The sequence below is a fragment of the Symphalangus syndactylus genome, chromosome 16 (assembly GCF_028878055.3).
Source record: "Symphalangus syndactylus isolate Jambi chromosome 16, NHGRI_mSymSyn1-v2.1_pri, whole genome shotgun sequence".
Taxonomy (NCBI): domain Eukaryota; kingdom Metazoa; phylum Chordata; class Mammalia; order Primates; family Hylobatidae; genus Symphalangus; species Symphalangus syndactylus.
The window spans coordinates 55,853,102-55,987,442 of NC_072438.2; the positions used below are offsets into that span (position 1 = coordinate 55,853,102).

General features: G+C 41.7%; 1 protein-coding gene, 1 long non-coding RNA gene, 1 other non-coding gene and 1 pseudogene across 7 annotated transcripts; 3 read left to right on the plus strand and 1 right to left on the minus strand.

Annotated features, from left to right (window-relative positions):
• The first annotated feature begins 7,029 nt into the window (after positions 1–7,029).
• LOC129464623 (POTE ankyrin domain family member G-like) lies at positions 7,030–45,933 on the plus strand. Its single transcript, XM_055246008.2, is given in 13 exon segments — positions 7,030–7,377; positions 7,578–7,765; positions 18,588–18,702; positions 18,863–19,036; positions 21,793–21,899; positions 23,211–23,348; positions 25,822–25,892; positions 31,579–31,647; positions 33,336–33,382; positions 33,730–33,914; positions 43,699–43,822; positions 45,325–45,707; positions 45,709–45,933. Coding segments are annotated over 13 exon segments (2,034 nt in total). The 3' UTR covers positions 45,794–45,933.
• On the plus strand, positions 24,595–24,701 carry LOC129465129 (U6 spliceosomal RNA). Its single transcript, XR_008651897.1, has one exon. It is a non-coding gene; the product is annotated as a U6 spliceosomal RNA (small nuclear RNA).
• A 60,029-nt stretch (positions 45,934–105,962) lies between the features above and the next one.
• On the plus strand, positions 105,963–125,052 carry LOC129464462 (uncharacterized). 5 transcript variants are annotated; one of them, XR_010116229.1, is made up of 6 exons: positions 105,963–106,075; positions 108,189–108,297; positions 109,578–109,688; positions 109,780–109,920; positions 111,645–111,781; positions 117,646–120,925. It is a non-coding gene; the product is annotated as an uncharacterized lncRNA (long non-coding RNA). The 5 variants fall into 5 exon arrangements; XR_008651601.2 differs by lacking the exon at positions 117,646–120,925 and adding an exon at positions 124,669–125,052 and having other exon boundaries at positions 108,189–109,688; positions 109,809–109,920; XR_008651600.2 differs by having other exon boundaries at positions 108,189–109,688; positions 109,809–109,920.
• Positions 125,053–126,560: 1,508 nt separating this feature from the next.
• LOC129464624 (ribosome biogenesis protein BMS1 homolog) lies at positions 126,561–132,083 on the minus strand (annotated as a pseudogene).
• Between the last annotated feature and the right edge of the window lie 2,258 nt (positions 132,084–134,341).

Below are 134,341 nucleotides of genomic sequence, written 5' to 3' on the forward strand. Positions count from 1 at the left end.
ATGGGTTCAGTGTTTATAATTGTGGGTTGATTATTTGGCTCCTTCATTGTGTCCATTTGGTTATCTTTCAGTGTTCATGCTGCTAATGGATGGATTGGGCCACTGTAGGCTTTTTTTGTTTTGTGTGTTGTATTTTCTTCCTTTTTTTCTATTTCTGTTTCCAAAACTGGGTTTTCTAAAATGATAGCTACTTTTATTGTGATCGAGGGATGTACGCCTGCAGGTTCATTTCACTACATGGCTATACAGCAGACTTTTGGTGCTTGAGGTCCTAATGTACCCGTCACCCAGGTGGTGAACACAGCACCTGTTGGATCATTCTTCCTCCAAGGCTTCCTGTCTCCCTCCTTTTTTTGTCTGGTAGTACCCAGCATCTGTTGATTTCATCTTTATGTTCGTGTGTATTCAGTGTTGAGTTTCTGCCTATAAGTGAAAACCTGCAGTGTTTGGTCTTTTGTTCTTGCCTGAGTTCCCTTAGCAGAGTGGCCTGCAGTTCCATCTATGTTTCTGCTGAGGGCATGATTTTGTTTCTGTGTTTGATTTTCCTTGGTGGCTTCTTAGTATTCTGTGGTGCATAGGTATCACATCTGATTTTCTGTTGGCATCTAGGTCAGGTCCACGTCTTTATTCCTGTGAGTAGCACTCCTGTGAACATGCAAATGTCTGTGTCTTTTTGATAGACACATGTATTTTTCCCTTGGGTAGATACAACCAAAGATTTTATTGGATTGCTGGGTCAAAGCAATCCAAAGAGGGTTGGATTGCTGGGTCGAAGGGTAGCTCTGCTTCCTTTCCCTCTTTGTTGTTGTTGAGAAATCTTGAAACTGCTCTCCGCAGTTTGAGACCTAGTTTGCATTACCCCAAGAGTGTAGCCGTGTTCGCTTTTATCTACTGCTACACAAATATGTTTTGTGTTTGGACAAATGGCCATTCTGACTGGTGTGAGATGGCACTGGTACCTCATCTCTGATAATTAGTGATGTTGAGCATTTTCTCATGTCTGTTGGTCTTTTTTAGGTCTTGTTTTGACTAGTGTGTTTGTGTCATTTGCCCATTTTTTACTTGGGTTATTTTCTGCTTCTTGATTTAGGTAAGGTCCTCCAGATTCTGGCTGTTAGAACTTGGTCAGATGCTTGGTTTGGGAACATTTTCTCCCGTCATGTAGGCTGTGTGTTTACTGTGTTGGCAGTTGCTTTGCTGTGCAGCAGGTCTGTAGTTTCTTAGGCCAGACTTGTACTTTTGGCTTTTTGTTGCATTTCTTTTGGGTACTAATTGTCTAAGTGGTTTGCAAAAGCCTATGTTGAGAAAGGTGTTTGATAGGTTGTCTCTTAGGACTTTTATATTTGAAGTCTTCTATTTCAATTTTTGGTTGATCTTGAGTTAGTTTTCCATATGATGAGAAGCAGGGCTGCAGTGTTAATTCTCCTGCACATGGCTAGTCATGTATCCCAGTGCCATTCGTCGCATAGTGAGCCTTTTCTTTATTTCTTATTTCTGTGGTTTTGTCAAAGGTCAGATGGTTGTAGTTCTGCCAGGCTACTTCTGCATTTTCTAACTTGTCTAGGTGAAAGCTAGGTCATTTTTTTCTGTTACGATCTATTCTGATTTCTTGGGTTCAAAAACTGATAAATAAATTTTAGAAACTGAAGAACCCACTTAACATTCTCAAGGTTAGAAACCATCACCATCACCCTATTCTGTGATGTTATGGACTTTATTGAGTTACATCTTTGCCCTTTTCCCTCAAGTCTCTCCTCTGGATTTATTTTGTGAAATTAGATTTTGAATCACATTTTGTTGCATAAACTGTGCTTGAGCAAAAAAAAGTTTGTTTGTTTTTTCTAAAAACATCCTTAGTATGCATGGGGTGAAGAACAACAAACATGTCTCCTCTTTCTACTAGTCACACCATTACACTCCTTTCCAGCCTCTTTGATGCTACATATGGCCATTCAAATGAGTCCTGGCTAAGTACATGTGGATAGAAGTTAATGTTTGCTGCTTGCAAGCCTGGCCCATGATTCTATGTTCTGATTTAGAACATAAAAAAGAAGTGAGACTTGCTGAATGAGACAGAAAACACTCTTGAACACTTCCTCTGACAAGCTCCAGGGCACACTAGTTACCTTGCACTGCTTTGGACAGCTACTCGTTTGGTGGACAATAATTTCCCAACATGGGGACAACCCAGAGCATTTTCCACATTGATATTCTGCTTCAGTTGCTCATGGTTTTGATCAAAGCTAGACAGAGACTAATCCAGGAGACTCAGACCCCAGGCCATTGTGGAGTCCTGTGGTTGAAGACAGGCTAGACCATCAGAGGAAGAAAACAAGTAGCCCTTTTTTCTGGATTTTCACCTGCTCTGTTTTCAGGAAACCTGAAGCCAGTTAATGTTATTCAGGCATGACTGAAAAGAGATTATTTTGAGTTGTTTTGGTGGCACCAAGAAATGTGCCAATGTGACAGCCAAAAAAGCAGAAAGACCAAGGCATTGAGGGTGGGAGAGCCACTGATGATGCTGGGTCTGGTAGGCTTTTGGAGATCTGCCAGCCCCAAAACAGCCAAGCAACTCTGTCCTGGGTTGTGAGTGGGCTCAGCCCCCGTGTACACCCATGCTTGGATTCTGGCACACATGGCACCCACAGGAGGCAGCGCCCCCTCCAGGAGAGCGGTTGGCAGGACCCTGTCTCCACACGCGAAGACAGCAGGCAGAACCCATACATTCTCTACTTCTCCCAGTGCCAGTTGCCCGTGGGGGTTCACGATGAGACCGACGGGTCCAACCTGCAGGCAGAGTTGCCACCCCAGCCTGCGGCAAAGTGGACCTTTTTCTGCCAGAGGGGTCTGCTTTCCCATTGGCCAAAAAGGCCTCAAATGACAGGGACAGAACAAGGCACAAGTGCCCATTAGAGTGAGCCCACCTGGTGTCTGCTCCCACACATCTCCTGGGAGGTCCCAGCAGGTTCCCAGGCCTGGGCCACAGCTCACCCCACATTCAGAGATGGGTAGCACAGCTGCCCTGTGCAGGCCTCAGGAAGGAAAAGGAGAAAGATGACAAAAGCAAGACACAAGAAATGCAGCAAAAGCACACTAACACACACACTTGACACTCATCTGGGGCAGGCCATCCTCTCATGACCAGCAGTGCAGGCAGCCAAGAGCCGGGCAGGAGGCGGTGCCACCATCCCCTGAGTTAGGGTCTGGATCCAGGGAAGAACATAAGAGTCCATAGAGTCAACGGCCACTGACCTCAGGACCTGCAGTTTGCAGGGAGGGGATGCTGTAAGAAGAACTGTTCCAGGTCACAGCTAAATATGTCTGGCTTCAAGAAAATACTTGAAACCAAAGTACGTTTATGGAAGACTCTCAATGATATAAAAAAGCAGTTTAGAAAATGTGAAAGCAATCACCGAACATACTCACATATTTTCATCTAAATTTAGTTACAGAGTTTTTCTAAAACTGGGATCAGGCCAGGTATGGTGGCTCAGGCTTGTAATCCTAGCACTTTGGGAGCCTGAGGCAGGAGGATAGCTTGAGGCCAGGAGTGGGAGACCAGCCTGGGCAACATGGTAAGACCCCTCATCTCTACCGAAAATACAGAACTTGGCCAGTCATGGTAGCACACTCCTGTAGTCCCAACTACTCAGAAGGCTGAGGTGGGAGGACTGTTTGAGCCTGGGAGGTTGAGGCTGCAGTTATACAAGATTGCACCACTGCGTTCCAGCCCAAGTGACAGCCCATCTCAAAAAATAATAACAGTAATTCCCGATTTTAATAACTATTCTGGAGTTGTGCAGGTTCTCACTCACGTGGGAGCTAAAAAAACTTGATCCCATGGACACAGAGAATACAGTGGCAGTACCAGAGGCCAGGAAGACTGGGTATGTGGAAGGGAGAATGAAGAGAGGTTGGCTATTGGGTACAAACCTACAGTTAGAAGAAATAAGCTGTAATGTCTGACAGCAGGCTGTGGTGACTAAGTAACATTATTATGAGTAAATATTCAAAGTAACCAGAATACACGTTTTATGCATGTAACAAGTATTTGTATCTATCCTACAAAGAGGTAAAATATTGTGTCAATAAGATGGAGAGGTTATGCCCAAGCCTCCAGAGAGTGGCTCCTTGGATCCGCACAGCACATCCTGCCCACCTGCATCCACTGCTACACTATGCTCCTCGTATCTGGGCCTTCATGCTCTGGTCCCCAAAGCAGGTGGTGCTGACCCAGGTGGCCACACTGTGGACCTGGGCGTTGGTGGCCCAGAGGGTGGGTGCTAGAGGCTTCCTGCCCTTCTTGTTCCACTGGGACCAGATGGAGCCAGGCAGTGACAGGGTACCACCTTGACCAGATCTGGAACACAGGAGTGTCACCTGGCCCATTGTCATCCCAACTTAGCACCCAAAGTACCCTCAGGCCTGGGCCATGGCTGGGCTGGAACTCAGGATGGTTAGGATGCAGCTCAAGCCTTGTGGCATCTCTGGGTTCTCTGTCCACTGAGGGTGCCCTGGGATGCAGAGCTGGTGGGAAGAGATTGGCATTTCCCCAGCCTATCCTCATTCATGCCAAGCACCCCAGACTGTCCTTCCTGGTGCATTGCCCTGGTCACATTCCCCAGGGCAGATCAGGGCTTTGTTCAGGGATTTCCCATAGTCAGGTGCCTAATAAGTGCTGAGACATGCAAGGCCACTTGGGCAACTGGGTAGGTGCCCTTTGGTGAGCACCCTCAGAAGGGCAGTCCCCCACCCAGGTGTCTGCGTGCTCCTGCTTGTGTTTGACTGTTAATGGTGCTTCATGATAGGGCCACCAGCTCCCATCCCTCCTGTCAGGAACGACACAGACAGCAAGTGCTTGGGGGTAAGGCATTTGCCAGGTAACACAGGTGGCGAGTGCCGGAGCTGGGATTTGAACCCGGATCATGGCACTCTGTATGGGGCAATGGAAGGTTTGAGGATGCCCATGTAGGAAGGAAGGGCAGCCTGGCCCCACTGAGCCCAGCTGCTCCCTGTGACCCTGGAGGAAACTCCTCAGCCCCCAGCTGGGGGGAGAGTCCAGGAGGCCAGGCTTCCTTTTGCTTCCTGGCTCGGGATCACAGAGGAACAAGGAAATTTAGTATGTATGTTTTCTTTTCGTTTCATTCAAAATTTAATTTAGTATCAAGCAAGAGGAGCTTTAGCTTAACCCTGCATATCCAGGCAATACTTCAGTTACAAAATAGTACTTTTTTTTTTTTTTTTTTTTTTTTTTTTTGCACTTGTGATTGGCTTCCCCTCTACTCCTTTTGGTAAGAGCAGGTTGGTGTCCAGGCTCAGAATCCATTTTTCCTTCCACACCAAAGCACCTGTGGTTTGGGTGAAGCAGCATGGCTGCGTAAAGCTTCGCAGCAGAAGGGTCCCGGTAGGATGGTCGAGGTGGTCCAGCTGAGAGGCCAGCACCAGGGAGGCTCAGTGTCCTGTTCCCAGGATCTGCACATGGGGTTGCCTTTCTGCATCTTCCCATCAGTGGTAGGTGCTACTCCAAGCCCCCTCTTGCCGGCCTGGACACAACGGCCTGACCTTGACCCTATTGCATGCCAGTGGAGCAGAGCACCCCAGGCCAGAAGCCCCACAGGTGTTGGCCCTGGCTTGGACAGGCAGGGCGCACCGGGACAGGAGCTGAATGTGATCCTGTGGCCCCAAATGCCTCCTCGCTGATGGCCTCGTGTTCTGGGTGCGGAGCAAAGAGGAGCAGGTGTCGAAGGCACCTCAGGCAGGCGCTGGGCTCTGGCGTCTTGTGTTCCATGATTTCTTTTTTATTATACTTTAATTTTTAGGGTACATGTGCACAACGTGCAGGTTTGTTACATATGTATCCATGTGCCATGTTGGTGTGCCGCACCCATTAACTCGTCATTTTGCATTAGATATATCTCCTAATGCTATCCCTCCCCCCTCCCCCCACCCCACAACAGGCCCCGGTGTGTGATGTTCCCCTTCCTGTGTCCGTGTGTGCTCATTGTTCAGTTCCCACCTATGAGTGAGAACATGCTCCGTGATTTTGAGGCCATTTGTAGCCAGCTCCGCCGGCCCGTGCTCCGAGCTGCAGCAGCTGCCACGCACAGCAGCACCGCCAGGAGTGTCCTGGGGGCCTTCTTCAGAGGAGGCTGTCAGCATCCTCAAGTTCCAGCCGCTTAGCCACAGTCCTGCTTCAAGAGGTTTTTTCACCAGAGGCTTCTCAATGGCTTGAAAGCTCGGCTGACTCCCGGGAAGTTTGCCGGGAACACCAAGCTGTCAGTGACATTCGTGGTGCCAAGACTTAATGCGGGTTGCACGCATCGGCCACTGTCTGTGCCACATGCACTGACGCCACCTGAGATGTGCACGCCACACGCGCGTGCCGCACGCGCATGCCGCACGCTGCACGCGCATGCGCACGTGCACGCCACAAGCGCAGCAGCGGCTTGGCTGACTTGTAATGGCTTGCACGCGCACGCCGCGCGGGCATAACGGTTTGGCTGGCGTGTAACTGCACGCGCGTGCCACACGTGTAACGGCTTGGCTGGCCTGTAACGGCTTTCATGCGCATGCTGCACATGCGTAACGGTTTGGCTGGCGTGTAACTGCACGCGCATGCCGCACGCACATAGCGGCTTGGCTGGCCTGTAGTGGCTTGGCTTTGTGTTGGTCGCTTGGATTGACCTTTCCTCCTTGGATTGACAGTTTCTCCTTGGATTGACGTTTCCTCTCTCACGTTCTTTTACTGGGCTTGATCTTTTCTCTGCTGGGTTTGGCATTCCCTTGGGTGGGCCGGGTGTTTTCTTGCGGGGGGGTGGCCCTTCCTGGGGTGGGCGTGGGGTCACCCTGGGTGGGTGTGGGTTTTCCCTGGGTGGGGTGGGCTGGCCTCCCCTGCTGGGGTTGGCAGGTTTTGGCTGGGATTGACTTTTCAAACAGATTGGAAACCCGGAGTTACCTGCTAATTGGTGAAACTGGTTGGTAGATGCGATCTGCTCGCTACTACTGGCCCCTTCTGGCTGTTAAAAGCAGATGGTGGCTGAGGTTGGTTCAATGCCGGCTGCCTCCTCTGTGAAGAAGCCATTTGGTCTCAGAAGCAAGATGGGCAAGTGGTGCTGCCACTGCTTCCCCTGCTGCAGGGGGAGAGGCAAGAGCAACGTGAGCACTTCTGGAGACCACGACGACTCTGCTATGAAGACGCTCAGAAGCAAGATGGGCAAATGGTGCTGCCATTGCTTCCCCTGCTGCAGGGGGAGAGGCAAGAGCAACGTGAGCACTTCTGGAGACCACGACGACTCTGCTATGAAGACGCTCAGAAGCAAGATGGGCAAGTGGTGCTGCCATTGCTTCCCCTGCTGCAGGGGGAGAGGCAAGAGCAACGTGGGTGCTTCTGGAGACCACGACGACTCCGCTGTGAAGACGCTCAGAAGCAACGTGGGCGCTTCTGGAGACCACGATGACTCCGCTGTGAAGACGCTCAGAGCAACGTGGGCGCTTCTGGAGTCCACGATGACTCCGCTGTGAAGATGCTCAGAAGCAACGTGGGCACTTCTGGAGACCACAATGACTCTGCTGTGAAGACACTCAGAAGCAGCGTGGGTGCTTGGGGAGACTACGATGACAGCGCCTTCATGGTGCCCAGGTACCACGTCCGTCGGGAAGATCTGGACAAGCTCCACAGAGCTGCCTGGTGGGGTAAAGTCCCCAGAAAGGATCTCATCGTCATGCTCAGGGACACTGACGTGAACAAGAAGGACAAGCAAAAGAGGTAACCAGGCCCGGGCTGGGAGGAGGTGGGACGTGGGGGGATGATGGGGACGTACCCTCCTGGCAGGGGAGGAGGGGGACCTGGCTTTCTCGCCTCCGCAGGCCTCACACCACCCTGGATGTGGAAACCTCAGAGAGGTCAGGGCCCAGGCCCCTTTATGAGCTGCAACGCAAAAACAAAACTTTAGCTGATTTCCAATCAAATTATGATTTTCCTCGTAGAACACTAATAGACTGTTTTAAAGTGATTTAACTCGCAAAATTGTCGATGCAGCAGATTATTTTTAATCTACAGATTTTAAAACTGTTCTATACGTTATAGAAATGTGTATATTGAGAACTAAGAACGAAGCCCCATAACACATCAACTTCAGGGCTAAATATTCTTCAAATAAAATCCAGTATGGGTTTTATATAAATGTACACTATGTAAGTATGTTTTTTACTGAGGAACCTTAGAAGGAAACTGAAATGGGAAGATGGTTCCTGTGCTCGAATAGGAAGATCGAATTTTCTTAAGATGTGAGCTTTTTGGCTGGGCGGGGTGGCTCATGCCTGTCATCCCAGCACTTTGCGAGGCCTAGGTGGGCGGATCACGAAGTCAGGAGATCGAGACAATCCTGGCTAAAGTGGTGAAACCGCCTCTCTACTAAAAAATATAAAAAAAATTAGCTAGGCGCAGTGGCAGGTGCCTGCAGTCCCAGCTACTCAGGAGGCTGAGGCAGGAGAATGGCGTGAACCCAGGAGGCGGAGCTTGCAGTGAGCCAAGATAGCGCCACTGCACTCCAGCCTGGGAGACAGAGCGAGACTCTTGTCTCAAAAAAAAAAAAAAAAAAAAAGATGTGAGCTTTTTCTATTTATCACTTTAACTTAAGCCAAATAAAAATAGCAGTTTTAGCGTTTTTAAATTCCACATGCTGTCTTTTATTATTGTGATAAATTTTTTTGTAACAGTGGTAAAAGGCTTGCTTTTCTAGATATCAAAATGTGCATGTTATTTATTTCCACAAATTGTTTACTAACAGCTGAAAAGACATCAATGAATAAAACAGAATAGGAAATTTAGAAATACCCAAATATATGTAAGAATTTAGCACTTGATAATGGTGATGTTTTTTATTATTTAAAAAAGATGGATTGTTCATAATTCATTTTTGGAGAAAACTAGCTAGATGTTTATATCACAAAAATAAGAGTATAGATTAAAAATTTTAAATATATGAAAAGAGAAACATACCAGAAGAAAACACATATGCCTATTTATATATTTTTTTGATGGAGTCTCTCTCTGTTGCCCAGGCTGGAGTGCAGTGGTGCGATCTTGGCTCACTGCCACCTCTGCCTCCTAGGTTCAAGCAATTCTCTGCTTCAGCCTACTGAGTAGCTGGGATTACAGGCACCTGCCACCACGCCTGGCTAATTGTTTTGTATTTTTAGTACAGATGGGGTTTCACCATCTTGGCCAGGCTGGTCTTGAACTCCTGTCCTCGTGATCCATCCATCTTGGCCTCCCGAAGTGCTGGGGTTACAGGCGTGAGCCACCGTGCCTGGCCTATATATGCAGATATAATAAAATAAGCACATTTTAAAATTGGGCAAAGTACTTTTTTGCATATCTACCAGTGACCTATGCGCATAGGAAAAGATAGCGTTCCTGGTAGAAGAAGGAATTTAAGTTAGAAGAAGAATGAAATACTGTTTTCTATTTAAGTTAGAGGAGGAATGAAAGGCCGGGTGCAGTGGCTTACGCCTGTTATCCCAGCACTTTAGGAGGCTGAGGCAGGTGGATCATGAAGTCAGGAGTTTGAGACCAGCCTGGCCAGTGTGGTGAGCTCCCATCTTTACTAAAAATATAAAAAAATTAGCTGGGCATGATGGCACACACCTGTAATCTCAGCTACCCAGGAGGCTGAAGCAAGAGAGTTGCTTGAACCAGGGAGGTGGAGGTTGCAGTGAGCCGAAATCGTGCCACTACATTCCAGCATGGGTGACAGTGAGACTCCATCTCAAAAAAAAAAAAAAAAAAAAAAAAAGAAATACTGTTTTCTATCCACAAAGTTTGTGAGGATGAAGAACAGTGGTACTTATATAGTTGTTTAAAGTTCAAATTGCTGCGGGTTTTCAAACAGACACTTTAGTGGTAAGAACCACATTTTAAAAATGTTATGCTTTTTACTCATCAATTCCATTATACTGAAATATCTTTACCAAATAGATGTCTGTTTTTCTTAGTATTGCTTAAAATAGCAGTGTATTTAGAAGAACCCATATAAAGATTTCATGAACAAATTTCAGTGCATCCATAGGATGGTATAATATGTAACTATTGAGGATGTCAGTAGATACAGAGATATGTCGACATGCAAAGATGTACTTTGCTATATCAAGTGAGAAAAAACCAGTTTGTTACACATATACATGAACAGAATCTGCTCTTGTGTTAGCTGAAAATATGTAGAAAATATAATCAAACTTGTTTCTGGGGATTTGTAAGTGAAGTTTTTCCCTTTCTCTTATCTGTGATTTCTGCAATGAACATCTGAAGTTTTAGTTAAGGTTCATTAGTAATGAAATAATCCTTGGGAAGAGAAGGAATATGCTTCTTGCGTAGATGCAAATAATTTCTCACATTCTATTATTTATTTTTATTTCTGTGGTTAGCTATCTTCTGTGAGCTTTTACCCTCTTCAGAAGTAGAGGGATTGTGTTTACCTGTTCCTGTAGATTTTATTGTATATACATTTTATTACATAATTACCTTTTCATTATATATAGATTAACATGTAAAAAGTATGAATTAATCATTTTAGTTGAGTTATATATTTATGAAAATTAAAATAGCAAATATAAAAGATTATTACTATTGCACATGTATTGCCCAACTCTACAGGAGTTTTTTTAAAAATATTGAACTCCCAAGCTGTGTTCTTCCATTTTTTCAATCCATTAGTCATCAGACATAAGCCAGACACCTATTATGGGGCAGGCATATTCTACTATCTCTCAGGATCCTTCCATCTTTGAAAACTTCATGTTTACCTGCTGGGCTTGAGTGAGCTGAGAGATTTAAAATTGGGGCATTAGAACTTAATCTCAATGGAAGCTTTTCCTCCCTCCTTTCAAACAGAAGCATTTCTGAAGGTAGAAAATAGTAAAAGGCAACCCTTAACTGCCCTTTTGAAAATTTATAAGTCTTGGGTAAAGACTGTTTTAGTTGTTTTAAGTACTAAAATGTGGTACATAAAGAGCATGGAATACTATGCAGCCATGAAAGAAGGAACGAGAGCATGTCCTTTGCAGGGACATGGATGGTGTTGAAAGCCATTATCCTTAGCAAACTAACATAGGAAGAGAAAACCAAATACTGCATGTTCTCACTTATAGGTGGGAGCTAAATGATGAGAACACACAGATACCTAGAGGGAAGCAACGCACACTGGGGCCTATCAGAGGGTGGAGGGTGGGAGGAGGGAAAGAAGCAGGAAATAGAACGAACGGGTGCTGGGCTTAACACCTGGGTAATGAAATAGTCTGTACAACCAACCCCCTTGGTGCACGTTTACGTATGTAACAAACCTGCACATCCTGCACATGTACCCCTGAATGTAAAAGTTGAAAAAAGCTCCACAAATAATTTCATAGGTGGAGCCAAGATGGCCGAATAGGAACAGCTCTGGTCTCCAGCTCCCAGCCCGAGCAACACAGAAGACTGGTGATTTCTGCATTTCTGCTTGAGGTACCTGTTTCATCTCACTAGGGAGTGCCAAACAGTGGGTGCAGGACAGTCGGTGAAGCGCACTGTGCGCGAGCCGAAGCAGGGCGAGGCACTGCCTCACTCGGGAAGCGCAGGGGGTCAGGGAGTTGCCTTTCCTAGTCAAAGAAAGGGGTAACAGACAGCACCTGGAAAATTGGGTCAGTCCCACCCTCATACTGTGCTTTCCCAATGGGCCTGGAAAACAGCACACTAGGAGATTGTCCCCCGCACCTGGCTCGGAGGGTCCTATGCCCACGGAGTCTCGCTGATTGCTAGCACAGCAGTCTGAGATCAAGTTGCAAGGCAGCAGCGAGGCTGGGGGAGGGGTGCCCGCCATTGCCCAGGCTTGCTTAGGTAAACAAAGCAGCCAGGAAGCTCGAACTGGGTGGAGCCCACCACAGCTCAAGGAGGCCTGCCTGCCTCTGTAGGCTCCACCTCTGGGGGCAGGGCACAGACAAACAAAAAGTCAGCAGGAATCTCCAGAGACTTAAAGGTCCCTGTCTGACTGACAGCTTTGAAGAGAGTAGTGGTTCTCCCAGCACACAGCTGGAGATCTGAGAACGGACAGACTGCCTCCTAAAGTGGGTCCCTCACCCCTGAGCAGCCTAACTGGGAGGCACGCCCCCAGTAGGGAAAGACTGACACCTCACTGGGCCGGGTACTCCTCTGAGACAAAACTTCCAGAGGAACTATCAGACAGCTGAATTTGTGGTCTCACGAAAATCCGCTGTTCTGCAGCCACCACTGCTGACACCCAGCCAAACAGGGTCTGGAGTGGACCTCTAGTAAACTCCAACAGACCTGCAGCTGAGGGTCCTGTCTGGTAGAAGGAAAACTAACAAACAGAAAGGACAACCACACCAAAAAGCCATCTGTACATCACCATCATCAAAGCCCAAAAGTAGATAAAACCACAAAGATGGGGGAAAAAACAGAGCAGAAAAACTGGAAACTCTAAAAAGCAGAGCACCTCTCCTCCTCCAAAGGAATGCAGTTCCTCACCAGCAACGGAACAAAGCTGGATGGAGGATGACTTTGACGAGTTGAGAGAAGAAGGCTTCAGACGATCAAACTACTCTGAGCTACGAGAGGAAATTCAAAACAATAGCAAAGAAGTTAAAAACTTCGAAAAAAAATTAGAAGAATGGATAACTAGAATAACCAATGGAGAGAAGGGCTTAAAGGAGATGATGGAGCTGAAAGCCAAGTTTCGAGAACTACGTGAAGATTGCAGAAGCCTCAGTAGCAGATGCGATCAACTGGAAGAAAGGGTATCGCTGATGGAAAATGAAATGAATGAAATGAAGCGAGAAGGGAAGTCTAGAGAAAAAAGAATAAAAAGAAATGAACAAAGCCTCCAAGAAATTTGGGACTACGTGAAATGACCAAACCTACGTCTGATTGGTGTACCTGAAAATGACGGGGAGAATGGAACCAAGTTGGAAAACACTCTGCAAGATATTATCCAGGAGAGCTTCCCCAATCTAGCAAGGCAGGCCAACATTCAGATTCAGGAAATACAGAGAATGCCACAAAGATACTCCTCGAGAAGAGCAACTCCAAGACACATAATTGTCAGATTCACCAAAGTTGAAATGAAGGAAAAAATGTTAAGGGCAGCCAGAGAGTAAGGTCGGGTTACCCACAAAGGGAAGCCCATCAGACTAACAGCTGATCTCTCGGCAGAAACTCTACAAGCCAGAAGAGAGTGGGGGCCGATATTCAACATTCTTAAAGAAAAGAATTTTCAACCCAGAATTTCCTATCCAGCCAAACTAAGCTTCATAAGTGAAGGAGAAATAAAATACTTTACAGACAAGCAAATGCTGAGTGATTTTGTCACCCCCAGGCCTGCCCTAAAAGAGCTCCTGAAGGAAGCACTAAACATGGAAAGGAACAACCGGTACCAGCCACTGCAAAAACATGCCAAATTGTAAAGACCATCGAGGCTAGGAAGAAACTGCATCAACTAATGAGCAAATAACCAACTAACATCATAATGACAGGATCAGATTCACACATAACAATATTAACGTTAAATATAAATGGCCTAAATGCTCCAATTAAAAGACACAGACTGGCAAACTGGATAAGGATTCAGGACCCATCAGTGTGCTGTATTCAGGAAACCCATCTCACGTGTAGAGACACACATAGACTCAAAATGGATGGAGGAAGATCTATCAAGCAAATGGAAAACAAAAAAAGGCAGGGGTTGCAATCCTAGTCTCTGATAAAATAGACTTTAAACCAACAAAGATCAAAAGAGACAAAGAAGGCCATTACATAATGGTAAAGGGATCAATTCAACAAGAAGAGCTAACTATCCTAAATATATATGCACCCAACACAGGAGCACCCAGATTCATAAAGCAAGTCCTCAGTGACCTACAAAGGGACTTAAACTCCCACACAATAATAAAGGGAGATTTTAACACCCCACTGTCAACATTAGACAGATCATCAAGGGAGAAAGTTAACAAGGATATCCAGGAATTGAACTCAGCTCTAAACAAAGTGGACCTAATAGACATCTACAGAACTCTCCACCCCAAATCAACAGAATATACATTTTTTTCAGCACCACACCACACCTATTCCCAAATTGACCACATAGTTGGAAGTAAAGCTCTCCTCAGCAAATGTAAAAGAACAGAAATTATAACAAACTGTCTCTCAGACCACAGTGCAATCAAACTAGAACTCAGGATTAAAAAACTCACTCAAAACCACTCAACTACATGGAAACTGAACAACCTGCTCCTGAATGACTATTGGGTACATAATGAAATTAAGGCAGAAATAAAGATGTTCTTTGAAACCAACGAGAACAAAGACACAGCATACCAGAATCTCTGGGACACATTCAAAGCAGTGTGTAGAGGGAAATTTATAGCACTAAATGCCGACAAGAGAAAGCAGGAAAGATCCAAAATTGACACCCTAACATCACGATTAAAAGAACTAGAAAAGCAAGAGCAAACACATTCAAAAGCTAGCAGAAGGCTAGAAATAACTAAAATCAGAGCAGAACTGAAGGAAATAGAGACACAAAAAACCCTTCAAAAAATTAATGAATCCAGGAGCTGGTTTTTTGAGAAGATCAACAAAATTGATAGACCGCTAGCAAGACTAATAAAGAAGAAAAGAGAGAAGAATCAAATAGATGCAATAAAAAATGAAAAAGGGGATATCACCACCGATCCCACAGAAATACAATCTACCATCAGAGAATACTACAAACACCTCTATGCAAATAAACTAGAAAATCTAGAAGAAATGGATAAATTCCTCGACAAATACACCCTCCCAAGACTAAATCAGGAAGAAGTCGAATCTCTGAATAGACCAATAACAGGTTCTGAAATTGTGGCAATAATCAATAGCTTACCAACCAAAAAGAGTCCAGGACCTGATGGATTCACAGCTGAATTCTACCAGAGGTACAAGGAGGAACTGGTACCATTCCTCCTGAAACTATTCCAATAGATAGAAAAGGAGGGAATCCTCCCTAACACATTTTATGAAGTCAGCATCGTCCTGATACCAAAGCCTGGCAGAGACATAACCAAAAAGGAGAATTTTAGACCAATATCCTTGATGAACATTGATGCAAAAATCCTCAATAAAATACTGGCAAACTGTATCCAGCAGCACATCAAAAAGCTTATCCACCATGATCAAGTGTGCTTCATCCCTGGGATGCAAGGCTGGTTCAACATACGCAAATCAATAAATGTAATCCAGCATATAAACAGAACCAAAGACAAAAACCACATGATTATCTCAATAGATGCAGAAAAGGCCTTTGACAAAATTCAACAACCCTTCATGCTAAAAACTCTCAATAAATTAGGTATTGATGGGACATATCTCAAAATAATAAGAGCTATATACGACAAACCCACAGCCAATATCATACTGAATGGGCAAAAGCTGGAAGCATTCCCTCTGAAAACTGGCACAAGACAGGGATGCCCTCTCTCACCGCTCCTATTCAACATAGTGCTGGAAGTTCTGGCCAGAGCAATCAGGCAGGAGAAGGAAATAAAGGGTATTCAATTAGGAAAAGAGGAAGTCAAACTGTCCCTGTTTGCAGATGACATGATTGTATATCTAGAAAATCCCATTGTCTCAGCCCAAAATCTCCTTAAGCTGATTTGCAACTTCAGCAAAGTCTCAGGATACAAAATCAATGTACAAAAATCACAAGCATTCTTGTACACCAATCACAGACAAACAGGGAGCCAAATCATGAGTGAACTCCCATTCACAATTGCTTCAAAGAGAATCAAATACCTAGGAATCCAACTTACAAGGGATGTGAAGGACCTCTTCAAGGAGAACTACAAACCACTGCTCAATGAAATAAAAGAGGATACAAACAAATGGAAGAACATTCCATGCTCATGGGTTGGAAGAATCAATATCATGAAAATGGCCATACTGCCCAAAGTAATTTATAGATTCAGTGCCATCCCCATCAAGCTACCAATGACTTTCTTCACAGAATTGGAAAAAACTACTTTAAAGTTCATATGGAACCAAAAAAGAGCCCGCATTGCCAAGTCAATCCTAAGCCAAAAGAACAAAGCTGGAGGCATCACGCTACCTGACTTCAAACTATACTACAAGGCTACAGTAACTAAAACAGGATGGTACTGGTACCACAACAGAGATATAGATCAATGGAACAGAACAGAGCCCTCAGAAATGATGCCGCATATCTACAACTATCTGATCTTTGACAAACCTGACAAAAACAAGAAATGGGGAAAGGATTCCCTATTTAATAAATGGTGCTGGGAAAACTGGCTAGCCATATGTAGAAAGCTGAAACTGGATCCCTTCCTTACACCTTATACAAAAATTAATTCAAGATGGATGAAAGACTTAAATGTTAGACCTAAAACCATTAAAATCCTACAAGAAAACCTAGGCAATACCATTTAGGCCATAGGCGTGGGCAAGGACTTCATTTCTAAAACACCAGAAGCAATGGCAACAAAAGCCAAAATTGACAAATGAGATCTAATTAAAGAGCTTCTGCACAGCAAAAGAAACTACCATCAGAGTGAACAGGCAACCTACAGAATGGGAGAAAATTTTTGCAACCTACTCATCTGACAAAGGGCTAATATCCAGAATCTACAATGAACTGAAACAAATTTACAAGAAAAAAACAAACAACCCCATCAAAAAGTGGGCAGAGGACATGAACAGACACTTCTCAAAAGAAGACATTTATGCAGCCAAAAAATACATGAAATGCTCATCATCACTGGCCATCAGAGAAATGCAAATCAAAACCACAGTGAGATACCATCTCACACCAGTTAGAATGGCCATCATTAAAAAAGCAGGAAACAACAGGTGCTGGAGAGGATGTGGAGAAATAGGAACACTTTTACACTGTTGGTGGGACTGTAAACTAGTTCAACCATTGTGGAAGTCAGTGTGGCGTTTCCTCAGGGATCTAGAACTAGAAATACCATTTGACCCAGCCATCCCATTACTGGGTGTATACCCAAAGGTCTATAAATCATGCTGCTATAAAGACACGTGCACACGTATGTTTATTGCGGCACTATTCACAATAGCAAAGAGTTGGAACCAACCCAAATGTCCAACAACGATAGACTGGATTAAGAAAATGTGTTACATATACACCATGGAATACTATGCAGCCATAAAAAATGATGAGTTCGTGTCCTTTGTAGGGACATGGATGAAACTGGAAAACATTCTCAGTAAACTATCGCAAGGACAAAAAACCAAACACCGCATGTTCTCACTCATAGGTGGGAATTGAACAATGAGAACTCATGGACACCGGAAGGGGAACATCACATTCCGGGGACTGTTGTGGTGTGGGGGGAGGGGGGAGGGACAGCATTAGGAGATATACCTAATGCTAAATGACGAGTAAATGGGTGCAGGAAATCAACATGGCACATGGATACATATGTAACAAACCTGCACATTGTGCACATGTACCCTAATACCTAAAGTATAATAAATAAATAAATAAAAAAAGAAAAGAAAAAGAAGAAGAAAAAAAAAGAAAAAAAATAGTTTCGTAAATCCTTTTTAAAAAGAGAAAATTTATAACAGTCTTAAATCCTAATATGAATCATTGGAAATATCTGATGTACATACATTGTATAAATCTAAGTATTGAAAAAAATAAGCCCATGCTATGCATTTCAATTCCAAGTTTTCTTTGGCTTAAAGTTTATTGAAAACCAAAGTAAAAATTGGTTTATTTTAGAAATTTGTTGTTGTTTTCACCTCAGCTCTCTTATTCCACAGTACTTTTAAGAACTAAAATTTATCTAAATGCTGGTCATCTGACTGGAACCGCCCCAGACCTGTTATAACATATTCTAGTTAATGTAAGGCACCAGGGATTGTATGATGCCCCATTATTTTATATCTCAATAAGAGAATTATTTAAATGCCGCCAATTATAGTAAATCATGAATTGTAAGTGGTATTTCAGTGGAGACCACATGGAGACAATGATCATCTTAGAATCACTAAAATACAATGTTACCTGCAATATTTAAAATATACCTGAAAGTGTAGGTATAATTGTATCATCTCACTTAATTCAAATGTTGTTTTTAGTGGTATTAGTAAAAATTATAATATCTGACAATTATTGAGCTGTTAGGAACTATTCTATATCTTTTGTGCAGAGTCTCATTTAAGCATTACAGTGGTTTCCTGTGAGAAAGCTACTATTTTCATTCTTATTTTATTGACGAGGAAACAGACCCCAAAAGGCTAAGCAACAGCCAGGAAGTGATAGAGCTTCAAGTAGGATTCCAGCCCAAGTTGAATGTCATCCAAGGGCTATGCTCTTTGTATTCATATAGGCTGCTCTTTCATTAATACAGCGAGTAATGAGAGATAATAAATAGTGTGGTTTTTTCATGGGAAAGTTAAATGTTTGTTTTGAAGGCAGAGTAATAGCAGGGTATTCAGTGTTTGCAATTACGTAAATCATTGATACGGCTGTAGCTAGTGCACTACAATTTCCTAAAAAGTCTTCTCACTCTCATAGGACTGCTCTACATCTGGCCTCTGCCAATGGGAATTCAGAAGTAGTAAAACTCCTGCTGGACAGACGATGTGAACTTAATGTCTTTGACGACAAAAAGAGGACAGCTCTGACAAAGGTATGCAGTAGCCAACTATATCAGTGTGAGGTGGGTTTGATTTCAATACATAGCATAAAAATGAGTTTTCTCCTTTAAATATAACTAGTTGGTGAAAACTGTGGAATGTTTATTTTGAATTCCTAGGATTTGTAATTTGTTTTTGGTCTAATACTGACAGGCCGTACAATGCCAACAAGATGAATGTGCGTTAATGTTGCTGGAACATGGCAGTGATCCAAATATTCCAGATGAGTGTGGAAATACCAGTCTGCACTATGCTATCTACAATGACGATAAATTAATGGCCAAAGCACTGCTCTTATATGGTGCTGATATTGAATCAGAAAACAAGGTATAGATCTACCAATTTTATCTTCAAAATACTGAAATGCATTCATTTTAACATTGACCTGTGTAAGGGCTAGTTTTCCGTATTTGGAAGCTCAAGCATAACCTGAATGAAAATATTTTGAAATGAACTAATTATCTAAGATTTTATTTTAAATATTGTAACTTTCAAAGAAGCATTAGAGGGTACAGTTTTTTTTAATGCACTTGTGGTAAATATTTTTTTTTGAAAACACTGAATTTATAAAAGGTAATACTTACTATTTTTCAATTTTTCCCTCCTAGGATTTTTTCCCCCTAATGAATGTAAAATTTGCCCTGAAATAGGTTTTACGTGAAAACTCCAAGAAAACTTAAACATGTTTCAGTGAATAGAGATCCTGCTCCTTTGGCAAGTACCTAAAAAGCAGTAATAGATACGAGGTGATGCACCTCTCAGTGGCAAGGCTTCAGATATTTCTGATTGCTTATGAGGCAGAAGTGGAAAGGGAAAAAGAGCAATCCGAAATATCGGGGCCAATTTGGAAATTAGGTAATAGAGGGAAAAGACCATGAAGAGGTTGTGTGTGTGTGTGGTGTTGTTGTTGATTTATTTGTTTCCTTTTTATGGTGAGACAAGGTTCTCTTCAATTTTAGAGAATGACAGTTTTCAGTTTGGGAGAGGGAGTTAGTGGGTTGTAAACTGCCTAGAGATCAATTTTAGGAGGCCTCTGAGGAACCAGATTGGCAGTGAATATAGGTGTAATGTAAGGGGAAACCCTTGAGCAGAGGGAATATCAAGTAATTAACTGATTTAGTATCCTATTCTGGTAGAAATGGCCAATTAGAGTCTCAGCTCTGCTTTCAAATCTAGAGTGTCTGGATGAGAAGGTGGAAGATAAATAAGTAACAAGATCAAGTTGGATTTTGAGTTGACTAGACCCTATTCTTCTCTTACCGGGAACAATCATGTGTTGTTTTCAGCAAATGGGTCTCCTCCTCCTTACTCTTTTTGGCCAAATCTTCAAATGAGAAAGGGAATTGGTCATGTGGGTGAGAAATGAGACTGAAGTAATTGTCTATTACACTAGCTTTCAGCTAGAATTGTGCATCCCAGTAACTTGAGGAAAATGTTTAAATAATCAACAAGCCTAGGCTTTTTCCTGAAGATTTTGACACAGTAAGTCTAATAAAGCCTGGATATGTATATTTGAAAATGTTTCCTTGAAGCCAGGCATGGTGGTGCATGGCTGTAGTCCCAGTTGCTAGGGAGGCTGAGGTGGGAGGATTGCTTCAGCTCAGGAGTTCGAGTCTAGCCTGGTCAACATAATGAGACCAACAACAACGACAACAACAACAGTAACAACAACAATTTTCTCAAAATCTGGATACACTCCTGCTTAAGAACCACTGAATACAGAAATGTAATATGTAAATTCTTATATCTCAGAAACTTAAGGTAGCTCTAGAAGAGTTGGAGTTGGATATGTGCTGATTTCTTTAAATCTTTCCTTTCCAGTAACGTTAATCTGACTTTTTTTTTTTTTGAGATGGGGTCTCACTCTGTTTCCCAGGCTGGAGCACGGTGGTGCAATCACAGCTCACTGCAGCCTCGACCTCTCCAAGCTCAGATGGTCCTCCAACTTCAGTTTTTTTTTTTTTTAGTAGAGATGAGGTTTTTGCCATGTTTCTCAGGCTGGTCTTGAACTCCTGGGCTCAAGCGGTTCACCCACCTCAGCTTCCCAAAATGCTAGGATTACAGGTGTGAGCCACCATTCCTGGCCTAGTCTGTCTTTTATCTCTGTGGTTGAGACATTAAAATGAATATTATTGGTAGTATCTATCAGGTGACAGAATAATACATTTTCCTTTCTACCATCAGTTATTCACTGCCATTCAGAAGGTCTTTAGAAATTTGCTGTGAGTAGTCTTTCAGTAAGTAGAGGATGGCCCTCTCAGCATTTTGTGTCTCTTTGTTCAATCATTCAAGTGCTTAGGTCAGTAAGTCGTTAAGAGCAGAGTTTTCTCAATTAGAATTATAGCAAATTCTAAACCATTTTTTGCCAATTGAAGTTGTATTATGGACTATCCAGTGTGTCTCAAGTATGTAGAGCTTTGCCATAATCAGCATGGCAGTTTTAAACACTTAAAACCATGGAGTTACTAAGAATACAGATAGGAATTCTGTTAATTTAGTTTCAGTAGTCCTATGAACTGATGATTTAGTTAACAATCTGGGAAAATTAAATACAGATAGATTTTAAATAAATGAATGTTGGAAAATTTTTTCAAATGGGCAGTATGAGTTTTAATAGCAATTTTTGTTGCATGTTGGAGGTTGAACTTTCGGTAAAACATGAAACTAAAGAAACATTTTATATGCAAATTCTTGCTTTATACACAATTTGTCTTAGGGTTGAGGATATACAGACAAAAGATACAGCTCCTGCCCTCAGGAAGCTCTTTGTTTAGATGGGAAAAATATTATCATCCAATAATACCATGCCAAATGCTGAATTAGAAGTAAAGGGTCTTGGAAGCAGTAAATGTTTAAAGTGAGTTTTTGAGTTGATTAGAGTTAACGTGGTGAGGCAGAGAAGGGGTGTTTCCAAGGGAAGGAGCAGCGTGTGGGAAAGCACAGAAGAGTGAGAAGGAAGCGACTACATTTGATTTACTTTCTATGCATGTAAGTCCATAAGATCTTATATAAAGTTTCTACTTCGGTTGAGGAATATGTACTTTTTTGAATTACATAAGTTTTTGCTTTATAGTGTTTTACAGCTTGCCCTCACACCACTGTTACTTGGTGTACATGAACAAAAACAGCAAGTGGTGAAATTTTTAATCAAGGAAAAAGCTAATTTAAATGCACTGGATATATATGGAAGGTATAGTTCTTTCTTTTAATCTGTGTGTTCTAGATAGCAGTCACTCAAGTCATAAATATTAAATTAATAAGATGAATGTATACTTACTGGGATATAGTGATCAGCATGAACACAAATCAGTTAGGTAGAAAAACAGTTATTTGGACTGGGCAACATAAAGAACAGTTTTAGTAGGATTCATCTTTTATTATATCGACTGATGTTATTTGTTATGTGACATTTTTGGTTACATGATCTTATGTTAGCTAAAGGGATTTCATATTAATATTATGAAGTTTGAACTTTAACTTTCAGTTAAAGTTATGACTCAGTATTGAACTTCTTAACCCTTTCTAATAGTTTTTAACCTCTGTGTCTTACATGCTTTTCCACTAAATACGCTGTATTAAACATAAATAGGGGTAGAAAATCCTTTTGTCTTTTCAATGACTTTGCCTTAAGTTGCTTTCTTTGAAGAATATTGTTAGCTTATCCCTACATGACAATTAATTGCTGTTCCCACATACTGTGAGTTCAACAGCTTTTTTCCTTTTTTATTTCCAGTGTATTTTGATGTTTTTATTTTTAATTGGTATGGAGAGAGGGAGTGAAGATAGTTTTAAGTGGATACACTTTTCCTTTAATGAAGGGAAGCCATAGGTGCGTGATAAAGAGAAAAGAGCTAGACTTTGGATTCACACAATACTGGGTTTAATTCCTAACTGTCTTACTTGCTAGGCGTGTGACCTTGGGAACGTTATTTACCACCAAATATGTTGTCATATATGAAAAGTAGGAGAATATATCCTTCAAAGTTGGCTGTGCATAAGAAAGAAAGATAGATGTGGCATTTAATTCAGTGCCTAGCACATGCTTATTGGCATCATTAACTGCAACTCCTGTGACTACTATTCTTACCATTATTATTAATCTTACTGCTTTCAGCATGCAGAGAGCTCTTATTTATTTTACCCCCTAGCTGATTTTCTATTACAGCTTATCAGTCTAGGGAAGCTGTGATGAAATCTTCACTTAAATCTTTGTTCACTTCAGATAAGTGGCCCTAACATTGTTTCCTGCCCATCAAAGGACTTTAAATTGGTAGCTTCTGCTATGCAATACCCCACTGAGATAAGAGGGTTTGTTTTGTCCCTTCTTGTTAACCTTGGTGGTATTTTACAAAGATGAACACTTGAGCACTGAAGATGCGTATGTCTTTTAGTGCATGTAAATGTTTGATTCTGCACAGACAGGCAAGAAGTTAAATTGGTAACGTATATCAAGTTAGCTTTTAAAATAACTTTATTACAGTTCCTATCTCTGTCATTTTAGAACTGCTCTCATACTTGCTGTATGTTGTGGATCAGCAAGTATAGTCAGCCTTCTACTTGAGCAAAGTATTGATGTATCTTCTCAAGATCTATCTGGACAGACGGCTAGAGAGTATGCTGTTTCTAGTCATCATAATATGTAAGTGTTTACATTAAAAGGCTAGTTAATGCTAAATTGAGGTTTAAAATAATTATAACAGTTGCATCTTACATATCAAGTGAGATGTCATAATTTGGTTCAGGTAGTTTTAGAGTGGCAGTGAGTTAGTCCCCTGCATCAGCCAGAAATCAGACAAAAAGCAAGACAAGTTAGAAGTACCAATGGGTGCAGGATTCTTTATCTCAAGACTTTTAAGACCTTTATCCTTAGAGATCCCAACATTGTTCATTTCATCCAAGTGTAACACCTATGCATGGGATAAAAAATAGTGTCACATCTTTGATTTTTCTGATTAGTTATTTGGGCCTGGAAATGTCCAGTTTATCAGAAAGTCTTGTACTGTCTTCTGGGGACTATGTCCTATATACTCCTTGAATTTTTCAGGAACCGAAGGGGTTCACTAAATCCAAGGAAGACAGTCCCTTTTATCAAGTCAGGAGGAGGAGGAAAAAAAAGGACATTGCAATCATTCTGTTGTTTCCATTGATTCTGTTGCTGCATTGTTGTCACTCAAACTGGTCCTGCTGCCTTAAGATGAATCGGTAGATTCAGGTCCCTCAAGTCTTCATGGCGATTCATACAGTGACTTTGAAGTACAACGTTTTTAGTTCCCATACCTATGCTTATATGCTCAGCCATTGTTCCGAAAGCACCAGCCCCCTGCTCTGGCCGCTGGGCATCCTGACTTTATAAACCACACACAAAGTGAGCAAATTGACCCTTCCCCCCATATTCAGAACCTAATGTGGAACCCACATCTTAGCCAAGAATTAGCTGAGACCTTCATGGTAAGAGATCCTTTGAGGCCGTTGTTGGTCTTTTCTCTAGCAGGTATTGGGTGGGCTTGTTCTAAAGGGTCAGAGGGGTTCAAATAATGTGGCAGAAAGAGATCAGTGTTTGTTTCTTCTTCTTTTCTACCAGATCTGTACTGTGAGGCACCTTTATATCCTGTATAGAACCTTGGGCAGTAGAAAATCCCATATGAACCTTCCCCTGAGCAGTGGCTCCCAGCTGTGGTTGGCCCCTTGAGTGGTCTGATTTACATGATGATGAAAATCGTCCAAGCTACTTCCATCTCTAGCTCAAGATTTTAAAATATTTTCAAATTCTAGCTCACAGGAAGCCATTGAAGAGAATTCTCAGAATCTCAAGTAGGTTAGTTGGACTTAACAGAGCCAAGCCTTGTCCATGACTCATCACTAATCATGTGTAAGAGTAGGGCTTTGTGCTTGCTTCGGTGGCACATATCCTAAAATTGGAGCAATACAGAGAAAGTTAGCATGGCTTCTGCATAAGGAGGCAGCACAAATCTTTGAAGCATTCCATATTTTGTGCAGTCACTGGAAGGTCATTTGACTATTTGCTGACTAGCTCTAAGGAAACAGTGTGAATCAAAGCAAAATGGGTGCCACCAAAATATTGAAATTGTGATTTGCACTGCAAAAATAGTCATGTAAGATGGTCTATGAGATGACTTTGAGCTGAATAACATGTTCGGTGCAAAATACATTGTTAGTATGTATGTCGAAAATTACAGAATGTCTACTTGCAACTTCTTCATGGAAACTAAAAAAAATAAAAGTAGACTTTTGGTCTCCCATGTCAGCTGGAATTGAACATCAGTATAAAGCATTATCCTCACAAACATCTGCTGACTGAGAGTTTGAGTCTGTAGAGAAGGATCGTTGGTCCAAACCAGGTCTTAACATCCATTGGTTTTTCTGCCCTTGGTGTGATTGTTCAACTCCGTAATAGTGGACAATCACATTACCTACTTTAATGAGATATTTATGAATAAATTTAGTTACAAACTATGACATAGTTGAGATGCCCTGAATTATAAGCCATAAGGAGTAGGACAACTAAGAGGCAAAATTAGGACTCAATAACATTTTCTGAAAACTACAACATTTGCATATTAGAACCTATGAACAAAATACGCATTGGGTTTTATTTGGGATTCCAAGATAATTTTAGTCATAAAGTTTAGGAAGAGATTATTCCATTGCTTTACTATTTCTCTCAGCATTTAAAAAATGTTATCTCCTTAAATCTTTATAACAACCTAGGGAAATAAGGCAGCAAAGTCTTCACCTTGTTGAAGAAGACATTGAGCCTAAGAGAAGCAAGTTGTCCAAGAACAAATAACTGTTCATTATGGAGCTAAGACTTATGCAGAGTTGGGACACTTTTTATTATGTCATGCTAATGCAACCTAATTTACTGGGTCACATGCCCTCGATTTATGAGTATTTCACCCTACATTTTTTTCTTCTTTAATTAGAAGCTTAAAGAGAAGTTTGCAGAATGTACTCATAAGTGGATGGGATAATACTGTTAAGTTCTGATATTCTGATATTGTTTGAAATACTCTTAAGAATTTTACATTTGGTAAGTATTTTTTATATCAGTATTAAAATAGTAATTTGGTTTATTATATTTTTATACATAGAATTTGCCAGTTACTTTCTGACTACAAAGAAAAACAGATGCTAAAAATTTCTTCTGAAAACAGCAATCCAGGTAAGACTTGTGACAGTGAATTACTTTAGGTCAGTTGTCCCCAACCTTTTTGGCACCAGGGACTGGTTTTGTGGAAGACAATCTTTCCATGGGCTGGGGAAAGGTGGGGATGGTTTCAGCATTATTCAATCATGTTACGTTTATTGTGCTACTTTATATTATTATTACATTGTAATATATAATGAAATAATTATACAACTTACCATAATGTAGAATCCGTGGAAGCTCTGAGCTTATTTTTCTGCAATTAGATGGTCTCATCTGGGGGCAAAGTGAGACAGTGACAGATCATCAGGCATTAGATTCTCATACGAAGCACACAACCTACATCCCTTGGATGGGTAGTTCACAACAGGGTTCATGCTCCAATGAGTATCTAATGTTATCACTGATCTGACTGGAGGCAGATTTCGGGTGGTAATAGGAGCCATGGGGTGTGGCTGTAAGTACAGGTGAAGCTGCCCTGGCTTGCCTACTGCTCACCTCCTCCTGTGTGGTGTGGTTCACAATAGTCCATGGACTGTTACGAGTCTGTGGCCTGGTAGTTGAGGACCCCTGCTCTGGGTGGTTCTACCATAGATAAAAAAGTAAAAGTAAGGAATTTTTGATCACAAAAGAACACTGAAGCACAAGTCATGTTACATATGCTTGTCCCAATAAGGTCTCACTATTACTGACTTCATTCCTCCTCATTTGAAATTGGAAAGAGATATATTTACTTTGTTGGTACAAGATGTGTTCTACCTGCTGGTTAATTGTCATGATAACAGTAATTTTGTTAGAACAAGATGCTGTGCTACCATTTGCCAAAAGATTGTCATAATAAATATACAAATTGCCCAACTCTAGGCTCAGCAGATTATAATAAAAGTAGAAAAATGTTTCACACTAACAAAAATGCTAGTATGCTACCTGGTTGTGGACACCTAATACATTGTATAGTCTAAACTGTATGAGGACACCTTTAATTTAGCCATCTATTTATCAAAGAGCTTCTGTAAGTTAGGTTTTATAAGTTGCAGGAGACAAAGATGGAATAGGTGTAGTTTTGATCTTTAAGGTGCTCGTAGTGGAGCTGTCTCCATTTCTGTGCTTTTTCAACAGAATTTACAAAGAAAACATTTCTATTTATGTTTTCACTTGTCCGCTTAACAAATAACTATCAAATGCCTTTAGATACTAACCATTTTTCTGATGCTAAATAACACAAACAAAAATACAGACAGGAGCTTGTTATTATCATTGTCATTTTCATTATTTTACTACTTTATTCAGTGGTTACTGTGTGCTAGATGCCCACTGGAAGCTTGTAATTATGATTTATTATATATTGATTATGTGCCAGACATATGTAATGAGGAATGAAAATTTTGGAAAAAAGTAGGTATGATTTAAGGTAAGCATGCAGAGAAAGAAGAATTTTTCTAGGTAAAGAAGCAGAAGAAGAATGTTTGGCAGAAGGAACATGCAACGAGGTCGTGTGTTTGCCAGAAGGAACATCTAATGAGATTGCCTGTTTGGCAGGAAGAGCAGCAAGTGCAAAAGACAAGATGCTTGAGTGAACTTTGCAGGGTTTCTGAGCAATTCACTTTTGCTAGTACCAAAAGTGTGAGATACGAGAGGTTGGGAATGAGGTGGATATTTAGCTAAGGCAAGTTTATGATAGACTTTTTAATACTATAGAAATGAGTAGGTCTTATCCTGTGGGCCATGGGAAGTTTACCAGGTAGAATGCTTTGGACTGCAAATACTAGATGAGCAGTGGCTAAAACAGTAGGAACCAGAGTTGTTTTGTTTGTTCATTGATATCCTAGGGATCCCACTTGTCCCTCTTTCAGCTGTGCTGTTGGCAGTGTTTTATTCACGTCTCCTTTCATGGTTGGCTAATCCGCAGCAGCTCCAAACATCTTGTTCTCCCAACACAACATCGCGAGCGCTGCTTTTCTTCACATGTGTCTTTTAAACAGGGAGAAAACTTAGAAGCATGCAAGGGGCTTCCTGTAGCATTTCATTGGCTGGGTCACACCGCATGCTCATTCCGAAACCAGGCACTGGGAAGGCAAATACCTGATTAGCTTAGAATAAACATTTCTCTTTCTGAGGCTGAGGAGGGGGATTGGGATAATAAATATCGCAATAGACTTGTGTTTCTTCTGCAAGAAAGAATAAGGCATGGCTATTGATAGGGAGCCAACAGTGTGTGCTGCAGGGGCTCATTGGAGAAATTTGAGCAGGGGAGTCACAAGATTAAATTTGAGTATTAAGGCATTCTGGTTACGGTGTAAAACAGGTTAGCAAGCTTTATCTGTAAAGGACCAGGTGGGAAATATTTCAGACTGTGTGATCTCTGTCATATCTACTTAACCCTGCTGTTGTCTGCTTTGTAGCATGAAATCGTGATTATACGTAAGCAAACAGGCATGACTGAGCTCCTATAAAACTTTATTTACAAAGGCATAAGGCAGATTGGATTTGGTCTGTAGCCTATAGTTTGCTGGGATTGATGGAAGGTTCTTTACCATGTAAAGAAACCAGGAGACAAAGGAAGCTTTTGCAGTAGTCAGCTGTAGTTTTCATGTCACACATCCTTGGACTAGTATCAATGTATTATAAGGCTTTCACCCATCCATGGTGAAATAAATAACGTTAGGAATCTCAGTTACTCATTTTAATGTGTTGGCCCTTGTTATGCCTTTTTCATTTGTTTGGCTTAATTTTTTTTCATGTAAGAAATAACATTAATAGTTGCAGTTTTCTTTTAAATAAAAGCCATTTTGTAAATGTTTATGTTCCCAGTGGCAGTGGGAATGCAAAACGGAGGCAGAAGAGAGGTATAGTCAATATGATTTAGTGATAATTGAATGAGAAAGGCTTGGGGGACAGAGAGAAATCTCAGATGATATACAGTTTTCCAGGTTGTACACCAGTATTTAACCTGGACGTGAGGAAGGAGTAGGAAATTTTCTGGTGAATACAGAAGAGCAAAGAGCAGCAGGTCAGCAGGAATGACTAATGTTTTTCTATGCATGTTTAATGGAATATTCGTGTAGGATATTTTGAGTAGGTAATTGGATAATCAGCATTTATAATTTGCATCCTACTAGTTTGACTCTCAGCAATAAGACTTGTCAAAGATCCGAGAATCTGAAAGTTGATGATAAATGTCCATGTGTATCACCATCCGTGACCGAAAGTCAGCATCCACAGAACACAGAATTGGGACAGATGAACTTAATAGATAAAGATGCATATCATGGCTGTTCCTCTTAGGGAATGATACTCTCCATGACCTGTGTGAGTCACAGCTGCCAGAAAAGAAAGAGCAAGGAGCGTATGAAGGAAGCACAGCAAATTCAGTCCTAGAGTGCCCTGCTTGACTTCACGTCATAGTTCTGACTTCTAAAAAATCATTTTCTGCAAAACCTGCTTTGTGTTTTTCCCTCTTGCAGCCTGCAGCCAAACAGAATCCCTTTAGCAGGGCATTTTTGTGTTTTCCTTTTAAACAAGGCAATATATAAATAATTAAAAGAAGTAAGAGAAAGAGGGTTTTTTTTTGTATGGGATAGTATTTAACATAAACTTGAGAGTGAGTACCAGGATTATACTTAGAACTTATGGACTGGATGGGAAGACTGGATAGAAATCTAAAGATTGCTGACTCAAACACAATGTGGTTTCTTTGCTGTATTGTCACAGCTCTGAATTCACAACTCTTAATGTATTCATATGCACTATAACTTTACAAAACATCTTCCCAAACCAAATATTTACTGATTTATTATAATTTGTATGACTTTATTATAGAACTGACTTTCATGAGAATTATTGAGAATTTGCTACATAGTGTCATCTCAGCTGTGTCCACATGAGCTATCTGTCACCTTGTCTTAATGAATAATTGTTCACTAGGAATATTGGTTTTGTCATTTAAAGTGATCTATATCTAATGCAGATAGGTCCAGGGACCACTCTTGAACATTAATGTCCGGGCATCTTAAAATTACACATAAGGCTTTCATAATCTGATTTCTGCCCCACTCTCCATCTTTAGCCCTTTTCCCTGTGTGCCCTTTCTCTGGCATTACTGAGCTGCTGGTAATGTCCTACTCACTCATCCTTCTATTGTAGGCAAATACTTTCACTCTTTCAGGGCTCGCTCCTGCTCTTGCTGCTGCCTGGCATGCTGTCACCCTTTCCTGCTGTCTACCCCTTTTAATCTGGCTAGCCTCAATATTTAAGTCTCTTCTTAGGCATGTGTTCTAGAAAAACCATCCCTGACATGCTTTATTTTCATTCTTTTTAGACCGGAACGCCTAGCATGTATTTAGCAGGACTCAATAAAAAATTTCTGAATAAAACAAAAGACTGTTTTTACAAAGATGATGTGTAAGACTCTCCCCTGCAGTCTTGGAGCAGAAGGGACAGACATGTGGAGGAATAATGCACAGTTTAGGGGGTAAAGATGCAGTAGAAAAATCAGTAAAGTACTAAGGCAGCCTCAAGGAAGGAGGTACCTGTTTATTTGGGGAAAGACATGCAGAATCAAGGAAGATTTCACATAGGATTATTTCAAAAGATCAAAATAAGGCCAGGTGTGGTGGCTCACACCTGTAATCCCAGCACTTTGGAGGCCGAGGCAGGCGGATCATGAGGTCAGGAGATCGAGACCATCCTGTCCAGTGGTGAAACCCCATCTCTACTAAAAATACAAAAATTAGCTGGGTGTGGTGGTGCTTGCCTGTAATCACAGCTACTCAGGAGACTGAGGCAGGAGAATCGCTTGAACCAGGGAGTGGGAGGTTGCAGTGAGCTGATCGCACCACTACATTCCAGCCTGGCGACAGAGCAAGACCCTGGCTCATAAAAAAAAATAAATAAATAAATAAATTTGTCAGAATAGTGGAGGGAAACATTTTAGATATTAGGAAGATGTTGTACAGTAATAAAGGTGTCAGCAGTGATTTTGGAAATCATTTATAAGGTACTATTAGGAAGTGGAGAACAATATACTGTGTCACCTTATATGTTTCTTTTTAAATTTTTATTTATTTATTTTTATTATTTATTTATTTATTTATTTATTTATTTATTTATTTATTTTTGAGACGGAGTCTCACTCTGTCGCCCAGGCTGGAGTGCAGTGGCGCAATCTCGGCTCACTGCAAGCTCCGCCTCCTGGGTTCACGCCATTCTCCTGCCTCAGCCTCCTGAGTAGCTGGGACTACAGGCACCCGCCACCACGCCCGGGTAATTTTTTTTTTTGTATTTTTAGTAGAGACGGGGTTTCACCGTGGTCTCGATCTCCTGACCTCGTGATCTGCCCGCCTCGGCCTCCCAAAGTGCTGGGATTACAAGCGTGAGCCACCGTGCCCGGCCTCACCTTATATGTTTCTACTGTATTTTAAAGCTGTGTTTATGGTGGTTTTGTTCATTGATGTTGAGTGGATGAATTTATGAGGGAATTTTTGACATGTTTGTGTGTCTTCAAACTGCTGACATCTGGTGTCTCCCCAAGTGATTTTTTGAAGTTTTTGAGAATTATTTTATAAATGACAATTTCATGAAAGATTAAACGCTCAATTTATGAAATAAAATGAAATGTTGTCTTAAATCTGTTTTTAAAAGGCAATAGTTTTTAACTGTTCTAAGTGGTTGATTTTAACTTATTATATGGATTTTTCAACAGAACGAGACTTAAAGCTGCCATCTGGGGAAGAGTCACAAAGGCTTAAACGAAGTCAAAATGGCCAGCCAGACGCATGGAAACTTTTAAATTTAAACTTTTGGTTTAACCTTTTTTTTTTTTTTTTTTTTTTGCCTTAATAATATTAGATAGTCCAAATGAAATTACCTTTCAGACTAGGCTTTGAGAATCAATAGATTCTTTTTTTAAGAATCTTTTGGCCAGGTGCGGTGGCTCACACCTGTAATCCCAGCACTTTGAGAGGCCGAGGTGGGCGGATCACGAGGTCAGGAGATCGAGACCATCCTGGCTAACACGGTGAAACCCTGTCTCTACTAAAAATACAAAAACTTAGCCGGGCGTGGTGGCCGTTGCCTGCAGTCCGAGCTACTCGGGAGGCTGAGGCAGGAGAATGGCATGAACCCGGGAGGTGGAGCTTGCGGTGAGCTGAGATCCGCCACTACACTCCAGCCTGGGCGACAGAGCAAGACTCCGTCTCAAAAAAAATAAAAAAACAATATTTTAATAGATTCTTAAAATTTATCGTAATAAAATCAGCAACCTTATTAACAGAAGAATCAATAGATTCTAATTTAATATTTGATATTTAACTTCAACATAACCCACTATAAAATTTAAAATACTCTTATTTTCAAATATTCTTATCTGCCTTCTTGATTAGCTTACAACTAATCTTTCCTTTTGGAATAGAGGCAAAAACAAATTTCAGAACTTTGTTCTTTTATTTTTACAACACCGTAACATGATAAAGTAACATCGATTATTGAATCATATTATTAAGCAATAGGAATTATGAACAATGTAACACTGATGGTCCCTGAGCTGGATTCATGGTTAAAGAGTAATCATGGCCAGTGATTGAAAATCTGCAGTTTTATATTGTCTGTCACTGATACCAAGGTTAAAGATATATTCTGCCTTGTGGTCTCTTGTTGACCTCAGTGTTTCTGTTCAGGGAGGGAACCAGGTCATAAAAGCAACCGAACTGCCTTTTGCAAGAATCTTATCTTGCTGAATGGGACCTTTGGTGTTAGTGCACAAACACAATAACATTCTAATTTCTTTCAGTTGCAGAAAATCAGTACAGATTAAAATTTTTTATCTACTGTCATTAGTACACATTAGAATATATTAGAACTGGACTTAAGCAGATAATCTGGATACATAACACTATCATATTACAGTATATAATTTCAATTAAAATTTGAGAATTTGCATTTCTTTCTGTTTGGTGTTGATTTCGGCTCCTAATAGTTTAAAGGGTGCCTACAATCTAGTTAGGAATCTTTTAGAAAAGCACTTCAGTGCACTGTAGAGGCTCACTAGTTATGGTTTTGTGAGGTAAACTCTTTTCAAGTGAGGAAGATTTTGCAACACTACAAACCTTCTGCTGATTCATTTTTGGTAGATTTAAGTCATAACAAATTAAGTTTAGTCCAAACAAATAGTGACCAAGTTAAGTTTGCTGGTTCATGTTTTTCTTCTCCCTTTGTCTAAGGTGAATTATTTTTCACATGTTAGAAGCCAGTGATGTGGCAGTAGCTAAACATAGATTAAAAAGTTAATTCTTAATTTTAATTATTATTTATTTATTTTAACAGTTTAATTTTAATTATTTTCTGATTTTTATTGTCCATACTTGATTACTTAAGAATAAAATTATTTTAAAAACATGTGCTCCAAAAGAGGAGACGTCACAGAAATACAACATGCAAATTAACCTACTGTTTTGCATCTGCATAAAATGACTCAAGAACCAGAAATAAATAAGGATGGTGATAGACAGGTATACCTTCATATTCAAATGTTTCTGTTGAACTAGATTTTTATGTTATGTTGTTTAACAAAGTATAGTAAATGTAGGCATACATGATGCTATCATGTAAGTAGCATAAATCATCAGTGAAAAATTTAATACTTAACTCAGAATTCTGTACATTGAATTTTAAAGAGATACAAACCCTAGAGATATTCTTTCATTTTTATGGAATAATCCCGAATGGTGCCATAAAATGCTAGGTAATGCCACTTTAGGAGCTTTGGACCAATCATTTTATCTTTCTCGATTTTAGTCTGATTATCAATAGATAATGTGGCTAAAGTAGGTAATTTCTTATTCTGTGTATTTTCCAGCTAGAAAATTTTATGGCTATCGAAGAAAGAATGAAGAAGCACGGAAGTACTCATGTGGGATTCCCAGAAAACCTGACTCATGGTGTGGCTGCTGGCAATGGTGATGATGGATTAATTCCTCCAAGGAAGAGCAGAACACCTGAAAGCCAGCAATTTCCTGACACTGAGAATGAAGAGTATCACAGGTGAGCCTATGGCAGCATTGAACAGGAGGTAACTATGTGCTGTCAAACTAATCCTAATTTGGGTAATACTCATGATGAACAAATTTTATACTTTTACTAGGATATTCAGCCCTTGCCTGTTAATCAGAAAAATGAAAATCAGCAAACAATGGGTTACTGTTTTTTTCCAGTCATTAATTTATTTGAAAAATAACCAGTATTGGCAAATGTGAGGGAAAAGGCATTTTCTTTTCAGTGAACTTTTATTTTAGCTTCGGGGTACATGTGCAGGTTTATTATATAGGTAAACTGTATCATGGAGGTTTGGGGTACAGATTATTTCATCAGCCACATAATAAACAAAATACTCGAAAGGTAGTTTTTTGGTCGTCTCCCTCCTGCCACACTCCACCCTCAAGTAGGCCTTAGTGTCTGTTATTCTCCTCTTTGTGTCCATGATTTCTCATGTTTAGTTCACACTAATGAGTAAGAATATGTGGCATTTGATTTTGTGTTCCTGCATTAGTTTGCTTAGGATAATGGCCTCCAGCTCCATCCGTGTTGCTGCAAAGGAAATGGTTTCATTGAAAAAGACATTTCATACACTGTTGGTAAATACATTTTGAACATTAATTTAGTAGCATATTCACACACACACATATATAACAGAGTAAGGATATATAATACATGTAAAGGATATTTGTATAGATATGTTACGTGTATACATATAAGGACATGTATTAGAGCATTATTATATAAAAAATTTGGAGCTAGTCTAATTCCTTATCAATAGGAAATAGCTCAATTTCCATATGCCCAAATTAATGTATTATGCAACCATTTTTAAAAAATGAGGTTAGATCTAGAGTATACTGATTATTTCACAATTAAAATGTATTTAAAGCATTTAGTTTGATGACACATCTTAAGAGTTCTTGTTAGAATTCTTGTAATATCTGTTCATGTCCTTCGCCCACTTTTTGATGGAGTTGTTTGTTTTTTTCTTGTAAATTTGTTTGAGTTCATTGTAGATTCTGGATATTAGCCCTTTGTCAGATGAGTAGGTTGTGAAAATTTTCTCCCATTTTGTAGGTTGCCTGGTCACTCTGATGGTAGTTTCTTTTGCTGTGCAGAAGCTCTTTAGTTTAATTAGATCCCATTTGTCAATTTTGGCTTTTGTTGCCATTGCTTTTGGTGTTTTAGACATGAAGTCCTTGCCCATGCCTATGTCCTGAATGGTAATGCCTAGGTTTTCTTCTAGGGTTTTTATGGTTTTAGGTCTAACATCATGTAAGTCTTTAATCCATCTCAAAAGAAGACATTTATGCAGCCAAAAAACACATGAAAAAATGCTCATCATTACTGGCCGTCAGAGAAATGCAAATCAAAACCACAATGAGATACCATCTCACAGCAGTTAGAATGGCGATCATTAAAAAGTCAGGAAACAACAGGTGCTGGAGAGGATGTGGAGAAATAGGAACAATTTTACACTGTTGGTCGGACTGTAAACTAGTTCAACCATTGTGGAAGTCAGTGTGGCGATTCCTCAGGGATCTAGAACTAGAAATACCATTTGACCCAGCAATCCTGTTACTGGGTATATACCCAAAGGATTATAAATCATGCTGCTATAAAGACACATGCACACGTACGTTTATTGCGGCACTATTCACAATAGCAAAGACTTGGAACAAACCCGAATGTCTAACGATAGACTGGATTAAGAAAATGTGGCACATATGCACCATGGAATACTATGCAGCCATAAAAAATGATGAGTTCATGTCCTTTGTAGGGACATGGATGAAACTGGAAATCATCATTCTCAGTAAACTATCGCAAGGACAAAAAACCAAACACTGCATGTTCTCACTCATAGGTGGGAACTGAACAGTGAGAACACATGGACACAGGAAGGGGAACATCACACTCCGGGGACTGTTGTGGGGTGGGGGGAGGGGGAGAGGGATAGCATTAGGCGATAAACCTAATGCTAAATGACGAGTTAATGGGTGCAGCACACCAACATGGCACATGTATACATATGTAACAAACCTGCACATTGTGCACATGTACCCTATAACTTAAAGCATAATAATAATAATAAAAGAATTCTTGTAATATCCCTTGTGTTGCAAATGGAAGCTACATGCTGCATTGACACTGTACCTTGTTAGCAACAAGATTGCTAGTTACTAAATTTTTGTTGTCTGTGCCTGAGTGCTGAAATATTGGACCCTCAATCTGAATATTGCCAAGGGATTGCACATGGGGATCTGTATTTAATATAAACATTTGAGTATATTGGGTAAAGCTTTTATTAAAATACATCAAAGGATGTTTGATGCACTAAACCAGGGGTTGACCAGCTTTTTCTGCAATGAGCTAGTTAGTAAATATTTTAGGCTTTGTGGACTACATACATTTATTTTCTTGAGACAGGGTCTTGCTCTGTTGCCCAGGCTGGAGTGCAGTTGTGTGAGGATGGCTCACTGCAGCCTCGACTTTCTGGGCTCTAGTAATCCTCCCACCTCAGCCTCTCTACTAGCTGGGACCACAGGTGTGCAACATCACACCCAGCTAATTGACACTGTGGACTGTAAAGTGAATAAGCATGGCTGTGTTCCAAAATACTTACAAAAACAGTCAGTGGGCTGGATTTGGCCCACAGGTGCTTATTTGCTGACACTTGTGCTAAAAGGAAGGTGCTGCTAATGCATTGACTCTTATTTGTAAAAGTGCCCTGCATGTGTGACATTATCCTTCCATTGAGAAAAGGATATATTTCAGTATTCACCTAACCATATTTTTCCACAGTGACTTCATATCATTTTAAAAACTTCATTTATAAAATGAGATTATTTTCTGCATTTCTCCCACTTTACTCCTGTTAATAGAACTCAGTATTTTACTGTGATCAATTACTTTGTATATTTTATGAGTGTCGACTGTCCTAGAATTGGCTGATTTTTATCAAGCAAGAAATATTCTCCTTGAGACTTTTAGTATTTCTTGGTCTTTATGTATAAGCATGAACAAAATGATAATCAGCTTATATAATCTAGAAATGTTCAAGGGGCTTTTAAAACCTTGGTCTGGCATTTTAAAATGCCATATGTGTATAATTTTTATAACCTTTAAAATATATAATTATTGCATAAAATTTGAAAATTCCACCTGTTATGTAAAATTTGGAAACTACTATTTCTTGTCTATCACTTTTCCATGACTGTGGACGAAAATTACATCATTCTCAGTCATGAGTGTTAAGTATGTTGTCCTTAAAGAACTGTCTACACTCACGAACTCAAATTTTCTTTCCATTCACTCTTGATCTCAGTGCCAGTAAGTCTTCAATTTCAGCACTCCTCCAGAGTTGTTTTTCTCAAGATTATCCCTAATTTTTTTCTGGAATAAATCTAGGCATTTTTTCTTACACTTCATTTTGTTTAATCTGTCGGCAATATTTGAGCCAATGGAGGGCATCTCCTCCCTAACAGCGTCTTCACTTTGCTTTCAGGACCTCACTCCCTCAGGCTTTTCCTCCTGCCTTTCTAGTCCATTCATCATGGTCTGTTTTGCTTGCTCCTCCTCGTCTTTCTCCTTTTCGACGTTGTTGTTTCTCAGGGCTGAGTCCTCAATCTTCTTTCTCATAACTTTTTTTTTTTTTTAAGACGGAGTCTCGCTTTGTACCCCAGGCTGGAGTTCAGTGGCATGATTTTGGCTCATTGCAACCTCTGCCTCCTGGGTTCTAGCACTTCTCCTGCCTCAGCCTCCTGAGTAGCTGGGATTACAGGTGCGTGACACCATGCCTGGCTAATTTTTGTATTTTTAGTAAAGACAGGGTTTCCCCATGTTGGCCATGCTGGTCTCAAACTCCTGACGTCAGGTGATCTGCCCGCCTTGGCTTCACGAAGTGTTGGGTTTACAGGCGTGAGCCACCGTGCCTGGCCCCTTGTGACTTTCTCTACTGTGTATCTACTAATGGTTTCCAAATGTATGTCTCCAACTCAGATCTCTCTCCTTAATTCCAGATCTGTATATCAGCCCACCTACTTGACGTCTCTATTTGATTAACTTGGGTATCACACACTTGTCTGATCCAAAATTGGGCTACTGATGTCTTTCCTGAAATCTACACCTCATGTAGTCTTTCCTACTTTGGTTAATGGCAACTCTTCCAGTTGCTCTGCCAAAAACCTCAGTGTCATTCTTGACTCATTTTTCTCTCTCTCGACACTTCACATCTAATCTCTCAGTAAATCTCATCAGGTCTACCTGAAGAATATATCCAGAAGCCAGTCATATCTTGTACATCTGAGCCACCATCATCTGCAGTCTAGATGAGTGTGATAGACTGGGAATTGATCGTCCTGGCTTTTAAAAACTTCCCCTTTCGTCAATTCTTAACTCAGTGGATGTATTTAAAACATAAGTCAAATTGTGTCATTCCTCTGCCCCAGCCCTTCTGATTGCCTTCCATTTCACTCTGAGTATGTGCCAGAGTTCCTCCTAATAACTAAAAGGCAGTAAACCATCTGGTGTGTTACCCCTCCTGCTTAAACTTCTGTTTCTTATCTCTTTTGGTCTGTTTCAGCCACACTGAACTTCTTGCTATTCCTTACCTGTCCCTAGTGCTTAAAGACTCCAGGCAACCTCTGCACTTAGCAGTTCCCTGTGTCTGGAATGCTTTTTCCCCAGATATTCTTCTAGCTTAGTCTTTCCATTCCTTCAGTTCTTTACTTAAAATCCCCTTTGTAAGAAGAAGAAGAAAAAGGGTAAAAAGAAACACATTAAGGAATAACCCCTTTCTGAGGAAGAACCATGTACCAGCACAATTCCTAGTCAAGAGAAAATGAGGAAAAAGCAAAAAAAAGAGAATGAGGACTAACAGAAAGGAATTACGATTGTATCACCAGGACGCATCAGGCTTGAGGTTCAATTGGGAGCATACCAGGGATGCTCTCTAACGTAACTGAGGGAAGGTTCAATGAAACAAAGTGATTTATCATCTCTAACTTCAAACCTATTTGTGTCTTGACATCAACTCTGTTAACATCATCGTTTTTTAGAGTCTTTGATATACAAATACAATTTTCTTTGTATTAAAGAAAAATCCTCTTTCTCAGCAGGGACTTTTCTGGCCATCCCGACTTTCCCACCACCCTTCCCATCAAACACATAAACACTTCATTTTCCTGCTTTAGTTTTTCTCCTCTAACGTACTGTGTATTTTGCTTTATCTGTCTCTTGTTATTGTGTGTTTATCTCACTCTCATGAACAGGGTTTTTATTGTTCATTACCATATCCTCACTTCCTAGAAAAAGGCCTAGCATATCAGACGTAGCTACCTAATAAATGAATGAATGAAGTTTATCCTAGGTATATTGTTTGATTGATTCTCACTTTAAAAATGTTTGACAAGGTTCATTTTAACAATTTTGCATGGTAATTATATGCATTTTTAAAATTCTTTTGGCTCTTCATAATAAGCTACATTCTTTATATTAATATTTTTTCACTTAGGGAGAAAAGCCCAATATTGTGGTTATTCACTATTCTTTTACTGGTAATCATGATAATTGCAATTATGGTAAAATGAGTCAAAGGAATTGCAAACTTTACTGGTATTTTATTTATTTAGAGACAGAGTCTCACTCTGTCACCCAGGCTGCAGTGCAGTGGCGTGACCTTGGCTCACTGCAATCTCTGCCTCCTGGGTTCAAGCGATTCTCCTGCCTCAGCCACCTGAGGAGCTGGGATTACAGGTGTGTGCCATGACACCCGGCTAATTTTCGTATTTTTAGTAGAGACGGGGTTTCATCCTGTTTGTCAGGCTGGTCTCTAACTCCTGACCTCAGGCAATCCACCTGCCTCGGCCTCACAAAGTGCTGGGATTACAGGCGTGAGCCACCACGTCCGGCCACTAGTATTTTATTTAAAAAAATATTAGGGTGGTAAATTTAATGGACTCGCAAATTCTTTCCAAAGGATTATGGACCTTCGGTATTTGAAATAAAAAGACAGAGTTGGAATTTTTTGCTTCCGATAGTAAGACGTGTACTGGTCAGGCACTGTCTATTCTGATAGAGCAGCTGTTGCTGCTTGGCTGTCTTTCAGAAGCAAGCTGCTCACATTGATACTGGTTGGTGAGCAAGGCCAGTGGTCATTGATCGATTGTCTAGATTTTGAACTGGCTCTGGGTGGCTTCTTGTTACCATGGCTACGGGTCAGTTCTTTCCTAAGTTTGAGTCAACTTTAACCAGAAATTTTCTGTTCAAAAGTTGCCTTGCATTAACTATGTTCAAAATGAAACTTTTTAATATTCCAGAATTGTGGATTTAAAGTTTTGGTTATGATGACTTGGTTAATAATAGCTCTCACGAAGATTTTTTTTTGATACATCTTCTTAACCAGAAGAGTTCTCTGTATAATTTATTTCTTAAAAATAATTGTTTTGTTTTTGGTTTTGGTATTTTTAGAGGCTTTTGCTCAAGTCCTAACCTAATCTCCAGTAGGAGATTTTAGCCTCTTTGTCAGTTCATGTATGTATATGATAGTCATATTCTGTCTTTTTAAATTCCTTTTCTTCACTTTTTTCTCTGTACAATAATAGCGATATTGTTATACATTTTTATCTCATTAAAAAGTAGTTACAATTTTCTGCTGGCAAATCTAGCTTTTTATATATTTTGACTGAATAGGTTAAAAGTGAAGAAAATTTACCAGATAATTTCTTTTTCAAACAAAATCATAACTAATAAAAATTGCTATTTTGAATTATAAATAATGACATATAGATATTTTAAAAATAAGGATACCCGCCCCCCCAATAGTTTGGCTTTGTGTTTCCATGCAAATCCCATGTCAGATTGTAATTCCCGGGTGTTGAGAGAAAGACCAGCTGGGAGGTGATTGGATCATGGGATCGGTTTCCTGCATGCTGTTCTTGTGATAGTGAGTGTGTTCTCACAAGAGCTGATGGTGTCATAAGGGGCTCTTTCCCCTTCACTTCTCTCTCTCCTGCCGCCTTATGAAGAAGGTGCCTGCTTCCCCTTCACCTTCTACCATGGTTGTTAAGTTTCCTGAGTTCTCCCCAGCCATGCGTAACTGTGAATCAATCAATCCTCTTTCCTTTGTGAATTACCCAGTCTCAGGTATGTATGTGTATGAATTACCCAGTCTGAGGTATGTACGTATGTATATGTGTGAGTGTACACACACACATACATATATATGATACATATATGTGATGTGATATATATATATATATATGTATATATATATATCCATTTTCTTTATTCCACTCATCAGTTGATGGACACTGGTTGATTCCATATCTTTGCATATTGTGAATTGTGCTGCAGTAAACATATGTGTGCGGGTGTCTTTTTGAGAGTGCGATTTCTTTTATTTTGGGTAGATATCCAGAAATGAGAATGCTGGATAAAATGGTAGGATCTACTTTTAGTTCTTTGAGAACTCTCCATACTGTTTTCCATAGATTTGTATGATTTCGTATTCCCACCAGCAGTGTATCACTGTTGCCGTTTCACCACATCCACACCAACATCTGTTGTTTTTTGATTCCTAATAGTGGCCATTCTGGCTGCAGAGAGGTGATATCTCACTATTGCTTTATTGTACATTGCCCTGATGATTAGAGATATTTAGCATGTTTTTACATGCTTGTTTACCATTTGTACATCTTCTTTTGAGAAATGTCTATTCATGTAATTTGGCCACTTTCTAATGTAATTATTTGTGTTTTTCCTGTTGATTTGTTTCCTGTAGGTTATAGATATTAGTCCTTTGTTAGATTGATAATTTTCAATTTTTTTTCCCATTGTATAGGTTGTTGGTTTACTCTGATGATTATTTCTTTTGCTGTGCTGAAGCTTTTTAGTTTAATTAGGTCTTATTTATTTATTTTCATTTGCTTTTAGGGTCTTCATCATAAATTCTTTGCCTAGGCCAATGTTTTCAGATCTTAAGTTTAGGCCTTTAATCCATCTTGAATTAATTTCTGTATATGGTGAGAGATAGAGATCCAGTTTCATTCTTCAATATGTGGCTATCTTTTTTCCCAGCACCATTTACTGAATAACCTGTACTTTCTCCAGTGTATGTTTTTGTATCCTTGCTCAGAGATCATTCGGTTGTAGTGGCTTTATTTCTGAGTTGTCAATTCTGTTCCATTGATCTGTATATCTATTTTTATACCAGTACCACGCTGTTTTGGCCTTAGAGTATAAGTTGAAGTCAGGTAATGTGATGCCAACATATTTGTTCCTTTTCTTGGTATGTCTGTTGCTATTCAGGCTCTTTTGTTGTCCTACATGAATGTCAGCATTTTAAAATAATTCTGTGAAGAATGACATTGGTACTTTGGTAGGAATTGTGTCGAATGTGTAGTCTGCTTTGGGCACTTTGGTCATTTTCACTATATCAGTTCTTTCAGTCCATGAACATAAGATGTATTTTCATTTGTTTGTGTCATCTATTATTTTCTTTGGTGGTGTTTTCTAGTTATCTTTATATAGATCACTCACCTTTTTCATTAAGTATATTCCTAGGTATTTCACACTTTTTTGCAGCCACTGTAAAAGGGATTGGATTGTTGATATGAACTCTCAGCTTGGCCGTAGTTGGTGTATAGTGGTGCTACTGATAGATATTCATTTATTTTGTAATCTCTGAGACTTTACTCAATTCCTTTATCGAATTGGAGTCTTTAGGGACTCTTGTCGGAGTCTTTAGGGGTTTCTAGATATAAGATCTTTAGGGACTTGTAGGAGTCTTTAGGGTTTTCTAGGTGTAAGATCATATCATTGGTGAAGAGACAGTTTGACTTCCTCTTTTCCAATTTGGATGCCCTTTATTTGTCTTGCCCAATTGCTCTGCCTAGGACTTCCCAGTTTTATTCTTGACATGCATGAAATAAAAGTAAAATGGAAAGCGCTTAATGTTTAGTTTATTTCACATCTCTCTCTCATACACAGATAAAATTAATTCAAAGTCCTGTGTTAAAAACATAATATTAGACCCTGTCTTGTTCTCAAAGGAATTTCTAAGTTGTTTATAAAATACATAGGAATCAAGAATATAAGTGGAAAGTGTTTCCAAAAAATAAACATAAAATGTATGGGTTACAGGCCACAGACCAGTACCAGTCCCTGGCCTGTTGGGACCTGGGCCACACAGCAGGAGGTTAGAGGCAGGTGAGCAAGCGAAGCTTCACCTGTTTACAGCCACTCTCTGTCACTCGCTTTACTGCCTGAGCTGCTCCTCCTGTCAGATCAGCGGTGGCATTAGATTGTCCTGAGTGTGACATGAATGCTGTTGTAAGTTGCTCATGCAGGGGATATAGGTTGTTCACTCCTTATGAGAATCGAATGCATTATGATCTGTCACCATCTCCCATCACCCCGAGATGGGACCATCTAGTTGCAAGAAAACAAGCTCAGGGCTCCCACTGATTCTACATTTTGGTGAGTTATATAATTATTTCATTATATATTAATAATAATAGAAATAAAGTGCACGATGAATGTAATGTACTTGAATCATCCTGGAACCATCCCCCACCTCAGGTTCCTGGAAAAATTATCTTCCACAAAAGCAGTCCCTGGTGCGAGCATGGTTGGGGACACCTGGTTAACAGATGTGAGACCCCTTTGCCTTGTCTTGGAATAATGTGCAGATATACATTGTGTGAATGACATCTGATGGTGCCATCTTGCCCTGTAGATCATTTTAGGGACACCTCCAGTATTTCATGAAAATTAAAATTTCTTCTAGTGACGAACAAAATGATACTCAGAAGCGACTTTCTGAAGAACAGAACACTGGAATATTACAAGATGAGATTCTGATTCATAAAGAAAAGCAGAAAGAAGTGGCTGAAAAGAAAATGAATTCTGAGGTTTTTTTTAGTTATTTTCAAATGTTTTTATATGTGTATATATTTTTTAAAAACTATGTATTTTGGAAATGTAAAGGATTTTTAAGTCATATATATGTGTGTGTGTATTCTATATATCCTTCGTCATATATCTGTATATGTACATACAGGATGAAGCCACGTTCTTAATTCAACTGCATTTGCCTGCAACAGGCGAGTAGTGACCTGCACAATGGCCTCAGTCCAAAGGAGAAGCAGTTGATATTTTCATAAGAATTGATGATCTTTCCATATCAAAAATAAGTTTTGCTACGAAAAACATATTTTCTAGTTTTTGGACATCAGTTTTTTAAAAAATGTTAATAGAGAAGTCAATTGATTATTTTCACTGATAGGAAAGTAGGAAATGTATAGCTGGGTCAGAGGCCACATGGTGGATGTCATTATCCTTCCTTTCGCAGAGAGGAAGTTTGCTCCAAGTAGTTTCTCATTTCAATGTAAAGAGGCTTGAAAACAATGACATGCCATGATACACATTTAGTGATCATTTATTGATAAGTATTTTGTTCCTAGAGAAATAGTATATTTCCCCTATTTCACACTTACTACTGTTTCCAACATTATAAAGAGGAAATGAAAGTTATTGCAATGGCAAATAATCTCATGATTTCTAAGAAAATCTTTATAAGTTGTATCTTATTTACCATTTGTATTTTGAAACAATAGGCTTCTTTTGTATTTATATATTTACACCACAGAAGTAACTGTTGTTTTGTGGAGCATCACTAGAAGTAGCATCAGAAGACCTGGGGAAAATCCTGCATCGTTTGTATATTTTTTGATCTCTCCTTTTAAGAATCGTTATCTTAAATGAGTTCAGTATTGTATGTAGAAGTGCAATGCTTAGATACAGATGTGTACAGTGTAGAAGGGTACAGTGCTTAGATTTAACAGTTATAAATAAATGTAATTCTTATAACAGTATAAAAATATTAGAAATGTAGAATATCGGTAAAACGTTCTTCAGTAAAAGAAACTTAAAGAACTTTGAGAAATTGCTTCTGTCCCAATATATATGCATAGCTAAGGCTCTTAGGATGGTGTGGTTGATAGGCTAGATATCAGAGTGTAAAGCTAATCTTAAAAATATAGTCAAAGGTATCAATCTGATATTTTATTCCTCTGGGTTTTTTGTAACTCAGAGAAAGGCTTTTTTAATTCTGAGATTCTTAAAAATCCTCTAGTGATTTATTTTTCATAGTCTTTAAATAAATATTTAAACTTTTAGGAATTCAGGAGCAGATCCCTAAAAGTTTAAATATTTATTGAAAGACTATGAAAAATAAATCACTAGAGGAATTTACACTCTTTTAGGTTTGAAGTTTTGTCCATTTTTTTTCCAGTTAAATATCCACTTTGGGGATTCTTTCATTATACAAATACACGTTATTTTTTAATTTCAGAAGAAATCATGATATGTCAATCTATTGAGTGCTAACTAAAAGTTCCCTTTGTTTACTTAGCTTTCTCTTCGTTATAAGAAAGAAAAAGACCTCTTGCATGAACATAGTAGGTTGCAGGAAGAAATTGCCATGCTAAGACTGAAGCTAGACATAATGAAACATCAGAGCCAGCTAAGAGAAAAGAAATATTTGGAGGATATTGAAAGTGTGAGAAAAAAGAATGATAATCTTTTAAAGGCTCTACAATTGAGTGAGCTCATCATGGATGATGATACCGCCATGCTCGTCATTGACAACGGCTCTGACATGTGCAAGGCCAGCTTTGCGGGCGATGATGCCCCCCGGGCTGTCTTCCCTTCCATCGTGGGGCACTCCAGGCACCAGGGCATGATGGGGGGCATGCGTCAGAAGGAGTCCTATGTGGTCAACGAGGCCCAGAGCAAGCATCCTGACCCTGAAGTACCCCATAGAGCAAGGCATCATCACCAACTGGGACGACTGGGCTAAAAGCCACTCCACTTCTCTCTAAGGAGAATGGCCCAGTCCTGTCCCAAGCTCACACAGGGGAGGTGATAGCATTGCTTTTGTGCAAATTACGTAGTGCAAAATTTTTTGAATCTTCGCCTTAATACTTTTTAATTTTGTTTTATTTTGAATGAACAGCCTTCGTGGCCCCCCTTTTTTGTACCCCAACTTGCGGTGTATGAAGGCTTGGATAAAAGTGCATACCTTAAAAAAATTGAATGAGGAAGCACAGTATTTCAGTACCGTGGACAGCTTAGCAGGTTGACAACTGAGAATAAAATGCTCAGTTCTGAACTGGACAATGTAAGACACAACAAGGAAACACTGGAAATGGAAATTCAGTTACGTCATTGTAGACTGGCTACTGCTGTACATGATTGTGACCAAAGTCAGAGAGCTGAAAGAGACTTCTTTCCAGAGAACAAGACATGAACAGGTTCATTTATCTTCCTCAACAAGTCTAATGTAGACAGTAAAATCAACAGGCTAAAAATTAAGCTCCATGAAACAAGATAAAACTCTGAGCAAAAAGACGGGGCAGGCCGCCATCTTTCCCATTCAGGCAACTTAGTCATTCCAGCCTGCAGGCTTTGGAGAATACAAAGCGACCGGGGACAGAAGAGATCCCACAGCACAGCATAGCTGCTTTACCAAATCATGGCCAGACTGCTTCTGTAAGCAGGCCCCTGATCCTGTTCCACCTCACTGGACAGGACCTCCAAACTGGGGCCTCCAGCTACCCCCACCAGCATTCCTTGGCCAATGGAAATGTGAAATGTTCCTGGGACAGAGCTCCCGGAGAGAGGGGCAGGCCCCTACCTTTGCTGTTTGGTTGACTAGCCGTTCTGGCCTGCAGGCTTTGGAGAGCCCAAGCTGACAAGGGGTGGAAGAGGTACCTCAGCACAGCACAGTCACGCTACTAAAACGTGGCTAGACTCTTGTTTACATCAGTCCCCGACCACATTTCTAGTCAGCGGGTGAAGTCTTTCACCCAGGGTCTCTGGCTACCTTGACTGCTGTTCTCTGGCTGACAGAGGTCTCAGGCCTCCCTGAGTCAGAGCTCCCAGCAGGAGGACCAGATTGTCATCTTTGCTGTTTGGGTAACCCAGCCATTTCAGTCTTAGGGCTTCAGAGTGTCTGAGGTGACCAGGGGCTGAAGTGAACCCCCAGCACAGCACGGCTGCTGTATAAAAACGTGGCCAGACTTTTTTTTTTTTAAAGCAAGTCCCTGTTCTTGTTCCTCCTGACTAGGTAAGACTTCTCAACTTGCCTCCAGCCACATCTTATAGGTGTGTTCAGATTGGCAACAGGTTCATACCTCAGTGGTACAGAGCTCCCTGAGGAAGAGGCAGGCTATCATCTTCCCTGGAAAATATGAGGCAATTAGGGACTGGAGGGGACACCCAGCATACCACAGCAGCCTTCCAGAAAACTGGCCGGACTCTCTACTTGATGGGCAGGTCCTCCTGGCCTGGGTGTCTAGCCAGCCCACCACCAGAGCTATCAAGCGAGTAGCAACTCGGCAGTTCCTTGGACAGAGCTTCCAGGAGCAAATGAAATCCTTTCTGCCACTGCCTCTACAGTGGAACTGCCCTTGCTACCCTCAGAAGATATATCAAGGGAGCAAAGACCCTAAGTGCCATATTAACACCTCCAGGAAGTTACAATTGACCCAAAGAACAAGCCAGTCCATTTCCCACGGGTACCACACACACTCCACTACTCATCACCAGACAGGGAACCCTGGCTTGGGCCCACAACACAGACCCTCCATCCTGGGCTGATTACACTAAGTGATTGCTAACTCACATGTCTCTGGGTTGGAGCACCCAGGAGACAAGCAAAGTGGTGGAGCAGCAAGTCAGGTGATGTGGAGCCCAGACGGCAGGGACAGCTATCTCTCTCTAGGGTCCACTTGCCCTTGTGAGACACTTTATCCCAGCACTTTAGGAATGCTGAGGTCAGCCCAGCCACATCTCATGTGCAAGATCGCCCAGCAGAGATCCCGGCCCGAGAGTTCCTGTTTTAGAAAAGGGGACTTGCTTAAAAAAGAAGTCTAGCCACATTTATGTAGAGCAGCTGTGCTGTGCTTGGGGTTCACTTTTGAGAGAGTTCTCCTCTGAGACCTGATTGTGGAGGCTGGGCAGTCCTGCACATGAGATAGGGCTGGTCTGATCTCAGCACTCCTTAGTCTGCTTGCCTCTCCCAGGGCCCCAGCCTGGCCACACCTGCTTACAGGGCACTCTCGGATGCCCACACCATAGATAGCTTCCATGCTAGTCGACCATACCGTATCAGTGGAGAGCTGCAGCAAGGTGGCCCCTACAGCCACACACCAGCCTGCACATTACCTCTCCATACTGCAGCCCTTTATATGGAAACTTCCTACATCACTTTGCTGTGTGCGTTTACACAGGTGGGTTTTGCTCTACTTGCCCTGACAGCACACGGGAGTGCAGCACACACCCCAACCCACATCAACTGCCATTAAAGAAAAGAAATTTCAGCCCAGAATTTCATGTCCAGCAAAATTAAGCATCATAAGTGAAGGAGAAATAAGATCCTTTTAAGACAAGCAAATGCTGAGGCAATTCGGTATCACCAGATCTACCTTACGAGAGCTCCTGAAGGAAGCACTAAATATGGAAAGAAAAGACCATCAACAGCCACTACAAAAGCGCACTGAAGTACACAGTCCAGTGATGCTAAAAACCAATCACATACACAAGTCTGCAAAATAACCAGCTGACAGCATGATGACAGGATCAAATCCACACATACCATTACTAATCTTAAATGGAAATGGGCTAAATGCTACCATTGAAAGACACAGGGGGCAAGCTGGATAAAGAACCAAGACGCATTGGAGTATGCCGTCTGCAAGAAATCCATCTCACATGCAGTGCCATACATGGGCTCAAAATAAAGGAATAGAGGAAAAATATTTCAAGCAAATGGAAAACAGAAAAAAGCAGGTGTTGCACTCCTAGTTTCTGACAAAACAGACTATTCCAATAAAGATAAAAAAAGAGAAGGACATTACAAAGGTGGTCCTGACCTTTGATAAATCTCATTATTGCTTGATACCAACCTGGACTATTTTTATTGCCCAAACCAATAGGATAATTTGCTGAGGTTGTGGAGCTTCTTCCCTGCAGAGGGTCCCTGATCTCCCAAAATTTGGTTGAGATGTAAGGTTGATTTTGCTCTGCAACTCCTTTTCTAAAGTTTTACTGATTTCCTACAAGGAAGGCAAGTTTTCCCGCTTCCATGACGATGGAGAGCAGGCACCTCCTTTCCTGAGTTTCAGCTTGCTTCTGACAGGGAAGGTGAGGGTAAGTTTTTGCCAGCTTCTATGATGGCAGAGAAGGATCACCAGCCTGAGCCTTATTTCCAGGTAAGTAGCTGAATTAGAGTTTGGTCTTAAAATTTTTCCTTAATGACTAAAATTTAAGATTTACCCACCAGCTCCTTTTAATTTCTCCTTACCATTAGAACACTCAGTTATCATATGAATTGTGCATTTGTTTGTTTTGCTTAACTCTTTTTGTTTATGTTTGGGGTTTTATTGTTGCTGTTTCACTTTTCTCCCATCTCTTCCTGACTTGGCCAAATCCAAAGGAATGTTCCAAATTGTGGGGAACAAGGCATCTGAATTGGCTAAAACTCCTGTGGCTGCAAAAGAAAAACCAAAAAACAAAACAAAAAACTAACAAAAAAACACAAAAAAGCCAAAAAACCAAAAAAACAAAACAAACAAACAAAAAACACACAAAAAAACAACAGAAAAACAAAAATCCAGTTGGAAATTTTTAAAAACTTTTTAAAAATTTTTTTTATTTTGTTATTATTATACTTTAAGTTTTAGGGTACATGTGCACAACGTGCAGGTTTGTTACCTATGTATACATGTGCCATGTTGGTGTGCTGCACCCATTAACTTGTCATTTAGCGTTAGGTATGTCCCCTAATGCTGTCCCTCCCCCCTCCCCCCACCCCACAACAGTCCCCAGTGTGTTATGTTCCCCTTCCTGTGTTCATGTGTTCTCATTGTTCAATTCCCACCTGTAGGTGAGAACATGCAGTGTTTGGTTTTTTGTCCTTGTGATAGTTTGCGGAGAATGATGGTTTCCAGCTTCATCCATGTCCCTGCAAAGGACATGAACTCATCCTTTCTTATGGCCGCATAGCATTCCATAGTGTATATATGCCACATTATCCAGTCTATCATTGATGGGCATTTGGGTTCGTTCCAAGTCTTTGCTGTTGTGAACTGTGCTGCAGTAAACATAGGTGTGCATGTGTCTTTATATTAGAATGATTTATTATTTTTTCAATATATACCCAGTAAGTAATGGGATTGCTGGGTCAAATGTATTTCTAGTTGTAGATCCTTGAGGAATCACCACACTGTCTTCCACAATGGTTGAACTAATTTATACTCCCACCAGGAGTGTAAAAGCGTTCCTATTTCCCCACGTCCTCTCCAGCATCTGTTGTTTCCTGATCTTTTAATGATGGCCATTCTAAGTGGTGTGAGATTGTATCTCATTGTGGTTTTGATTTCCATTTCTCTAATGACCAGTGATGATGTGCTTTGCTTCACGTGTTCTTTGGCTGCATAAATGTCTTCTTTGGGAAGTGTCTGTTCATATCCTTTGCCCACTTTTTGATGGGGTTGTTTTTTTTCTTGTAAATTTGTTTAAGTGCTTTGTAGATTCTGCATATTAGCCCTTTGACAGATGGATAGATTGCAAAAATTTTCTCCCATTCTGTGGGTTGCCTGTTCACTCTGATGATAGTTTCTTTTGCTCTGCAGACACTCTTTAGCTTAATTAGATCCCATTTGTCTATTTTGGCTTTTGTTGCCATTGCTTTGGGTGTTGTAGTGATGAAGTCTCTGCCCATGCCTATGTCCTGAATGGTATTGCCTAACACAAGGACATTTCTGTGCCTGAGTGCCATACCACCCAGAGTGACTTATGGATTCAGTGCTATCCCTATCAAGCTACCATTGACTTTCTTCAAAAAATTAGACAAACTACTTTAAATTTCATATGGAACCAAAAAAGAGTCCACATAGCCAAGACAATCCTAAGCAAAAAGAACAAAGCTGGAGGCATCACAGTACCTGACTTCAAACTATTCTACAAGGCCACAGTAATGTAAACAGCATGGTACTTGTACCAAACCAGGTATATAGACCGATGGAACAGAACAGCGGCCTCAGAAATGACACCACACATGTAAACCACCAGATCTTTGACAAAACTGACAAAAGTAAGCGCTGGGGAAAGGATTCCCTATTTAATAAACGGTGTTAGGAAAACTGGCTAGCCGTACGCAGAAAACTGAAACTGGGCCACTTCCTTACACCTTATACAAAAATTAAGAAGGATAAAAGAGTTAAATGTAAAACCTAAAAGTAAAAAACGTAGAAGAAAATTTAGGCCACCAACCTCAGGGGAAATGTACTTGTAGTGAAATGCATGGTACAAACATGCATTCCCTGCTTCCATGAGTGGGTGAGGTTGGTGGCTGGTGCATCTGCTCCAGGAGGACCCTTACAGACGTGGCTGGTTGCTCTTTGAGCCAGCTTGGCCTTGGCCGGCATGCACAAGCCTCAGTGCAACAACTGTGCTACAAATGGAGCCACAGAGAGGAAACGAGCAGCAGGCTCAGGAACGGTGTGCGCTGCCTTTGGGGCTCCAGTCCATGCCTCGGGTCGTATGTCACTGCGGGCTTCTTGGTTGCCAAGAGGCTGACCACAGGCCGTCTTGAGGAGGACTTTATGTTCAAGTGCAGAAAGCAGCTGGGATTACCACCCAGGGGACTCAGCCTTCTGTGGCCCTGGCCAGACTTACAATTTGTGTCAATGCAGGACAAGCTCACTCGGATCAGCGTGTTAGTACCTGGGGCCTGTGCATGCCAGGCAAGGCCAAGCTGGCTCAAAGAGCAACCAGCCGCCTCTGCAAGGGTGCACCTGGACCAGTGGGACCAGCCACCAGCCTCACCCACTCAAGGAAGCAGGGATGGCCAGGTTACAGCAGACTGAGTGGCTGCCACCTGAGGGCTGATGGAGCAGAGGCCTGAGGAAAACCAGATGGCACATTTAACTCTAATGGATCTTAAGTTAATTTTTCTATAAAGCAGATGGCATCAGTCCATGCCTCAGAGCTCGTATGGCACTGCAGACCACAGAAGTCCGAGTCCCCTGGGTGGCAATCCTGGCTGCTTTCTGCACTTGAACATAAAGTCCTCCTCAAGATGGCCTGTGGTCTGCCTCTTGGCCCTACCTTTAGGGTAGAAGAACTGATGTACCATGTCCGGCAGCGAGTGAGGGTTTGTGCCATGGCAGGACAAGCTCACTCAGCAGCGTGTTAGTACCTGGGGCCTGTGCATGCCAGACAAGGCCAGGCTGGCTCAAAGAGCAACCAGCCACCTCTGCAAGGGTGAGCCAGGAGCAGGTGGACCAGCCAGCCACCTCAGCTACTCAAGGAAGCTGGGATGGCCAGTTTCCAACGCTGCCTCCTGATGGCTGATGGACCAGAGGCCTTAGGAAAAGCAGATGGCCCTGTGGCCCTACCTTTAGGGTAGAAGTACTGATGTGCCATGTCCGGCAGCAAGTGAGGTTGGTGGCTGGTGCACCGGCTCCTGGCACACCCTTGCAAGGTGACTGGTTGCTCTTTGAGCCAGCTTGGCCTTGCCTGGCATGCAGAAGCCTCAGTGCAACAACTGTGCTACAAATGGAGCCACAGAGAGGAAATGAGCAGCAGGCTCAGGAGCAGGGAGTGTGCTGCCTTTGGGGGCTCCAGTGCATGCCTTGGGTCGTATAGCACTGCGGGCTTCTTGGTTGCCTAGAGGCAGACTACAGGCCGTCTTGAGGAGGACTTCATGTTCAAGTGCAGAAAGCAGCCAGGATTACCATCCAGGGGATTCGGCCTTCTGTAGCCCTGGCCAGACCTTGCAGAGGTGGCTGGTTGCTCTTTGAGCCAGCTTGGCCTCCCTGGCATGCACAGGCCCCAGGTACTAACACGCTGCTCCGAGTGAGCTTGTCCTGCCTTGGCTGCCACCTAATTGCTGATGGAGCAGAGGCCTTAGGAAAAGCTGATGGCACTGTGGCCCACCTTTAGGGTAGAAGAACTGATGTACCATGTCCGGCCGCTAGTGGGTGACTGGTGCAGCTGCTCCTGGCACACCCTTGCAGAGGTGGCTGGTTGCTCTTTGAGCCAGCTTGGCCTTGCCCGGCATGCACAAGCCTCAGTGAAACAACTGTGCTACAAATGGAGCCACAGAGAGGAAACCAGCAGCAGGCTCAGGAGCAGGGTGTGCGCTGCCTTTGGGGCTCCAGTCCATGCCTCGGGTCGTGTGTCACTGCGGGCTTCTTGGTTGCCAAGAGGCTGACCACAGGCCATCTTGAGGAGGACTTCATGTTCAAGTGCAGAAAGCAGCTGGGATTACCACCCAGGGGACTCGGCCTTCTGTGTCCCTGGCCAGGCTTACAATTTGTACCAATGCAGGACAAGCTCAATCGGAGCAGCCTGGCAGTACCTGGGGCATGTGCATGCCAGGGAAGTCCAAGCTGGCTCAAAGAGCAACCAGCCACCTCTGCAAGCATCCACCTGGAGCAGTTGGACCAGCCACCAACCTGACCGAATCAAGGAAGCAGGGATGGCCAGGTTCCCAAAACCCTAGTGGCTGCTACCTGATAGCAGACGGAGCAGAGGCCTTAGGAAAAACAGATGACCCTGTGGCTCTACCTTCAGGGTAAAAGTACTGATGTGCCATGTCCGGCAGCGAGTGAGGTTAGTGGCTGGTGCACCGGCTCCTGGCACATGCTTGCAGAGGTGACTCGTTGCTCTTTGAGCCACCTTGGCCTTGCCCGGCATGCACAAGCCTCAGTGCAACAACTGTGCTACAAATGGAGCCACAGAGAGGAAATGAGCAGCAGGCTCAGGAGCAGGGTGTGCGCTGCCTTTGGGGCTCCAGTCCATGCCTCAGGGGTCGTACGTCACTGCGGGCTTCTTGGTTGCCAAGAGGCAGACCACAGGCCGTCTTGAGGAGGACTTCATGTTCAAGTGCAGAAAGCAGCCGGGATTGCCACCCAGGGGACTCGGCCTTCTGTAGCCCTGGCCAGACTTAGAATTTGTGCCAAGGCAGGACAAGCTCACTCGGAGCAGCGTGTCAGTAGCTGGGGCCTGTGCATGCCAGGCAAGGCCAAGCTGGCTCAAAGAGCAACCAGCCACCTCTGCAAGGGTGTGCCAGGAGCAGGTGGACCAGTCAGCATCCTCAGCTACTCAAGGAAGCTGGGATGGTCAGGTTCCAACAGCCTTAGGGGCTGCCTCTTGATGGCTGATGGAGCAGAGGCCTGAAGAAAAGCAGATGCCACTGGCGCCCTACCTGTAGGGTAGAATAACTGATTTAGCCTGACCGGCAGCAAGTGAGGTTGGTGAGTGTTCCACCAGCTCCTGGTACACCCTCGCAGAGGTGACTGGTTGCTCTTTGAGCCACCTTGGCCGTGCCTGGCATGCACAAGCCTCAGTGCAACAACTGTGCTACAAACGGAGCCACAGAGAGGAAACGAGCAGCAGGCTCAGGAGCAGGGTGTGCGCTGCCTTTGGGGCTCCAGTCCATGCCTCAGGCGTCATATGGCACTGCGGGCTTCTTGGTTGCCAAGGCGCAGACCACAGGCCGTTTTGAGGGGGACTTTATGTTCAAGTGCAGAAAGCAGCCAGGATTACCACCCAGGGGACTCAGCCTTCTGCAGCCCTGGCCAGACTTAGAATTTGTGCCAAGGCAGGAGAAGCTCACTCGAAGCAGCCTGTCAGTGCCTGGGGCCTGTGCATGCCAAGCAAGGCCAAGCTGGCTCAGAGCAACCAGCCACCTCTGCAAGGGTGCGCCTGGACCAGTGGGACCTGCCACCAAGCTCACCCACTCAAGGAAGCAGGGATGGCCAGGTTACAACAGCCTGAGTGGCTGCCACCTGATGGCTGATGGAGCAGAGGCCTGAGGAAAATCAGATGGCACGTTTAATCTTTAATGGATCTTAAGTTAATTTTTCTATAAAGCAGATGGCACCAGTCCATGCCTCAGAGCTCGTATGGCACTACGGGCGGACCACAGAAGGCCGAGTCCCCTGGTTGGCAATCCTGGCTACTTTCTGCACTTGAACATAAAGTCCTCCTCAAGACGGCCTGTGGTCTGCCTCTTGGCCCTACCTTTAGGGTAGAAGAACTGATGTACCATGTCTGGTAGCCATTGAGGTTGGTGGCTGGTCCACCTGCTCCTGGCACACCCTTGCAGAGGTGGCTGGTTGTTCTTTGAGCCAGCTTGGCCTTGGCCGGCATGCACAAGCCTCAGTGCAACAACTGTGGTACAGATGGAGCCACAGAGAGGAAACGAGCAGCAGGCTCAGGGGCACGGTGCACACTGCCTTTGGGGCTCCAGTCCATGCCTCGGGTCGTACGGCACTGCGGGCTTCTTGGTTGCCAAGAGGCAGACCACAGGCCGTCTTGAGAAGTTCAACTTTATGTTCAAGTGCAGAAAGCAGCCAGGATTACCACCCTCGGGATTCTGACTTCTGTGGTCCTGGCCAGACTTAGAATTTGGTCCTAGACAGGACAAGCTCACTTGGAGTAGCGTGTCCATAGCTGGGGTCTGTGCATGCCGGGCAAGGCCAAGCTGGCTCAAAGAGCAACCAGCCACCTCTGCGAGGGTGCGCCTAGAGCAGGTGGAGAAGCCACCAGCTCACCCACTCAAGGAAGCCGGGGTAGCCAGATTCCCACAGCCTGAGTGGCTGCCACCTAATGGCTGATGAAGCAGAGGCCTTAGGAAAACCAGATGGCGCTGTGGCCCTACCTTTATGGTAGAAGAACTGATTTAGCCTGACCGGCAGCATGTGAGTTTGGTGGCTGGTCCACCTGCTGCTGGCACATCTGTGCAAAGACAGCTGGTTGCTCTTTGAGCCAGCTTGGCCTTGCCCGGCATGCACAAGTCTCAGTGCAACAACTGTGCTACAAATGGAGCCATATAGAGGAAAGGAGCAGCAGGCTCAGGAGCAGGGTGTGCGCTGCCTTTGGGCCTTCAGTCCATGCCTCATGGGTCATATGACACTGTGGGCTTCTTGGTTGCCAAGAGGCAGACCACAGGTCGTCTTGAAGAGGACTTTATGTTCCAGTCCAGGAAGCAGCCAATATTACCACCCAGGGAACTTGTGCTTCTGTGGTCCAGACCAGACGTAGAATTTGACAAAGGACAAGCTCACTCAGAGGAGCATGTTGGTCCCTGGGGCCTGTGCATGCAGGCAATGCCAAGCTGGCTCAAAAAGCATTAGCCAACTCTGTAAGTGTGTGCCTGGAGCAGGTTGAGCAGCCACCAACCTCACCCACTCAAAGAAGCAGGGGTGGCCAGGTTCCAACAGCCTGAGTGGCTGCCACCTGATGGCTGATGGAGCACAGGCCTGAGGAAAAGCAGATGGCACCGCTTTGTAGTGCCCTTCTTTGTCTCTCTTGATCTTTTTCAGTTAAAGTCTGTTTTATCAGAGACTAGGATTGCAAACCGTGCTTTTTTTTTGCTCTCCATTTGCTTGGTAAATATTCCTCCATCCCTTTAAGCCTGTGCAACAACTTAAATGCAAACATTTAAGCCTGTGTGTGTCTTTGCAGATGATATGGGTCTCCTGAATACAGGACACCAATGGGTCTTTACTCTTTATCCAACTTGCCAGTCTGTGTCTTTTAACTGGGGCATTTAGCCCATTTACATTTAAGGTTCGTATTGTTACATGTGAAGTTTATCCTGTCATGATGTTGCTAGCTTTTTATTTTTCCCATTAGTTAATGCAGTTTCTTTATCGTGTCAATGGTCTTTACAATTTGGTATGTTTTTGTAGTGGCTGGTACTGGTTGTTCCTTCCCACGTTTAGTGCTTCCTTCAGGAGCTCTTGTAACGCAAGAATGTGGATTTGTTTCTTGTAAGGTAAATATGTGGATTTATTTCTCGGTGCTGTATTCTATGGCCTTTACCCCAAGGATCATTACTTTTTAAAATGCAATTCAAATTAGCATAAAACGTTTACAGCCTAGGGAGAGGCTTGTGGCATTAGAATCCTTATTTATAGGATTATTTTGTGTTTTTTTGAGATAATGGTCTTTGTCATCGAGGCAGAAGTGCAGTGGTTTGATCATAATTCACCACAGCCCTGAACTCTTGAGTCCAAGCCATCCTTTTGCTTTAGTCTCCCAACTAATTGGATCTTCAAGCATAAGGCATCATTCCTGGCTAATTTTTTTTATTTTTTTTATTTTTTTTTCTGTCGAGAAAAAAATCACTGACCTCGAGTGATCTTTCTGCCACAGCCTCCTAAAGTGCTAGGATTACAGGCATGATACACCATGCCTAGCGTAGAGTATTACATTATTTTCTAAGTCTTATTCTAAGAGCCATTTGTTGACTTTGACCTAAATAATTCAATATAATATCTCCGAAACTTTTTTTTTGACACATTTTGGGGCATGATGATGAGAGAAGGGGGTTTGAAACTTTCTAATAAGAGTTAACTTAGAGCCATTTAAGGAGGAAAAAACACAAATTATCAGAAAAATAAAAGTAAGATCAAGTGCAGAAGTCCTGTGGCAAAGATGATGAGAGTAAAGAATATGTGTTTGTGACTCATGGTGGCTTTTACTTTGTTCTTGAATTTCTGAGTACACGTTAACATTTAAAGAATCTACATTATAGATAACATTTTGTTGCAAGTAGATGTATTTCAAAATTTATTGGTTTTGTATGAGATTCTCAGCCTACTTCATTATCAAGCTATATTATTTTATTGTAATTTGATGATCTTACAGCAAAGCTAGAAGCTGTATCTTCAAAATATGTCTATTTGACTAAAAAGTTATTCAACAGGAGTTATTATCTATGAAAAAAGTACAACAGGAATATAAAAAACTTGAGGATAAAAAGATGTTGGAAGAAGTAATATTAAATCTTAAAAAACATATGGAAAGTACACATTGGTGAAGACACATTGGTGAAGTACAAAAATATAAATTGGATCTAGAAGAAAGGGCAATGCAGGCAATAGAAAAATTAGTAGAAATCCCTTTACAGGTTAGTTTATAAAATCAGGTAAGTTTATTTATAAGTGCTTTCATTTATTTCACTGCAAATTATATTTTGGATACATATATATATATAATGTTTCCTCTGCCTCTCTTATAGCAATTTGCCTTGTAGAGTTCTACCAAAAGGTGGCATCTGCTTTTACTTTCAAGTATTTAAATTTCCATCATTATAACAAAATCAGTTTTTCAGAGTAATGATTCTCATTGTGGAGTCTTTTGATTATGAAGACCCACTGGCATAAGATTACATCCTCTGACTATAAAAATCCTGGAAGAAAACCTAGGAAATATTCGTCTGGACACTGCACTTGGCAATGAATTTATGGGTAAGTTCTCAAAAGCAATTGCCAGAAAAATGAAAATTGACAAGTGTGATTTAATTAAACTAAAGAGCTGCTTCTGCACAGCATGAGAAACTCTCAAGGGGGATTGAACAGACAGCCTCTAGAATGGAAGAAAATATTCACACACTATGCATACAGCAAAGGCCTATTATCCAGAATCTATAAGAGACTTAGACAAATCAACAAGCGAAAAATAACTCCATTAAAAAATGGGCAAAGAACATGAACAAATAGTTTTTAAAAGAACACATATGTGGCCAACAAACATGTTAGCACATGCATACCATCACTAATCATCAGAGAATGCAAAACAAAAGATCAGTGAGATACCATTTCACACCAGTTAGAATGACTTCTGTTAAAAAGTAAAAATAACAAAAATATTTAAATATTCAATATTAAAATGTTATTTAGATTGAGATAAATTGTCATTCTCAAAACATGGATATTGAAGGATAACGTTACTTCACATGTAATAACACAAGAACTACCTTAAAAACTAAAAGCTGGGGCCTAGCACGGTGTCTCAAGTCTGTAATCCCAGCACTTTGGGAAGCTGAGGTGGGCCGATCACGAGGTCAGGAGTTAGAGACAAGACTGGCCAACATGGTAAAACCCCATCTCTACTAAAAATACAAAAATTAACTGGGCATGGTGGTGGGCACCTGTAATCCCAGCTACTTGGGAGGCTGAGGCAAGAGAATCATTGGAACCTGGGAGGCGGAGGTTGCAGTGAGCTGAGATCATGCCGTTACACTCCAGCCTGGGCGACAGGGTGAGCCTCCATCTCAAAAATAAATAAATAAATAAAATTAAATGAAGAAAAACAAAAGCTGGAAGTTCTATGAAAATATTAATGCACATACCATCTTTTAAAAATGTTCATGGTTTCTCTAGAGGTTTCAATACCTATTCTAGCTTATTACAGTAACCTATAATTTTTATTATACCAACTATAGTATAAAAACCTTAAAATGTGTATTTTTGTTTCCTCTCTCCTTTTACTATTTATGTCATGCATTATAGTCTCAAATATTATGAATTCCATAATAAAAAGTTACTTTTAAAAAAAGACAAGTATCTTTAGAGCAATGTAAAATAATTGGGCTATATATCTCTATATCTTGTCTGGCACTCTTTATTCCTTTGTGTAGTTTCAACTTTCATCTGCTTCCATATTCCTTTTGCCTCAAGAAATGATTTTGACATTTATTTTAGTGCAGACCTGTTAGCAAGGGACTCTTCCAGTGTTAATCTGAAAATGTCTTCATTTAATTGTTATTTTCGCTATATAGTTAATGGATATAAGATTGGGGGTTGACTTTTTTCAGTTATTTAAAAATTTTGTATCATTGGTTTCTGACTTGTAGAGTTGGTGACAAGCGGTTCACTGTAATGTCTGTTTCTGTTTATCTGTTTACACAGTGTTCCTATTTTTCTGTGACTGAATTCAAGATATATGCTAATCATTGGTTTTCAGCAGATTGACTAGTGTGATTATCCTATCGTTCTTTAAATTTTGTATTAATCTTTTTTGGATCTTTTTGAGGTTATTTGGTCTCCTTAGTCATCTTTTTCAAATTTTTCTTCTCTCACATTCTGTTTCTACTCTCCTTCTGGGATTCCAATTAATTGTATTTCAGTTAATTTCATATTACCAGAGAATTCTTGGATTCACTGGAGTATTTTGTTTGCTTGGTTCATCAGTTTATTTTGTTTTTCTCTTTCCTCCCTTTGTGCTACCATTCAAATAATTTGTATTGACCTAGTATAAAATTTACTGCTTCTTTCTTTAGCTCTGATGACCAGTCTGCTAATCAGCTTGCTGATGTAATTCTTCATCTCTGTTCTCATGCTTTCTCTTATTTCTAGCTTTTGCCTTTTACTGTTCCCATCTCTGCTGAAATTCCTCATTTTTCCATACTTGTTGTCTTTTTTTAACTAGATTATTTAACATTTTGATCATCATTATTTTAAATTACTTGCATTTAGTTTCAACATCTGAATTATCTCTGAATTGGATCCTGTTGACTTTTTATCTTTTGAAATATTATAACTCATAACTCAAATTTCTGACTTGCTTTTATGTGTCTCCCAATTTCTAAAAAATGCAAATCATCAGATGTAGAAAAACAGTAGGTCATGAGATAATTATTTATGTCGAGATTGTTTTATATTTCTGTTTAATTTTGGTTTGTGTCATGCTATTAGTGTTGGCAGGAACAAAGGTTGGTTTTTGTGGTAGTGTCTGAAATATTCAGTGAACCATGTAACTTAGATTTCTCCAGCAGTAGACTGCTATATCATGTGCCTTGTGGGGGGCCTTAGGCTCTGGAGGGAGTATGCCAATGCTCCTGTTCCACAGTTAGCTTTCGGTAGTCCTTACCATATATGTCATAGAGAGGGTCCCTCTCCACTTTCTTGTTCCTCTCTAACTGTAGAACATCATTTTGTGTGTGTGTGTGACTAGGCAGAAAATTCAGGTTGGGGGCAGAGGGATGATTCATGTTATTTTTGAGCCAGTTTCATCATTGGACACTCAGAGAAGGGGTATTTTTAGCACTTCCTGACTGTTATTCTAGTGGGAGTCAAACTGTCTCTTACCTGTGTTGTTTTTTGAGGAAGAAATAATACCTTGCCCTCCTCCCACCTCAGTGGCAGAAAATCTTTGATTGATATCATTGCAAGTTTTCAACCACACAGTAAGGACATATACTATTTTATTTCTCCTTCCATAGGAAAAATTCACCTTTGTCTGTGGTCACTGGATGGAGATTTTCCAACCCTTTACCACAGTATCATGACTCTGCATTAGTGCAAAATCCTGGGCCCCAAAACAATCCTTGTTCCTCTCCTGATGGAGAAGTACTTTTCTTGCATCCCTCCCCCAGAATCAGTGATCCTTTGTCTGGTCTCAGGTGGGGTAGGGTATGAGAGGTTTCTTAACCTTCTCTGAAAGCTGATGTGTTTTGCTTCTTCTTATCTCCCAGAAACAGTAGAGTTTTGCGTGGGTTCATGGACCCAGATGCTTTTTTGCCACAGAAAATTCAGGGTTTTGATTCTTAGGAGAGAAGCAAACGTTCATGTAGTCAATTTTTTTCTTATTTATTTTTTGCTTTGTTTTCTTATTTCAGTAATGAGTTGAATGATAATTATTTTCCACTTAACGCCGCTTGCAACTCTAATATTTTGTTTTTATTAGTCCCCCTTTGACAGTTCAGCACTAAATCAAATGCAGGTAATCATCACTTGTGTGAATAAAGTGTTTTTATTGAGAACAAAATTGTTGATATAGACACAAATTAGGATATTATCCTACTTAGCACAATATGTCACTGGCTCAAAATGTAAAATCCTCTTTAGGCGGAACAAAGAATGGTTCTTGAAACTATTGTCCCTTTTTGACAAATAAAAAACAACTCAATGCTTTTTATCTCATGGATAGATTATTAAAATAATTACATACCCGATCTTCATTTTATGTTCTCTCTCTTCAAGATATTTCCTTCAAAACTACTTTGACTGATTAGTCTCTTTTGAATTAACGTTAGACTTTGTATTTTATCCACAAGCTCATCAGGGTAAATCCTGCCTTTACGTTTCTTATAAAAATTCTTTTTTTTTTCAAATCTTATTTGAGCTGAAAGATTTCCACAAAATATCTCCTATGTCACAAAGCCTTACTTACTTTTCTCCCCTGTCCTCCTTGCTCAAGCTCATTTAGGAATATTTTTATTAAAATATTCATGCAATACTGTTTTTAAAAAAATCTGAACATACAGTATTTTCAATTTGAACACAAAATAGTGCTCTAACTTGAAAACAAGCTTTAGAAACAAATGTTTCTAGAAGGAGAATCAACAGTGTCATAAATATCGTAATCCGATTTTCCTGTTTTACTAAAACATTAGCAAATATTTATTGAGAAATTGCTATCTGCCTGAAAGTATAATGCTTTTGATACACATTATATCATAAAAACTAGATACTATTATTAGTAGTATCTTAAGAGTAAAAATATCTAGTCTTAGAGATGTTAAGCAATGTGCCCAAATAGCATAGGGAAAGTTGGAATTCTGAAATTCTGACTATGCAGTAGGTATGATAGGAGAATCAGTGTTTGTCAAATGTAACTGTCAAGTCATTGTGGAGATTCGGAGGCCTCTGATTGCTAGGGTCAGTAAACTTAAGCAGATCATGTCACTACTTAGTTAAATCTATTTCATTAAAGCAAAATTCCACAAAGATTATTGGCACCAAAACCATTATTTTTCCTTCCTTCCTTTCTTCCTCTCTCTCTCCTTCCTTCCTTCCTTCCTTCCTTCCTTCCGTCGTTTCTTTTTCTTTTTCTTTCTTTCTTTTTTCTTTCTTTTCTCTTTCCTTTCTTTTTCTTTCTTTCCCTCCCTCCCTTCCTTCCTTTCTTTCTCTCTCTCTCCCATTCCTTCCTTCCTTCCTTCCTTCCTTCCTTCCTTCCTCTTTCTTTTTCTTTCTTTCTTTCCTTTCTTTCCCTCTCTCCCTCCCTTCCTTCCTTCCTTCCTTCCTTCCTTCCTTCCTTCCTTCCTTCCTTCCTTCCTTCCTTTCGAGACAGGGTCTCAGTCTGTTGCCCAAGCTGGAGTGCAGTGGCACAATCATGGCTTACTGCAGCCCCAGCTTCCCCAGGCTCAGGTGATCCTCCCACCTCATCCTCCTGAGTAGCTGGGACTACAGGCAAGTCACTACGCCTGGCTAAATTTATTTATTTATTTATTTTGTAAAGATTGGGTTTCACCATGTTGCCAAGCCTGGTCTGCAGCTCCTCAGCTCAAGCAATCCACCTGCCTTTGCCTTCCAAAGTATTGGTATTCCAGGTGTAAGCTACGTGCCTGGACAAAAACATTATTTAACAAGTTCAATTTAACTATTAGATTTTGGACAATGAAGGATAGAATTTTCTACATAATTAATCTTGTGTTCTTTATTTAAAGTAATATATAAGGATTTCAATTCAATTCAAATATATTTATTAGCAAATTAAATGTCTGTTTCAGGATTCCAAACTTTTGTTGGAGACATAAATGTTAAATGATGTCACTAATTTTAATTAGATTAACAGAAAGGTATTCTGGTGTTTAATAACAGTGACAGAATGGGCTATTTTATTTTCTTTCTCTCTTTCTCCTTTTTAAAATATTTTACTTTTTAGGCTCTTTGGAATCCTGCAGATAGAGTTTTGAGAATTAAACAAAACAGAGAAACTGCCAACCTTAGGATGAAATATATTGTTACTGTGCTTTGGGATTAAAATAAGTAACTACAGTTTATAAAACGTTTATACTGATGCACAGACACTAAAAAGGGAAAGGGTTTGGATGAGAAGCTCTACTATGCAACCAAGAATCTCAGCCACTCGTTTCTGTAGGAGCTGCAGGAGCTCCCTGTAAAGAGAGGTTATGGAGTCTGTAGCTTCAAGAAAGATACTTAAAACCCTTCAGAGTTTCTCCATTTTTCCCAGAGTTTCCCCAAAAAGCTCATGACACTTTATAAGAATGCTTCACTTGTGAAAAACAAATATCAAAGTCTTCCTGTAAATTATATTTAAGGACAAATCTTTATTCCATGTTTAATTTATTTAGCTTCCCCTGTAGCTAATATTTCATGCCGAACACACTTTAAATGCTGTAAATGTAGATAATATAATTTATGGATCATTAATGCCTCTTTAGTAGTTTAGAGAAAAAGTCAAAAGAAATGGCCCCAGAATAAGCTTCTTGATTTGTGAAATTCTATGTCATTGACTCAAATTTGTATGGCATCTCAAAATATAAATATTTACACATCTCAGATAATATATTTGAAATAGCAAATTCTGTTAGAATAGTACTTAACTAGATGAGAATAACAGGTCACCATTATTTGAATTGTCTCCTATTAATTTTTGTTTTGTTGTGTTACTCATGTTTTACTTATGGGGGATATATATAACTTCCACTGTTTTCAGAATTATTGTATGCAGTCAGTATGAGAATGCAATTTAAGTTTCCTTGATGCTTTTTCACACTTCTATTACTAGAAATAAGAATACAGTAATATTGGCAAAGAAAATTGACCAGTTCAATAAAATTTTTTAGGAAATCTGATTGAAAATAAACATTGCTTATGGCTTTCTTACGTCAATATTGTTATGTCCTAGACAATCTTATCTGAAATTACAGCTTCGAAATTATAATTATGTGCAAATGTGTAAAATATCATCACCTAACACTATGTAACATATTCTATTTCTATTCTGTGATGGCAGGTTTATAATTCTGGAAAGATATACAGAACATAAAATTTACCTTGTTAATCACTTTAAGTGCACAGTTTTGTGGCATTAAGTATATTTGCACTATTGTGCAACAGTCACCACCATAGAGCTCCAAAACGTGTCTTCTTCTCCAACTAAAACTCTGTACTCATTGAACACCAACTTCCCATTCCTCTCCCTCTCCCTCCCCCTAGCAATCACCATTCTACTTTCTGTCTGTACATTTCACTAAGTAACCCATAGAAGTGGCATGATAGAATGTTTTAATTTTTCTGACTGGCTTATTTCACTTACTAAAGTCTTCAAGTTTCATCTATTTCGTAGCATGTGTCAGAATATATTTTAAGGCTGAATATTATTACGTTGCCGTATATGCCACGTTTTGTTTAACCACTCATCCATCAATATTCACATAGGCTGCTCCCTCCCTTTGATTATTGTGAATAATATTGCTAATGGACACGCTGCACAAACATCTGTATGGTTCCTGCCCTCATTTATTTTGGATATGGATTTGCATTTTAATACAAAGGAGAAATTACACAGCTTTTAAAAAGTGTCCAAATAAAAAGGAGCACAACATCAGTAAAATATTAGAAAGTAGAGTAGGTGGAAAAACAGGGAAGGAATTCAACCAAAAGTCAATAAGCAGCGTAAGAGAGTTTCAGGAGGAGGAAAAAATTGACAATATAAACATAGAATTAAAGAGTGATAGATTGATATTTAGAAAATTGTCACATATATGTTGCCTGTGAACTGATATTTACATTATTATTCCAGGTTTCCAAAAGTAAGTACAATATGAGAGTTTCATGATGCTAAATAAACTGAAACATGCTATATATTTTGATATATTATCCTTGAGAGCAGGCTGAGTGGTAATTAGTGCAATTTTAAATTATGATATGATAATGCAGTCAATCTGCCAAACTGAAAAAAATGTATGTATACAATATGTGTACATTTCTCACAAAACCGAGTTTTATCGTACAATTAAATTATGATTTAAAACTACCTGACAATGGAGGAAAAAATAAAACAACATTTCCATTAATATCACCATAATTTTGATATTATTGTAAATATCAAAATGTGTAGTACTTAGAGATAAACCTTCAAAAAAGAGAAATTTGAAAACTACAAAACTGCAAAATATTGCTAAAATAAATGAGACCTAAATAAATGGAATTTATGAGTCATAAATCTCAATACTGTTAAGATGTCTACTCTTCCCACATTGATCTATAACAATTCCAATCAAATCACAGCTGGATTTCTTATTTTAGAAATAGAGAAACTAAAATGCTGAAATGTACATCGATGGGTAGAGGACCTATAATGGCAAATTATTTGGAAAGGAAACAATTACTTTGAAACCAGGTGCTGTTGGAGAATTAACAGCACCTGGATTCAAGACTTATAAAGTTACAGTAATACTTAAGACAATGTAGTACAAATATACACATGTATATCAGCTATCAGCTAATTTTTGATAAAGTTCTTAGACCATTCATGGACATTTTCAACAAATGCTTCTGAAACAATTTGATATCCCAGTGTGTATTTGTGTGTATGTGTGTAGCTCAATACTTCACACCTGAGAGGTATGAGTGTGCATTACAAAGGGGAACTGGGAAGTTTTGAAGCTTTGAGAGTATTGGATATGCTCATTGTTCCCTTCATGGTGATTGTTTAATGGGCACATGTATACATCAAATTCATCTCATTTACACTTTAAATATTGGAAGTGTGTTTTTTATGTTCATTATGGACATGAATAAAGCTGTAAAATGTTATCAAAATAGCCACTATGCTTTTATTCATTTTACTCTCTATAAACCTTCAGATGGAAAATGAAGTTGAAAGATATTTCATAAAGGAAGAAAAGAAGTATGAATACAGGTGAGAGATACCACTGAGATTTTTTTTTTCAGTGCAATCCTGGTCTTTTTTGACTGCCAGTATTTTTATGTGCAGAAGTAGTAGAAAAGATAAATATTTTGTACAGTAGAAAAATGCATACTTTCTGTGCCATGGAAGAGATAATCACAAAGATTACAGCTTCTGGCTATGTTGGATACTCACCAGTATTGTAACTAACCAGCGATCTGAACTTAACATCGGCTGTAAAGCTCCTTTAATGTTCCTTGCAATGATTTGAATCTGTTACTGGAACCCTCATCACTTACTGAGTTGAATAACGTTGATATGTGTTTATCTTATATTTGCGGTAGAGTCATAATTTTACTTCTTAGAAAATTATACATTAAACAAAAATGACACATGAAATTGTATATTGTTTAATGTTTCAACTGTGATATCACTCCATATGCATATTCAAATTCTTATTTGATAAAAGATAGCAAATACAGAAAGAAGTATTGTGATAATAGATAACACAGAACTGTTGAAAGGTGTTGAAGCTGAGCTGGAGAGAGTCACCAAACTGACACCAAGGCTGGCAAGGTCGGAGGGTTTCCTGCCTGGGCGGCAGAGCTTGAGCTCGCCCTGTTTCACGAGTGGTGGAAACTGCAGACCCAACTGGGCCCCGAAGTGTCTTCCTCAACCTCTTGCCTGCCAGGAGCTGGGCTGAGGTCCCAGATAGGCGACACTGGTGGGGCGCCCCTGAGCGAAGGTGGCCCATGTGCGGGACAGCAGCAGGAGATTAGGGTCCAGGGACCCACCTCCCCCCCACAGGAACCTTGAGCCTCCCCTGGCGCCCCTCGCTTGGTCCACCTGGCCTCCGGATCCTGGCGTGCGTCCTGGTCATGAGAACGCCCACCAGGTGCCCGGGAGCCCCCCTCGGCCACTGCCTGCCACTCTGCTGGCCCTCACGCCTGGTGCGGGGACTCCAGCCCTGTTGCCTTTACTCCTGCCACGCCGGGACCTGTCCTCTTGGGCGCCCGGCAGTAGGGGTGATGCACACTGACCGCTTCCCTGCACAGCCCCTCACCGCCCATCCCCTCTGGCCCCTCCGCCCCAGGCCAGGACCTTCCTGGCTGCACAGAACCCACCTTCCTTCCAGCTGCAGAGCTGCTCCGCTTCCCCCACCCACAGGGAAAAATGGCAGATCTCCGACCAAACAGAAGTCTGTGTGTGACTGGTTGGATTCTGCCAGTCCCCACATTTTCTTCTGGGAGTTTTATTCGCAGAAGGTGCCCGAAGTTTGATGTTTCGCTAGCCGTGAGGCTTAAAAGTGACAGCAATAGAGAAACACATCAGGCTTTCCGTGACAAAGATGACCTTCCCTTCTTCAAAACAGCAATCTCCATGGCACACAAAGGACTCAGGACAAGATGACCGACCGAGCTGGAGTGCTCGCCCCAGGAAATGCAGGCCCGAAGTGAGTCACCTCCTTAGGGCAGGCCCAGGCTTGTCCTGGCTGCCCCGGGCCTTTCTCCTCACTCCGACCCAATGCAGGGGACCCCACAAACTCGGGGCTCCCTGCGCCTACCTCCACAGAAGTCGCCTCCTGCCCACCAAGCTGGGGCCTCCTGGGCTGAGAGGGAAACATGCCAGCTCTGCAAGCCGGGGAGGGAACACCATCACATGGACACACGACCAGACTCACATGTACAGACACACGGAGACATTATCACATGGACACCGTCACACGGTCACGTGGATGGACACACAGACATAAGCAGAAATCACAGGGACACACTACCACAGGGACACAGACACACGGAGACATCACACTGTCAAATGGACAGATGGAGACATTACCACATGGACACACCGTCACACTACCAGAGGGACACACAGACATACAAGAGAGATCACCACACTGTCACATGGACATGCCACACACAAGAAACAGGGACACTGCTACAGACACACTGCCACATTGTCACATGGACGCACCTCCACACTGTCACACCACCACACACTGCCATGTGGACACAAGGACACACAGATACACAAACACTGTCACACGGAGACATCACCATGCAGATACATGAACACACCACCATACGGACATAGCACCACACAGACACTGCCACACAGATACACCACCACATAGAAATGCAGACACACTGCCACACAGACACACCATCACGCTGCCACACAGAGACACCATCACATCGTTGCCACACTTTCACGTGTCAGCTGGCGGTGTGGGCCCCACGACTCTGGGCTCTAATCGAAAAGTTATTTGGGCATATAGTGAAGGCAAAATATATATATATTTTTTCTGAGACGTAGTCTCTCCCTGTCCCCCAGGCTGGAGTGCAGTGGCGCGATCTCGGCTCACTGCAAGCCCTGCCTCTTGGGTTCACGCCATTCTCCCGCCTCAGCCTCTCGAGTAGCTGGACTACAGGCGCCCGCCAACTTTTTGTGTGTTCTTAGTAGAGACGGAGTGTCACCTTGCTAGCCAGGATGGTCTCGATATCCTGACCTCGTGATCCCCCCGCCTTGGCCTCCCAAAGTGCTGGGACTACAGGTGTGAGCCACCAAGCCCGGCCAAGAATTTCTTTCCATCTCCTGTGTCATTGCTTTGGCAGTGGAAACTCACGTGGCCTCTAAAGGGTGGGTCCCAAGGTCATGAAGGCCTGTGGGGTGGAGGGCAAAGCCTCTGTTTCCAGGCTGGAATGGAAGAAGACGCGGCAACCAAGGGGCTGCATGTCCTCCTCGCAGCAGGCCCCTGAGGACCTTTATCCTCCTGAGCTGCGAATGTCCCTCAGGGGTGTCTAAAGTGCCGGGTGGGGCAGGGGGACCCTCATAGGCCTTAGGAGCTGTGGCCAATTAGTGGTCAGTAAAACGAAGAGGTGAACACCATAGAACAGGTCCAGGAGAATTTTGCAAAAGCTCTGAGGATGCCCTTTTTTGCTCTCCCACTGCAAAATTGTTTTAAAAAGGAAAAAATCCAGCAATGTCCTGGGAAAGTCAATACTGAGTGTCAGCGCGGGATGCTGCCACTGATATGATCCCAGCGTCCTGGCTGAAAGTGGCCTCGGGAACCGCATCTCCACGCACCACGGCAGCAAACACCAGCGGTTTGTGGACCGATGGTGTCCCTGCGGCCATCCCCACTCCTGAGTGCGGAAGGACAGACAGGATCGGGGACTTCTGGGTGTTCCTGGTGTCAGCCAGCTTGACGCCGTTGCTCCTCCTTGAAGTACGGCATTTGGAGAAGCACCTGGTTCCTGATGGAGGCCCTGTGCTTCTTTGTCCCCCGCTTACCAGGCAGTGGCGCCAGCCTAGTTCTCAGTCCCGCCCTCGATGGGCGCAGCCTTCCATCACGCCAAAGACTTTCCCAAACTGCACTTCTTGGGGCGGGGAAGTAGCATCCTGGGCCTCCCTGGGGCCTGTGGCGCTGGCAGCAGCTCCACGTTGAAGTCGCCTGAAGCCCGCACTGCGGAGCGCTGGAGGTCCGTGAGCCGGGCGTGGGGAGGGGAATCTGCAGGTGCCGGGCGCCCGGGGCCGGTCGCAGTCTCAAAAGCGCCTGGAGGTGACATCCAAGAGCACCACCGCGCCGCCCACAGGGAGACCCACGGCGAGGCGCGCCCCCTAAGGCAGCCAAGGAAGAAGCAGAAGGACAGGAAGGCGCCCCAGAGCTCGATCTAAGGCCGCCAGCACCGGCCAAGTTCCTGGTTTCCGGGACGTCTTTATTCTTTTTTAAATTTCTTCCTTTTTTTATTATTAATAACTTTTCAAGATGGATTAAAGACTTAAATGTTGGACCTAAAACCATAAAAACCCTAGAAGAAAACCTAGGCAATACCATTCAGGACATAGGCATGGGCAAGGACTTCATGCCTAAAACACCAAAAGCAATGGCAACAAAAGCCAAAATTGACAAATGGGATTTAATTAAACTAAAGAGCTTCTGCACAGCAAAAGAAACTACCATTAGAGTGAACAGGCAATTTACAGAATGGGAGAAAATTTTTGCAATCTACCCATGTAACAAAGGGCTAATATCCAGAATCTACAAAGAACTTAAATAAATGTACAAGAAAAAATCAAACAATCACATCAAAAAGTGGGTGAAGGATATGAACAGACACTTACCAAACGAAGACATTTATGCAGCCAACAGACACATGAAAAAATGTTCATCATCCCTGGCCATCAGAGAAATGCAAATCAAAACCACCATCCGGTAGGTCTTGCCAAAGACGGTCTGGGCTTTCCTGGCAACGTCCAGCATGAGCTCAAGCTTCTGGGACGCGGTCAAGTGGCCCTTTGGAGACTCCATGGCTTCGGATCCCTACTGCCTGATGCTCCACTGTGTCTGCCAGCCTCTGGAGTTTTGCTGAGGGGTAACCTAGGAATGTCTAGAAATAAGAACACTAGGATGGCCCAGCCGTGCCCCAGGCATTCCCGCACACGGTGGTGGCAAAGGCAGGTGCGCAGAGTGCCCAGTGGGCTAGGTCAGAGTTCTTTACAGGTTAGTGGCAGACTTGGTCCCGTGCTTGTGTCCTCTCATGTTTACAGTTAACCTGCGGACGCCCAGGGGCTCCTCCATCTCCACCGTGTTCTCCTTGGGATGAAGTCCAAAGTCCCCCATTTTCTCCTCAAACAGCTCTCAGAGCCACTTCTGCAGGCAAGAGGACAGCACGTGGACTCAGTGTCTGACTTGGGAAGCCACATCTGAAGGAACTGCTGGGTGACTATGGCCGTAAGTCAATCAAAGCAGACTTTCCCTGGTTTGCTGCGCTACACTGATTTTGTTTTCATATTTTAAAAGAAGCAGAAGGGAGGTCGTAGGAAATTTGCCCAATGCAGATGCTGACAAGAGTGGTGACATGAAAAAGATTACCCAGAAGGAAAACAAGAGCTATTTTCTAAACATGTGAAATCTGTGTAGGCTTTTGGAAAAGTGAAACTAGATGCAAAGCACAATGATATAATTCTGGCAATTTCCACTGACACAGAACTCAGTCAATCTGAATTAATCCAAGGGTTATAAGGAAAATGGCTCTCCAAGAAGTACCTATTAACATCACTCAGCTGCTGTGAAATAGGCTTACAAGCAACATGGAGTGTCAATTATCCAATGTTTAAAGTCAATGATACAGATTGGACTACAATCTCTATGGCTTATAAAGTCTTCTTTAAAGGATTGACAGATGATTTATCTCCTATGTAGACAATGATTCTCAGCAGTTAACTAACACAACTTGCTAATGTCAGTTGCTTGAGAAAATCAGATAATTGCTTGAGAAAATTAGGACATTGCTTGAGGAAGTTAGGTAATTAAATAAATTACTTTTTTAAAGAATAGTTTAATATTTTGGCAAGTAGACTTTAAAATAGATTGGTAATATTTTAAAGGCTACTTTTAAAGAAGTGGCAATATAACATGTTTAATTATGAAAAACAATGTTGGAAACAATTCAATTTTCTATCACAGATAATTTCACAAATATAGAAATACCATCTCAATAATTAGAAGAAGTAGCAGCAATTTCTGTCATTTTTATGCAAGTTACTCCTAGTCCATTTATTTGGTTTTAAATAATGTTTTTAAAATTTGTTTTCAAACAGGGCTAATCATAAATAATAGAATATATTTTACAATAGTCGAAGGTAACAAAAAGTAAGTGCCATTTAAAAAATTGTATTAGATTGTTTAAAAATGTTTTGGGTACATAGTTTGTGTTGTGGGTACATAGTATGTGGGGTCCATAAGATGTTTTGATACAGGCATGCAATGTGAAATAAGCACAGCATGGGGAATGGGGTATCCCTCCCCTCAAGCATTTATCCTTCAAGTTATAAAAAATTCAATTACAGTCTTAGTTATTTCAAAATGTACAATTAAATTATTATTGAATATGGTCACCCTATCGTGCTATCAAATAGTAGGTCTTATTAAGTCTCTATTTTTATACCCATTAGCCATCCCCACCTTCCCACAAACCCCCACCCCCACTACCTTTCCCAGCCTCTGATAACCATCCTTATACTTTCTACGTCCATGAGTGTGTTTTGATTTTATATTCCACAAATTAGTGAGAACATGTGACATTTGTCTTTCTGTGCCTGGCTTACTTCACTTAACATAATGATCCATAATCTTCCATCAATGTTACTGACAATGACTGGATCTCATTCTTTGTTATGCCTGAATAGTCCTCCGTTGTGTATATGTACCACATTTTCTTTATCCATTCATCTGTTGATGGACACTAAGGTTTCTTCCAAATCTTAGCTTTGTAAACAGTGCTGCAACAAATACGGGAGTGCAGATATGTATTTGACATACTGATTTCCTTTATTTTTGGTATACATCTAGGATTGCTAGATCATATGGTAGCTTAACTTTTAGTTTATTGAGAAACCTCCAAACTGTTCACCTTAGTGATTTTACTAATTTACATTCCAAGGAGCAGTGTACAAGAGTTCCCTTTTCTCTGCATCCCTGCTGGAGTTTGTTAATGCCTGTCTTTTGCATACAAGTCATATAAACTGTGGTGAGATGATATCTCATTGTGGTTTTGACTTGAATTTCTCTGATGATCAGTGATATTGATCAGCTTTTCTTATACCTGTTTGCCATTTGTGGTCTTCTTTTGAGAAATATCTATTCAAATCTTTTTCCCCTTTTTTTAAACCAGGTTATTAGATTGTTTCTTAAAGAGTTGTTTGAGCTTTTTATATATTCTGATTATTAATCCTTTGTCAGATGAGTAGTTTGCAAATATTTTCTCCCATTCTGTGGATTGTCTCTTAATTTTGTTGATTGTATCATTTTCTGTACAGAAGCTTTTTAACTTAATGTGATCCATTTGTCCATTTTTGCTTTGATTGCCTGTGCTTGTGGGGTATTGCTCAAGATATTTTTGCCCAGGCCAATGTCCTGGAGAATTTCCCCAAAGTTTTTTTGTACTAGTTTTATAGTTCGAGGTCTTAGCTTTACATCTTTAAACAACTTTGATTTTACGTTTGTATTTGGTGATAGATACTAGTCTGTTTTCATTCTTCTGCATATGGATATCCAGTTTTTTCAACACAATTTCCCACCAGTGTATGTTCTTGGCACCTTTGTCAAAAATGAGTTCACTGTAGGTATGTAGATTTGTTACTGGGTTCTTTATTCTGTTCCATTGATCTATGGGTCTGTTTTTATGCCAGTACCATACTCTTTTGGTTACTATAATTCTGTAGTATAATATGAAGTCAGATAATATAATTCCTCCAGTTTTATTTATTTATTTATTTTTGCTTAGGATAGTATTATTTCTTATACTGAAAGCATTCTATTTTATTTATTATTAGTCTAATTTTGTAGTTTTACAATGCTATCCTCTTTTACAAAGCTATGATCAACTCATTGTGTCCAGATCAGGGTCAATTGAAGCTATTTGCAAAAGTAGCAATATTCTGGCTGGGTGTGGTGGCTCATGCTTATAATCCCAGCAATCTGGGAGGCCAAGACAGGCAGATCACCTGAGGTCAGAGGTTCAAGACCAGCCTGGTCAATATGGTGAAACCCTGTCTCCAATAAAAATACAAAAATTAGCCGGGGATGATGGCAGATGCCTGTAATCCCAGCTACTCAGGAGGCTGAGGCAGGAAACTCACTTGAACCCGGGAGGTGGAGGTTGCAGTGAGCCCAGAATGTGCCATTGAATTCCAGCCTGGGTAACCAGGTCCGACTCTGTCTCAAAAAAAAAAAAAAAAAAGAAAAGAAAAAAAGCAATATACTGTGTAATTGTTGATAGCATAATTCACTATTATGTGGATCAGAGAGCAGAGGATTCTGAATGCATGAACATATCTTTAACATTTCAATACATTACTCATAATTACTAATGAACTAAAGAGAAACCAAGAAATTATGGTGAAGGTTATATTTACCTGGAGAAATGTAGACACAAAAGAACAGTAAGATGAGAAATGTGTTAACACAGTCTATAAGGGCATGTAAGAATAAAAATAGGGGAGAAAACAGGAGAGTTTTTCAAGAGACTTCTGGTCATGTAAGTCAATTTGTATCAGTTAATTTTTAAAAGGTTTATTTACAGGCAATAAACTGCACATACTTCAATTGTACATTTTGATAATTCTTGGCATTTGTAGCTCTATAAAACCAGCAACATATTAAAATAGCAAACTTATCCATTACGTTTACCACCAAAGTTATCTTGTGTTTTTTCTACTCACTTTTTCCTGCCTATCCCCATCCCATCCACAGGCAACTATTGATCCACTTCCAGTCACTATCCATCAGTTTTTATTTCCAAATACATGAAATCATAGGGTATGTATACTTTCTGATGACTCAGCATCACTATTTTTGAGATTTATTCATGTTGCTACATCTATCAATTGTTCTTTTCTTACTAGGGAGTATTATTTCATTTTATACATATACCATGGTAAGTTTATAAGTCACAAATTCACCTGCCATGGACATTTGGAATGTTTTCAGGTTTTGGCTTTTCAAGTAAAGCTGCTATGAAGATTCATGTAAAATCCTTTGAATGAGCATATGCTCTTAGGTTTTCATCTCTGCTGGAAGTGGAATAGATAGATATATGGCTATCATGTCTGTAATATGCAAACACAAAGCCTGATAAAACTGATTTCTAAAGTGGAAACTCCACTGGAGAACCTTGACTCCACCCTGGCTTTTGAGATTATCTCCTATGTCTGGTGCAATGATTGGTCCTGGGGTAGCCACATGACCCAAGGAGGACCATGTTTAAACTTCTAAGTTTTCACTGAGATTAACATGCATTTGTTGAAAGAGAAGCCCCTTTTCCCCTAATCCCCCAGCTGCAAATGCTTTCAGGGTTCACATCATGTTGGAACATTTGGTTACAGTGTTTCCTAAACTTTGCGGGAAAAAATTGTTCAAGTAGGTAAAAATGGAGCACATACAAAGAAAAAAGGAGTCCAGAAACATCAAATAAAAAAGAAAGGGCCTCCATAAAATCATTTGAACGTATGACTAATTCATTAGTCATTAAAACAAGTTTAGTGTACAAAGAATCATACCCCCAACCACCTTTTATTCCTTCACCAGGTTTAAGTTACATTTTTTTAACTTGCAAACAAAAGGTTTGTCATTAACTTAGACATCAAAATCCCTTGTCTCCAAGAGCAATCATTCAACTCTGTCCCTTTCATTGTTACAATAATATGTTCACTTCATTCTGCATACACCTGCTCTTTGCCCTTGTCTCCCTCTTCTATTCTATTAAAGTTATATCCAGACATTTATTTCATTTTATATCAAAGAAACTATACGTGTTTTTAATCTTAGAAAAATTTGTGAGTAATTTTTTGTCTCATATTCGATTTTAAGCCACCCAAGAAGCATTATTTTTTCATTTAGTATTTTAACTTTTCTAACCCAGGACTTTTATAGTGGATATTATGTCTTTTTCTAAATGCTCTGCTTCAATTTACATTTTAAATCTAACTTTTAAAAAGTGTATGTTTTGAATATTTGCATCACGCATCTCAGGCCTAAAGATCCCTTGATAACAAATATTGTCTTTTTTTCTCTACATTTTTCACATATTTCAATAGGGAGCTATATTGCCTGACACAATAAAAGTTTTTGTGAATATGACATAACTCATATACAAAATCTTGTTTCCAAGTGATTGATGATGTGGTGCCTTCAGTCTAGTCCCAATCCCTCAATATAATAATCATCCCTAAATCTAATGAAATATGAAATAAATGTTTCACTTTGTTTCTAAAATTCAGCAAATATATAGCCTGTCACATATAGCCTGTAACACCAACATATAAAAATTAAAGCGATTCCTTCTCCACTCCCACTGCTTCACTTGACTAGCCTTAAAAAATAATAACAATAATAAAAAATAAAAGCAAAATTGTTCCTTTACTTATCTTTGAAATTTAATGGATATACTGTCAGAAAAGCTCATATATATATATATATATATATATATATATATGGAAGGCCTCTGTAAAATATAGATTCTTAACTAGAAAAGTAGACTTATATGATAGTTAAATTTAAAACACAATTATATATAGTACCTTCACAAATGCACCAGTACTTATTTCAGAATGCATGACGTAATTGACTAAACCATTTAGGGCTAGACCTCTGAAATAAAAGGCATTCGCACTTTGTGATTCTAAGGGGGAAAATATTATTCAAAATAGAAGCATGTAGAACCTTCACCTGATCATAATATCTAGTAAGCATAAATTTCTTCTGAAAGAAAACAGATACATTTTTCTTAGAAATGTCTTTAGATGAAGATCTAGCACATCTGTTTTTCTAACTTTTGAAAATTTTGTTTTTATTGATAAATATATATGGGGTACAATGTGGTACAATACATGTAAATATTGTGAAATGGAGAAATTAGGCTAAATAACATATCCTTCACCTCAGATATTTATTACATTATGGTGAAACACTTAAAATGTACTATTTAAGCGCTTTTAACATATGCAATACATTGTGAGTAACTGCAGTCACTTTGCTGTGTGCCATATCACCAGGATGTATTTCTCCTAACTGAAGCATTATCCCATTCAATATTTCCCCTTGTTCCACCCCCACCGCCCGCCCTGCTCAGCCTCTGATAAACCACCATTCTACTCTTAACTTCTATGAGTGCACATTTTCGGATTTCACATATAAGTGATATTATTTGTCTTTCTGTGTCTGCTTATTTTACTTAGTATAATGTCCTCTAAATTCATCCATGTTTTTGCAAATGACAGAATGTCATTCATTTATAAAGATAAGTAGTATTTTTGTATGCATCCTACGTATACTTTTAACTTTCCACAGCTTTATTGAGATATAATTTATACATTATGTAATTCACTCATTTAAAGTACAAACTTCAAATTCTTTTAGTATATTAACTGGGTGGACAAATAATAATCATAATATAATTTTAGAGCATTTTAATGCTCCTTAAAAGAGACTTACACCCATTAGCAATCTTTCCCTATTTTCTCCAGCCTTTTTTAAACCCCTCCTAGTCTAGGTGACCGCTCGTCTACTTTCTGACTATGAATTTGCCTATTCTGGGCATTTCACATAAATGGAATCATAATAACACATAGTCATTTTTTACTCACTTCTTTCACTTAACATATTTTTAATGTTCATCCATTTTGGAGCATGCATTAACGCTTTTTTCCCTTTTGTTGCCAAATAAGATTCTATTTTATAGACACACCACATTTTATTTATCCACTCCTCAGTTGATGAATATTTCTGTTGTTTTCTACTTTTTATTGCTATATTTGAGTACTACTTTTTGTGTAGCATTTGTTTTATTTTCTTTTTGGTAAATACCTAGGAGTGAAATTGCTGGGTCCTGTGATAACTCTATGTTTAACCTTTTGAACTGCCAGACTGTTTTACATTTTAAAGTCTCACCGGTGTAGAAGTTTTCCAATTTTTCCACATATTTTTATCCTTTCTTCAGTTGATAAGCACTTAGGTTGTTTCTAATTCATGGCTATTATAAATATTGCTGCAATGAACATGAAATTACAGATGTCTCTTTTCGACATACTGATTGAAATTCCTTTGGACACATATCCAGAAGTGGAATTGATGAATCATATGGTAAATATGTTTATCATTTCTTGAGGAAACTTCATACTGTTTTCCAAGGTGGTTGTACTAATTTCCATTCCTACCAACAGTGTACAGGGTTTCTTTTTCTCTGCATCCTCACCAACACTTATCTTCCATCTTTTTTTATAATAGCCCTAGTAAAATGTGTGAGGTGATATCTCATGGTGGCTTTGATTTGCATTTCTCTGATAATTAGGAATGTTTATGATTTTTTCATGTGCGTGTTGGTCTTTTGTATGCCATAGGAAATGTCTATTCTGATTATTTTTTTCATAAGCATAGTTTTTTTCTTATTTTTGAGTAGGTTGAGTTACTTATATATTATTATATGAGCTCCTTATCTGATGTATGGTTTTAAAATGTTATCCTATTTGTGGGTTCTCTTCATTCTATTATTGCTTCTTTTTCTGTGGAAAAGCTTTTAAGTTTTATGCAGTCTCATTTGTGTGTTTTTGCTTTCGTTGCCTTTGCTTTTGGAATAATCTACAGAAAATCATAGCTCAGGCCAATGTCATACAGTCTTCTTCTGTATTTCCTTGTAGTAGTTTAACACTTAAGACTTTAATTGTGATTTGATGCTCGTATAAAGAGCAAAATAAAAGTCAAATTTTATTCTTCTGTGTGTGGATAGTCAGTTTTTTCTACATCATTTATTGAAAATAGTTTTCTTTCTTCATTGTGTATTTTTAGTTATTTTATCAAAAAATCAATTGACCACAGACACACGGATTTATTTACGGGTTCTATATCCCTTTGTACTGTTTTATGTGTCTGTTTTTATGCCATTGCTATGCTGTTTTAATTACTATAGCTTTGTAATATAGTTTGGAGTTGGGTAGTCTGATACCTCCAGCTTTGTTCTTTTTGTTCAAGATTGCTTTGGTTGGTCCAGGTCTTTTGTGGTTCCATACAAATTTTAGCAGTAATTTTTCTATTTCTGTGAAGAATGACATTGGAATTTGATAGTGGTTGCATTTAATCTGTAGATTGCTTTAGGTAGCATTGACACTTTTACAATACTAATTTTTGAATCCATCAATAAAGGATGTTTCTCCATTTATTTATGCCATTTTAATTTTTTTCATCAATGTGCTATAGTTTTCAGTATGCAAATCTTTTGTGTTTTTGATTAAATTTGCTCCTGTCTTTTATATATTTATATATCTGTTTTGATTCTATTATAAATTGAATTGCCTTATTAATTTATTTTTCAGATAATAATTTGTCATTAGTTTATAGAAATAATAATGATATTTGTATGTTGATTTTGTAACTATTAACTTTATTGAATTTCTTCATCAGCTTTAACCATTTATTTTGGTGGAATCTTTAAGACTTTCTCTATCTTAAGATTATATTTTCAGGAAACAGAAACAATCTTACATCTTCCTTCCCTATATGGATTTCTTTTACGTCTTTGTCTTGTGTAATTGTTCTGGCTAGGCAATTCCACATAATGTTTTCAGCATTTGTAATTTTACATCAAATCCATCTATTGTAGCACATTGATTGCTACTTTTGAAGTTGTAAACCTGGACATTTATCACTACTCTTCCTCCAGTACAGGAATCCATGGCGCGGTGTGGGCCCTACTGGGCCATAGTCCATGGCACAGCTGGATGGAGGTTCTTTTGTGCAAGAGTCCGCGGCTCTGTGGAGCAGAGTTCTCCAACGCCTTAGTCCAGGGAGAGGCAGGGGTGGGGCTCCTTCAGTAGCTCAGTCCAGTGCGCCGCCCTGCAAGGGTCTTCTTGAGCAGGAGTACACGATGCGGTGGGGTCCTGCTGTGCTTTAGTCCAGGACACGGGGGACTGGGTCCTCTGGTGCCATAGTCCAGGGTGTGGTGGAACAGGAGTCCTGCAGGGAAGTAGTCCAAGGTGCGCCGGGGCGTGGATCCTCAGGTGCCGCAGTCCAGAGCACGACAGGGCGGGATTCCTGCCTTGCTATATCCAGGGTGCAGCGGGGCGGGGGTTCTGTTGTGCAGGAGTCCAGGAGGTGGCAGAGCGGGAGTCCTCCGTGTAGGAGTCCTCCGGTGCTGGAGTCCAGAGCGCAGTGAGGCTGGGTCCTCCCATGCCATAATGTAGGGCATGGCGGGACAGGGATCCTGCCCTGCGATAGTCCAGTGCTTGAGTCCGCAGGAAGGCAATGGTCCTCCAATGCTGGAGTTCACGGCGTGGTGGGGTCACAGTCCTTCAGTGACTTAGTCCAGGGGTACCAGGGCGGGGGTCCACAGTTGCCATAGTGAGGACGTGGGAGGAGGGTGGTTCCTGCCTTGCTGTAGTCCGGTGAGCAGGGGGCAGGATTCCTCTCTTGTCAGAGTCTCTGGCGCAGGATGGGGGTGGGGTGGGGGGTTTTCCTATGCGATAGCCCACGGGGCAGTCAGGCCAGGTCCTCACTTGCCTTTGTCCTGGGCCCAGGGGTCGAGGGTCTTTGGTGGTGGAGTCCGCGGAGCGGCAGGACGGGGGTCTTGCAGTGCCATATTCCAGGGCACGGTGGAGGGGGGAACCTGTCCTGCAGTGGTCCAGGGCATGCGGGAGTGGTCGTCCTCCTGTGCCATAGTCCAGAGCGCGGTGGGGCGGGGGTCACCTGGTCCTGCAGTCCACCACGCACGAGACCCCGGTCCTGCTGTGCCTCAGTCCAGTGCACGGTGGGACAGCAGTCCTGCTCTGCTGTAGTGCAGGACGCGGTGGGGCAGCAGTAGCCCAGAGCGCGCCGTGGCAGGGGGTCGTCCAGTGCTGGAATCCAGTGCATGGTGGGTCAGGGGTCTTACCATGCAGAAGTCGGTGGCGAGGGTCCTCCCGTGCCATAGTCTAGGGGGCGACGAAGCAGGGTTCTCTAGTGCAGGTGTCCAGAGTGCGGAGGGGCAGGAGTCCTCTGGTGCAGAAGTCCAGAACATAGCCGAGGAGTCCTCCAATGCCAGAGTCCAGGGCTCTGCGGGGCGGGGTTCCCCCATGCCAGAGTGTAGGGCGTGTTCAGGCGAGGGTCTTGGAGTGCAGTAGTCAAGGGTGCGGTGGGGCAAGGATAGTCCAGACCTCTATGGCAGAGGTTCCTCTGTGCAGGAGCCCAGTTCCCCGGCGGATCGGGATCCCTCTGTGCTGTAGTCTAGGGCACAGCAAGGTGTGGATCCTCTGGTGCCCTATCCAGGGGGCGGTGGGTCAGAGGTTCTCTCGTGTCTTGGTCTAGGGCCCGGCGGGACTGGGTCCTGGAGTCCACGCGGTAGCCCAAGTTGCCTCAGGACCAGGTCCTCTGGAACTGCAGTCCAGAGCACATAGGGGCAGGAGTAGTTCAGGGCGAGCCAGGGCTGAGGTCCTCGGGAGCCAGAGTCCAGGGTGTGGAGGGGCGGGGGTTCTGCAATGGCACAGTCCAGGACACGGCGGGACGGTGCGGGGCGGGGGTCCTCCGGTGCCTTAGTCCAGGGCGGAGCCGGGGGAGATGTCCTTCAGTAGCATAGTCTAGCGCATGGGGTTGCAGGAGTCCTCCAGTGCCTGAGGCCAGGGCAGGTCGTGGGTCCCACTGTACTCTGGTTCAGGGTGGAGCAGGTCTGTGGTCTTCTCCTGCTTCAGTCTAGGGCGCTGGAGAGTGGGGGGTCCTCTGGTGCCAGAGTCAATGGAGCCATGGGTCGGGGTCCTCCCATGTCTTAGCCTAGGACAGGGAGAGGCAGAGATCCTCCTTTGCCCTAGTCCAAGGCATTATGAGGCCCGGCTCCTGCACAGAGGCGGTCTATGCCTCTACAGCCACGGGGGAAAACTGTACCACCTCTGGCAAGCCTAACAGAGCAGCTGTCCTTAAAAGACTCCCAGCTGAGTGTGGTTTGGAGCAGGCCTAAGAAGTGTGCCCTTAGATGGCTTCGAGGGCTCTGAGCAGTGTTTAAGGAATCCAGCTGACCTTAGTTACTCCAAGCCCTTTTCCACTCAGCAGGACTTCTGGCCATGGGGTCCCGTATCTGCGGGGCCCTTCTATCATCCCAGATCCCCACAGGGTGGACTCCCTCTCATCCTCACTATCGCAGCTCAGGCCTTATTCATCACCGCATTCCTTGGCACCAGGCCTGGCCCATAAGAAATGGGTCAGTTTAAGAGCTAAATGTGTTTTCATGGTCACTTGTTTTCTTCAGGCCTCCTTTCTTTGTGCCAGCATCTTTGGGTTTCTGGTTAAAGTTTTCAGCAGCTGCATGCAGTTCCATTTTTCTTACCAGGTAAGAGACATAGCTTCATGAAAACAAAGGCAGAACGCTTGTGACCAGAGAACTCCCAGTCCTCTCCCTGCATAGGAAAACTGGACTTCTCCGGAAGGCTCAAGCTCCTGGGCAAATCTCTAGGACCACTTAATTGGGCTGTCCCCCACCTTTGTTTCCGGTTTTGGAGGGGCCGAAGTTGGGAATCCTTTCTAAGTCTCTACACACGGAGCCCTTCTTTGGTGGGAAAGTCTTGACATATGCTAGGATTCTCATTGACCTTTCAGAGCCTTCAAGAATCCTGAGCTGCTTTGGCTTCTGTTCCTGGAAGAGAGGCCACTGAAGTACTCTGGAGCTGGAGTTCAAGTTCAAATATTCATCACTGTTACTAAGCCTTTACATAGCATGGGATTTCTTTCCGGCAGGCTCATGGTCACTTAGGTTTGCTTGTATGTAGATGGAGGGTCTGCTTCCTCATTCAGGTAACACCCTCGGCCTTTCATGCTGAGATTGGCTATTTTATTTGTAACTCACTGTACAATCCATTTGCTCTTCCAGTGTCCCTTAGAAGGATGCAGAGTGTTCTGTAGAATGCCATAGAGACCTGGGTTTAGGGAAAATATTTGACCAAAAGTCCACCAACTCACATGAGTATCTCCCCACAACCTGTACAGTGCTAGTCTCTGGGTATATAGCAAATGAAACCGTGCCTGAGCAGATGTTACAAACACCCTCCCCTGAGATACTCCAGGGCCGCTTTATTCAAGCAAAACGGTGTGCTCTAATAAGCTCAGAGCTGAGAGAAACAAGTTTTCATTCCAGCTTTCTCAAAAACTCCCTTTGTGACTTTAGATGTAATAGTAATAACACTACCTATGTAATGAACACCTCTGTGCCAAGAAATATCATGATCATTGCCTGAGTTGTAATTCTCACAGTAGTCCTGCAGGACAGCTGCTGTTACTGCTTATTATGCAGATGGGCAAACTGAGGCTCAGATGGAGTTAAGTGGCTTAGCTGGTAGCAATACAGCCAGGATTTGAACCCAGGGCTGCCTGATCACCAAATAAAATTGTACTCAACATGATGCACTTAACTTTTCTGGCCTCGTTTCTCTCACCTGTAAAAATGCAGGTTTCAGATGTTTGTAATAGTTTACCTGTGGTTGAAGGAGTTACCAGCCCTTCCTCGATGACCCATGGTAAGACCCACGAGCCTCTGAATATAATTATAGAAAACATTTGGAGAGGGATATAGAGAGAAAGATCATACCTCCTTTGATAATGTCAAATTTTCAGTGCACGAAGCCATACATAGGGCAGTTTTCTAGCTTCCCTTTCACACATGGCGTTGAAGAGAGTAAATTAAGCAACTCAACTAACACTGGGAATGCAGCAGAAGTAATCGAGTTCAGTGCTGGGAGACAGTTGCCATGATATTCCAACATGGACACCAGGATCACAGTCGATGACTATGCCCTCCCTTGAAGATGGTGGCTTGCCTCTCTTTCTGTAAGCACATGTCATGTCATAACAATATTAAACAATTAAAAGTAATGTCCCCATCTGCTTCTACACTGCCTTTGAATTATTATTTTAGATCTGCCAAAATAAATTGTAAACTCATTAACAAGAAAGGGGGGTGCATGCATCCCTGCCTTCCTGAGTAGTCTATTCACCCAAAGACAAAAGGGTGACCAGCCTCCATCTGGGATATTCAAAAACAGTCACCATGCCATGCAGCCTGAGGCTGGCGAAGGTCCAATCCTCTTTTTAAGAAGCTTGTTGGATGAGCTCTTTAAACATACAACCACAAAGGAAAGGCACAGCCGGTGTGAGGGAGGCTGATAAGATTGGCATTTTGTCTGCTTCAAGGTTAGAATGCAACTTGTCTTTCAAAATGTGGTTATCTGACCTCCACAATGCTGCAGTCCAGCTAAATCCTGCACATATTCATCCACCATTTACTATGGATAAAACAATGATGTGCTGTGGGGAATCCAATTACACACACACACACAAAAGTGCACACACACATGCATGCACACACACTGCTCCTGCTGTCTCAGAGCTTCCATGCTGGCAAGGCAGAAGTGCAAACATTAGCAGGTAAGTCCACTAGCAGGAGGAATGTGATAAGTAGATCCAACAGGGTACAACACAGTATGATAGAAGCAAATAAGGTAGAGATGAGTTCTGACTCCCTTTCACTTATGAAACTGATTATGGAATAGTGTATGAAAGACTTGCCTGAATGAATCTCATATTTTCCAAGTGTTTTCTATCCCAGTGATTGGAACTTTTATTCATTTATACCATTGTCCAAAAGGAAAATACAGGAGATTTTCCTAAGACCATCCTGTGTCTTATCCCTCATATCATATCCCCAAACATCACCAAGCCCTGCCCACTTTTACCTACTCAGTTTCTCTCCACTTGCTCTGTTTTCTCCATATGCACTAGTGATACCTTGGCTACATGAAGACCACCAGCAGCAGCTGGGACAACCAGCACCCTGTGGAACTGCATAGGGTGCATAGAATACGTCCTCCCTTCAGTCGGCTTGGGTCAGCTTAGGTCATGGGCCACCTGGGCTGATAGCAGTTTCTGCAGAAACGCCTCAAGATGATAGAATAATCCAAATCTCTTTGCATGGGGCATGGTGTGGTTATCTGAGAAAATCCTGGCTTTTATAGGAAGGAGAAAGAAGAATGCTTCTTGAGGGGAAGAAACCAACAGGAATATGCCTCAGGGAAACATCACCAGAGGAGAGTGAGCTGTAATGAGTATTTTGGCACATTGCATGTTTCTTGTGGTTCTTGGGTTCCTTGGCCCTGCACAGAGCTACCATTTACTCATTTGACAAATATTTGAGAGTAGACTCCAGGGTTCAATAGTGAGCAAAAATGCACAGAATTTCTTCTGTAGTGGAGCTGAGAGTCTAACAGAAAGAGCTGACATTAGTCACAGAATTATGTAATAAGGGAAAGTTGAGCAGACCCAGGGGTGATGCAAGAACCTGGGAAGGCGGATTGACCCCAAGAGGGAGGCAGGAAAGGCTGCCCCCAGGAAGCAGCACTCGAACTAAAATCAGGGAGAAAACTAGGCAAAGACACAGCATTCAGGAGGAGGTAGAAGCTGGCCCATGGGGATGGTGGTGTGGAGAGGTGAATAAATACCCAGGTCTTGGATTTATTGTTGAGCTGCTGAATGAACCAGGGCTGGCTCTTGCCCAACCTCTGCACTTCTTGTTTTGCAAGGTTATAATTTTTTTTATTTAAAAGCTAGTATGAGTTGGGAGCTGTTGCTTTTCTGAGACCCCATCCTGTGAGGTAGACAGGGGGCCTCACTATACTCTGGGGAAGCTAAAGATGGAGAAGAGTTTTAGAGTGCCTGGAGAAGAGGCCCTTTAATGGATCATTTAAGAAGAGGGTGCTACCGCTAGACTGCCCAGATTCCCTTTCTGGCTTTGTGACCTTGGGCTCTCTGTGTCTGTTTTCCAATCTGAAAAATGGAATAATGATAGTATCTGCCTCTGCCTGCAAGACCCTGACCTATCAGACCAACTACCTTTTCACTAGAACTCTCTTCCTGCACTGTACCCCAACTGGACCCTCATTAACACTGAAAATGGGCATGTTGTCCTTTTCTAGATTTTGCTCAAGACATTTCCCTCAGCGAAATCAAATTTGGTCCATCTCCCCCTATTGGAATTCAACGCATTCTCCAGAAATCCGTTCAAATTTTATCACCAGAAAGCCTCTCTCAATTACAGCAAGCCTCTTTTATACTTTGTGCCATTTCTGCCATGTTTTTCTTTTTTTGCTACATATTGGTATAGGTACATATGATCTCCACTTCCACTCAAATATGAAGTTACTACAGGAAATCCCTATGGGTATAGTCATATCCCAAGAGTCCTGGGTAGAGGGTCTCCCTCTTTCACCCAGGCTGGAGTGCAGTGGTGCAACCAGAGCTTACTGCAGCCTCGACCTCCTGGGTTCAAATGATCCTCTCACCTTAGCCTTTCCAGTAGCTGGTACTAAAAGGCGAGCACCACCATACTTGGCTAATTTTCATGTTTTTCATAGAGATGGGTGGGGTTCCACCATGTTGCCTTGCTTGGTCTCAAGTTCTGAGCTCAAGCAATCCACCTGCCTCAGCCTCTCAAAGTCCTGGAATGACAGCATGAGCTACCACACCTGGCCACATGCTAAATACTTTAGAGTCATATATGCCTGACACTTCCAGGGCATGCAGAACTGCCTCGCTTACTTTTCTTTTGACTCAGTTTATAATTTTTTTTAATTTAAATTTTAATTTCAACATGTATACATCTTTGAAATAAATAAAATAATCTCTTTGAATGTTTGGCATAATGTAGAAGAAATTGACAAATGGACATCTTTACTTCATTTTCCATCTCAAAATGTGGTACAAATAGGCTCCTGTAAAGTGATCCCAATTATTACAGAGCCATCTTGCTGTGGCTAATGTAGAATGTTTTTGCAATATCACATGCATGAAGGGCACATCCAAAAAACATTTAAGTGAAGATAACACTAGATTCTTGAAAGTGTCTGGACACTTGAGAGCAGGTGGGGATGATGTTAATTGACAGCAACCATGTCGAGGGGCTGGCCTTCGCCCTTCCCTAATAAGCATGAAGAGCATAGAAACTCAGCAAATTTGCTCTTATTTTCTTCATTATTTGGTTGTTGAATCAGTAAATGCTTTCCACAGGGGTCACCTTGTTAGTCATCTTGTCGTTTTGCTGTGTCCCATCTTCATCCTTGCAATTTTTCCTTTCTCTCATTTTGGCATTTATTGTGAGGAGTATTATGCTGATGGAATGCCCTGTCCTGAATTGCCATCTGATTAGAACTTCCCTCAATTTTTAAAATGCTTCTTGACATGGTTTGGATTTGTGCACCCCCCACCCCCAATCTCATGTGGAATTGTAATTGCCAGAGTTGGAGGAGGGGCTTGCTGGAAGGTGACTGTATCACAGAGGTGCTTTCTAATGGTTTAGCCTCATTCCCCTCATGCTGTCTGATGATAAAGTTCTCCTGAGATCTGCTTGTTTAAAAAGTGTGTAGCACCTCCCCTGACTCCTTTCAGCCATGTGAATATGTGCTTGCTTCCTTTTCACCTTCTGCCATGATTGTAAATTTCCTGAGGCCTCCCTATAAGCATAAATCTGTACAGCCCACAGAACTGTGAGCCAATTCAATCCCTTTTCTCATGTATGTCTTTATAGCAGCGTGAGAACAGATTAATACACTCCTCCTCAGAAAGCGTTCAATTTAGCTGTGTCTAAAGTATGCCAGGTGTCCTAGGGTATTATCTCAGCCAATAATTCTTCCTCTTCAGCAAGATCTATTTGCCTATGACAGCTTGACCTACAGTTCCTACCATACTTGTCAGTAACAAGTAGCCCCATAACATCTGAAGGGACTTCATTGAAATCACAGACGTTCTTTAGTTCTTTATTAGCAGGCATTAGGGAAGCACATCAACTTTCTTATTTAATAAGGTGCCTGTTGCTTTGAAAAACTGCTCAAAAGAAGACAGGAGAGGCTTACTTAAAGATATCACTATAGGTGTGGCATGCTGGTTCACACCTGTAATCCAAGTACTTTGGGAGGCTGAAGAGAGAGGATCACTTGAGTCCAGAAGGTCAATAACAGCCTAGGTGACATGGCAAAGCCCCATCTCTACAAAACAAAACAAAGTACAAAAATATTTAGGCATGGTGGCATGTGCTTGTACTCCCAGTTACTCAGGAGACTGAGGTGGGAGAATCACTGAGCCCAGGGAGGTTGAGGCTGCAGTGAGCCATGATCGTGCTGCTGCATTCCAATCTGGGTGACAGAGCAAGAGCCTGTCTCAAAAGAAAACAAAAACAAAAACAAAAACTATCACTATATTATCTATAACTATTCTTTATTAGAATAACTAGGGTTTTTTTCAACAGTGGAAACTCAGAACAGACAAAATTGTTGTACATCAAGGTGAGTTGTCATAGTCAGTTAATTCCTTTGCTTGCAACTGCCCAATAAATGGGCGAGGACTCACTTCACCCATAAATAAGAAAGGTGAACAGCACAGGGGGCCTGCAGATGCCTTTTGCAGGGCCCTATTTTTCTCTTCCTAAAGTTGCAATTTGTGTATTTCTCTAGATGGGCACATCATAGAAACTGTCATCCTAGATCACAGCCTGGAGAGAGAGATAAAGGTGTCATGCTTACATCTACAGAGCTGGAACAAGCCCAGAAAAATCAAGATGATTAAGCAGAGAGCTTCCATACTGGAGATAAACCAGCTGTGTAAAAAATCATGCTTATTGAACAAAAAAGCATTGCACCATCGAGATAACTGCTTTAACTAAGAAGTAAAGGAACTGATGCCCCAGGAGAGCACAGAGAGCAACAGAGACAGGAGCTGCGTTTCATACAAAGTCATTGCTGTTGTCCCCACCCCGAGTTAGGTGTCTCTGCTTCACCCTTCCTTACCAAAGTTCTGCTTGATCATCCTTTTGTTTTGTTTTCTTTTTTCTGTACTTTACTTCTTTGAGAAAATATAAACCAAAACCTTACATAAAACAGGAATTGAGCTTTTGACAATGTTAGCCATTGAAACAACCAAACAAAAAGTTTTCTATTATTTCTTATCTCTGTGCTACCCAGTACAGTAGCCAATAGCCACAGATGACTATTAAAATTAAAATTAATTCAAATAAAACAGAATTTACAATTTGGCTGGTCAGTTGTACTAGCCACATTTCAGTTACTCAATAGCCACATGTGGCTAGTGGCTACTGAACTGGCCAGCACAAATGTAGAACATTGTCATCATCATAGTTCTCTAGGCCATGGAAAAATTACTGAACTCAATTTCCAGTGTGCACATTTATTTGCATATCTAGGAGCTTTCTGACCCTGTGTTGAGAAGCCTAGCCAGCTTCCTGATTGACCTCCTGATATTTCTGCAAATGTGGACTAAGAGGCCAGGATTCCTCAGGGCCCGGGTGACTCAGGTTATTCAGAAATTATATTTGGACTAGCAGTCCTCCGCTTGATTTGGGATGCAAAAGGGGACTTCTCTTCCAAATCACTAAAGTAGATTTTCAAGGTCCCCCTCTCATCATGGTAAGAGTCTCATTTCTTGAGACTCTTATTTCTTTCCATGACTTATGTTATGTTTTGGAGAGAGTGGATTCAGACAGAACAGCTGGCTCTGTGCTGGTTTTCTAGGGGTCAACCCCTTTGTCATTGACAAGTCTGCCTCTCTACGTGATGTACATTGTGTCCCACTACTGGTGATAGGAGCTCAGCAACTGATTGACTGTTAGGTTATTTTCAAAGCTCAATATTAACAATAATCTAAAAGACACCCACATAACAAGGACAGACAGGGCTCTCATAACCTGCAAAAGACAAGCTGCAAATTTCTTCTTTCCATCCCGGCAACAAATCAACAACTCAGCCAGCACTTAAGTTGGGGTACAAATTAATTAAAAGAGAATGTATCAAGGATAGATAAAAGAATGAAAAAGCTATTGCAGCTGTCTTCTCCATGACAGAGCCTGTGATTTGGATTTTAATGTTTTCATCTACTTTCCGCTTTTGTGTTTCTTTTATTATTTTTTCGTTATCTCTTATTTGTAGACACAAATGTTTCATATTTAAAAGCTATTTTAAATATAATCCTCAAAAGGAGAAACATTCTTTTTTTTAATTGCACAAAATACTGAAGGTGAGATCCACTGATTGCAATGCAATGGGACAATATCTCTAGAAGCAATTTTATCCAGACAAATCAATAGCTTTGAAACAATTCACAACCTTGGACCTAATACCTCTACTTCTAGGAAGCTAGCCTATGAAGGTTTGTGCTGAAGGATGTTTATCACAGTATTATTTATAATGCAAAAAAGCCAAAAAGGAGACCTGAAATGTTTCAAAGATGAAAATGGTTTGATAAACAACATTTTTTTTGAGACAGTGTCTCACTGTGTTGCCCAGGTTGGGGTGCAGTGGTGCAATCTCGGTTCACCACAACCTCCACCTCCCAGGTTCAAGCACTTCTCCTGCCTCAGCCTCCCAAGTAGCTGGAAATATAGGCACACCCCACCATGCCTGGCTATTTTTTTGTATTTTAGTAGAGATGGGGTTTCACCATGTTGCCTAGGCTGGTCTCAAACTCCTGAGCTCAGGCAATCCACCTGCCTCGGACTCCCAAAATGCTGGGATTACAGGCGTGAGCCACTATGCCTGGCGATAAACAACATATTTAAACTCTAAAATGTTATGCAAGCATTCCAGATATCCTTTGGAAAAACAATTAATCCTACAAAAGATGCTTATGTTATTATATAGACTAAGAGACCAAGATTCTCCAGGACACTTACTTTATTAAGTGCCTGAAGTACAATACAATGCTGTATATAAAATGTGACCTCAAGTCAGGCCCCAGTCTTTTCATCTGGAAAATCCTGTTAATTATACTGCCCTTCCCCTTTTTAGGTTTTCTGTAGGAGTTAAATAAAATACGCTTTGTCAATTGCTTAACACAATGCTCAACACTGGTAGGGGAGCTATAAATGTCAGCTATTGTCCTATATGCCAAAAAAACCACACAGACAGACAGACAGACAGACACACACACATACATACACACACAAAGACACACATGGAGGGAGAAGAAGTAAAGATTAGGAAGCAGCACATAATGTATGGGTAAGCAATGGGACCACTAGTGATTTTCATATTCTTTTCTATTTTCTTCTTTATACTGCTTACATTTTCAGTGTTATACAATGAGCATGTATTACTTCTGTAATCAGAAGAAGGTGGTATAAACCTCACCTTAATATAATAAAACAAAATTACTGGCCAGTCACAGTTTCTCATGCCTGTAATCCTAGCACTTTGGAAGGCTGAGACTGGTAAATCTCTTGAGCTCAGGAATGTGAAACCAGCCTGAGCTCAGTGAGAGAGTGAGACCTTGTCTCTGGAAAAAATACAAAAATTAGCCAACAATAGTGGTGTATACCTGTAGTCCTAAGTTACCTGGGAAGCTGAGGTGGGAGGGTGGCTTGAGCCCAGGAAGTGGCTGCAGTGAGCTGTGATTGCACCACTGCACTCCAACCTGGGTGAAAAAGCCAGACCCAGTCTCATACAAAAATAAAAACAAACAAACAAACAAAAAAGTTATTACTTAAATCTCACATGCTGTCTTGGAGCTGTCTTAGCGTTGAGGGATTCAAGAGACTGGAGAGACCAATGGGTGAGACAGGAGGATTTTATTAAAGTGACTACTTGCCCAGTGGATTTGCATCCAAAAGGCTGATCCCAGAAAAGAGATGGGGCCTGGTTTTTAAGCATGCAGCTGTGCAAAACTTACAGGGTGGGCTTAGCAAGCTTACAGAGGTAGAACAAAGGCAGTTAATTAAACAGTGGCAGGTGTATGACTCAAACATGCCTGGTGACCTCTGCTGGGCCACCCAGCAGGCTTTCAGCAAACGGTCACTATTTTAGGCATGTCTTTTGACTTTCTCAGTTTCACACAGATGGAAAACAGGAACTTAAAAAATACTTATAAACTTAAAGAAATAGTTACAAAAATAGTTATGAGAGCAGAGCAAAGAAATATTGGCCTGGGAAAGAATCTCAAAGGGGGAAGCTGATAAGAAGAACCTGTTTTTCTCATCCCTGTTCCTGGAGTCCATTCCTTCTGGGCTCTGCTTGGCCTTGTATATAAAGTTACCTTAATCCTAGCAGGGCTTTGGAGTGAGTCAGCCTGGAACAGGCAGGAACTTAGGTTTTTCTCTTTTTAATTTCTGCTTTAGTAGGCCAGGGTTCTGATTGTCACTGAGGAGAAAGTAAAGTGTGTTCAGGCTGCCCATGGTTCTGGGCTCCCCCAGGTCTCTGAGGAGGGCTGTCCCCTCCATCACAGAGAATATCAGGACACTAGCCTGTTCTTAGTTATACTCACACACTCCTCTCATGTTGTCTATGGAGTGGACACTGCAGGGAGGATGACATCCTAGTTAGTCCTAAGAGCCAGACTGCCTGAAGCTCACTGTAACAAGTCCTGCCTTGGCGAAGAAGGAAGTGTGTCTCTGTAAACCTCCCACCTGGGTCAAAGGGAGGCCACTCTCTCTGCTGCCTCTGCCCAACCTTGGCCTTCTGTGCTCCTAATGAACCTCTCACCCCCTGCCTACAGGCCTGGAATCACAAGACTGTGATGACCTCTGGCCACCCCTGAATCCAGAGCTTTCCCTTTACAAAGGGGAAACTGAGACCTGGAGCAGGGCTGATGTTCAGCCAGCGCACAAGGGAATGGCCGAATTGGTGGTAAAATACTGAAATAGTTCCAGTGTGGATGGAAAGGGGCCGCTGCCCTGAGCATCTCTACCACCCACCTCATTGCTTCCTCCAGGACCCTGGGTCAGCACCAGGAGCGTCAAAGTGACCAGGATTGGCCAGAGCCCATGCTAATGGCTCTGCCAGCCCTTCTCCCCACCAGAGAGGGCAGGAGGATTCAGGCCATCTAGAGGTAACACTGTGACCATGTCTGCAGTAGCCAATCATTGTGTGCCACGGTCCCTGACTTTGTTGATGAGGGCATCAGCCTACATCCCTCTGGTACTCAGTGATAACCATCTAAAATCTTCTTAAAGAAAAAATTTAAAAAGCTTTCAAAATATATGACTTAACATACGAGGCTGCATAAACATCTCTAGCAGTTGTCCAATTGGTGCTTCTGGTTCTGCCTCCCCAGAGAGTGGATGACCTGGGCCACCCTCCACCACTGCCATGTAAGGCCATGGGACACACAGCCCATCAGTTCTCTTCATGTGGTCATCCCCTGTTAGATGGGAGAAAATACACCTGCCTCATTTTTATACCTTCTGTGTGAACATTCCATGACAGAGCTTCACTAAATGTGTGATGAAGAACTGAATGAATGAATGAATATGAGAGAAAATGAATAAATGGCTCAGATCCTGAGCTGGAAGGCTGTGTATGAGGATGGTGGGTAGAGGAGGGTCTGTTTTTCTTGCCTTTAAGACATTACTTGTCACCTGGGGGCAGGAGCACAGCCTTTGAATGCAGATCAACTAGACTTTAATTCTGGCTTTACTAGTTGTGATTTTGTGACCTTGTGTGAGTTACTTAAACCATCTGTGCCTTTTTCTTTACCTGTAAAATGGAGATAATAAGATGTCAAAGGACTGTGGTAAGAATTAAATGATTTTAAAAAATCGCAGTTCATATGAAGTCCTCAATAGATTGGGTTTAGCATCATGAGTGCATGTGTTTCTGGAGCAATGCTCATCTTGGGCTGGTACCTACACAGAGAAAGACTCTGGCCTCTTCTCATCCACATGTACCTGTTTTATGCCTGGCTCCCATTCCCAGATCCTTGGAAGATCCATATTGCTGAAACAGTGAAGGGTGATGGGCACCTCAGGACAAATAAGCTGCTCCCCAAACATCTTCCCCCTCCCAAATGCTCCTGTGGTCTTTCGCATTTAACAGGAATCTCTGAACACTCTCAAGGGGTGATTCTCTCATGGAAGGCCAGTGGGGAGGAGGCTGCGGGGAAGGTCAGGCACTGTGCACTTCCCTGACAGCTGCAAATGGTTCTGTTTCCAAGCCCACAGATCGCTACAAATAAGGCAAGTTATATGACAAAATAATGTGATTCTTTGGTGCCTCAGTCCACACTGGCACTTTAGTACTCCTAGAGTGGATTGCATGGTGGTCTGTCAAAAGATATGTCTACCTGGAACATGTGAATGTGCTTTATTTGGAACACAATCTGCAGATGTAATTAAATCCAGCACCTTGAGATGATTAGGATGGGCCCTAAATCCAATGACAAATATCCTTATAAGAAAAGCGGCAGGTAGGGCACAGTGGCTCACACATATAATCCCACTGAGGGAGGTCAAGGTGAGAGCATCACTTGAACTCCAGGCTTTCCAAGACCTGCCTGGGCAACATGGTGAGACCTTGTCTCTCCAAAATGTATATAAAATATAATAGCCAGCCACGATGGCACCCGCCTGTAGTCCCAGCTACCAGCTACTCAGGAGGCTGAGGTGAGAGGGTAGCTTGAATCTGGGAGGTTGAGGCTTCAGTAAGCTGTGATCATGACACTGCCCTCCAGCCTGGGTGGGCCCTGGGTCCTCCACAACCTGCGCTAGAAGAGCTGGGCCCTGGCTCTGGGCACTATGCAGCCTCTGAGGTGAGGCTGAGCGCCAATTTCTGCCCTCTTGCAGCTGGGGACCAACACCCTGATTTAGGCGTCGTGGAGGCTTCTGGTCCAAGGGTCTGGGCTGCTGGTGGCGCTGGCAGGGTCGGAGTTTGCCACAGCTGCTGCTGCGCGCCTTGTGCAGGTTACCACTACAGCTGAACCTACAGCAGAGGCAGGCAGGGCTGGTCCCAGACACCCTGGGTGTCGCTGAGTGGATGGCCCTTTCACCCTAGAGTCAGCTCTTTCTTGTAGGCGCCCAGATCAGGGTGTGCAGAAGCTGGGCACAGGGCAGCCTCCAGGAAATGGCTGAGCTGCCTGTTCCCGCCCTCCTGCAGCTGGGGCCGGACCACCTGAATTGGCCGCTGGGCGGCGTCTGGCCCTGGAAGCCACCTGGCTGGTGTAAAAGCATGGTCTGGGGTTGTCACCAAGGCTGCTCCGCGCGCCATGTGCAGGTGGCTGCTGAAGCTGAGCCCATGACGGAGGCTGGCAAGGAGTTTCCCAGGCAGCCTCAGGGTCATTGAGTGGACCACTATCCCACCCTAGGGTCCGCTGTTCCTTTGCCTGAGCCCAGAGTTCTGGGTCGCGGGCACTGGGAACTGTGCAGCCAAGGAGACTGGGCCGAGGGCAAAGGTTTCTGCCCTGCTGCAGCTGCGGGGCTGACTGCCTGAATTAGGCGCTGAGGCGGCGTTGTCCCGGGTGTCAGGAGTCTGGTGTAGGCAAAGCGCCCGGTTGCTCTGCTGCTGTCGCGCCCTTGTACAGGTGGCAGCTGCAGCTGAGCTCTCAGTAGAGGCCGGCAGGGTTGGTCCCAGAAAGCCTGAGGATCGCGGTGTGCACCACCCTCCCAGCCTAGGGTGCACTCTTCCTTGGCCCGAGCCCAGAGCTCGGGGTTTCGGGCGCTGGGCCCAGTGCAGCTGCCCAGAATAGGCTGTGCGGCTGGTTCCCGCCCTGGCAAGGCATCCAGCCATGGAATCTGCACTGCTGTTGGGGGCAGGCAAGGTCGGAGGAAGGGGGTGTGGTTTCCACCATTGCTAACGGGCGCCACCTGGCGGTGGTAACTGCAGCTGAGCCGCTGGCAGGGCTGGTCCCAGACACCCTGAGGGTCGCTGAGTGCACCACCCTACCACCCTAGGGTCTGCTGTTCCTTAGACTGCTCCCAGGACGTGGTGTGCGAGCGCTGGACACTGAGAAGCCTCCAGGATGGGGCTAAGCGGCCGATTCCCGCCTTGCTGCAGCTGCAGTCTGAATTAGGCGCCACCGCAGTGTCTGGCCCTGGGATTCGTGCTACTGGTGGTATGGACAGATATGGGGGCTGCCACAGCTGCTATGGGGCTGAGCAGCCGATTCCCGCCCTCTTGCAGCTATGGGACCGACCACCGGACTTAGGTGCCTTGGAGGCGTCCGGCCCTGGGGTCTTTGCTGCCGGTGTCTGAGGGCAGGATCAGGGCTGCCACTACTACTGCCGTGCGCCATGCTCAGGCGCCAGCTGCAGGTGAGTCCAAGGCAAATGCTGGCAGGGCTGGTCTGAGGCTGCCCAAGGGTGGGTGGGTGCACCACCATTTCACCCTAGGGTCCGTTATTCCTAGACCAGCGCCCAGATTGCGGGGTCATGGGCGTTGGACACTGTGCAGCCATGAGGATCTGGTTGGGCGCAGATTCCTGCCCTCCTGCGGCTGAGAGGCCAACCTCCTAACACGCGCTGCAGTGACCTCTGGCTCTGCGGTCCGCGCTCCTGCTGGAACTGGCGGAGACCAGAGCTGCCACCGCTGCTGCTTCCAGGAGTGTGCAGGTGGCAGCTGCCGCTGAGCCCGCGGCGGAGGATGGCAGGGCTTGTTCCAGAAGGCTTGAGGGTCCTCGAGAGCACCGCCCTCTCACCCTAAGGTCCAGTCTTCCTTGCCCGCCCCCAGAGAGTGGGATTACGGGTGTTGAGCACAGTGCAGGCGCTGGGATGGGGTTGAGCTGCAGGTTTCCCCCCTCTGGCTGCTGGGGGGCCGACCGCCTGAGTTAGGGCACGCGGCGGCTTTTGGTCATGGGGTCTGCACTGCCAGTGGCCTGCACAGGGTTGGGGGCTGCCACAGCTGCTGTAGTTCACCGTGTGCACGTGGCAGCCGCCCCTGAGCCCATCGCTGAGGCTGCAGGGCTGGTCCGGTCCCAAGCGGCTTGAGGGTCATTTGCCCGCGCCCAGAGCACCGGGTGGCGGGCGCTGGGCACTGTGCCGCCTCCAGGAATCCGCTGAAGGGCGGGTTCCAGCTCTCCTGCAGCTGTGGGCCGACTGCCTGACTTTGGCCACTAGGTGGCCTCTGGCTCTAGGGTTTCGGGGCCGCTGGTGTCGGCGGGCAGAGTCCGGGTTTGCCACCGCTGCCCATGGGCTCACCATGTCCTGACTAAATGCTCGCACTGCTCATACATCCACTTTTAAAAATCGGGTTGAACATGAGAACATAATCATTCGTATTTTATCCATTTGCATGTATTCAATAACATCCTTTCCCTGTTCTCGTCTCTGCTTTACAGCCTTTTTCTTTAAAGAATGACTGTTTCCATGTTTTATATCCACAGAACTTCTGTTTTTTCCTGTTGGAGCCCAAGGAGTAAGGGCAGAATGAGGAACATGATGTTTCTCACAGACAGTTACTCATGAGGCTGCAGCACAGAAATTGCAAGAAATGTCAGTCATAAAGTGTCCAAGTGCATTTTAAATTGATGGTTATTAAAATCCTTCTTTATCTATAGGGGATCTAAAAAATTAAACAACTCATAATTTAAACACAGTTGCCAGGTAGCCTGAGTCAAAAATCAGGAAAGGCTCCGTGGTCTGAAGTCTCCTAGTGCTCACCTTGGTGAGGGTCTAGTTGCCTAAAGGATTGGTGTAATGAAGTCATTCTAACACAAGCAAAACACGACTCCCTTAGTTGTTCAAAAAATCAGGAAATAGAAAAAAAAAGGAGAATAAAATATTGACAGGAGAGAAAAATGAAGAGTTACTTGGAGATTTGAAGGAGGTGAAATGGACAAAAAGTAAATTTAGCAATTAGAATTTAAAGCCAGTGGATAATTAAGTCGAATAATTTATTCTTACGTCCACGTATTTTGGTTTTAAAGTTTTGATTAATACTCAACACTAATTTCTAACAAATTAGAATATTTTCACATTGTCTATTTTTACCAGTGAGCTTGTAATAAAAATCCACTAGTAATCTTAGTACACCAAAAGAAGCTCATAGAATAAACTAATTTTTAAAGAGTCACATTTTATTCAATGTCTATTTATACATGTTACTAGCAATAAACTCTTTTATCTTTAATTTTGAGAAGTTTTACAAATACAGAAAAGTAGAATGACTAATAGAGCCGGTAGCCAGGACACAGATTTGGAAAAATAGGTCTAACTGGTCTTTACACTGTGTTTATGTCATACATTTCACTTATTTTTATCAAATAAAAACCAGAATTTATAAAATGTTAATTAAAAGGAAAACATTCTGAGTAAAGTTTAGTCCCGTGTTTCTTCCTCCAAATCTTTTTGTTCTACACCAACAGGTCAGGATAAGTATGGATGGGGAGGCTGGAAAAGGGGCATCCTTCCCCATGCGGTTCCCAGAGCCATCTTCTCCAAGCAGGACTTGGGGAACATCCTTCTCCATTCAGGACCTGAAGGATGTCCTTCTCCACCCAGGATTTGGGAGATGTCTTATCCACCCAGGACTTAAGGGGTATCCTATTCCATTCAGGAGTGAGGGAAATTCTTCTTCATCTGGACTTGGGGGGCATCCTTCTCCATTTAAGACCTGTGGGGCATCTTTCTGCATCCAGGATTGGGGTCTGTCCTTCTCCATATAGGACTTGGGGGCATCCTTCTCCATTCAGGAATTGGGGGGCATCCTTCTCTGTGCAGGAGTTGGGGAATGATCTTTCTCCATCAGGACCTGGGGGATGTCTTTTTCCATCCAGTAACTAGTTCCTGGCAAGCCTGTAACCCACTCAGGGAGGACAGAGGCCTTCTCCATCCAGGACTGGGGGGGCATCCTTCTCCATTCAGGAATTGGGGGGCATCCTTATTCATCCAGGACTTGAAGGACCATCTTTCTCCATCCAGGACCTGGGGGACCATCTTTCTCCATCCAGGACTTGGGGGACATCTTTTATCATCCAGTAACTAGGACGCATCCATCTCCATCCAGGACTGAGTGGGGCATCCTTCTCCATCCAGTATTGGGGGTCATCCTCCTCCATCCAGGGCTTGGGGGTCATCCTCCTCCATCCAGGACCTGAGGGGTGTCCTTTTCTGCACTTCCCTGGATGGCAGCCTTTCCTGTGCAGTCATTCAGAAAGTCAGGCTGATACATGTTGTCGTCTTGAACTCTGGCATCTCAGCTCTATTCTAGGTGAATCCCTTCGTGTTTATAGTGATTTACCATTAAATCACTGTGCTGTTTTTTTCCTAAAATATATGGGGTGTTTTTTTTGTTTTTTTTTTTTTTTTTTTTTTTTTTTGAGACGGAGTCTCGCTCTGTCACCCAGGCTGGAGTGCAGTGGCGCAATCTCGGCTCACTGCAAGCTCCGCCTCCCGGGTTCACGCCATTCTCCTGCCTCAGCCTCTCCAAGTAGCTGGGACTACAGGCGCCCGCCACCACGCCCGGCTAATTTTTTTGTATTTTTAGTAGAGACGGGGTTTCACCGTGGTCTCGATCTCCTGACCTCGTGATCCGCCCGCCTTGGCCTCCCAAAGTGCTGGGATTACAAGCGTGAGCCACCGCGCCCGGCCGGGGTGTGTTTTTTGTTCTGACTTCTGTTAGTCCTTTGGTCCCTAGCTCCAGTTTTTTTGTAATTTCTTTTGCAACCTAATATGGGTCCCATTTAGTAAGTATTACCTATACTAGAAAATGACATATATTCAGCATTTGTCGTGATTTTAAAATCTTTTATAAACACATAACATCTTTATTTCCCTTTTAAATTCAGAAGTATGAGTTCCAGCGTCCCTCTCTAGACCTGCTGTTCCTGTTAGTTTCCTTGGATGTCCTGGAGGCGAGGCCAGCGTTGGACTTGACGTTGCTTCACCTACTTGGTTCTATGGTCCCTCCATGTGCAGTGTCTATCCTGTTGTTTATTATTTCTTCCTTAAATTTTATTTGAACTAAAATTAATTTTGTGGTAGCAGCTTGCTTTCTGTGAATACTTACTTAAAATTTTTATTCCCATTATTTTTCTTTCTTTAATTTGAAAGTGGTGCTTTGTTACTGATAATTTTCTATTTTAATATATGAGGTTAATCCTTCTATGTTTGGTAGGAAAAAGTGATATATTTGAACTTATTTCTATCATTTGATTTTGGATTTTGTAACCCAAAGCTTTATCCTCAATTCTCTTTTCCTTTTTTCAGATTTCTTTTCTTTTCCTTTTTTGGGGAGGTGGGGGATGGACTTTTGCTCTTGTTGCCTAGGCTGGAGTGCAACGGGGTGGTCTTGGCTCACCACAACCTCCGCCTCTCAGGTTCAAGCGATTCTTCTGCCATAGCCTCCGAGTAGCTGGGATTACAAACATGTGCCACCACACCTGGCTAATTTTGTATTTTTAGTACAGACAGAGTTTCTCCATGTTGGTCGGGCTGGTCTCGAACTCCCGACCTCAGGTGATCCACCCACCTTGGTCTCCCAAAGTGCTGCATGAACCACTGTGCCCAGACTTCCAGATTTACTTTCAATCATTGTTTCATTTTCCACTTCCTTCCTTTGCTGGCTTTTAGGTTTTCCAGACTATTTACCTTCATTTAGTATCAAAAATTCTTTTGGGAACTTTTGAGTTGTAACCAATATTGTAAGCACATTGGATATTGCTGTTTTTCTCCTGGTGCTCTGGTTATAATCTCTCCTATTAATACCTGGTAGTCCTATTGTTGTAGTTATTTTTTTCTATTAATTTCTGAGATATAAGAATTAGAATTGTCAAATTGTGGATTTATGCATTTATCCTTTTAATTCAATAACTTTTGCTTCGTGTATTTTGTAATTTTTCTTAGGTGCATACATGCTTAGGTTTTCTAAGCAAATTGACTCATTAGCATAAAACATCCTTCTTTATCCCTGTTGATGCTTGTCTTTCTTGTAGTCTGTCTTATCTGCCATTAATACACTGGCTGCAGTTTTTGATAACAAAGATTTGCATGGTGTATATTTGTCCATCTTTTCAGTTTGAATCTATTTGTATCTTTATCTCATAAGTGTATTTCTTTTTAAAGGCTGATATTGAGGTTTCCTTTTTACCTACTTTGACAGTCTCTGTTCTGCCTTCCTGGTCTTCTTCTGGATTATTGTAGTTTTCATTTGTTTGTTTGTTTGTTTGTTTGTTTTATGGGGTTTTCTTTTTTTTTTAGTATAGATATTGTATCTTGTGTTTTTTTAACTATGACTCTTTGTTTTATTTATTTTTAGTGAGTTCTTTAGAAATTAAAATAAAAATAGTTAAAGTATATTAAATATCATAACACTGTATATAAAATATAAAAACCTTACCTTACTCTCCTCCTTCCTCTCATCTTTTGTGCCATGTTGTCATAGATTTTTCTTCTGCACATGTTGTAATTCCTGGAGGATGTCATTAAAACAGTAATTTCCCCTCCACATGTTTACTATTTTTGGCACACTTTCGTCTTTTCTGAGAACTAGAATTTCCAATTGTTATCATTTTTCTTCAACCTGAACAGCTTTCTTTTGCATTTATTTTTGTTTGGGTGTGATGGCAACACATTCTCTCAGACTTTCTTTAATTGAAAATGTACTTTTCTCAACTTCAGTTCTGAAGGCGGCTTCAGCAAGTTCAGAATTCTAGGGACACCTTCGACTTTGAACAGCATGAAGTCTCTGCTAAGCAGTGCTCTAGGCACCATCTAACGTATTATTATATCTAATTGTATCAAATCTGTCATCGGCCATAGAACCCTTTGACAGGTGCTTCTTGTTGCTTCAGTTCTAAGTATTTCATAGTCTTCAGAGATATGGAGAAGTAGCAGTGCTAGCAACAGTACCAGTAAAACCAGGATAGGCCCTAAAATAATTAAGAAGCCATTGCATGCACACACATGAACGTTTGACTTCAGCTAAAATGCTTTCAAGTGTACTATTTTATCTTTACACAAGGTTATAATACAAATTAAAATTTTAAAAATATTTTCACTTTATATATGTGAAAACTGCAGCTCAAAGAATTTAACAGACATGACTGAAATCCCATAACTAGGTAAAGATGGTCAAATCTGGAGCCCACATGTCTCGGTCCCCCCACACACTGTTACAGAGAGTGCAAGGCTTCACCAGGAAGCTCTTTCAGCTCAAGAATTAGCTCTGGGGAAGTGCAGCAGGCAGGCCTGCCTTGCATCCTTTCTCCAGCAGAAATCCTATGTTTGTTTCAAGTTTCTAGTTCTTTTTGTTTTGTTTTGTTTCTTACCAGCATGGCTCTGGAGTTATTTACACAATTTAATTTTAAAAGAGACAGTCCCCATCACTAAGCTTCCTTGGAAACTTATCATGCAAAAAAATAAAAATAATAAATTCTGGTAGATGAGAAACTTCTGCAAAATTATTTTATATATATAATTGTAACTAAATAAATATGTGCATTACAGTAATAATTTATTACTGTTATTTTCTTGCCAGATTTGAAGGCAATTTTTTAAAGCTCTCCACATGTGGTTTACTGTGGACCAAACACTGGCAGCTTCAGGCTTACAATCTGCTGGCAAACCCTTCTTACTTAGTTCCTTCACTTGAAGAATGTGAGCATGCACTGCTTATGTGCCTGGCAAGCATGCAAACCACTCAGGAGAAGGACAGTGGCCACTCAGGTCATCAGGTGAACTTGTGACGGGGCCATCAAGAGTCTGCACGTGAGCTCCAGAGAATGAAATTCCCACTATCAACCTATTTTCCGTTTCCACCCAATGCCCTGCCCCTGCTCCAAATCAAGGTCTCTGTCTCTTAGAAATGCTTGATTTTCAGTATTGCTAAATAGGGGTCAAAGAACAAACTGAACAAAGAAACAAATAAAGCCTTTAACATAGTGAGCAAAGACACAGCACCCACCCCTTCCCCGGGCCCTGCAACAGCTCCAGAGCTGCACAGCTGCTCCCAGAGCCTGAGCACGGACCTGAGCTCTGGTGCATGGATCTCACCAATGCATTTCTTCCCTCTGTGTCAAAAAAGCATCCAGAAATTGGATTCATTTACTTGGGACATAAAATAATGTATACCTATAGTTTTGTCCCAGAACTGTTTAAACTGGCATGCTGCCTGCCACAATACAGTCCTCCCCCTGCATCAGGAGCTCAGATGGGGGAAGCCAGCAGGGCTGGAGGCCTGGGAGTCAGAGGTGCTTGGAAGGGAGAGAAAAGCACCACAGAGAGCCAGGCAGGCCCTGCCTACAGGTCACATTTTTAGGGGTCTAGTGGTCTGTGCAGGCTGGGAGATGATCTCTAAAGGGAAGGCAAGAAATATTGCCCCACATCTCCCACCACCAAACAGAAAGTACAGGTGGTCAGTCCCAGGGCTCACCTACCCTTTGCCAGGGTCATGAGCTAGGCCCAGGCTGCGCCCTCCACACAACCATCAAGAGGACTGCCTGCCAGCCTGGGACAACTGCACCGGGCCCTGATGCCCTGGGAAGAACAGGGTTGCATTTAACAGAAACAGCTAAACCTGCAGGGATGAGCTTGCCTTTCCCCAGGGCCATGGGATGGTTTATAGAAAGTTCTACCCATCAGGACGAGACCTCACATGGCACCATCAGAGGAATTGATACCATGCCACAGAGGGAGGAACAGGGCACGTGCCATAGGTCTGCTGGTCACAGCACACACACGCTCCTGGGAACTTCAGAACCAGCAGTGTGGCTCAGGTGCCAGGTCAGGATGTGGGAGGACACAGCGTCTGGGTGAATCCGTCACCTTTGCTAGCTGCCTTGTCCCACCAGGTAGAAGATGTGGCAATGGGAGCACAGCGGCAGGAAGCCCAGTGTCCCCCAACCTTCCACCTCACACCCAGGACCTCTGAGGTGCATCTATATCCTGCACATCTAGGCTCTGAAAAGCAGGAGGTCCTGGTTTCCACAGCTGTGGGGCTTCTAGGCAGGACAGAGCCAGGTTCTCTGAAAAAACAAGCTCTGGGTGCTGCTTTGTCCTCAGGCTGCTCCTCCATGGGACCTGCGGGCAGAAAAATGTGTACCACCTGGACCATGGTGTCAGCAGAAGCAGGGCTGTGCTGCCTGGGGAAGGAGGGGCTCTACACAAGCGCCTCTCAGTACACAGCATTTGATGGTATGAGGACAAGTGCAGGAGCCCTAGACCAAGGACTCTGTGGTGAGCAAGACTCAAGACCCCTTGGGGTGAGGGCCTGGGTTACACCACCAGTGGGTCACCCAGACCCTCAGCAGAAGGTGGAGGGGGTGGTGATCATTACCTTTGCGACCCTGAAATAGGTGGCAGCCACAGGACATAGGGTTCATTGAACTCACCTTGTGTAACTATTGCCCAGGAAAAGGCCCAGAATTTAATAAAGACGAGGCCTCTGGCAGTTCAGTGTTGGATGGGGCCCACCCCCTGGGGCACACCTGAACCTCCCCCAGGGCCTTGGCTGTGAGCTTTGATTATAGACACACGTATGCCACGGCCCCTTCAGACTGCTCCCTTCACCTCTGAAAAACCAGACAGGATGCTTCTGTTCCTGGAAATGTGAATGCCCTTCACGTGTTTTTTACTTTGACTATAAACTCAACTGCAACCAAAATATAGACTCCCACACAATAATAATGGTTGTCTTTAACACCCCACTGTGAACATTAGGCAGATCAATGAGTCAGAAAGTTAACAAGGATATCCAGGAATTGAACTCAGCTCTGCACCAAGCAGACCTAACAGACATCTACAGAACTCTCCACCAAAATGAAAAGAATATACATTCTTCTTAGCACCACACAGCACTTATTCCAAAATTGACCACATAGTTGGAAGTAAAGCACTCCTCAGCAAATGTAAAAGAACAGAAATTATAACAAACTGTCTCTCAGACCACACTGCAATCAAATTAGAACTCAGGATTAAGAAACTCACTCAGAACGGCTCAACTACATGGAAACTGAACAATCGGCTCCTGAATGACTACTGGGTACATAACGAAATGAAGACAGAAATAAAGATGTTCTTTGAAACCAATGAGAACAAAGACACAACATACCATAATCTCTGGGACACATTTAAAGCAGTGTGTAGAGGGAAATTAATAGCACTAAATGCCCACAAGAGAAAGCAGGAAAGATCCAAAATTGATACCCTAACATCACAATTAAAAGAACTAGAAAAGCAAGAGCAAACACATTCAAAAGAAAGCAGAAGACAAGAAATAAGTAAGATCAGAGCAGAACTGAAGGAAATAGAGACACAGAAAACCCTTAAAAAAAATCAATGAATCCAGGAGCTGGTTTTTTGAAAAGGTCAACAAAATTGATAGACCACTAGCAAGACTAATAAAGAAAAGAGAGAAGAATCAAATAGATGCAATAAAAAATGATAAAGGGGATATCACCACTGATCCCACAGAAATACCAACTACCATCAGAGAATACTATAAACACCTCTACGCAAATAAACTAGAAAATCTAGAAGAAATGGATAAATTCCTTGACACATACACCCTCCCAAGACTAAACCAGGAAGAAGTTGAATCTCTGAATAGACCAATAACAGGCTCTGAAATTGAGGCAATAATTAATAGCCTCTCTCTGGGAATGGGCAGGCCTGGGTCCAGTCCACAGGGCCCCTCGCGGGCCCTAACGCAGGATGGAGTTGAGATGGGGGCAGCGCTGGACCCCAGGGCCCCTGCCTGCCTCCTGGGGAGCCCGGTGACCCAGGCAGCCCTGGTGAGGCTGTGGGTGTCTGGGCCATAGCGAGGCCCCCGGGCTCCCACAGGACAGATGCGGACAGTGAGGCTGGGGAGGCCCTGCTGCCCTCCGGACTGTCCCTCCAGCCCCCAGCTTTCTGTGGTTCTCTGGACCCCCTCTGCACAGGAGCAGGGGAGCCCACCCTGGATCCTGGGACGCCGAGCTTAAGGGACACCAGAGCTCTAGCTAGGCTGCTTCCTTTGCGGATGGTGAAGCTGAGGTCCAGAGGAGGGCAGGGGCAGGTCCCAGGCTCTCCCTAGGCAAAGGGAGCTGATCTCAGCGAGGGGGTCACAGGGAGCGCTCCTGCGACTTCTAGGGCCCGAAAGCTGGGGAGGATGAGAGACCAGGGGGCCTTTCGTCGTCCCCTGGGGCTGGGCAGAGGCTCAGTCTGTGCCGCAACCCAAAGCTGCTTCTGGCAAGTCGGAGCTGCTGTCCCTTTAAGATGGTGTGGAGCTTCAACCTGGCACGAGGGACGCTGCTGCCGGCGTGCGGGTCCCTACGGAAGCTGAGGCTGCACTTCCTGCAAGGCCCCTGCAGCAGCAGCGCCTTGGTCAGAGCGAGCTTCGGAGAAGCGGTGGTGGGTTCCATGTGATAGTGGAGTAGGAGGCAGCTCTCCGCGGTAAGTGGCGGGGGCGTGGACCCCACCGGGAACCCTCCCAGCTCCTTCCTTGAATCTCCCTGTTTTCATGCCCTCACTTCTTCGTGGGCATCTGGGCCCGAGCCCTCTGCGTGGGGGCGGTGGTGGTGTCCTGGCTACTGCAGCGTCCGCACCCCGGCCGGGAAGGCTATGCCAGTGTCCGACCCGCATCCAGCGTATAGGAGCGCCCTGGCCCAGAGCTGGCGGTAAAAGGCGGGACCTGGGTCCCTCCGAGCCCCAGGGGCCTCTGAGCTGGAGTCTAGGATTATTTCTGATGCCTCAGCACCTTTAAAAACCGACCTCGCTAGAGCAAGGGACATCTGTAGTTTCAGTTCTTTGAGGAGTCTCCAGCTATTTAGCTGTTTTCCATGGTGTGTATCTTAATTTTTCGTTTCCACCTACAGTGTATGAGTTTCCTTTTCTCCAAAACCACACCCGCATTCCTATTATTTTTGGTTTGGGGTTTGTTTTGTTTTTGTTTTTGTTTTGAGACGGAGTCTTGCTCTGTCTTCCAGGCTGGAGTGCAGTGGCGCCATCTCGGCCGACTGCAACCTCTGCCTGGTTTTAAGCAAGTCTCCTGTCTCAGCCTCCTGAGTAGCTGGGACTACAGGCGCCGGCCACCATGCCCAGCTAATTTTTGTATTTTTAGTAGAGATGGGGTTTCACGATATTGGTCAGGCTGGTCTCAAACTCCTGACCTCGGTTGATCTACCTGCCTCGGCCTCGCAAAGTGCAGAGATTACAGGCATGAGATACCATTCCCAGCCCCTCCTATTTTTTTTTTTAAAATCTAGGAATATTCAATAAGTGTGAGATTATCTGTGTGTGGTTTTGAATTACAGTTTTCTAATGAATAGTTTATTTTGAGGACCTTATCTCTCATTTGTTGTTCCATTTTATGGCCGTGCAGAATTGTCCAGGTTCTTCGTAATATATTAGATTGGATGCTTTTGCTACTTTGTAGTGTTTTTTGTGTACATGTTAGATGACAACACCTCGTGAATTACGTGATTGCCTGAAATTTTTGCCTAATCTATAGGATGCTTTTTAATTTGGAAAGTAGTTTTCTTTGATGTGCAGAAACTTTTCATGTTGACGTAGACCCATATATTTATTTTTGCATTTCATGCATGTAGTTTTTGTCACCCATATAAGAAAATATGTATCAGTGACAAAGCATTTAATTGTCAATGAGGTTTTTCTTCCAGGGTGTTTGTTTTCCTCTTTGCAAAGGTGAGCAGAGATTCAAGTGACCCAAAACATATGCTCATCCTGTATTTTAGTTAAAAACATTTTGTGGTTTATGGTCTTTTGTTTTGCCTTCAATTTGGGAGAGGGGGTGTTCATTTTCATACATCGTGTAAAATAAGGTCCTATTTCTCGCTTCTGCATCTGGATGTCATTTTTCTCAAAAGTATTCATTCTCTGCCTTCCACATTGCAGTGTTCTTTATCAAAGTCAGTTGATTGTGTCCATATTTGTGTTGATCATGTTTTTGTCCTCCCTGTTTTTGTCCATAGTTTATGCAAGTATCATATATCAGCTGTATAACTACAACTTGGCAGTGTAATTTGATATTGAGGATTGTGGGTCTTCACTTTGTATTTCTTAAGATTCCTTTAGATATTCATTGCTTTTGTGGTTCCCTGTGATTTTTAGCAATACATATTTATTTCTGTTAACTTTTTTTCGCAACATAAAGGTCCATAATTAGAGGTACACTTTCATACATATAGATTGGGTAATGATCAAATCAGGGTACTTAGGATCTCTATTTGCTCATCCAGGCATTTTTTTGTTTTTCTTGTGGGGAGAACATTCAAAATTCTCCCTTCTTGCTCTAGAAAAATATGATATTGTTAACTCCAGTCACCAGGCTGAGGAGGAGAACCTCAGATTTATTCCTTTAATGTTAAGATAACTTCGTTTCCATAATCAATCCTTCCCCATTCCCCCTCTATCTCCCAAACTCTGGTAACCAATATTGTGCTTTCTACTTCATTAAGATAAACATCTTAAGATTTCACATGAGTGGTATCGTGCCGTGATTGTCTTTCTAGGCCTAGCTCATTACATTTAACATAATGTTTTCCAGGTTCATCTGTGTTGCTCTAAATGACACTTTCATTATTTTGATGGCTGAAGAATATTTCCTAGTGTATGTATATGAGAATTTCTTGATCTCTTTATCTGTGGATGAACAGGTAGGTTGAGTTTATACCTAGTAATGGGACTGCTAGATGATATGGTATTTGTTTTTTTCCTATTCTTTGCAAGACCTCTAACTGTTTTTATAGTGTTAATACTAATTTATGTTTCCACAAATAGTTCCCCTTTCTGGAAATTCATACCAGGAATTGTCTTTTTAAATATTTTGATCTTTTTGTAATGTTCATTCTATTGGAGTGAGATAAGATCTGAGTGTGGTTTTGATCTGCATTTTTCTCATGAGTAGTAATGTTAACCACGTTTTTGTAGACATTGTGTCAGTTTCCTGTCTTCTTTGGAAAATTATCTAATCCAGTTATTTGCCCAGATTTTATCTGGCAATTGTTCTGTTGTTTTGTTTTTTTTTTGCCAGCTGGTAGTGTGACTGGCTTGTACCTTTTCAAAAATAATCCCTTATCCCAAACTTGTAATTTTTAGTGTGCCTTTTTATTTTGTTTATTGTTTCCTTTGTTGGGCACAAATGCTTCAGCTTGACGTGGTCCCACATGTGTGTAATTTCTTGGTGGCTGTGCTGTTGGTTACTAATCAAGAAAAAACAAAATCACTACCAAAGCAGTTCATTGTCAATAATGTTTTTCCCTTGTATTTTTGTTTACTTTTTGCGAACCCTGAGCATACATCCAAGTTGTCCTAAATATATGCACACCCAAGGTTGTCTTTATAGGAGCTTTATGGTTGCAAGTTTTGTGTATAATCTTTTATCATTTTGAGTTGATTATTGTGTACCTAGTACCATAGGAGTCCTGTATTATTCTTTTGCATATGGATATCTAGTTTTGGAAATCTTCCCCGTTGTGTCATTTTGGTGGTGTTTTGAAAAATGTGTTCATTCCATATAAATTTTTGTTTATTATTGAGCACATTCATTTTGCTCACTGGTCTGTGTTTCTCTGTGTATGTCAGTAACATATGGGTTTGTTTACTATGGATTTTCATTTAATTAGAACTCAGGGAATGTGATGCATCCCATATGGTTTGTATTTTTCAGAATAGCTTTGGAAATTCAGGGTGTTTCACATTTCCACATAAATTTTGGCATTGTTTCTTTATATTTCTTAAAACACTATTTGTCATATGCTAAATGTATACAATTAGAAGGTACAAGGAAGATTTTGATACATGTATATGTTGAGTAATGATAAAATCAGATTATTTAGCATCTCTTCCTCTCATATGGTTATTATTTTTGAGTGGTAACAACATTTAGAATCTTTACTTCTAACTACTTTGAAACATATGATACATTTGTGTTAAGGCTACCTGCTGTGGAGTAGAAGACCAGAATTGGTCTCTCTCATCTGAGAGTAACTTTGTACCCCATCACTGATTCCTTCTGAGACCACCTCCACTTCCCCAGCAGCCTCTGGTAAGCCCTATTGAACTTTATACTTCTAGAAGATAAAGCTTTTTTCAGTCTACATACCTGAGATCACATGGCATGGGACTTTCTCTACCAGGCTTATTCTTTGGACCTCATGTTCTTCAGCTTTCTTCATGTGGCTGCAGATGGCAGGATTTCCCAAAGGCTTATGGCTGAAACATATTCCGTGGTGTATCTGTACAGCAGTTTCCTCATCCCTGCAGCTGTGTTTGAACAGGTAGGTTGGTTCTCTACGTTGGCCACAGTTAAGAGTGCTTCAGTACCCATGGGAAGGCAGATAGCTCTCTTCAACCTAGGGACTTCAGCTGCTTTAAATGTGGAACCAGTGGTGGGGCTGTTAGCTGACATGGTAGTTGTACTGTGAATTTTTTCAGAAACTTCTAGCTGTTTTTCATAGTGTGTATACTAATTTACATACCCACCAATAGTGTTTAAGAGTTACCTTTCTGTAAGTCTACACTGGATGTCACCTTCAAAAATTTGTGTTTTGTTTTTGGTAGCACTCATTCTGAGTGGAATGAGACAGAATCTTAGTGTGGTTTTCATGGACTTTTTTTGTGAGGTTTAGTGATGTCGAGAAAGTTATTTGAGAAATCCCCACATTGCTTTCCATGGCATCCGAACTAGTTTGCATTTCCACCAACAGCAGACCAGTATCCCTCCTCCTCTGCCTTGCTGGTGTTCATTCTTGTGGACTGTGTCATGATTGTCATTCATCAGAATGTGTGAAATACTATCTCATGGGCCTTTTGCTTTGCATTTCTCTGATGATTTCTGAGGTAAAGAAATGTTGTCTTGTCTGTTGGTTGCTGTAAACCTTCTTTTGAGATGCATATTTTCATGCCCCTTACCCTTTCTACATTGAGATTTGTTTTTCTGATTTATTTGCTTAATGTATTTGAGGTAGATCCTGGATATTAGACTTCATCAGATGCGTATGTGGGAACATTTTCTCCCATTGTGTAGGCTGTCTGTTTACTGTGTTGGTAATTTCTTCTGCTGTGCAGCAGCTCTTTTGTATATTAGGCCCCACTTGTCAATAATTGTTTTAGTTGCACTTGCTTTTGGGGTCTTAGGCGTAGCCATGCTCTGCCAAATCCTCTGTCAGGAAGGGTATTTCCAAGTTCTCTTGCAGGCTTTTCATAGTTTGAGGTCTTGCGTTTACATCTTTCATTCATCTTGAGTTGATTTCTGTACATGGTGAGACACGGGCCCACTGTTTTTCTTCTGCAACTGGCTAGCAGTTTGTCCTGGCACCATCTATTGAGCGGAGGGAGTCCTTTCTCCAAAGCTTATTTTTGTGGATTTTTTTGAAGATCAGATGGTGTTAGGGGTGTGGGTTTACGTCTGGGTCCTCTAATCTGTTCCACTGTTCTGTGTGAAATGGGGTCCCTAGCTTTTCAATGAAATTTAAAATCAGGAAGTGTGACACAACCAATGTAGTTTGGACTTCTCAGGATTGCTTTAGAAATTCAGGGTGTTTTGTGGTCTGTATGAATTTTAGCATTGCATATTTACATATTTTTTAAAAGATTGGCCATATAGTAAAGGTATACAATGGGGAGAGTTAGAGTGGGGCATTTTGGTTAATGCAGACACAGAGGAATGTTCAAATCAGGATATTTAGGGTCTCTGTTATCACAAACAGTTGTTAATTTCTTTATGGTGAAAACATTTGGAATCTCCTTTTCTAGATTTTGTGAAAAATGTGTGATGTTTTGTTAACTTCTGGTCACTGTGCTGTGGAACAGAGATTAACAATTCATTCCTCTCATCTAAGTGTAATTTTGTACCTATTTCTGATCCCTGCCCATGCCCCTGCTTCCCTCCAATCTCTGGAAACCACTGTTGTGCTCTCTAGATCTATTGCAATAAAGCATTTTATTTTAGGTTCTACATGAGTGAGATGTGGCAATGTTTTTCTTTCTCTACCTGGCTTAGGTCATTTACCATGCTGTCCTCCAGGTTCAACAGTATGGCTCCAAATGATGAAATTTCACTTGATTTTCTGGCTGAAGACTATTCTGTTTGTGTACGTCCCCCACAGTTACTTTATCCCTTCATCTGTGGATGGGCAGGTAAGTTTATTCCTTATCTTGGCGATTGTGAATAGTGCTGCAGTCCACATAGGATGGCTGATACCTCTTGCATAAACTGATTTCTTTTGCACTGAAAGTATACTTAGTAGTAGAATTGTTAGATGAAGTGGTAGTTGTAGGTTTAATTTTTGGAGGAACCTCCAACTGGTTTCTGTAGTGTGTATACTAATTAACATTCTTTTGTTTTTTTTGGATGGAGTCTTGCTCTGTTGCCCAGGCTGGAGTGCAGTGGCACGATCTCAGCTCTATGCAAGCTCTGCTTCCTGGGTTCATGCCATTCTCCTGCCTGAGCCTCCTGAGTAGCTGGGATTACAGGCACCTGCCACCATGCCCGGCTAATTTTTTGTATTTTTAGTAGAGACGGGGTTTCACCATGTTAGCCAGGATGGTCTCGATCTCCTGACCTCGTGATCTTCTGGCCTCAGCCTCCCAAAGTGCTGGGATTACAGGCGTGAGCTACCGTGCCCGACTGTATACTAATTAACATTCTTACCAAACGAGTTCTTCTCTGGAAATTTCCACCAGCATTTGTGTCTCTTTTAATATATTTTATCACTTTGATAACATCCATTTGAATTATAGTGAGATGATATGTGTGTTGATTTGATTTATATCTTTCTCATGGTTTGTGATGTTATTCAAGTTTTAAAACTTGTTTTCAATGTTATGTCTTTTTTGTAGAAATGTCTATTCAGGTTTTGTTTGGTTATTAGTTTCTCTTTTGTGTTTTTGCTAGTAAGTAGTGTTAGTTGCTTAGACATTTTGAAGACAGCCTTTTATCAGATGTATGTTTGTCAAAACGTTTCTTGTACAATGAAACATATATGTTCTGTGCAATAAAAACAGCAGTGGTAACAGAGGAGATGTAGGCTCTGAGTGTCTCACTGGAGACTGAAGTCCGCAGATATGCAACAAAGCCTTTGTCTCCCTGATGTTTTTGCCTCCTGCTGGTCATGTGCTTTCACATATCAAGAGAGGACATTTAACATTTGAGCCACAGCGTCATTTGTTGTTGTCTGATGGGTGAGATTTTTGCTGGCGTAGTCCATATTGTCATATGTTCTTGGGGCCCACAGGATTATTCTTGGTCATCTAAGATGTTACTGACATCTTGTCACCTTAAGATGTTGCTGACTTAATCACCTTCAACTGACTCCTGTTCATTCTTCTAAATAAGCAAACACATGTTGTTTCAGTGATCCTTTCAGTTGGTGATTTTCCTGGTGCATTGCTATGTGAGGTCTCCTCCCGTCAAATGACCCACAGGTGGTAACAGTCTGTGAACAGTTTACAGGAGGGGCCAACCATGTGTGGACATGGGGTGGGTCATTTCAAAGTGAGGTAGTCAACCTGTACCCTAGACTTGCACAGACAGAGGAAGCCACAGTCCTTTAGAGAGAAAAAAATTACAATGTATAAATATCCTTTGTTAAGAGAAACAGAGACCATTTTCAAAGGGCATAATAGTATTAAAATGTGTTCTCATTGTTCAGCTCCCACTTATGAGTGAGAACATGCAGTGTTTGGTTTTCTGTTCCTGTGTTACCTTGTTGAGGATAATGGCTTCCAGCTTCATCCCTGTCTGTGCAGAGGACTTGATCTCATACCTTTTTATGGCTTTGTAGTATTCCATGATGTATATGTAGTACATTTTCTTTTTCCAGTCTATCATTGATGGGCATATGGGTTGGTTCCAAGTCTTTACCGTTGTGAATAGTGCTGCTATAAACATACATGGAGCAGATGGTGCTCAAAGCAAGATGGACCTCTGAGTAAGATAAGCTCCAAGCTTGATGGAGCTCAGAGCAGATGGAGCTCCAATTAATATGAAGCTCGGAGCAGATGTTGCTCAGAGTATGATGGAGCTCCAAGCCTGTTGTCTCAGAGCAAGATGGAGCTGGGAGTGACTGGGGCTCCGAGCAAGGTGGAGCTCGGAGCAGATGGAGCTCAGAGCAAGATGGAGCTGGGATTGACTGGGGCTCCGAGCAAGATGGAGCTTGGAGCAGATGGAGCTCTGAGCAGTTGGAACTCAGTGCAACATGGAGCACGGAGTGTCTAGCTCAGAGCAAATATAGCTCAGACAAGAAGGAGCTCCAAGCAAGATGGAGCTTGGAGCCAATATTCCTCTGTGTAAGACGGAGCTCACAGCAAGTTAAAGCTTGGAGTCGTTGGAACTCTGAACATTGCTCTGAGCAGTTGGAACTCTGAGCAAGATGGAGCTCTGAACAAGATGGTGCTCAGAGCAGATGAAACTGAGCAATAAGGAACTCTAAGCAAGGTGGAGCTTGGTGCAGATGTTGCTCAGTTTCAGATGAAGCTCAGAGCAGATGGTGCTCAGAGCGTGATGGAGCTCAGAGTGATTAGAGCTCCAAGCAAGATGGAGCTCAGAGAAGATTGAGCTTGGAGTAGATAGAGCTCTGAACAAAAAGGAGCTCCAGGCAAGTTGGAACTTGGAGCAGATATTGCTCGGTGTAAGATGGAGCTCAGAGCAGATGCTCATAACAACATGGAGCTTGAAATGACTGGAACTTCAAAACTTTGCTCTGGAGGAGTGGAGCTCTGAGTAGATGGTGATCAGAGCAAGATGAGCCTCGGAGTGATTAGAGCTTCGAGCACAATGGGGCTTAGAGCAGATGCAGCTCTGAGCAAGATGTAGCTCAGAAAACTTCTTGCTCATAATAAGATGTAGCTTGAGCAGATGGTGTTCAGAGCAAAATGAAGCTGGAAGTAATTGGAGCTCTCAGCAAGATGGAGCTTGGAGCAAATGGAGCTTGGAGCAAATGAAGTCCTGATCAAGAAGGAGCTCTAAGCAAGATGGAACTTGGAAGAAATGTTGCTCAGTTTCAGATGGAGCTCAGAGCAGATGATGCTCAGAGCAAGATGGAGCTCAGAGAACATCCTGCCTACAGTAAGATGGAGCTTCGAGCACATAATGCTCAGGGCAAAATGGAGCTAGAAGTGATTGGAGATATCAGCAAGATGGAGCTAGAAGATGCAGCTCCAAGCATATGGAGCTCGGAGCAGAGGGTGCTCAGAGGAAGATGGAGTTTGGAGTGATTGGAGCTCTGAGAAAGATGGAGCTTGGAGCAAATGGAGCTCTGAGTCAATGGAGCTCTGAGCAAAATGGAGCTTGGTGTGATGGGAGCTCTAAGCAAGATGGAGCTTGGAGCAGATGGAGCTTCAAGCAGCTGGTGCTCAGAGCAAGATGGAGCTTGGAGTGATTGGATCTCTGAACCAGATGGAGCTCGGATCAGATAGACCTCTGAGCAAGAAGGAGCTCCAAACAAAATGGAACTTGGGGCAGAAGTTGCTGGTGTAAGATGGAGCTCAGAGCAGATGGTGCTCAGAGCAAGAGGGAGCTCAGAGTGATTGGCACTCTGAACATTGCTCTGAGCGATTGGAGCTCTGAGCAAGATGCAGCTCAGAGCAGATAGAGCTCTGAGCAAAAAAGGAGCTCTAAGCAAGATGGAGTTTGGAGGAGATGTTGCTTGGTTTTAGTTGGAGCTCAGAGCAAAATGGAGCCCACAGTGATTACAGCTCCAAGCAAGGTGGAGCTCAGAGCACATGTAGCTCAGAGTAAGATGAGCTCTGACCACATGGTGCTCAGAGCAAAATGGAGCTAGAAGTGATTGGAGCTCCCAGCAAGATGGGGCTTGGAGTGATTGGAACTCCCAGCAAGATGGAGCTCAAAGTAGATGGATCTCTGACTAGATGGAGCTTGGAGTAGATAGAGCTTGGAGCAAGAAGGAGCTCCAAGCAAGATGGAGCTTGCAGCAGGTGCTTCACAGTGTAAGATGGAGCTCAGAGAAGATGATGTTCAGAGCAAGATTGAGCTCAGGGTGATTGGCACTCCAAACATTGCTCTGAGCCCATTGGAGTTCTGAGCAAGAAGGTGGGAAGTTAGCAAGAAGGTGAAGTGATACAATCCCACAGAACATTACAAGTTTAGCAGAAGCTATTATTAAATGTAACGAGAAGAACGCCCCAGAATTCTATGTGGATTGTCAGGGGACAATACTCATTTCTGTAATCAGGCATACTTTCTTTGAAAAAGTTTATCGTATCAAACCTCACAAGGACAACCAGAACTCTGTGATATCCACTCTACAAACCTTAGACCCCTACAGTGTAGTAAAGGTGACAGCCAAGATAGAAAGACAGAAACACACTGTTTGATGACCAATCTTTGGAAGCTGAGATGGCAAATGTGGATTTACTCAGATTATTTTCCTGTTAGCACCTCCAGATGTAATTTTGACGGTACTTTGAATTGGGCTGATGACACAATGGGGAAACATAAAGTGCTGACACTGGACTTCAGCAGTACAGTAACAGCCATGAGCAAGGCCATTGAAAAAGACTGGTGGTTACATTGCCACGTGTTTTTCTGCATGGCATCATCATCTTAACTATGGATTTTATGTGTTTTCACAGCAAGAGGTTTCTAATATTTAGAAGTGGACCTTATGCATCGGGTACTTCATAAGAGCTTGGAAAACTCTCACCCAGGTATTACCAAATGCCAGACATCTCTCCATGTAAGCCGTTTTCTGCCACAGCTAGAATTCATTCTGGGTGACATGCTGTTCTTGGCTGCTAAGGAAGTGATGTGGGGGAGCCAGGTGTCTCTCACTGTCTGTAAGTCTATGGGAAAAAGAACACTGAAAGGCACTAAGTTTACTGCCATGTTTAGAGGAACTTGTCAAGGCAACACAAGAGTGTTGTAGTCCTATGTGGCCAACACTAACCTGAGTTTTTACAGCAGTTATTGCATAATGATCACAGTCACATTGAAGTTCACTTTCTAAATCTTAGATTCTACAAAAACTCTGTCTGATAATGTCCTATAGACCTTTCAGTAGCTAAAATCAATGAGTTTGAAAAATAATTTGAATTTGGCTTGCTCACGTTTTCAGCAGAATGCACTTGTGAGTCCTGCTCTGTCATTGTATTTTACATGTGTGGCTGTCCCACTTGCTGTGTTGGAAGTCAATGTTCCAGAATGTTAACTTCTACAAATACCTATGTATAGAGCAAAGAGAAAACTCTTCAAGTCAAAAGAGTGTATGTTGTTTCAGGGCGGCTCTCTAGCCTTGGATTTGAAACTATAATATTTGTTACACAGAGAGAAGATGGTTCGTCTTTGTATTTTATTTTTAATTTTTGTGGGTACATAGTATTTATGGAGTACATGAGATGTTTTGATACGGGCATGCAATGTGAAAAAAAGCACATCATAGAGAATGCAGTATCCCCTCAGTGATTCTTTGAGTTACAAACATTCCAATTACACTCTTTATGTTATTTTCAAATATATGATTAAGTTATTATTGTCTGTAGTCACCCGGGTTTGCTATCAAATAGTAGGTTTCTATTATATATTATTTCTTTTTAGTTTTTTGTATCCATTAACAATTCCTGCCTCCCTCTCACTCTCTCACTACCCTTCCCAGCCTCTGGTAATCATCCTTCTACTATGTCCATGAATTTAATTGTTTTTATTTTTAGATCCTGGAAATACGTGAGAACATGTGATGTTTGTATTTCTGTGCCTGGCTTATTTTTCTTGACATAATAATCTTCAGTTCCATCCATGTTGTTGCAAATGACAGGCTTTCATTTTTATGGCTGAATAGTACTCCACTGTGTATATGTACCACATTTTCTTCATTCATCTGTTGATGGACACTTAGGTTGCTTTCAAATATTAGTAATTGTACACAGTGCTGCAGCAAACCTAGGCGTGCAGAAATCTCTTTGATATACTCATTTCCTTTCTTTTGGGTATATACCAAGCAGTGGGATTTTTGGATCATATGGTAGTATATCTGTTTTTTTTTCAGGAAACTCCAAACTGTTCAAGGAGATAGTTCTGTTGTGATTACTTCATTGAGAAATTTAACTTATGAGCAGTTGAAAGGAATGCAAGTTGCTGGAAAATCAGAATGAAGAGTGCAAAATGACCAAGCTACAATGTATTGTCATTATTCACTCTGATGTGAAAAAGGCAGTGAATTTAATAGAAAATAACTTTGCAGAGTAAAATCTCAGGTGTGTTTTTTTAGTGCCACAGCCTTGGATGATGTGTTCCTAGAAGCTGTCAACATCTCTTCTTAATTGGGGAAAGTGTTAAGCCCCAAAGTAGCTGGAGCAGTACATCTTCAATTTTTGACAAGAAAGCAGGCACTTGATCACTTTGAGTGCTATTCATTAGTTTCTGCTTTCATTGAGAATGCAACAAAAGCCAACTAGGCTGCTGCTAACTCCTTGCTGGACATCTTCTGCCACTGTCACAGGAACTGTGATCTCACTGGACAATTAACTAGGGAGCCTTTAATCTTGAATGACAGCTGCACAAATGATCTTCAAAGCATTTTAGCCACCAGAGGAATTCTCTTCAAATACCCAAAATCCATCAGTATCTTGAATCATGCTGGATTTTGAATAATTCTTAACAAGCTATGTAAAGGGGGCTCTCTGGCCTTGAAATAGTGATGTTTTTTATACAGAAAGGAGAATGCAGAATGGTCAGACTACCATGCACTGTTAAATTTGATTTCAAGAAATTACAGGAAAACTTTCCAAATTTCCATCTCACAGAATTTTTTTTTACAAAGAATTCCAAGATAAGTTTAGTTTTATGGAAAATTTTTATGTGGTTTTTACTCACTCTTCATCTCAGACATCAACAGATGATTACATCACTTATTTAGCTAGTAAATTTATTAATATAAAACTCAGAGACATTCCAATATCCACATTGCTTACACCATTAGGCATAGATTCAATGTCAGCTATGACAATTGAAAATAAGCTGTTTTGTGATTTAAAGGTTTAAATTTCTCTAACCAAACTACTTGATCCAGATGCAGCACTGCAAATGTTAATATCTGTTCTGGAAGAACAATCAAATAAGACTTAAGAGGAAAAGGAATGGCCACAATCCACCTGAAATTTTTTTAAAAAAATATGCAGCCTACTAAATCAGAATGAAAACAGAAGTACAAGATTATAAACAAAATGCAACCAAACTTTTCTTAAGCTTACCTAAAGTTATTTTATCTGAAAATTTCAAGCAGCTTTGTTCAACACTAAATTGACAATCTAAACTAACATGTCTTTTGAATTTATGTATGGTAGTAAACGTTCTCTCTATTAACTTTATTACCTAAGGCTAAACCTAAAATTTTTAAGCAAAATTAGAAAAATAGTCTTCACTTGTCAAAAAATAAAGTTTGTTACATTTAGTATTTTCCCAATAAAATTGGTCATTCTTGGTTTTTTATTTGGAGAATCTGTGCAAAATTTCACTAAAAATAAATTAGCACTAGAAATTATTTCTAAATACCAAAAAAAAAAATGAAGAATGGTTTCACAAAGAAAAAAGGAAAACTTGCTTAATTAGCAGAGTGTCATCTCTGTGATTTTGTGATTATTTGATCAGTGTCCTGAGATGGATACGATGGCAAGTAATGACAAAATTAAAATAAGCATGCAGATTTTTTTAAATTAAGTGCCAAAAAATAATGGGTCGTGCAAAGCCCTTAAAAACATTGTGGCCTAATTCTAAAGATTTTTGCTACTATGCTACATCACACCCAACATCAGTTAAGTGCTCATTCTGTGACAGGTAGTACATTACATTTTAGCAAACTACACAAGACCCCTATGTGATAATATGCTTCAGGGTTGTAAAGTTGGGTGCATTTACTAGTCTTGAATTTTCTGGGAGTATACAAACCCAACATTAGTCTAGATGCCCAAAAATCTATTTAGACATCACAGTAGAATGGAGAGTAATCTTGACCACAGGAGGCTGTGTTGTGGCATTTATTTTGAAATTATTTTTTCTTGATTTTTTTGCCTTTTAATTGTTTTGTGAGTTTTATAATGTACAGAATATTTTTAAATTATTATATATATAAACTGATTAGTCTTAATTTTAAACTTGGGGTCTTGCCTCTGGGGTCTTACTTGGATTTCTCCTAACAATATTATACACATATTTGCAATAATTTCTCTCATACTGCTTTTAACTCATTTAATTTTTCAGCCTTTTAAGAATAACAAAAGTGATATTAATTGTAAAAATGCTGAAGTGACATATGAATTTATGCAGTGCATATGTATTTTTTATTTTACCAATGAGATGGGAGAAATGTTGTCTTACATTTTAACATACATTTTGGCCATTACACAGATGAAGCAACTTTTCATTTGTTAATACATAATGCATACTTTTTCTTCTGTGCAATTCCTCTTTATATTCTTTGCTCATTTTCCCACCGGGATTTGCATGTTCTTTACTATTTGATAATCTCTATACATTCTGAATATCCATTTTTTGTTATATATACCATGTAAATATTTTCTTCTAATTTGTTATTTGTCTTTCAATGGTATTTATCAATTGTTTGCTAAAAATGAGTTTGTTAGTAAAATTTGTCTATCTTTTACTTCATGATATTTGTATTTCATGTCATGAGGAAAAGGCATGAATATTTTAAAAACTTCCTTGTAGTATTAATTTTATTTTTTATTTCATTCTTTATTTGAAATTTATTGTTTATTTCTTCAAATTCCAAATAATAAACAACTTTCTCAAAGCAATGCTTCTTTCTATTGATTTCAAACATTACATTTGTCTTCTCTGAAGTTCTTGTCTATTTGATACCTGACTGTCACACTACTGCTGTGGATGTGCTTCGTAGCATCACAGTACTGCGGGGTTATAAGATTATCTGATAGCCAATAGAAGCAGACCTCTACTCACTGTTGTTCTTTTTTCTTTTGGAGAATAAAGTTAGCTATTTTTATCTGGGTTCTCAATTTTTTTTTTTCTTTTTGAGATGAAGCCTCGCTCTCTCACCCAGGCTAGAGTGCAGTGGCATGATCTTGGCTCACTGCAACCTCTTCCTCCCGGGTTCAATTGATTCTCCTGCCTCAGCCTCCTGAGTAGCCAGGATTACAGGCATCCATTACCACGTCTGGCTAATTTTTTTATTTTTAGTAGAGACAGGGCTTCACCATCTTGGCCAGGCTGGTCTTGAACTCCTGACCTCGTGTTGCACCCACCTCTGATTCTCAAAGTCGTGGGATGACAGGCGTGAGCCACCGCACCTAGCTGGGTTCTCAGTTTTGTATAAACTTAAGAAGATTATCAAATCACATACCAATTACCATCTGATTGAAATTTCAATGTTTTTATATATAGGTTTTGAGACTAAAGCCATCTCTATTCTTTCAGCAGTTCAGATGTTTATCTTTCCATTCGAAATGTATTCTAAATTTTATTTTGATGTTTCTTCGTGAATTATTTAGAAGTTTGTTGTTTGATTTCCAAACACTTGTGTGTTTACTAAGTATCTTATTGATATTCATTCTTTTCTTTTTGAATTTATGTTTTAGGTTCGGGGGTACATATGCAGCTTTGTTATGTAGGTAAATTGCATGTTGCTGGGGTTTCATGGGAAAAATAATTTAGTCACTGCGGTAGTGAGCATAGTACCTGATAGGCATAAGTAATTTTTCAGTCCTCACGGATTTTCCACCCTCTACCCTCACACAGACCCTGGTATCTATTATTCCCTGTTTTGGATCATGTGGAGCCAGTATTTATCTCTCATTTATAAGTGATAATATATGCTTTCTTTTTCTGTTTTTGTGTTAATTTGCTTAATTTGTGGGATGTAGCCTCCAGCTACATCCATTTTGTTGCAAAAGCCATAATTTTATTGTTTTTTTGTTGCTACGCAGTATTTCACGGTGTATATTTACGAATTTGTTTTCTTTTTGAGATAGAGTCTCACTTTGACACCTAGGCTGGAGTGCTGTGGCATAATCTGGGCCCACTGCAAACTTTGTCTCCCAGGTTCAAGCTATTCTGCCACCTCAGCTTCCCAAGCTGGGTCTACAGGCATGCACAACAATGCCTGGCTAATTTTTGTATTTTTAGTAGAGATGGTGTTTCACCATGTTGGCCAGGCTTTTCTCAAATTCCTCGTATCAAATGATCCACCCATCTCGGCCTCCCAAAGTGCTGGGAATACAGGCGTGAGCAACCACGTCAGGTGGTACACATTTTTTTTTTTCTAGTCCACTACTGATGAGCCTCTAGGTTGGTTCCATGTTTTTGCTACTGTGAATAGTGCTGTGATAATCATACAAGTACATGTGTCATTTGGTAGAATAATTTATATTTCTTTGTGTATGTACCCAGTAATGATATTGCTGTACCAAATGGTAGTTCTGTTTAAGTTTTTTGAGAAATCTTCAAACTGCTTTATACAATGGCTGAATTAATTTACATTCCAAACAGAAGTGTATAAGATTTCCCTTTTCTCTGCAACCTCAGCAACATCTGTTATTTTGTGACTTTTTATTAGTAGCCATTGTGATTGGTATGAAATGGTATCTCATTGTGGTTTTCATTTGCATTTCTCTAACGATTAGTGATTTTTAAAATGGAGCATTTTTTCACATTCTTGTTGACAGCATGTATGTCTTTTTTGAGAAGTGTCTGTTCTTGTCCTTTGCCCATTTTTCAATGAGGTTGTTCAGTTTTTGCTTAAAAATTTTTTTAAGTTCCTTACAGGTTCTGGATATGAGACCTTTGTCAGATCCATAGTTTGCAAATATTTTCTCCCATTTTGTTGGTTGTATGTTTACTCTGCTGATAGTTTCTTTTGTTGAACATAATCTCCTTAGTATACTTAGGTCCCACTTGTCTATTTATGTTTTTGTTGCAATAGCTACTGGAAACTTGATCATAAAATCCTTGTTATTGCCTATGTCCAAAATATTATGTTCTGGGCTTTTGTCTAGGGTTTTTAGTTTTAGGTTTTACATTTAGGTCTTTAATCCATCTTAAGTTGATTTTTTTTAATATGTTGGAAGGAAGTTGTCCATTTTAAATCTTCTGAATATGGCTAACCGGTTATCCTAGTACCATTCATTGAATAGGGAGTCTGTTCCCATTGCTTCTAATTATAGACTTTGTCAAAGATCAGATAGTTGTAGGAGTGCAGCCTACAACCTTCTCTGATCTGTTCCATTGGCTTTTGTGTCATGGTTTTTGTACCAGACCTATGATGTTTTGGTTAATATATCCTTGGAGTATAGTTTGTGAACACCTCAAAGCTGAGACAGGTCTCAGTTAATTTACAAAGTTGACATTGCCCAGCTAGCCATATGTAAAAAGCTGAAACTGGATCCTTTCCTTACTCCTTATACAAAAATTAATTCAAGTGGGATTAAAGACTTAAATGTGAGACCCCAAACCATAAAAACCCTAGAAGAAAACCTAGGCAATACCATTCAGGACATAGGCATAGGCAAGGACTTCATGTCTAAAAACACCAAAAGCAATGGCAACAAAAGCAAAAATTGGCAAATGGGATCTAATTAAAGAGCTTCTGCACAGCAAAAGAAACCACCATCAGAGTGAACAGTCAACCTACAGAATGGGAGGAAATTTTTGCATTCTACTCATCTAACAAAGGGCTAATATCCAGAATCTACAATGAACTCAAATTTACCAGAAATAAACAACCCCATCAACAAGTGGGCAAAGGATATGAACAGACACTTCTCAAAAGAAGATATTTATGCAGCCAAAAGACACATGAAAAAATGCTCATCATCACTGGCTGTCAGAGAAATGCAAATCAAAACCACAATGAGATACCATCTCACACCAGTTAGAATGGCGATCACTAAAAAGTCAGGAAACAACAGGTGCTGGAGAGGATGTGGAGAAATAGGAACACTTTTACACTTTCGGTGGGACTATAAACTAGTTGAACCATTGTGGAAGTCAGTGTAGTGATTCCTCAGGGATCTAGAACTAGAAATGCCATTTGACCCAGCCATCCCATTACTGGGTATATACCCAAAGGATTACAAATCATGCTGCTAAAGAGACACATGCACATGTATGTTATTGTGGCACTATTCACAATAGCAAAGACTTGGAAGCAACCCAAATGTCCAACAATGATAGACTGGATTAAGAAAATGTGGCACATATACACCATGGAATACTATGCAGCCATAAAATTGATGAGTTCATGTCCTTTGTAGGGACATGGATGAAGCTGGAAACCATCATTCTCAGCAAACTATCACAAGGACAAAAAACCAAACACCACATGTTCTCACTTATAGGTGGGAATTGAACAAAGAGAACACTTGGACACAGGAAGGAGAACATCACACACTGGGTCTGTTGTGGGGTGGGCGGAGGGGGGAGGGATAGCATTATGAGATATACCTAATGTAAATGACGAGTTAATGGGTGCAGCACACCAACATGGCACATGTATACATGTGTAACAAACCTGCACGTTGTCCACATGTACCCTAGAACTTAAAGTGTAATAAAATATATATATATATAAAAATAAATGGCTGATCAGGAAAAAAATTAGGAAGTAGAATTCAACAACACATCAAAAAGATTATACATCATGATTAAGTGGGAATTATCTCTGGCATGCAAGGCTGGTTTAACATATGTAAATCAATCAATGTGATATATCACCTTAACAAAATGAAAGATAAAACTATATGGTCACCTGAATTGATGCAGAAAAAGCATTTAACAAAGTTTAGCAACCTTTCTTGGTAAAACCTCTTAATAGTTTATGTATAAAAGGAAAGTTCCTCAACATAATAAAAACTGTTTATGAGAAACCCATGGCCTACATCATAGTCAGTGGGGAACAACTAAAAGCTTTTCTACTAAGATTGAGTACAAGATAGGGATTCCCAGTCTCATCACTTTTATTCAACATAGTACTTGCAAGAGCAATATGACAAGAAAAAAAGTAACTAAATTAAAAAAGTAAAATTATCTCTATTTGCAGATGACAAGACCTTTTATGTAAAAAACTCCAAACATTCCACAAAAAACTCTGAGAACTACTAAATCAATTCAGTTAAGCTGCAAAGTATAAACTCAACATATAAAAATCAGTTGCATTTCTATATACAAATAACCTAGCTGACAAAGAAATCAAGAAAACAATCTCATTTACAATAGCATCAAAGAAAAACATATACTTAGGAATGAATTTAACCAAGAAGATGGAAGATGTGTTCACTTGAAAACCATAAAACATTGATGAAAGAAATTTAGACATGAACAAATGAAAAGATATCCTATGTTTATGGCTCAGAAGAATTAATATTGTTAAAATGTTCACACTACCCAAAGCAAATATACAGATTTAACACAATCCTCATCAAAGTTCTGATGGCATTCTTCACAGAACAGAAAAAATAATGCCAGCCAGGCATTGTGGTTCATGCCTGTAATCCCAGCATTTTGGGAGGCCAAGGCAGGTGGATCATGAGGTCAGGAGTTGGAGACCAGCCTGGCCAACATAGTGAAACCCTGTCTCTACTAAAACTACAAAAATTAGCTGGATATAGTGGCATGTGTCTGTAGTCCCAGCTACTCAGGAGGCTGAGGCAGGAGAATTGCTTGAATCCGGGAAGCGGAGGTTGCAGTGAGCCAAGATTGTGCCACTGCACTCCAACTTGGGCAACAGAGTGAGACTTCATCTCAAAAAAAACAAAAACAAAAACAAAACAAAACAGAAAAAACAATCCTGAAACTCATATGGAACCACAAAAAACCCCAAACAGCCAACAGATTACTGTGAAAGAAAAAGTTGGAGGCATCACACCTCTTGATTTAAAATTGTGTTACAAAGCTCTAGTAATCAAAACAGTATGATACTGGCATAAAAACAAAAAATATAAACCAATGGAATGAAACAAAGACCTTTGAAATAAATCCAAACATATACTGTCAACTAATTTTTGACAAGGGCAAACAAGACAACACAATGGAAAGAAAAATAGTCTCTTCAATAATAGTGCTGGGAAAACTGGATTTTCTCATGCAAAATAATAAAAATGGACCCTGATGATACACCATACACAAAAATCAACTCAAAACAGATAGAAGACCCAAGACTCAAATAAGACCTGAAACTGTAAAACTCCTAGAAGAGAACATAGGGGGAAAGCTTCTTGACATTGGCCTTAGCAATTATTTTTTGGATATCACACCACAAGCCAGGCTACAAATGGAAACATAAACAAAGAGGACTGCATCAAACTAAAAAGCTCCTGCACAGCAAAGGAAACAACCAACAAAATGAAAAGAGAACCTACAGACTGGAAGAAATATTTGCAGATCACATATCTGATAAAGTGTTAATGTCCAAAAATCAGTAAAGAACTCTTTTAATAACAGAAAAACAACCCAGTTGAAAAATGAGCCAAATAGGAAATGACCAATAGCAAATGGGGAGACATACATTAAAAGAATACAAAGTAGCAGACATATAGGATGATCAAGTTAGAGATCTGATGTACATCATGAGGGCTATAGTTAATAAAAATGTATTGTCTTTGGGATTTTTGTTAAATAAGTAGATTTTAGCTGTTCCTGTCACACACAAAAAATGTAACTATGTGAGATGGTAGATATGTTAATTTGCTTCACTATAGTAACCAGTTTACTGTCTATATGTATCCTTCAGGTCATGTGGTCAACCTCAAATGTATAAAATAAAATTTAAAGAAGAAAAGTTTGTCTTCAATCCAGAAAGAACCACTACTACCATTTTTTGGTATTCCATTCCAAAATATTCCATGAATATACACTTGTTCAATCAAATTTAATGTTAGACTTTATACTTGAACATTCAAAGCACTTAAGAAATTATAGAAAAGTGTCTGTGTGACTCCCTGTCTGCAGAGCACAGGCTGCATCTCCACTAACACACACACCACCAGTACTTTATGCAGAGTCATTGTTCACCTTTAGTCTGATGCCGTGGGTGAGCCCGAGTTGTCCTGTGGTCCGCATTCCTGACCAGGTGTCTTTCTCACCCACTGGTTTCAACAAAGATATTACTGGGTTATAGAAGGCTGGGATGGAAACAGGATACCAAGTTCACATGAAGACAGTATCTGAAAAGAGAGGTAATTTACTTTAACATTTTCAAAAGAAGATTCATATCCATATTGCAAAGAAACAAAGAACAAAACCTTCACTCCAAACTTCTCTACCTAGTTGCAAAGTATTTGAAGGGAAAGCTCACTAAGGAAGCTAGTCTCATAGATCCCAGAACTGTTTTTTTTTTTTTTGAGACGGAGTCTTGCTCTGTCGCCCAGGCTGGAGTGCAGTGGCGCAATCTCGGCTCACTGCAAGCTCCTCCTCCCGGGTTCACGCCATTCTCCTACCTCAGCCTCTCCAAGTAGCTGGGACTACAGGCGTCCGCCACCACGCCCGGCTAATTTTTTGTATTTTTAGTAGAGACGGGGTTTCACCATGGTCTTGATCTCCTGACCTCGTGATCCACCCACCTCGGCCTCCCAAAGTGCTGGGATTACAAGCGTGAGCCACCACGCCCGGCCTAGATCCCAGAACTGTTACTGGGTGTGGCCAGGGGGCTGCAGACACAAGGCGAATGGGCACACCACATAAGACTGGGAGATGTAAGGCTGGAGCTGCTCAACTCTCTAGAGACCTGACTCCAGCCTCTTGTCACACTGGCTAGAAGCCAAGCATGAATGGTAACACCCTGCCCTGAACACTACTCAAGACACTCACTGCTCATCAGCAGCTTATACTTAAAGCTGGCCTGGAAGGCTCCTTCTGGAGCCCGGAGCACTTTCTTGATCTGCTGCCTTATCTCGCTGACAGTTTGAATCACAGCACCTTCAAGTTTGGCCACTTCCAAGGCAGAATTAAACATTCCCTATGGGTATAGCAAGATAAAAACACACAAGAAAAATCATATTTGCTTTACTTCTTACCTCAAACATACATCCTTGGTTAAAGAACAAAAACAACTCACTGAAAGGTGATAAAATAATCAAAATGTATCTGCCCCTGAAAGTGGAATTACTACCACAAAAAGAATATAACTCTTTCATTTTTCCCAAAATAATCATGTGGGTTCATGGGCATGCTCATCACTGCTGTCTGTGTGGAAGAGAAGATTGAAGAGGGATTTACTGGACTGCACTGGCCTAGGCAGCCTTTGCTGTCATCTCTCAGCCTAGACTGCAGCCCAGATCCTTTTACTCAGGTGCATGCACTTAGAACATGAAAACAGCAAGATAAATGCTGGTGGTATTATTACGTTATATTGCAAGAACACTTAATGATCTTGCTATGTATTTTAATAGAAACATCCCACTAATGAAATTGTCAATAAATACTGCTCAAACCACCTTCCCCAAATACTGAGAAACGGTACATCCATTTTTCTACCCTTGCCGAGTTGTCTGCAAATGCTCTATTTTTCTACTGAATGGTTAGACAAACTTGTGATTTTTTTTCCCTTTCTTAACACAAATCAAAAAAGTAGGAAACAAAACCCAATGGGTAAAATGACATATTTTTTTTTCTTGAGACGGAGTCTTGCTCTGTCGCCAGGCTGGAGTGCAGTGGCGTGATCTCAGCTCACTGCAACCTCCACCTCCCAGGTTCGAGAGATTCTCCTGCCTCAGCTTCCCAAGTAGCTGGGACTACAGGCACACACCACCACGCCCAGCTAATTTTTTTGTATTTTAGTAGAGACGGGGTTTCACCATGTTGGCCAGGATGGTCTTGATCTCCTGACCTCGTGATCTGCCTGCCTCGGCCTCCCAAAGTACTGGGATTATAGACATGAGCCACCATGCCCAGCCCCAAAATGACATATTTTCAATATGAGTTTCTGTAGCAGTCTCACATGGTAGTCATGAATAACAGCCTCAATTCCTAAATAGCTCTGTTTTACTACTGCTTTTCTGGGCATATTTAAGTAACACAACATGAGGGAGCAAACAAAACATGAAGTTTATAAAAGATTTCAAATACTTGTGTAAAAACATGAGGCCCTTATTCTAGAAGTATTTCATTCCTTTTCTCAAACAAAATGGGCATTTATAAATATGAGAAGATATAGATACACAAACCTTAATAAATGAAGTGTTCTTGAAAATTTTATATGTAAAACCAGTTAGCTTTAATTTCTTAACAATTTTTATGGATTTATCCAGATCAAGGACAATTCCTGTGGCAGCTTTCCAAAAATCAGGCTAACAGGAACCCCAGAATTTGAAAATAGGAATAATATCAGCAAGAGAAAAACTTCAATTCTATGTGACATAATAAATTACCGAAGTGAATTTAACTTACAATTAGCTAAGAAAAACAAGAAAGACCATCTGAACTTGCAGCCCAGTGGTTTGACAAAAGCAATCCAAAACTTTAAAATTGGTAAGCCAAACTAACAAGAGTGACTTGAGGCCAGGCGTGGTGGTTCATGCCTGTAATCCTGGCTCTTTGGCAGGCCAAGGCGGGCAGATCACCTGAGGTCAGGAGTTTGAGACAAGCCTGGCCAACATGGCAAAACACTGTCTCTACTAAAAATACAAAAATTAGCTTGGCATGCTTGTGCACACCTGTACAATTCCAGCTACTCAGGAGGCTGAGACAGGAGAACTGCTTGAACCCAGGAGGTGGAGGTTGCAGTGAGCCAAGATTGCGCCACTGCACTCCAGCCTGGATGACAGAGCGAGACTTTGTCTAACAGAAAAAAAAAAAAAAAAAACAGGGAGACTTGAGTACTTCCTGAGAGTGATTTCAGAGGAACATAATTTGACTATAATGATCTATTTGGAATGAAATGGAAAAGAAAAATACAGTTGCAATGTTTAGGAAATTAAAATTTGAACCTCCAGGGCAGATTCCATCTGCTCATTATTCTGGTTTCTTCTCTGTTAAATGGGACCAATAAACCCTGCCCTGTCTGACTGGTCAAATGAAAATGTAGTGAACAGACTGCTACCCCAGCATGGCTGCAGGGGGTCGCATGTCTGGCTAGTCGCCGATGGCTCCGCACAACCTCATATAGTGGTTAGCACATGGTGAGCACTGCTTAAGTACTTGCTTAGATAAATAAATCCAAAAGATGCACAAAAATAGGAAATGTCTTCAGTACCATTGTAAGTCTTCCACTTCCCCTCCTCTACTCCCACACCCTACTGAAAAGGATGTAGGAAGATTAAAAGGAAAGGGAAATTTAATTTATATTACTAAAAATGAGTAATTTTCAACTTAAAGTCTCATGTATGCAATAACCCACATTCAGGATATATTTCTCAAGCCAATCTGTAAAAGAAATCATCCAAGATAGTTACCATTATGCCACTGACAGTCTATTGCCAAGAAACCAGTTCCCTGTGAAGTGATAGGGCCTTAAAGGAAAAGGAAAAAAAGAAATATAGCAAACCACAAATTTTAGATTCTAGTTTTACATAATGGATAGGGACATTTACATTTGGATATAGATTTACTCCAAACCACCTCCCTGCTCCCAGAAAAGAGAAAAATCTCAGGAATGGAATTTTATGAAAGGAAAAGCACAAAGCTATAATGATGCAGCCTGTAAGGCTTAGTATCGGCAATAAGCAAGTTATTGTAATCATATTTTACCCCAAAAGGCTGCTCTGCAATGCATGTGCTGTGGGGTTTACTTTAGAAGCCTTTGTCTTCCATTGTGGTCTTTGATATAATAGAGCAGGATGGTCTGAAACCTCCTCCACCCTACAGAAAATATGATTGGATCTTGGGGCTTGAGGATTTTCTTATACCAGCGATGTTTCTTCAGATGCATCTGATGGGACAAGAGGGTAAGATGATCGATGGAGGGGAAATCCACAGAGCCTCAGGCACCAAATACGCAGCAAAGGGACCCACCTGCACGTATCCAACATTGCCTTCACTGTTGCCCAAGCCACCCAGGATAATGGGGTAATGGGGGTCAAAGATATGCACAGATTCACAGAGAACATTTTCAATCTCAATGGGGACATACGTCCCAGATGGAAAACCCTCATACTGAACTCTAGCTTGATCATCTTGATCTTCAAATTCTGCACTATTCAGCTATACATGACAGGAAAAAACCCATATGCCATTATCTGTAATCAACATAACATTAATATGAACAAATGAGCAATTTCTAAGTAAAGGAACTGTGGACAGAATTATGTAGGCTTTATCCTATTAAAAAATACTACACATTTAGCCAGGCACGGTGGCTCATGCCTGTAATCCCAGCACTTTCGGAGGCCGAGGCAGGTGGATCACTTGAGGTCAGGAGTTCGAAACCAGCATGACCAACATGGTGAAACCCCATCTCTACTAAAAATACAAAAATTAGCTGGGCGTGGTGGCGCGTGCCTGTAGTCCCAGCTACTCAGGAGGCAGAGGTGAGAGAATCACTTGAACCGGGGAGACAGAGGTTGCAGTGAGTTGAGATCGTGCCACTGCACTCCAGCCTGGGCAATAGAGCAAGACTCCATCTCAAACAAACAACAGCAACAAAAAAAACCCTACACATTTTACCTCTACAGTCTGCTCAGAATATGTCCCAACCGTTTTCTTCTCTGCTGCTCCAAGGGACAGCAAATGTAGATTACTCTGTGGAGCCCTGTGTGCCCGAACACTGGAAACGTCCCCAGTCCACACCTTTTTTTTCCTTCCTCTCCAAACAATTCTGTCACACTTTTCCCGTCTGTAAACACCCAACACCTCCCTAACCTTCACTCAGCTGATGGCTATTTCCTGATTCACTCCCAAACCGAAAGAACCTTCACAGTCACCCCTCTACCCGGGTTTCCTCGCTTATCCAGCCTTATCAGAGCTCTGACCTGGCCCATAGGGGAGCTATGTGTGGCTATTTAAATTAAAATTAATTACAATTACATAATATTTAAAATGCAGTTCCTCAATCACACTGGCCACATTGGAAGTGGTCCATATCAACCTGCTGCCAGGGTTACAGTATTGGGAAGTACAGACGTGAATCTCCATGATCACAGAAAGTTCTACGGGCAGCTCAAGCACAGATGATTTGTCAATGTCTGCTCAGGGCCACACATCACTTGCTCAGTAGACACCATCCACTCTTCCTGGACTTTATTCCAACAGCTCTTCCCTCTGTTACCTCTCTTATCTCAAAACCTTTTGATTCCACTTCTTCCACCAACAATTCCTCCACTTCTGTGCTGCTCTCTGCAGCAAAACCCCACAAAAGTTTTCTGCAGTCACAGCCTCCAGTTCCCCTGCTCCAGTTCTCCTACATCCATGAAAATCGGTGCTTGCCAAGATCGCTGAAGGCCTCCGTGCCCCTCCTCCAGTGGTCAACTCTGCCTTCACCATAGTTAACATGGCAGTGGGATCTGAACAACATGTCACCTCCATGTACAGCTGGCCTCCCACGTGCCTGCATGCTCACACTGCTTCTCCCTCCTGGGCACTGCTGAGGCCTCATGGCTGCAGTCACCCCCTCTCACCCACACCAGTCCTGCTCCTCCGGCTCACTCTGCACTCACTCCCCGGCCACCTCACAGCTTGAAGAGGCATCTACATGCTGAGGGCTGTACATCTAAGTCCCTGGCCATACACCTGACACTCCACTTGTCTGCATGACACCCAGCTGACCCAAACATCATCTTCCCAAAGCTGCATCCGCAGAGGGTTTCCTATCTAATAAAACAACCCATCCTTCCAGGAACTTCCAGTCGCCATCCTTATTTCCTCTTACACACCCCACATTCAGTCTACCAGGAAATCCTACTGACCCAGCTTGCAAATAAAGTCTGGCAGTCATCTCTACTGCCAGCCCTCTGGTTTGTGCCACACAACTGATCTTTTGGCAGAGTGATCTGATGAACTGCATATCTTTCCTCTGCTCAAAACCCTCCAAGGACTCCCATTTCAGAGTGTAAAATTCAGTCTTTTCCAATGGCCCACAAGGCTCTCTGTAATTTTAAATTGTAAATGCTGTGAGCCAGGTGTGGTAGCATGCACCTGTAGTCTCAGCTACTCAGGAGCCTGAGGCAGGAGGATGGTTTCAACACAGGAGATCGAGGCTGCTGTGAGCTATGATCGTGCTACTGCACTCCAGCCTGGGTGACAGCAAGTTCCTGTTTCCAAACAACAACAAGAAAACAAAACAAAACAAAACAAAATGGATAGAATAGTGACAATAAAAATGGAGAAAAAGTAGGCTGACTCAGGAAATGCTTAGAAAGTACAGCCATACCTCAAAGATATTGTGGATTTGATTCGAGACCACCACAATAAAGCAAATATTGCTATAAAGCGAGTCACACAAATTGTTTTGTTTCCTTGTGAATATGAAGTTATATTAGCTGGGTGTGATGGCTCATGCCTATAATCCCAGTACTTTAGGAGACGAAGGCGGGAGGTCACTTGAGCCCAGGAATTGTGAGATCAACCTGGGCATATAGGGAGATCCTCTCTCTATTTTAAAAAAGAAGGTGTGTTTACACTACACTGTAGTCTATTTAAAGTGTGAAATGGCGTTATGTCCTTAATTTTAAAACTCTTGATGCTGGCTGAGTTCGGTGGCTCATGCCTGTAATCCCAGCACTTTGGGAGGCCAAGACAGGTTGACTACTTGAATTCAGGAGTTCGAGACCAGCGTGGACAACATGACAAAACACGTCTTTAAAAATAAAAGAAAGAAAAGAAAAAAGAAAAACAGAAAAACAGAAAGAAAAAGAAGAAAAACTACTTGATGCCCTTACTTGAAGCTCAGTTATTTAAAACAAAGAAAAAAATATAAAAATACTTCATTGTTAAAAATGCTAATGATCATCTGAGCCTTCAGGGAGTCTTAGTCTTTTTGCTGGTGAAGGGTCTTGCCTTGATGTTGTTGGCTGCTGCCTGATAAGGGCGATGTTTGCTGAATATTGAAGTGGTTGTAACAATTTCTTAAAAGAAAACAATGAAATTTGCCACATTAACTGACTCTTCCTTCCACGAAAGATTTCAGTGTAGCATGCGATATTGTTTGATAGCATTTTACCCACAGTAGAACTTCTTTCGAAATTGAGTCAGTCCTCTCACACCCTGCCACTGTTTTACTATGTTTGTCAATATTCTAAATCCTTTGTTGTAGGCTGAACAATATTCACAGCATTTTCACCAGGAGTAAATTTCATCTCAGAAAACCACTTTCCAGGCTCTTTCTGGACTGTAGAGTTCTTTCCAGGCTACCTTGTGGCAGTTTGAGAGTCTGGCATCATTTTCTGCTGGGACCCAAGGATTGAGGAGGTGCTCGTGACTAGACTGCCAATGGACCCATCACAAAGTTTAACCCAACCTTGATCCCCGAGTCTTCATAAGTGCTCACTGAAGAAAATTCCTAGAACAATTCAGGGTCCTTTCATAACCTCTACTCTGAGGTGTTAATAAAAAACCTTAATAACTTAAAAAAAATGAGCTGTACAAAAATACTGAACAATAATGATACATATGTATGTAAGAAAAATATATACTTTGACATAAGTAAGAAATGGTGAGTTGATAATTGGATAGAATGGTGGACAGAGTGATAGATATGTAATAAAGCAAATATGACAAAATGATAATTGTAAAATCTAAGTGGTTGGACTATAAATATGCACTTCCCACAACCTTTTTATATGTTT